The 106,476-nt window shown below is 34.9% G+C and overlaps 3 protein-coding genes across 4 annotated transcripts; 2 read left to right on the forward strand and 1 right to left on the reverse strand.

Moving 5' to 3' along the window:
- Window positions 1-4,176: 4,176 nt before the first annotated feature.
- On the reverse strand, window positions 4,177-28,843 carry LOC128987360 (malate dehydrogenase, cytoplasmic-like). Its single transcript, XM_054408166.1, has 8 exons — window positions 28,701-28,843; window positions 28,292-28,487; window positions 26,385-26,521; window positions 9,524-9,718; window positions 8,732-8,875; window positions 7,825-7,926; window positions 6,748-6,870; window positions 4,177-5,140 (listed from the first exon to the last, which is right to left on the reverse strand). Exons 1-8 carry the CDS (start codon window positions 28,701-28,703, stop codon window positions 5,042-5,044), a joined length of 999 nt encoding a protein of 332 aa, XP_054264141.1. The 5' UTR covers window positions 28,704-28,843; the 3' UTR covers window positions 4,177-5,041.
- Window positions 28,635-62,654, forward strand: LOC128987359 (uncharacterized). Of its 2 annotated transcripts, XM_054408165.1 has the most exons (7): window positions 28,635-28,875; window positions 32,215-32,768; window positions 53,165-53,317; window positions 56,748-56,931; window positions 58,086-58,252; window positions 59,383-59,553; window positions 60,836-62,654. In XM_054408165.1, the coding sequence occupies exons 2-6, from the start codon at window positions 32,301-32,303 to the stop codon at window positions 59,551-59,553; spliced, it is 1,143 nt and encodes a 380-aa protein (XP_054264140.1). In that variant the 5' UTR covers window positions 28,635-28,875; window positions 32,215-32,300; the 3' UTR covers window positions 60,836-62,654. The 2 variants fall into 2 exon arrangements, with proteins under 2 accessions (XP_054264140.1, XP_054264139.1); XM_054408164.1 differs by lacking the exons at window positions 28,635-28,875; window positions 32,215-32,768 and adding an exon at window positions 44,783-45,389.
- A 7,662-nt stretch (window positions 62,655-70,316) lies between these two features.
- Window positions 70,317-79,208, forward strand: LOC128987025 (acylphosphatase-2-like). The gene is made up of 3 exons (XM_054407682.1): window positions 70,317-70,430; window positions 72,120-72,246; window positions 79,018-79,208. The coding sequence occupies exons 1-3, from the start codon at window positions 70,373-70,375 to the stop codon at window positions 79,130-79,132; spliced, it is 300 nt and encodes a 99-aa protein (XP_054263657.1). The 5' UTR covers window positions 70,317-70,372; the 3' UTR covers window positions 79,133-79,208.
- Window positions 79,209-106,476: the final 27,268 nt, after the last annotated feature.

Below are 106,476 nucleotides of genomic sequence, written 5' to 3' on the forward strand. Positions count from 1 at the left end.
AAACTGTTCATTGTATACACAAAAGCAGTTGTTGAAGTCCAAATTACTGTCTCCAAATGAAATATTGTCGTTATGGCCCCTTTGAGTTTGCCAAGATTTTAATGTTAAAAACTATTGAATTATTATAATTAGACAGATACTTCAGGGGCGTGAATCTCTGTATTTCTTCTTAGAGTTCTTTAACACTTACGTTTTCTGGTGAACAAAACCCGGTGTTTCAAACTACACATATTAGTAACAAAGCATTTATGCATGTCCAATTATACACTGTTTGTATCCAGTAAATGCAAGCATTAAAGGACCCTACTTTAAATGATAACTAAAGTCCCGAACCAATACTGTATATTTTATGGTAGATTGTCCTATATTCCAGTGTTTTTCCATGTAGCACCGCAACATTTAAACATTCTTTACGGTATTTACAAACTAGTTTTTACCACGTGTGAGCATAGTGCATGTGTTTTTCACTGTGGGTGGATTCCTCTGTGATTTGAACGAATGAGTGTTAAGCAAAACTCAATCATAAAAGTATTATACAAAGGAGATTAGTCAATTAATAATTCAAAAAGTCAATTAACCAAAAATATTTATTTAATTTTCATAATTAATGTAGTGGTACAATAATTTATTATTGTTTCAAGTATTGACTTGAATCTTCATACCGGCAAGTTTTTGTTAAATATTCCAGAAAGAATATTTATGGTTTAAGTTGATTAGTTTTTCTTATTTTTTCCAAACGCCCGTTCTAATTGAATTCCTTCCTCCAATCAGATGGTTTAAAAATGTTACATAAAAAATACAGAAGTTATGTATTTTTTACACCAAAGAACTTGAATGTGATATAAATGTACCCTAGGGCATTTTATTGAAATACAAATAAAAAACTAAGGTAATTTAAAGAGGTAATCCGCCTATTTTTAAAACCTTAACCCAAATACTATTTTGCTTTTAAACATTTTTTGCATAAACTCATTTTAAAAGATATATTTTGTAAAAATAACAAAAAAGTAATTAATACTTGAGTTTTAGGTATGCATTAGAATCTCAAAATTTGCAAAATAATGAGAAAACGTGTCTTTAAAAAGTCTTTGGGTTTTTTTGGGTTACATACAATATTCTTAGAAATTGTTGTTATTTTTTAATACTTTTAAAATGTACTGTTAGCTATCCTTTTAGCTTCACAATACATTTCACATAGGTCTACTATTAGTGAACAGCTAAAAAGAAACTGAAGATCCATCCGATGCAAAATATTACGGTATAAAGAACTTAAATACCCCCGCCGCAGCAAACCTGCAGACTAAGCGAATTTCCATTTGACTGATTGGATTTACACTGAAATGTCTACTTAAAAATATAACATTTATTCTTGATTTAAATAGAATTAGTTTAACTAGAATTAGTTTAACAAGTACTTAGGTTTGCTGCATTAGGGAGGGTAAAACTGTTTTTTTTGTAAAATGTGAATAGTTAGTAAGAAATAAAAACATTTTCCAAATTTGATCAAAATATGTTCACAAACAAGCAAACTACAACAGTTTACTTATTCTCCATATGAATAACATGGGAATTTTAAATTTACAATTTTTTGGAATTTTCTCCGTAACCATTAGGCGCATAATAACGCTTCAATATACTAAATTATTTGTTTTTTTGAGCTCTACAAAATGGTTTGGAAAGAAATTGCTAAATTTTATGTTTTTTGGGTCAAAAATGGGAAAAACCAATTTTTACCCCATAAAACCCCCCGTAAACCCCCGTTCCCATGGTCCGATCATGCTGGATCGCGAACTCGTTCGAATAGACGTACGTTTACACTTTTGTACAAAATTTCATCAAAATCGGATCATTTTTGCTCGAGTTATCGTGCTGACGGACACATATATATATATATATATATATATATAAATATATAAATATATATATATATATATATATGAATTTGAACGGATGGTGTTTTTGGTCTCTAGGGACCTCAAAACAAAAAAAAAAATCGGTCCCGCATCCAGGTCTTACCATGAGTACTACGGTAATAGCTTATTCCCTATATGGGAAATTCGCTAAAAACAAATAATGCACCAAGTTAAGAGTTTCAAAAATTGGAGAGCACAGATAAAATTTACAACATATTCGACAACTTGATAATTTTCCTGGTTTTCTTCATAAAGACTTTAAAGAACAGTTACAAGACCCAGTTCTATATCTGGAGTAGGAATAAATATTCTTTCCTTCTTTAAAGTATTCCTCCAAAAACACAATATACAAATTATGATTTTTGGTCAATATCTGATCCAAGACTAACATGTCAAACTTCCACTATATATAATTTTGCAAAAAAATGCTGAAAGCTATATTCGGGAGTCAAGTTTCTACTGTCCGGGCTTTCGGTTGACAAGTGTTGTTAAAACAGTGGACCATTAGGAATAATCGCCGAGTCGTCTAAAGAGTTGCCAGCAAGGAGACAACTCTGAGTATTTAGGAGTTTGACTCACATACCAGTCAAGTATGGTGTACAACTCCAACTCATGAGAAGTTAACTACCTATGGTAGAGTGCCCACCTGAATAAATGCGGGACAAGTTGAAGTAGACAACAGGCAGACAGCTAGGTGGATACTTTATGATTTTCACATCAAATCAGGCATTTTGCTTTTACTTATCCATGAAAAAAACTTGTTAAAAATTATTAAGATTTTGTATTTTTAAAATAGTTATCAACAAAGTCACTGCATACAATACTAGGAGTTTAAGCGGTTCAGATATTGAATTATATACAGGGTGAGTTTTAAATGAGTTCCCCCCCTACTTTTTTCTACATTTATTAATATATTAACTCCGGACCACGTCAGATCATTGTAGTACTAACATCATCATTCATATGTGAATCTATATATCATATATATATATCTATATATCATTGTAGTAAGTACTTCATTTTGACTGGGTATACATTTTTGGCCGCCATCTTGGATCCGCCATATTGGATACAAAGTTTTTTTCAAATGTAAAGGTAGGGTTGTGACCCATTATTCTAAACTAGAATTTTACGCTGATTACAATGCCGCAATTAGTTTTTAAAAATCTTGATCCGTTCTAAAGTTATAAGGACTTTTTATAACTTTATTTTTAGCTTATTTTAACATTGTGCATTTACAAACTAAGGCCATAATCTCAAAATAGTGCTAGATAAAGATAAGTATACACCACTATTCATTGTCGACCTATTTTCACTTGGTTATGAGAGATGTAATTTTTTCAGCCGCCATCGTGGATCCGCCATTTTGAGATGTGACAAATTAATTTAAATATGAAGGTGGTGTTGTGACCCATTATTTTGAACTACTTTTTTATGCTGAACTCAATGCCGCAATCGGGTTTTCATTTGCATATTTGGTTTTTCAATTATTGAAATTTTAAATAAGATAATTTTAATATTTCATCAAGAAAGCTTGATATCCAAAAACGGATTGCGGCATTGAGTTCAGCATAAAAAAGTAGTTGAAAATTATGGGTCACAACACCGTCATAACCGGGTCACAACTTACATACTTAAATTATTTGATCACATTTCAAAATGGCGGATCCAAGATGGCGACCGAAAAAATTACACCCGTCATAACCAAGTGAAAATAGGTCGACAATGAATGGTGGTGTATACTTATCTTTATCTAGCACTATTTTGAGATTATGGTCTTAGTTTGTAAATGCACAATGTTAAAATGGGCTAAAAATAAAGTTATAAAAAGTCCTTGTAACTTTAGAACGGATCAAGATTTTTTTTAAACTAATTGCGGCATTGTAATCAGCGTAAAATTCTAGTTTGGAATAATGGATCACAACCCTACCTTTACATTTGAAAAAAACTTTGTATCCAATATGGCGAATCCAAGAAGGCGGCCAAAAATTTATACCCAGTCAAAATGAAGTACTTACTACCCTACAATGATCTGACGTGGTCCGGAGTTGATATCTTAATAAATGTAGAAAAAAGTAGGGGGGGAACTCATTTAAAACTCACCCTGTATAACGCCGGGGAGATGTCACGTCTAGATGGTGGGGAAGAGGAGATACCTTCAGGGGAGATGAGGGAAGGGGGACAGTCGCCTGACCAAGGGGAGATCCAGCTGTCCGAATTCTCCGAGGATGAGAAATACATTTGTAGACAGTAAAAGAAGACGTTTTTGAAAACAGTAACCATATATTTGCATACAGTATTACATTCTGAGGACCACATATATTTCATCTTAAATTTAACAACACATAATTGAACATAATTATAACTTATTTGTTCTAATAAACGAAAATCTGTTTTGAAAGTCACACCAATGAGTATAAAATGGTGTTAGTCTTCAAATAAAAAAACACCTCCACCATAGCATGCACTCGAACCACCACCACCACACTCAATTTACATAAATAACAATTATTAATGAAAAGTATTTCTATTGAAGATAATTGAACGGAAATTTGAAATATTACAATCAGGATGGTTAGTAAAACAGTCAAAGACTGGTAAGGCACTGAAAGGATATTTTAGTGTTTTGTAGCATTGGTTAAAAATATTTCAACACTTATTTTTGGTCGTAGTACATCCGTCACTTCACACATTATAAAAAAACAAACTGAATATTTGTAAGAAACTAAAATTCAAAAATACAGTCAAATATATTTACATTTCAAAATAGGAATACTATTTTACAAAATTGTCGAACCTCCCTCTCAACATTATTTTGTAATCCCCTCAACTATGGTGGTTTGATACACTTAGACCTGATTCGGATAGACAAGCATAACACAAAACTGAACTTCAATACCACATATATTTAAGCGTTTATAATTAAAATGATAACTGATTTGAATTGATTTTCTACCACATCGAATCTACTTTCCACTTACATTTTACACATCCCGGATGTAGAAAATGTACAAATGACGCCAGATGTGACGAACTGCAGTTTATTGTCGCTAGGTACAATGTGTGGTCTACAGTTTGCAGGGGGTGGTGGGAGTTGGGGAGGGGGTGTCGGAGGGAGGGGGGCCCCGTCAGTGGGAGCAGACCGCCAAAGCTTCCTCTCTCTCTTCCAGCAGCTCCTTCGCAGTCACGTCCATCTTGCTCCGGGCAAACTCGTTGATTGGCAGGCCCTAAACAGTGAAAATACATTTAAAGTTTTAGGAAAGAAATAGTCAAAAATGTATAATATTAGTTTCTGGCTTAGTTGTTAGCGAGAAGTTTACAAATCCAAGGCAGCATTTTGGGTTCGTTTCTTAGTGTTGCAACTAATATTTATCAGTGTAATTCATTTTTATACAGTACCGACTAGCCCCCTTGCTTTGCTTAATATGTTTTACACACAGACCAGAGACCTATGTGAACAAGGTTAAAGATGCCACCTATCTCTTTTTTTTATAAATAAATTAGGGATGGACGGGTCCCGAAATTTCGGGAATTTTTCGGGAAAAAAATATTCCCGATTATCGGGACGGGATTACGTTTGACTCGGGAATTTTTCGGGACGGGATTTGGTCCGATCGTCGGCGATTTTTCCGCTTCGCGAGTGCCGATAACGCCGTTATTGCGAGCGATAGGTCCGCGAACGCAGGAGAGGAAGTCATTTCGACGATTACGCCGTGACCGCGGAGTCATTACGACGATCGCACCGTGACCGCGAGTCAAAACGACAGTCACGCCGTGTCCGCGGAGTCACAACGACGATCGCGCCGTGACCGCGAAGTCCTACCGACGATCGCGCTGTGACCACGAGTCATACCGACGATCACGCCATGTCCGCGGAGTCCTACCGACGATCGCGCCGTTACCGCGGAGTCATACTGACGATCATGCCGTGACCGCGAGTCAAGACGACGATCGCGCCGTGACCGCGAGTCATACCGACGATCGCGCCGTGACCGCGAGTCATACCGACGATCGCGCCGTGACTGCGGAGTCCTACCGACGATCGCGCCGTGACCGCGAGTCATACCGACGATCGCGCCGTGACCGCGAGTCATACCGACGATCGCGCCGTTACCGCGGAGTCATACTGACGATCATGCCGTGACCGCGAGTCAAGACGACGATCGCACCGTGACCGCGAGTCATACCGACGATTGCGCCGTGACCGCGGAGTCCTACCGACGATCGCGCCGTGACCGCGAGTCATACCGACGATCGCGCCGAGACCGCGAAGTCATACCGACGATCGCGCCGTGATCGCGAGTAATGACGACGATCGCGCCGTGACCGTGAGTCATACAGACGATCACCCCGTGACCCGCGAGTCACAAGTTACTATAGGTACCTGTAAATTGTTACCCATTTTTTTGGTTTTTATCGATCAGTGCCACAAATGGTAAAAATTGATTTCGTATGTCTTTTTTGGTAACTGCAATACAGTACTTTCTTTTTATGCACAGAAAAAATCCCGTCCCGTCCCGTCCCGAAAGTCGGGAAGGAAATAAAAATCCCGTCCCGTCCCGTCCCGAACTAAAAATTCAATCCCGTCCATCCCTAAAATAAATAGGCTATCAACTATTATTGTTATTAAGTAGAGATGGGTTTTGTCTGGGAAGTTGTTTTTCCCTGTAAATGGAAAAACTACTGAATCAACTGGGCTATTTTATGCAAAGACAGATGATGAACTTATTCAACTCATAGACTTTAATATTCCCTCGAACTATTACCAGTGGACGTTCATTGTGTTGATTTCTGGTGAGCAATTTTAAAATGGAGCATTCACAATACCCCATACCTGAACAATGGTCCACTTCTTGTCCTTGACAGTAACTGGGAAGCTGTACATGATGTCGGCTGGGACTCCGTAACTGCCGTCACTGATGACGGCCATGCTGGCGAACTGACCGGGGGTGGTGCCCTACACACACACACACACACACTTGGTTTGCAACAACAGTCTACTACATACTGAGCTAGGCCTGCTGAGGTGTTGAACATTTTATAGGCCTACTAAAAATGCTATCAAACTGCTATCAAAATTAGAAATCTTTGGATAGTTTAACACATGTGTCGGGCAATGAAACCCTCTGATTCAACTACTAAGATTAAGAAAAAAGTAAATGAGCGCTCTACGATCGTTGAGCTAAACCGCGTTGAATGTAGTCATCACGGTCAAAATTTGAACCCTATTGTGTGGCTTTTGTAATGTACTTGCCTTTGAAAAGGTGCTTGTACACTTTTGTATGAATTGTGACTTATTCTGTTATTGAGTGGAATTCAACAGCTATTTTCTTGCTATTGCAATATTGCATGTTACAAAAGTAATATTTTTTTAAATTTACTACCTTCGTAAATTCTATAGTTGTAGTCCTATTTTGAATTAGACATTTTCCTAACAAGAAGTCCTGAGATGTCAAAAATAAAGAGAGAACCTTATCAACAATGGGCAATGCACCTACCCCGGCCCCGCCTGCCCTCCTCCAAGCTCAGCTGATCCGACAGTCATGGTTAGGCGTTCGTCCCGCGTGCGGGATAAAAATAGTATTTTTCAACCCTGAGGAAGCGGAACGTTTTTTTTTTAGTTCAGCGAAACGTCTGACTTTTGATGCCATGGTCGATTTTGTGTTGTGCGTATGTATGTGCTTCTATGTGTTTTGACGAGTCATGGACTTCACAGACAAAAATAAAGGTGAGTGAAGCCCACAATAATCTTCGAAAGAGAACCTTATATATTACAAGTACAAACCTTACAAGAAACTTAACTGGATATAAAATTAATGGCCAATTGATACATGTTCTCTGAGAAAAAAACTAATTACAACTAGGTGATTGAAACAACAGTCATCCATATGACATTGAGGGGTTTATTTACCTGCCACAAAGTCTTCATGTGGTCACCAGCAGCCTTAGCAGCTGACAGTGCAGACGACATCTTACGAGCAGAGATCACTGCGGCTCCTCTGGTTTGGACGGTCTGTAAAAATTACAATGGTCTTAGTTACATAAGTTGCAAACTTCATCTAAACACTCCTCTCCATATCCATGTACTTTATAAAGAGTTTTGATTAGGTAAATATTTTAAAGATGTTTTTTAACACTCAATGAAGAAACTCAAATGACCAAGAGCTAGGACACCATTGGTACAATTTTATGAAATTCCGTTACAGTAGGCTTTAGGTTAGTTTAGGTGAAATAGGGTTATGTTTTTTCTTCTAAGTCATGTCTCAATTTTTAGTTTCATACAATTATTATAACGGTACATGTTTTTCTTGTAATCAATAAGAAATTATGACCAAAGAAAACATAAGCCAATGTTTGTGGAATTGAACAGATTATGTGAGGTCTGTACATATGATCAATTAACTGTTCTCACTGCCCACTGTATGCCAACTATAAGTATGTTTACATTAGAGTTTTTTTGTTTGAAGACATTTTTCAGGCATACAAATAATGTAACACACACACATTATTACACTTAGTAGGAATAAAGCAATCAGAAGAGGGACAGTTGAAGACAGCTTAAGAGGAGAGAAAAAGTAGGAAAAGCAAGACTATGGTTTGGACATGTATAGAGATTGCCTGGGAAAAGGACTTGACAGTGATAGAGAGAGGGGGATTTAGATGGAGGTGGATAAAGGAGCTGAAGTAACAAACAAAAGAAATATGGTGTAGTATAGGAAGAACTTTGGAGGAATATAACATGGAGAGGTCTATTTATGAATTATGACCAAACCTGAGAACAACCGGAACGGAAGATGATACCAATTACTCGTACTTACCTTGACAAAGTCATTGGTCAGCCAGGGGTCGTTGTTGAGAGCCTGAGGTACGGGCACGTCCTTGCCATTAACGTCCACAACAGCGTGAGAAGCGTCCGGGAACTGAGTGTTGGAGTGGTTACCCCAGATGATGGCGTTCTTTACCTGTTAACGAGATTGTAAAATCAGGCGACAGTTATTTAGTTCATAAGGACAAAGAAAAAGAGGGTGAAGTATACAAAGTTGAAAAACATTAATATTTTTCCAAAAAAACCTTTGAGTTCTAACGTTTGATGTATCGGACACCGTTGATACAAGACTAACATAACCAAACTTTCATTTACAATTCTATCTATGCATCTAGTATAACTCAACAATAACGGCTTAAAGCTAGACCTCTATACAAGTGCTGCAACCTGGGAGTCAATTATGTAACTACTAAGCTTGGATTTTCCGTTGATCAGTGTTCACACACATTTTAAAACTAGTGGCCATTTTAACATGGAATGTGTGGTTCAATTAATAATCAAGATACACCATTATGAGGGGGATCTTGATGTGGGAGGCCTAAAACAAACGGTGAACAGTTTGAGTGGAAGTTGACAGGACTGGGTGAATTTCAATGAGTAGTTCATCGAATCAAGTATTTTTGGGAATTTGTATTGTCTTTACTCTGTGCCTACTCAATGTGTTTATAAAACACGTAAAATTTGCTTTGTTTATTCTTCATAAATTAGCAAAGTGTTTAATCGCAGGCATAATTAACTCACTGGATTTCAGAGGGTTAAAACATCTTGCAAGTTGATGGCCTACCTTGTCCACGGGCACTTTGAGCCTGGCGGCCAGCTGTGCCTGGGCTCTGTTCTGGTCCAGACGTGTCATGGCGGAGAAGTTCTCCCTAGGTATGGATGGAGCGTACTTGGAGCAGATCAGAGCGTTAGTGTTGGCAGGGTTACCAACCACCAGCACCAACACACTCTTCTTGGCGTACTTGTCTAGAGCCTCGCCCTACGACAGGAGAATACTTTGAGATATCACAACAATGTTAGCTGTTCCATATATAAGCTTGCAACAGGGGTGTATTTTTCTGCAGGTTACATCAAAGGCATAACTAAAAAGGCAATGTTTGAATGTATGCCCCAAAAAATTATTATTATTTAAAAATTATTTTGAGACCTATAAAATAACCTATACTTTTTTATATTTTTAATGAAATGGCGACCATACAAACTAGGTATTTTAAGCCAAGTATGAATGGAGATGAGTGTAGGATGAGTAGGATCTTTTAGTCTTGTTAGTGACTAAGGCCGACATATTCCTTAGACACAGCTGTTAATTAATAGCCCACACAGCTCAGGCCCGTTTTTGACCATGTCAGCGCCCTAGGCACAACTAATAGTAGCGCGCCCTTAGCAATATATAACAGGGTGACCACCAACCGGGAAATCCGGAAACTAAGCGTGAATTTTTTTGAACCAGGAATTATGTGTTAATTTTCTACCTGGAATTGTCAATTTACAACAGTGATGTTTCCGTGACCACGGGAGACGGGAGGCGATAATATGTCTCCACAAGGCCTCGAGGGAGGATCAGAACTTTGCCGCGATCGCATGAGATGATAATAATATCTAAACGACCGCGGGATATGATCATGATTTTACCGCGATCGCACAATACGATAATGAGATCCACAGAGCCGTGAAGGATAATCAGAATATTGCCGCGATCGCATGATACGATGATAATGTCTAAACGACCATGGGATATGATCATGATTTTACCGCGATCGCGCGAGACTATGATAATGACTAAATGACCGAGGGATATGATCATGGTCCACACAACCACGGAAAACAGTCAGAAATTTGCCACGATCGTGGAAGACGATAATGATATCCACATAACTGGGGGATATTATTAACAATTTGCCGTAATCGCGGGAGACAATTACGATGTCTTCACGACAGCGGGAGACGATTACGATGTCTTCACGACCGCGGGAGACGATTACGATGTCTTCACGATCGCGGAAGACGATTACGATGTCTTCACGAACGAGGGAGACGATTATATGATGTCTTCACGACAGCGGGGGACGATTGCGATGTCTACAGGATCGCGGGAGTTACGATAATGATGTCTACTCTACACGGCTGCGAGGGATGATCAGAATTTTACCGCAATCGCGTTAGACGATGATAATGTCCGCTCAACCACGAGAAAGATCAGAAATTTGCCTCATTCGTGAAAGACGATGATGATCTCCAAACAACCGCGGGAGATGATTACCATTTGCCGCAATGGCGGGAGAGGATGACAATGCCTCACGACCACGGGAGGCTATGATGTCTTCACGGCTGTGAGGGATTATCAGAATTTTATCGTGATCACGCAAGAAGATGATAATGTCCACTCGACCCCGGGAAAAGATTACAATTTTGCGTCATTCGCGGTAGACGGTGATAATCTCATCACGACCGCGGGATGTGTTCATATATTGCCGCGATCAAGGAAGACGATAATTATGTCCACACATCAGCTGGAAATAGTCAGAACTTTGACGCGATCGCGGGAGACGGACGATGATGACGTATATACAACCGCGGTAAATAATTAACATCTTGCCGCAATTGTGGGAGACTGTTAAGGTGTCTTCACGGCCGCAAGGGATTATCAGTTTACCGCGATCGCATGCAAAAACGGCCACAATTTTTTTTTCTATTTTCCAACTTTTGGCGCCCCCCAAAAAAGCCAATTGCCTCGCGCCCTAGGCACGTGCCTACCTTGCCTATTCGGTAAATCGGCCCTGACACAGCTAATGGCAACTAAGGGACCTACAGTTTATAGTGGAATCCGAACCTCATTTTTGTCTTGGCATTATATATAGTTATAAATATAATGCATCGTGTACATGAACAAAACACGAAACACAGTCAGAATCAATATTATACTAGTTCAATATAAACGTCATGTGTATATCGTTCCATATGAGTGTTACTGTGTCATAGTTGCGTCAGGCTCGCCATAACACATGGATCGGTCCTTCTAATTGAACTATGTTGACGCAGCCTATACAAAAGTATGATTTTTGTACATTGGTGTCCTGGAATAAAAATTGATTTGATTTGAAGTGTAGCATGCCTATAGAGTTTTTATTTTAAAACTGTTATGTGTTGGTGTGTGTATAGTGACGAAGACATTCATTGGATGTTACGAACTCTCTTCAGATGTTACGAACTCTCTTCAGTTTTATGATCATTTTATAATGGGTCTTAAGACCTAATCCGTTGACTACTCGGTAAGACAAGGAAGGTTGGAATTTATATTTTTCAATAGGCTTTAATTATTTTGCCGAAGAGGTTATACAGTAGTGGAATTAAGGTTTAACTGAATTGTTATTGTGGTCAGATATCTGGTAAACCTGTGTATGGATAGTTCTCAGGCTCAAAACTGTTATGATATCCTGAAGCAAAGTGAGTTCAAGGTTAAGATGATTAACTTTAGAGCTGTCATGTCTTAACATTCAAAATAGCTTGATAAGTTTTCGTCCACACGTTTTAATGGGACTCATGCATGAAGAGTAAAATTAAATAAAGATTCAAATAACTTTAAAAATATTAACCAACATAGTGAATTAGGGGTAAATTCCAATTCAAAAACCATTTCTTTTTTTTTTTTTTTTGCTAAATATCGTTGATAGATTATGTCTGTTATTTGCAACACATATTTGTCTGATGAAGTCTGCACAGTGGAAAAAACCGAGGAGAAATCTAAACCTTTCAAGTCCAAGGTCATCAAAACTATCAGTTTCTTGGCACAGGTAGCCGGCTTCACATTCTCAAAATAACAGTAAACATGGCTTAGCTACTGAGCTACCGACTGTTAATGGATTTGTAGACAAAAAAACATTCTAATAAAGTACAAAACGAAATTGACATATGAATAGTCACAATTCCTTAAACCTTGATGTCTTCAACTTAAAGTTAATTAAAAAAAATTATAATAATAAAATCAGTAGTGGTAAAAAAAAATTGGAACAAATAATATTTGACCAATACAATTCTTTTTCTCTGCAAGTAACATAAATCTCCATTTGAATTTTTTGAATTTTGTATCAACCTACTCTACTTTTTAATGAAATGTAAGTTTGTTATACATGTTGGGTCTGGGCGGGGGGGGGGGGGGGTCTGGGTCCCATGTAGTGGTGGACAAATTGAATAACCAATGTTTTGCAGATTTAAATGAATTTTTAAATACTGTAATATAGTCATTAAAATTCAAGTAGGAATTTTGAATTTAATAAATAATCTCTTTTTTGGGGACTTCTACCTAACAGATATTTTTTAGGAAAACAAAGTTTTTTTTTGTTTGGCTAGATGATTTCTATACAGTTATTTCACAATTAATTAATATTGAATGAACGTATGACATTGAATGGTAAATTATTGTGGTTTATTTTCATTCAATTTAAGAAGTATCAAATCATTCTAAGAACAAAAACCGTCTAATTCTATACTTATAGATAAAGTAGTTTGCTCACATAATTGATAATTATGATTTGTATCTACAGTATTTCTATACTAAGAGAATCATAAATCAACTTCATGAGAATTCATATTGTCAGTATTGAGTTGTACTTTATGGGTATGTTCATTTAATTAGCAAATAACTCACAAAAATGTAGTCAGTTAAAAATAAAACATTTGTAGTTATAGGCTCACAAATCTAAACGTGATTATATTTTATTTTAGGAAGATTGAGTTGGCAAATTTAAACATTAGTTTTACAAGTGACTACTTGCTCAAGTCATTAAGATTAGATATGGCAGACACCAGTTGATTGTGACTACTATTTATATATTTGCTGCCAATACGAGTTGTGTAACAAGCATTGAAACTGAACACAGCTGGTACAAACTATATATACATTTTAACTAGGCATAGACTGAGATTGTTTATCACATTACTTCATGCTAGGCCTAGAGGTTGCGGCATTATCGCTAGATAAAGTATATTGGTGATTGGCAGGATTTGAACCCGGGACCTCAGGGACCGAAGTCCCGCTATGTACCACTAGACCAGCCAACTTCCAAACTAAAGGCAATGAATCACATCCATCCAACTTGAGCATAAGAACACATTAAAATAATTTTCTTGACCAAAGTAAAGATTGAACACTATTTAAACCATCTTTATACTATTTTTAAACCAGATTCAGTACAGCCTACAAATTTGTATTTCCATTGTAAAACCCATACAGCTATGTAATGAGAAGACATTATTGTTTGATGATAGGTCAGTTTCAAACAAAAATTGTATGCTCCTACATTTAAAATTGCATTGCAAAATTATAAAGAAAATACTTAATTAACTGTGCAAAAATAGTTTATTTCAACATTTTAGGATTAAAATACAGCCACTAAGACAGAGATGAGCTAAAAGTGACCTTGAAAAGATTTCCCAAGGTCTAAAATGATAAACAATGCCACTTATGGACCAGCATTGCGACCCGTGAGCCCATGTTAATTTTTTTTTATAGTATATTTCATCACTAGGGCCTAAAGTGGCTAACTTTTTACCCGAGGTCAAGTTTTATGATCGAGGCAAAGCCGAGGTCGGAATATGAGCGAGGGTTAAAAAGTCACTTTTTGCCAGTGTGTTGAACTATATTTTTAGTCATATTGCATCATTTATTAAAAAAACAAAACTAGAAAATTAAACTACACACAGGGGTAGTTACCCCCCCCCACCCCTTTACCAAACACCACAAAAACCAGTGTTGAGTATTTGCACAACCTGCCGCGGGTCTTCACTGCTTGTTATTGCTATTTATTTTTCTGTGAACCAGTGCGAACCCTTTAATTATGGGCCATCGGTTTGGCCGGCTCACAGATGATTTAGAGCTCAATTCCATTGTCTAGCGGAGCTCGCGGCATTGGCCGTGCTGGAGCTCGTGTGCTTGCTGCTTGCTGCGTTACCACTTAAGCACAAGACTCCGGTTTGAACAAAATTGTCTATCATTTATTATCACATTATCACCTTGAAACTGTAGTCCTTGAGAACTGTACCGTCTTATTGTTATGAAAAACTCAATACTGGCTGCTCACAAGTTTTTTAAGAAGGGCAAATCGGCAGGAAAATACATAATTTTTAACATTCCAGTTTTCCCTCATTTGAGTACAGAAACACAATTAATTGTGGAACTTCCGACCAAATTTAATTTTAACATTGGTCGATTTTTGGAATACATTTTATAGCCCCAAAACTGAGTAACAACTGAAATGGAACTTGGTAATTGATGAGATTTATCCTGGTCAGGTTCATGTGTATTCATGTGTATGGTGATGCTGCTTTGGATTTACTGAGACGGTGGCGTCGTCCTGTAATCCAGCTACTAGGAGGTCACGAATTGTGGATATTTATAGGCATGCATTGTGAATGTGATACTCCCTGGTGTGGATTAACGTCCGCACTAGTGAGTACTATGACTATGCACAGTGCTATCCTGATAATTAGACCAATTCGTTAATACAAAAAGGCGAGGTTAGGATTCCACTATAAATTGTAGGTCCCTTAATTGCCATTAGCTGTAGTATGGGCTATTAATTAAGGAATATGGGGGTCTAAGGAATATTTATTTATTTATTTATTTATTTATTCATATCAACGGATACACCATTTACAAAATATGTGTTTTAAGCACATGAGCAGAATGAAAAGATAACAAAAAAAAAATACAAGATAAGTAACATAATGACCATGAAACAAAGCAGCTTTGCAACAAAATTATAACAAGAAAACAACAGCGTGGCAAAAATTACAGATAATAACATTAACAAAGTATTGTACAGATAATTAAAAAAAAAAATGTAATATTAATTTGGACTTCAGAAAAAGCATATGATTTTGAAAGCAACAACAACAAATATCTCCTCAAGATTTAACAAAATATAAACTATGATGACATTAAGTTCAACGTGAAAAAATAACAACAAACAACAATAAATCTATGAATGAATAACAAGAATGAAAGAGATTTAGGAAAAACAAACAAACATCAGCTACAAAACAGGCATAACAAAGATAATGTTGGAGCATTTTCTTCTGAAGGAAGACAACTGTTCATTGAAGAAGTCAACTTGTGACCCGACTTCGTTTCCAAGACGCTGCAATCTGGCCAATCCACAATTGAGAGAGTAGTTAGTTGGCAAGTACAGGTGAGCAAATGTATCCGAAGATCGTGTTCCTCTCGGTATAAGGAAATTAATTCCCTCCAGTAGATCGGTAGAATCGATCTCACTACGGACCAGTTTAAACAAAAAAAGGATGTCGTGCAGCTTTCTTCTGAGATGGAGAGGTTGGACGTTGAAGCGCTCCTGAGGCTCCAAGATTGGTGGGGCACGATACTCATAGCCCAGTCAGACACCTAGGACTCGGAGGAAGCGTAACTGTACTTTATTTATCATTTCAATATGGCCAAGCTGATATGGTGACCAGATAATAGAGCCATACTCCAAAACTGGTCGCACTAGGGTCTTATATAACACTAGAAGTGACTGTGGGGACTTGAAGTCTCTTGATGATCTAAGGATGAATCCTAAGATGGAATTAGCTCTTGCGATAATATGAATGATGTGCTCAGCAGGACTCAAGGTAGAAGTAAGTATGACACCAAGATCCCTCACACGATCCTCACGTCTCAGAATATCACCACCAATTTTTTAGTCGAAGGTGCTACATGTTACAAGTCTTGTGAATGAGACAACATGACACTTAGAAACATTGAGTTCCATTGCATTTTCATTGCACCACGTCTCAACGTTGGTGAGAGATCGTTGGAGATGTTCATGGTCTAAGGATGAGGAGATCCGGGAAAATATCTTGAGGTCATCAGCAAACATCAAGCAGTCCGACGTCAGTACACCAATTATGTCATTTATGAATGTATTAAAAAGTAGTGGACCGAGGTGAGAGCCCTGAGGAACACCGGAGAGAACATTGAAGGGCGAAGAGAAGGTGCCACTACACTTGACAATCAAGTGACGATCTTTTAGGTAGCTTTCCAACCATTTGATCAATGGACCACTAATGCCATAACCAGCAAGTTTGGCGATCAACAAACCATGATGAACCTTATCAAAAGCCTTGGAAAAATCCAAGTATATGCAGTCAACCTGCCTTGAACTAGTGAATCCTGATGAAACATATTCTTGAAATGATAGTAGGTTAGTAATGGTGGAGCGGCCTCTTAGAAAACCATGCTGATTACGAGTAATATATTTTTTCAAATAAGCATAGAGATGGTCCAAGACCAAAGACTCATAAACCTTGGCCAAAGCCGATTGGATCACAATTGGTCTATAATTTGAAATACTACTTCGGTCACCAGACTTGTAGATCGGTACGACAAAGCCTTGTTTTAAGGCTGATGGAAAGATACCAGAGAAAAGTAGGGCATTGAATAGGACGGCCAAATGAGCGGCAAGAACAGGAGAGCAGAGTTTCAGAACAGCTGGGGGTATGCCATCTGGACCAGGGCCTTTGGATGGGTCGAGTTTGTCAAGCCTCGATTGAACCTCAGTGGCTGATATTTTGATCAAAGAAAGGGAGTCACTAGTAGCGAAATTGAAGACAGGAATTGGAACATCACTGTCACCAAACACTGAAGAAAAGTGACCAGCAAAAAGGTTGCATTTTTCACTTGGGTCTTCAGCCACTCTATCATTTAGGGCCATCTTCGGTGGGAGACTGGATGCGCCTTTCAGGCTGGAGACATGCGACCAAAAGGATTTGATGTTATGAGGAATGCTGTCCTCAACCCTACCAATGTAACATGCATAGCAATTTCCAGCCAGGAGTTTGCATTGCCTCCGCAAACATCGAAACCGTTCTAGATCAATAGGGTTTCCAGAAGTCTTGAAATTCCTATGGGCAATCTTCTTCATGATGACCAGATTTCTCAGGTCCTTGGAAAACCATTTAGGGAAACTAGATGTTTGAACTCTCTTCATGGGTGTATTCAGCGTTATGATGTGAGACAGCTGACTGCAAAAAAGGCTGAATGACTGTTCGCAGTCATGCAAGTCATCTAATACGGGCAATGTAAGAGCTTGCACTTGGTTAAATATTGATTCGTTGTTACATCTTCTAAAGTCATGAACAAGCTTTACGCAATTTTGACTCACCGGAACAGGGATGGCTGCAGTAATTTCTAAAGCAGGATGATGTCTATCTTCCGGAAGAAAAGAGTCAAGGGCCGGAGCAACTACAGTGTCAGGCATTGACGAGAGAACGAGGTCAAGTGTGACACCTCGATAGTTGTGGACATTGTTGTTGTTGTGGATTGTTTAGTTGTTGAGCTGTTTAAGTTCATAGAAGTTGGCCAACTCAAAGATGCAGCGTGAGGATTCATCAGTAGCTTGAGAGGATCCAGTCCAGTCCGTATTGGGCAAGTTGAAGTCCCCAACCAGTAGAATGTTGTCATTACTACAGCCAATAACTTCTTCAGCAGATTGACAGAAATCACTATAAACTGAACTATGAAGATTCGGGGGGATATACACACAACCTATTATTGTGCTTGATTGGGCAAAGTTCGTTTTAACAAAAACACTTTCAGTATTGAGATTGCAAGGAGAAATTCTATTGCAAGGAATCGAATCACGCACCGCAATGAGAGATCCGCCCCCGCTAGACTTATCACTAGTCATGGTTGACCGATCGCACCTAAACACAGAAAAGTTTTTAAAGCCCAGTTCAGAATCTAGTATATCATGCGTAAGATTTGTCTCAACTAGAGCAATAATATCATATGAGGTGGTTGCTAAAGCATGCATTAACTCACTAAGTTTACTTTTTAGTCCATTAACATTTTGAAAGAGACAGTTTAATTTTTTTGGTGTACCGTTGAAGCTTACTAGTTTTTTTTATTCTTAACGATGGCGGGGATATTATTTTTGTACTTTATTGTCAGATCTTTTTCACCTTTGGAGATCCTTTCCTCAAGTTCAGATTTTAAAGATTTGAAGAAGGCCATTTCCTGAGGTGTACGATCACGGGATGCTTTGACATCAGAGAGACTGTTATCCAACTCGGCAGCAGATTCAGAGGAGAAGTTAGATAGGAAACCTAGCACATCAGATTCCTTGCTCAGTATGACTTTCAAAGGTCTTAGTCGGTCTTAATATGTCGGCCTTAGTCACTAACAAGACTACAAGATCGCGCCACTCATCCCACACTCATCTCCATTCATACTTTGCTTAAAATACCTACCTTTGTATGGTCGCCATTTCAAAGAAAAGTATTAAACCTATTTCTATATCAATCTGAAATGTGTCCAGCCAGAAACAATAGGCTAGTACAAGGAGAAGTAAGGTACAGAGGAAACTCGCTTATGGGATGAGCGCTTTCAGCTCTTCTATTTTGTGCCGGAAATATACTTGTGACGAGCAAGGAAGAGCCCTAACGGCAAGCACTCTATAGAAATCCTTATCGAACAGGACAGAGGGTCCACCTCCACTATGAGCATTGTAGTACATGAGGACGAGGGGTGTGTATCACTTATGTGTACCAATGAGTGATTCTTCTATACTTTACTTCTCTGTGGTTGGTAGCGATATTTTTTTAATATAAGTAAATTAATATTTCAATTTCCAACAACATTTTCTAATTAAGTAGGATTTTTACAGATACGGTGCGTTGAACGACATTGAAGATAATGGACTTTACAATTTTAATACTATTTTTTTCTATTTTTACAGTAAAACAAAGACACATTTTTACTTCTTTAACCCTCCAAGTGTCCATAGTTTAGGCCTTAATGTCCACCTATTTTTGGCGCATTTGCAAGGTTTTATTAAAACGGATCTGAGAAGCTTAAAACAATGTTAATTCTAATGTTCTATATACCATTTTGTTTGGAAAATCATGGGCTTCAATATTATATATAAAACATAAGGAACATTTTATAAAAAAAAAAATTTTTAGGTAAAAAAATTTAATTTCGAAAATTTTCAAAAAAAAAATAAGTTTGCGCTCAATGAAATTGTATAAATTATAGGCCTATAAATATTTGAAAATAGCCACTTTGTTCTAAATTTTATGAGGATTACAAATATATAATAATATAAGGAAGTAGATTTGCAAATAAATAAGTTATGGGCAAAAAACAGATTTCAGTACATAGCGTTTAGCTAAGAATGCATAGCCTAACCATAGCTAGGAATCTGGCTGATAATTTACATCAATATCACTACCTACTTCTTCAGGATCATCAAAACCACTTAAATCTTCTTATAATGCAACACGTATATCACTACTTTTGATTTTTAACACTAAAACAATGATAAACGTAATAAAACACATCAGTCATCGGTCGGAGGGTAACCTAGCTGTTTACAAATACACGCACGTCAGCTGTCTGCTACATATTACGATCGGCTCAGATAACGTACAGCGCTGAGACAGACCTCTGGAGAAAGCTTAGAATGAAACGGAAAGAACGATACCTAATTCGATCCAGTTCAATCCGATTCAGTCAGTTATAGAGCCTTCGCCGTAAACGATGTCTGCTTGTCGAAAAATCGACAAGTAACACTACACAAAGTGTGCTGCTTGTCGAATTTTCGTCAAGTAACACTGGGAGGGTTAATAAAATAAAAGTGGAAACGAAAGGAAAGACAGTGGCATGTAATAATTAAACACAGCCAAAAGCCCTTGAAATACCAAACATAGATGGTTTTAGTTTTAATATTAAATATATAGATTCCAAATACAAATTCGTTTAGAGTCGAAAATCTTTAGTTGTACCAGTATAGTCGATTCTAGTATTAGTTTTGGCTTCTGTTTTATGGTTACTATTTTGGGAAAACATGTTGTACCCTAGAAGGGGAATTTTACCCTTTTGAAATAGCACTTAACATAATGAGTTATAAAAAGAATTGGTACTGCAATTTCTCGAACTATACTCATAAGTAATAACTGATGGCTATAAAGTTCAACTCTGTCTTGTTGTAGATGCCATTTATCTATAGCTATCAACTAACAATAAAGGTCATTGGATAGTAACAAGACTAGAACTTGGACCATTGCCTTAAAAAAAAAAAAAAAAAAAAAAACAACAACTTAAAGTATTCCAATAGGTAGCGTTAAAACTAATTTTCTGAAATTTCTAATTAGATATAAGTTTGATGTACATAAAATTCATAAACTGTATTAATTTTAAGCAAACAAAAACACTCCTTCAATACTTGGAAAAAATCTCATGAGTGGAATACTTCAGGAAGATTTCTGCATCCGTTATCAATGCGACCTTTTATCATTGAACTGTAGAGGTTGTTATTTTGGACTTGAATAAGATAAGCAGTCAGTAGTTGATACTGGTAACTGGTATAAATAAGTTTGATTCAAAATCATAGACAGAACTGATTACAGAGCTAACACATTATGATTTATGCTACATGTTATTAGTGATTTTATTATCATCAAGCTCTAACATTACCCAGTTATAATGGAAACATTTTCTCTAAACTTCATAATTACAGAAAATGTTGGCATCATTTATGATGGTTAATATGAGTTGAATATGCATGCCTTTTAAACTAAAACAACCTTAATATACTTTATTGGAGAAAAAAATGGTTTATGTATTGTAAAAGCTATCAGAATGACGGGATTATTAAAGTTATAACAAAAATCTCTAACTGCTTAGAATATAAAGTATTCCAACAGTAAAATCTTGACCTTGAAAGCATCCATTGAGTAGTGTCCATTATAAAATCAGTCTGGTACAATATTTATGCAGACCTCTGGACTAACATGTTGAATTAACGATAATGAGTGATTGTTAACAAATACAGAAGGAAAACAACTGACAATAATGTTGAAAAACGTCACAGCTCACAGTTAAACAAGACTAAACTATCTAATCAGAATGGGAATTGTTGGAACTTATAAAGATGTTCAAGAAAATATTCCATACTTAAAATACTGTAATGACCTTGAAGTAAATAATGAAGCTGAAGTTTTACTTTTTGTTATTTTGATTTGTGTCAAGGCAAAATCACCATCACGTAAATTAAAAGCATAAAATGGCTTCTACGCCAATCAAAACGCCAGTCACTCACACAAACAAACACACCAATTATAAGACTTCCGCTCTCACAATGAATTCATTCATTGCAAGAAATGTTGATCTAGCTGTTCACCATTGAAAAATAAGAGATCTTTCAGAAATGTCTGTTTGAAGTAGGAGTGCAACATGTAACTTTCTTTAAACATCAAACCGTTTGAGAAATTGAAAGAGAATTGATAGAGGATAAAGCTAAATATTATATTTTATTCCACGAGATTTTAGTCTAGTCTATTACATGATGTTAAATCTATTTGCTTTCAGGTTTTTTTTATCAAACAAAACAATAAAAGAGTGTACGTACATTTCCTGGGTTCTTGTTATATTTCTCAAACCATTTTATTTATCTGATTTCACATCTTAAAAGAAAACTGAACGAGAATACAAAATAAGATAAACTATGCTTTCCTGTTTCTTGAACTAGTTAAGTTTTTTTTAAACAACCATTAAGATCTTTTTTTTTCATGTGTGGATTTGAAGCTTTAAATTCAAACTTTACCATTATTATTCAAGTACACTAACAAAAGAAATGATAGCTGTTTTAATGTTTCCCTTAACCTTCAGTTAATAATGACAGATATGCGTTAATAGTGGCAGATCTAGCCAGTACCCCCCCCCCCCCCCTTGGTTAAAGAATTGCCTTTGATCGTGGCAAAATGGTGAACATCTCCCACTATCTCGGAAACATCGTTATCATTACTCCCTAGCGTGGCGAATCATTAACAGGGTTGGTACTAAATTTGGAAAATAAAATTCTCTGACTTTTCTAGTTTTCCAGACTGATATTATACTTTTTCCAGGTATACCGTAAGTCAATATCAACTAATCAAAATCAATAAATATTAGAACAAATGTAAATATATAACTTATATTTAATCACTCCCATACAAAACTTATTTCAAACTATATACATATTGATTCCTCTTCCGTACCGATAACTATCTATATAAAAATGTGCATCAGTGCTTATGTCGTTCTTTTTGCTGTTACATTAGTCATCACCCTGACAAAAACATATTGAGCAAAATGTAGCATATCTGTAAAAAGGTATTCTTTCAGGAGAAATTCCAGATTTTTTTCATAATTCCCTGACTTTTCCAGACCAACAAAATTCCCAGACTTTTCCACGTTTTCCCTGACCGTAACAACCCTGATTAATTTTAGAAAACAACTCGTTGTTATTACAATGCAGCGGCCCCTTTTTGCTTGTAGTCCTAGGCTGCGGCCTGGTGGTAAGTCTGGCCATTGAGTATTATACATCTCTGCAATTATAATCAATGGTCTAGCCCTGGTCCTACTTCTATCTCGCGATTGCAAGAAAATCCTCAACATTACTGTGAGCACCAAGATATTAAATCATCACCTCCCCCGATTGCAGCAAAATCTTGAACATCGTCGCGAGCACCAAAACTTGTTGTCGTCATCCGTGACTGCGGCGAAATGATTGCATGACAACCAATAAAATGAAACCGTCATTTTTTACCAATCCTCAATTTCGGGGGTTTTTAAAAGACCAGTAAAACGACATCCAACCTTAAAAATAGTGTTAATTTGAACCCTGTTATAAAATGCACTAGGCCTACAATTTTTTTGATGGCAAAAAAGTAAATATATAAGTGTAATAATGTATAAGCCCCCCCCTTCTAAAAATTCCTGGATCCGCCTTTGGATAGATTCGTGGCTTGATGGGATAAAATGAAGTACGGTATAATACTTTTGATTGGACGATTCCTTGATATTTTAGTACCTGAATTATGTAAATTTAAAATAAATATGGTGTGTACTTCGTTTTTTTTGTTTTTTGTGAAATTGGCTGAATTCAATTTTCAATTGAATTTTCAGAAGCTTTGGAATGTAAGCATCGTGTAAAAGTTTTGAGTTGGTGTGCAAAAACTAGAATTTTGAGCAAAATTAACAATACAGAAATTTCTGCTGTGGTGGGTCACTGTAACTGGTGTATAATAATGACTGTGTCATTGGTCTGTACAATGTTTAAATAAGACTGTTCACAAAAAGGTAACATTTTTCCTCGATCTCCTATTAAAATTACTTTTCAAAATTGAAACATTTTTGCATTATTTAAGGTATTAGGGTTAGGTACCTAATCTATTTGTAATTTGCAAATATAGCTCCAATAATCCAAATCTAATGGAACCGTACCCCATTAGGATAATCTAGAATAGTCAAAAACTCAGGTTCAAGTTGATTTTTACAGGAATTCAAAGTATTTTATAGAATATAGGCTATACTTCATTTTCAGTAATGTATGCTTTTTTTATTAGGCCTAAATAAATAGCTTAGTGAACAAAAAGAGATTATTTTCGTAGAGTATATATTACACATAGGTAGGCCTACTATAAGTTATCTATTTAAGTTGTTGGTAGAAGTGTGTAAGCGGCTCAATTAGCGAGCCGAGCCAAGTCTGGTCAAAGAGCTCAAGTGATCGAGGATCAACTAAAGATATTGAGCTTGAGCCGAGCTTTTATCTATTGCGATAGCAGAACACGTCTGCAAAGATTTTGCTATTTCAAAATTCACACTTTCACCACAGCTATGTCTCAGACTATGCTAACAATTCCGTGACCGTGGAAGACAAAAAGGAAGCTAGTTTTACAGTTACCACAATGTATGACCTCAAAATACAAGCACAACCATAGGCGTAACTAGGATGACCCTAAGGGGGGGGGGGGGTTTCCCTCATATCAGTTCCAGTTACTGCAATTAAACTTATCGCCACCAGTGGGAGCCAGATAGAATAGGGCCATTCCATGGAAAATGAGCCTAGTAAGAAAAAACCAATTTATATAAATTTAATTGTTTTTTACTGTTTTTACTATCTAGACATGTTTAATTTTAAGAAATAAAAAAAAATTTTAGGAAAAATTTTTTTTCTTCTTATTATTTCAGTTTACAGATTAGGGAAATCAAGCGTTGGTAAGGGGGTAATTTTTTGTTGAAAGTTTGGCATCACTTTATCTGCTTATTAAAAGGGCACATGGAAGCTGGCTGTGTTTAACAGATAGAGAAGAATGTCAACTTAAGACCCATCTTGATTGTTTGTTTTCAGGTAAGTCTTATATATTAATTAGCATTTGTCCTAAATGATTAAGAGGTTTTATTGTCCCACCCGTGACAAAAAAAGAATAAAAAGTTAAATACTAATAACATACCATTTTTTGGTTATGCTTCTTTTGTGATGGTTGTAACAATTGGTATACAGCATAGCTGTTAGTAGTGTTACATTTTAAAATTTGCTGTATATTAAGTTGAAATTAATAGTCAATTTTCTGTCCCACCCGTGACACTTATTGTATGCTATTGGTTATCCACAACCTAGACTTAGGCCTAAAATGTCAGACAGTGTTTTTCTGTTCATGGCTAAATCATAATCACAGCCCATTATTTCTAGATTGTTTTAACATTTATTGTAATAATTAATCTAAAATATTTAAGATATATTTAGGCCTACTGTCCCACCTGTGACAGAAAAAGTTAGAGAAGTCAAATTCAAGTAACATAGCATTTTAGGTTATGTCTCAATTGCCATGGTTGTAACAATAAAAACTTCAACAAAGCCATTAAAATTATGTAAAATTAAAAAATTTGCTTTAAATATGGTTTTATTTACTAGTTATTATCTGTCCCACCCGTGACACTTTAGCCTACATTACGCTGGTAATTATCTACAGCCTAGATGTAGGCCTATAAGCTGAATTTTTAAGGCAGTGATTTATAGTTCATAGATTAACCTTTGTCACACCCCATTATTGCTTGACTGACTTTAACATTTATTCTAATATAAGCTATGTTTTTGATAATCTTCAGCCGAGCGGATGAGAAAGCTGCGGGAGAGAATGAAGAAGGACAAGAATAAGTATGAAGATTCATTATAGGCTATTTCTAAGTTTTGCAGTTCATCTGAAGTGTAACAAACCTTGTATAGAAAGTTTTCAAAATATAAACTATTTTTGTTGTCATTATTCATTGTTTTAGTTACTGTGTCCCACCCGTGACATTTTTTTGTCCCACCCGTGACAGCAGTTAAATTTAAATTTAAATTAATGTATTGAAGATAGAGATTTAATTTTGGAGATATTAAAATAAGGGTGTTTTAATCCATCCAAATAAAAATTACCATTCAGTTCTGTTTAGTATTTTCACAGAGTTTGGTACTTTTTTAGAATGATACATAGTGGCTCTTCCTTTTTCTGTCCCACCCGTGACAGGTTTTTAAAGTGTTACAACTCCCTTGTTAAGTAAGAAACAGCTCTAAAATAATCCACAGTATTTGTATAACTATTAGTGAATACAGCAATAAAGTTTTTGTTGAACTGTGCTTTATAACTTAGAATATATTGTCTTTAAAATGCAATTAAACACGTCTAACTGTCCCACCCGTGACGATGGAATGGCCCAATAGTAGGGGAAACTAAAAGTACAGTTTTAGATACTTTTAGACCTTGTCTGGAGCTTGCTTGGTAGGCTACCTTATTTTTTTTACTCTTGTAATATTTTTCATCCATTCATATAAAACCACATAGCCTACCTGAACCTTGAAGATTTTCACATTAGCAGAAAGCAAATCCTTCCTTTCCATTCCTTCCCTACGAGGCATGGCTCCAACAAGAAAAGCTGCTTCCACGTCCTTGAACGCAACAGCAACATCAGCAGTGGGGATAACCTCTGAAACCATAAGTTATATGTCATTTGGTGAGCTTTTGTATATAAAATGTTGGGATTGGTTGCACTAGAATTTTGTATGAAAAGGATTGAACATTGCCTTAACATAATAAGCCTATATAACTTAGCCTATATAACTAGACCATCTGTGCGACCACTCTATTTAGCAAAATGGCCCATGATTCTCTAATGCAAACTTCATATATAGGCTAACATAAACTACTCTACTTACTTGACTAATGATTATATTTTAAAGACCACTTTGAAGTGAAAGTAAATTGATTGTCACTATTATTGTAGGCCTAAAAGCTAGAAGGTAAAAACGTCAGCTGTGCAAAATTTTTCTATAAGCTTCAAAGTATCTTATGGATCTAAATTGTTTAAAAAATGCTTTAAACTGTTCCTTGACATCAACAATGCAACTTTGTTAGGCCTAAGTAACCTCGTTTGTCGGTGAGGCTTCCTTTTATTACTAAACCTACAAAACAGTTGGTGAAAGTAAACATCTGCTTTAACATTATAATTTATTTGCAAACATTTTAGATCCAAAAGTCTGAGATTGGACCCCTTAAAACCCTCTGGGGTGGAGCCCTTTGGACAGATCTGCACCAAACTTCACACAAACCATCCTTGAATAATGCTTAATAATGTCTGAAAGTTTCATTAAAATCTGTCGAGCGGTTTCTGAGCCCATAGGGTACATACATAATAGTTCCTCTTTAATAGATATAGATAGATATAATATATCAGCAATAACCACAAACGTTATAAAAAAATAGGATAGGGCCTAATTTAGGCCTATGAATATTTTTTACATTTTTTTTTAAGATTTGCGATTGTTTTATTAAATTTACAAAACAGTCAGCTGACTTCTGTTTGAATACAAATATAGCCTATGTTGTAGGGAATGGGCATACGGGAGGGACGATGGCTAAAGGTGTGGTGACGTCATATCTAGTGGCTTATGTCTTCTCTTGAGGCAACACGATTACCGTAACGGGACGATGTGATTCCAGCGGCGTTCGTGGCTTAGTTGATAGCGCATCGGACTAGTGTTCAGTAGGTCTCGGGTTCGAAACTTGTCATTGGCACTAACTTTTTGTTAAAGATTTTGCTTTATTTGATTTTTATCTTATATCTTTTATATATTATCAGCAAGTTTGGTTGGTTAGGTAGGTTATGACAGTTTAATTTTATAATTAAAAAGTTAACTTAAATTTTTCAACTTAGCGGTTCTAGCGGCGAACGCTGACACTATGTTAGCCATCATCCCTCCCGTGTGCCCCACCAATGTTGTAGGACTACATACTGTAGAACTCTTTTTATAACCCATTGTGAGGTTTCGTACTTTCTTTAGGCGAGAGGTAAAAATAATCCTGTTTGGTGTTTCAGTTCAGTTCAGTAGGCCTACACACAACCACTAAGTTAAGAATAGGAACAACTTTGCCAGTTTTAGGCATATTCATTAATCGGTGAGAGTGTAGGCCTTCTTAGCTTGTAACTTATTAGGATTATTATAAACAAAACTAGGCCTACATTTTTTCAACCTAGGTAAGTAACAAAAGCTAACTTAGGCTAAAGCCGCGTTTACACAAGGCCAGTAGAGCATGCAGGTTGCTTGTGTCTAATGTATTTCAAGTTACCAAAGGCAAGTAACTTGCCCGCCAACTGGCCTCGTGTAAACACGGCTTTAGGCTCTTAAGCTAGTCTATATATTTGCACACTAAATTTTGATCTCTAACTCAAGGTATTGAGACAAGATTTTACACGTACCTCTGACTAATGGCAAAGCACAGTCTGCTATTTCCATAACAACTCCTTCAAGCACACCCATCATGGGGGGAATATCCAGCAGGTGTAGAATGACAGGTTGGTTGGGTCCAAAGACATCTCCTTTGGCTAGTTGGTAAATTAGGGAGTAAGCAATTTGCCCTGCTGCTCCAGTTACGACCACTCTTATTGGTTGAGCCTAAAAAAATTAAGATTACTGAAGTAAAACAATGATCATCATGACATGAGACATGACACTGAAGGTCATTTTCATAATGGTAACTACTCACTTCCTTCTTAGCAATATCAATAATCTGGACCGAATTGATTGACACGGAGTCTTTGAACTGAAGCAGTGAGTTGTGTTGCGTGTTTTGTGATATTTAGAGATATAGTTAACTAAGTTACTCACCATTTTGTGTCTTTCGGTCTACACGACTATAACCTCAACCAATGGAATTTCAAGCGGTAGTGGGAAAGAAAGAATGACAGATGCAGACACTTCAAGAGACCGGGGAGTGAAGATCGTCTTTTCCAGCAACCAACCAGCTGATGGCACAAAAGCTAGAAAACAGTCTGTGACTCAGGTTGGCCAACACTGTTTGTTGAAATTGTCGAGTTTTGGCATAATGTTACCAGTAATAATTCTCATTACCGTATTTATTTTCGAACACCTCATTTTCTTGAACTGTAGCTTTTTTCATCAGGCTATATCGCTCTTTTGAATTGGAATTGGTTATTCATCAATGATAATAACCGGTAAATTTAACAGTGTTGAAAGTTGTCATAGCACTTGAATGAATCAATCTACTGTACTTTATTTATGGCACAGCTACGCTTAACGGAATTAAAAGTCATTTTAGTCTTATTTCTTTAATTTCTGTAATTTTTTGTCTAAATTGCCTTTAATTAATTAATTATAATTTTACGTAAAACTTTATAATTTACGTTGAACTTTGAATTATTATCTCTAAACTCGAGTAAGCGAGTAAACCCACAAAACACAAAATTATACACTATCAAGATCGCCATGCGCATAATATAAAATTCTCATACCATAAAATAAATTACTCACAACAAATTATATACATAGGCTAGGCAAAGGCAACGTTCCTTACTTAGAAAACAGAAAACTATTTTTTATTATAGTTCGAAGTTAATCTGTACGAGTGCAGCAGTAACCGAGATCGGCGTAAAGTTTCTAGTGTTCGCCAACAGATATCGCAACCACATACATAGACTAACTCTGTTATAGTATAGCATATACTATACAATTTTAGTATTATAGTACATTAGTATAAATAGTATAGTCAATGGTATTGTCGAAAAGAAAGCATTTATAATGTAATATAGTAATTAATCTTCGTGAGTTTACAAATTAAATTTTATTTGTATTCGTTCCTGATACTAATTTTGAGGATTTGTTAGTACCGTAACATGATTATATTACATGATGTCAGCTAATATCCATATAGGTATTTTTATAATATTCCCTTTTTAAACTTTGTCGACTTGAAAACTAATTTATCTGCAATTTTTTTTTACGAATCAAATCTAGAGGACACATAATACACGATGTAATTAGTAATTTTATAACTATTCATTAAACTTCCCGACAGTTTTATGTTAGTATAGATAGACTTAGTCAAAATGTCGACAATGTATAATTTGCCATTTTATCAATTCCAAGAGCTTTTATCATGCTAGCTTTAATTAATACACCAGAATCTACCGAGATGTTTGTTGAACTGGTAAAACCCTGGACACTTTTTTGTTTTAATTGAGATGAGAATAACTTACTTTTGATTAAGAAATCTTTAAAACTTGTTTATTGAACTTTAAACATTACTGTACTTTTTCCAATTACTCGTCCAATTGCTTTATCTTTATGTGCTACTTAAATCTGTAAGCCAACCCGTATCAGTTATATGATGGTAGCAAGTCGGGTATTTTTTATTTTAACCGTTCAGTGATCTCGAATTAAATATCTTATGAATTTATGTAATTGAAATGTGCATTTATTACTTTAGAATCTTCACAATAGATTACTCATCATACGATTCATAACTGTTCTAACTACGCACAATAGCAAAGGCTCCTGATAAACATAATATTTCCCTAGTCTGCGATATGATGTTCCCCCAAACTATAATATAGGTAATAGGTTAACACGAACTACAAACTTTAGAATAGTTGGCTGTCCAAACTACAAAAAATAATAAGATGTCTGCCCAAACCAATGAATTTTGTACAATTGTTAAATTTTCAAACTTCAAATTATGCAATAGGCGTTTGTCTAAACTCTGTTCAAATTATGAACTACAATACTTTCAGCCGAATTACAAGCCATAACAAAATTGGCGACTTTCCAAACTACAAACAATACAGTATTTACCAATCAGCTATAACGATTTAGTTGTGTCAGGCCCACACACAGTTTATTACTATCTTTGATTTGTTTGGTCTTAAGCTTCACTGTATCACCATCATTATCGTTTTGCATCAGTCACCATGTATGTTCGTATCCTAATATAGTTGAGTTCGTTGACCTCCCGAAAGAGAAGTCTGTGACTCATTAATTTCATAGTTTTCCTTACTTTTAAAACGCAAGCCAGTTTTCCAAATGAACCCAACAATGTGATGTTTTGTTCTATTTAAAATGTGTCCACAATGATAAGAGATGAAGTACAAAATAAAATATTGATTTTCTGTTTTAAAATACAAAATTATAATCATGTTTTTAAGGGAATCAACGACCCCTTATAGCGAAGAGTTATTGTAGAGAAGCAAAAATGTAGCATAAGCTAGTATTACCGCTTCTAACAATCGGGTTTTAAACATCGGGAAAACAAATTAGCGTATGCAATTTGGGGTTTCAGCTATGTATCTTTAATCATGTTTTAATAGGTCAAAGGAATACAAATTAAAATACCTATTTCTGGCTACCTTAAATAACACGTTGCGTTTGCTCTGGAATTACGGATTCGATTTTACATGTGTAAAACCTCGATAACAAGGTGCTCATAGGGATTATTAAATACTTACATAAAGATTGACTTCTTATCGAGGTTTGCAATAACATGTGACTAGGGGTAAAATAAATCCATCGGGATTTAAAAAAAGACCCTTGTTATCGAGGGTCTTGCTATCGAGGTTCCATTAGTAGCTTTAAAACATTCTATTTCAATTAAAAACCCATCCCATGTAGCACGTCGCAACTCTTCCACTTCTGTGCTGTATTTTATTACTTTACATGACGTGCGTCAATCATATTTTCCTGTACAAGTACAATGTAAACTCAATCGTGTTCCGTATCCTCTTTTTCGAATACATACGTTAGGTATCGCGAAACATGACGTATTGTCCTGTACCGTATGAGTTATGTATAGTTTCGTTTCGTGACAAAGATATTCTCCTGTACCGCATGAGGTTGTAAATGTTTCGTGATTATGACAAAATCTCCTGTACCACATGTACTGCTATTTTATGATGAATCGTGACACTAACGTATTATCCTTTACCGCTTACGAGCAGTGGCGTTTTCAGGGAGGGGACCAATGGGGCCGCCCCCCACGAAATTTATTGATACATTTATTAGGGATTTGTTGTCTAGAAACCAATACTCGACACCACCGATACTTATACGTTGGTAGGCCTATCAGTATCGAGAATCAATCGTCAAAAGTGCATTCCGATGCATCAGACCCTTTTGTGAAGATCGCGCGATCGGAAAATAAGTTACGAGGTTTCTCTGTTGAGTTTCGTGACACACGCCGTATTCTGTACCACACACTTGGTTGCTCTATGTACCATTCTGTCATGCTCCATCGCCTTCCCTATACTGTATTGTATCGTGACATGACCTATTCCCCCGTATCCCGTTTCCCCCAAGTAGCCCAACACAAGACGTGTACTCTATGTTGTAGCTGTAGCGCCGCCATGTGACGCTGATAACACTATCACAGTCTCGCTCAGTCATGCCGAGCTGACAGTGAGCGAATGATGTTTGAGAATGTGGTTCCTAGCCGTGCTGGACGTTCTGCTCTCCAGTCTGGTGGTGGGTCCGTGTGTCGTCGGCTTCTGGCGGGGGACATGGGAGTTCATGGAGGCATACCGGGAGTCCTTCCCGCTCTGGTGGACCCTGTGGGTGTCCGGGGCTCTCCACCTGGTCTTCGCTCTCCTGCGGGAAGCTTTTGTGGAGTATTTCCAACACACCGGGCTGAAGTACACTCTGGCTTCTCGCTGCTACATCTACGTGTTCGCCGTGTGCTGCGCCATGCAGTGGCGCTCCACCTGGGCCCTCCTGGAGGACTGTACCGCCTGCGAGGACGTCCCTAACCTTCTCTTGTGGACTGTACCTTCCACTGTGGTTCTGTTCGTGTTTCGCCTCTTCGGCAACACATTGGCACCTCCCTTCTGCATCGCGTTGGACTTCAAGGCCGAGGATGTCTTCGTGTTTCCGACCATGTTCAATATCTCGGTGAGTGAATTACTTGCTCTTCTTTGCTAGTTTGCATCGAATAGTTTTAATGCACGATTGTGAATAAGGGGCTCAAAGAATCAAATTACATCCTAAGATTGAAAATAGCAAATAAAGTAGTTTTTTTTATTTGTTTTAAGACTGCATGCATACTCATAGTAGTTTTATAGTCCCAAGGTTTATAGTAAGTAAAATGTTTAAATTAACCACCAATAGTTAACTGCACACTTATAAGACCAGTGACGAAGACAGGGTGGGGTCCTGGGGGGTCTGGACCCCCCCTTCCAATCTTAAATATAATATTTTTTGGTTAAATTCAATGTAAAATTATATAATCATACTGTATTGACGTTGGGGTTGATTTTTTTCAATGCCTAGAGAGCTAAAAAAAATACCGTTTTAGGGCCTATATTTTTAAAATTTTTCTCGGACCCCCCTTTTACCTAGGCCCCCCCAGTCGGTCGACACCCCCTATTTTGAAATCCTGGCTACGTCACTGATAAGACAATACGTTAGACCTATGTACCGGTATTGTAATATTCGACACAGAAATAAATACATTAACATGTTTGTAAACATGACAGTTAAGAATTTAGTCCCCAAGTGGACAAGTATGCATAAACATATTCCTATGAAGTACAATGAGCTTCAGGATAGCCTAATAATCTTAAACCAGTATGAAAATGTTCTAAAAACAGTATTTACCAGGGAAAGTATTGAACAAATTGTATTATGAACCAAAAGCTGACAACTGTAATATTCTTTGAGATAATCCTTTGTTGTGTTTCGTATTAGTTGTTCGTTTTGAATTCAGTGCTTGTTTTTGCTGATACACCTCATTAGTTAGCAATCAAAAATAATAAGAAAAACACACACTCCTCTTACTATAATAACGTTTCATATACTGTAATACTTTCCAGTAATATAACATCAGAGTTGCAATGTGATGTTACAATACACTTTTGATCGAAATCAACGAAGTATAAAATTTCCAACGTGACTGAGTAGCATTTCACGAAATTCTAAAATAAATCACACTTTTTGACACAAAACTGGTAATTTTCATAAAACAATATACTTATGTTGAGATTTAACCAGCCAAATACACATTCACAATTTGTAATTAAATTACATGTTTCGCGGATTCAACCACTCATGTTTGAAACTAGTTTATTGTTAACAGATATTAAATCTACAACATTCTGAGAAAATATCTCTCAACCACTGTGAAATCACAGTTATGCATTGCGTTTGGACTGATCTCCAACACGAGTACATCTCTTGTATATAGAGTATGTATATGTCTAGTGCGCGGAGAACGAGTGCTATCCACGAGTTATTTCCGTACCGTATTAGAAGGTTTTAATTGGCGAAGTTTAATTCTGTGATTTGCAACCACACGTGGAGGAAATAGTGTTTACCTTTCTATAAATAAACAATCTAAAGTCGTACATTTCACTCTATACTGAGTGGTTAATTTACCTCGAGTGTTCTAAGCTTAAGTTATTTCTTTGCGACAAAAATGTTTGAATAATTTGGTTCAGTTGAGTAAGCCAATGAAGAACAGATAAACAATCGAAATATCTAGTTAAAAAGGGTCTCTTCTATCGTATGATTGTTTGATTGTTTGTTTGGTGTGTATATATAAATCGGTTTTAATGTTTAAAGCTATTGCAGAAAAGGGAAACACTTTAAAAAATGCGGTTTAAAACCATTCTCCTGCATTCTTCCCTAGCTTGTTTCCTTACTTCTAATAAACACATTTGGAGCGAATGTAGAATTGAGAAGTGCTCTGAAACAAGTCTAGTTCGAAAACCTTCTCTCACATTTGTTTTATGTTTTCACCTCCTCCCTTTTGACAAACAGTCCTAAATCTTTTTCGCCAACTGCAGCAAATGCAGCTAATTTTAACACGCGTTGCGGGTCTAGGTCTATATAGTTCGGCCGCTTAGAAAACGACCTGCGCGCTAATGCTAAACCAATGCTGGAGGAGGTCGCTTTCTAAGCGGCCGAACTATAGTTATTTTACTCGCTAACTAGGTTCTAAAAGTCAGCTGCTGTAAACTTCGATTTTAAGCAACCGCAGGACGTTACTTTCCTGTTAAAGGGAACATTCATTATTATCGATGATTTATTTTCGATATATCGATATTTTTGTTTTCCATCCGATATATTGATAGTAACAAATTGAAACATATCAGCTGCCAAGTACGATATAGGATACAGTAAATAAATATTGTTCAGTATCAACAAACAATAAAAAAAATTATATTGAAATGAAACTGTTCTAAACTAACCTAACCAACCAAACTTGCTGTAACATTTCAAAATTCCGTTTGATATCCTATTCCCCATATGCCTTTTCTGTTACCAAATGGAATTTTGAAACGGTAACTTAGCCTATACAGCAGGTTTGGTTAGTTATGTTAGGTTAGTTTAGAATATTTTCATGTCCTAATCCAATATATTGGCTATTATTTTTGCCTAAGCAAGGTTAGTTAATTTGTAATTTAAATGCGTTTGAAGATATTAAAACAGAAGGAATACCAATCGTGAAGTAAAACAAAAATATCGATATATCGAAAATAAATCATCGATAATAATGAATGTTCCCTTTAACAGGAAAGTACCCAACCGCACGTATCGATTGTTTACATCGTCGTAGATTATTGTTGCATTCTTGTCAATAGTTAGTTAGACATATCGCTAGTATAATGTACTAACACAATCGTAATGGACGAAATGATTCAATCACTAACTAAACAACTGCTTATTTGTAATAACAAAATTGAAAACAAGTTGAAAGTCGTTGAGTCGTTGTTATCTTTACTTGAAGAGTATTTCAGTTTTCTAGCTTGGTTTGTTGAATAATTGTATGACAAAAATATAGTTCGTTGCAATATTCATTTTCCTACAATCACCCGATAAAGTGGGCTTCCTTGCACAGATTATAGTATAGTAAGACTTACTTTGGTGCACAGTTTTTACTTTGGCGCACACCAGTATTCAAACCAAACAACAGACAACAGAAAACAGCATGCTTTTAGCGAATTTCCCTATAGGGAAGTAGCTATTACCGTAGGTCTCATGGTAAGACCTAAGCCCGGGACCGATTTACTTTTTCATTTTGATGTCCCCAGAGGCCAAAAACACCATTCGTTCAAATTTTTATATATCTACTAGCTGACCCGGCGAACTTCGTATCGCCTAAGTTATAGGTTTCCCCTAAGACAGACCGATGGAAAGAAAGTACCGTTACGTTTAATTTTCAAGATGATCTCGTTCGCATCGCTCAATCACGTCCTGGTTGAAGTTCGTTCGCTACGCTCACTCACCTTTGGGTTGGAGCTCGTTCGCTACGCTCACTCGCCTCTCTCGTTCGCATCGCTCAATCACGTCCTGGTTGAAGTTCGTTCGCTACGCTCACTCACCTTTGGGTTGGAGCTCGTTCGCTACGCTCACTCACCTTTAGGTTGGAGCTCGTTCGCTGCGCTCACTTGCCTTCAGGTTAGCTCGTTCGCTACGCTCACTCGCCTCCAGGTTGAAGCTCGTTCGCTACGCTCACTCACCTTTTGGTTGCAAATTAGCTGTTGTCATAAATGTAAAAGAAATAATAGTGCTGCACCCTGTTGGTAATCCTTGTAACTTTAATGCTATTGAACATCATAGAACAGAACCAACTTGTTTAATTGACACAGCTGTTAAGTTTCATTAATTCCATTTCTCATAAGGTTAACATGGGAAACTCCAGAGCCACTGGGGCGGAGCCCTTTTAAGAATTTCGAAACGGGAAATAGTTTACATCCGATTCGCATACCTACAGAATTTACACACCAAATTTCATAACGATCGGTGAAGTCGTTCCGGAGGAGTTTGCAGACAAACACTGTGACACGAGAATTTTATATATTAGAAGATATATAGAGAGATATATATATGTGTCCATCCGCACGATAACTTGAGTAATTTTTGTTCGATTTTGATAAAATTTTGTTTGAAGGTGTAAGGTGAGATAAACTTGAATGAGTTCGCGAACCAGCATGATCGGACTATGGGAACGGGGGTTTATGGGGGGTTTTATGGGGTAAAAATAGGTTTTTCCCATTTTTTACCCTAAAAACACGAAATTTCACAATTTCTTTTTAAACCATTTTGTAGAGCTTAAAAAAACAAATAATTTAGTATATTGAAGTGTTATTATGCGCCTATTTGTTACGGAGAAAATTCAAAAAAATTGTAATTTTGAAATTCCCATGTTATTCTTATGGATAATAAGTCAACCGTTGTAGTTTGCTTACTATGAACATATTTTGATCGATTTTGGAAAATACTTTTATTTCTTACTAAACTATTATTAATTTAAAAAAAATCTTTTTTATCCTCCCTGTTGCAGCAAACCTAAGTACTCGTTAAACTTATTCTATTTAAATAGGAAATAAATGTGATATTTTTATGGAGGAATTTTAGTGTAAATCCAATCAGGTTAATGGAAATTCGCTTAGTCTGCAGGTTTGCTGCGGCGGGGGTATTTATTATGCACGTAATCCGTGTACGCTTGGAAATAGGTTGGCAACACAGATATTACTACTACGATCAGCTGGTGCAGCGTTTCCCATTTCGTTCAATCGGGTTCAATTTTTGAATTTAACCTAACCTAAAAACGTGTTTTACATTGTAACACGTGTGCAAACTGCCTTTGCTGCACTCGAGAAACGTTCCGTGTGCAACTTCGCCTACTCGTTACACAAATCGGTCGTGAAACACGAGCTCGGGTTGAAAAGAGGCACTTTGCGCCCTAGTGATGAAATATACATTTTTTTGTGGAATCAATCATAAAAAATACTCTGATAAAATCAGTTCAAAAAGCTCGTCTTGTATTGTTTTCTTGCTTGTATTTTCTTACTATTGAAAATAATTGTCTAAAACCAAATTGACTAAATTGGTCAAATTGTAATAAGACAAAAATACTTGGAAAGAAACATAGTTTGAAAACATATTCTTAATCATATACTTATTTTTACCCTTCTAACATTCCAAGATTTGTTTTCCAAAACACAGCAATTAATGATTAGCCTACCCAGGGCACGTTAGCGAAGTAAGTTACCGTAACAAAGATGTTGTAGTGAATTAGCAAACAAAAAAGACGAAGAAGCAAAATCTACATTCTCGATTGTTCCAACAATTCTTGATTGTATCTCATTCATTTCCTTGTAGTCTTATCGTTGGCCTCTACGAACTTAATTTTTCCAAACTCTTTATATAACGCTTATGTAAGACTGATTCTCGATGTATTTATATCTGGATCATTATAATGACATTGCATAACTCCATGCAATGACGAAGACCAGATAGAGATCTATTAGTAAACCTCAGTGATTAAACTAAATATACTGGATTGCAATTAGTTTCACATTTGGATTTTGTTGTGCTGTCACAGTTATATTTTAGGATTTTAATTTTGTCCAATGCACTACCCCTACACTTTAATATGTGTATGTAGATTATACTTTCGCTTTAACCATTGACTTTATATAGTGAAATACAATTATCCATATGAACCAATTATCTATTTCTTTTATCAAAGATAATACAGTTTCTTTAGCTCTTTTTGAGTTGTGCTACTTCTGATCTTTTTAAATTCGTTTTTCGTTCTATAAGAACTATTAGTCTACATAAGAATGGCAATAATGATCCCGATCCATAGTCAATGCAAAGACTAACAAAATGTAAAGACTACTATTTGGGCATTATGTAAAAATGTAAACTAGACTAAGATTACCAAGATGATTACCATAATGATCGGGTTTTGCCAACTTAAAAAATATTTCTATTAACTTTAGTTATAAAAACTAATAAACCTCCTCAAAGAATTTTGGCAAATATAAATTGCTACTTTTGTGTGATGGATTTAATTGTATTATTCAAAAAACTGTCCCTGGCATAGCAAAACTTCAGAATTAATCCAACTTGTTTTCAACCATATAATGTTGTTCGAAAAATCAAATCACATCAACACTTTGCTTGACAATGCCTTATTTGTTAGAATATCAAAACAAAAAACCACGTGTGCCTTGTTAAATAAATGTGTAACCACAGACAATCACTCTACCGCAATTAATTTATTCCCCATAAAGATGACTTCAGCGATAACGCACGGGGCACAGAATAAAAAGTAGGCTACTCTTTGAATTTTGTATACTCATATCATGCCACCAACAAAGTTGGATTTTTAGCCTGGGACAGTTGTTTGGTGGAGGACCATCTTTGACAATCAACCACTTTGCAGTGTGGTCGTAGGTCGTGTGTTTTCTTGACAAATTTTGAGGATAAATCAAAACAAACTGGCATACATTCATGGACACAGACAACAGTTACATTGAAAAATATACTTTCAATGTAAAAACCTCCACTTAATCAATCTTCTTTTATGAAATTACTTGACCGTTGAGAGTATTTTCTGTGATATAGAATCGTGAATCCGGATTCCAAACCAACTAATTGATAAATTAATATTAAACTAGTGTCTTCAAATTATAGGTGGTCGTTTTGAAAACAATTGATCAACCGAGTCAATATTGAAATAATTAATCTTATTGTAAAATGAATACTGTCAATCATTACATTAAAATAATAATGTGGTTTTTGTAACTTAGTACATTATGAACTGTTGGTATGTAATGATGATTTATGTTTCGTTTTAAGATCTCCTAACGTATAAATGAAGGCATACCTTTTCAAGTGGATGGCCAATATTAAAAACTATAGAGATAACTAGAGAGGTCTTTATAGACTACAGTTTTGATCAATTTGAATGACAATGAACATCTAATTGTTTTGCAAATAATTCAATAAGGCATCAGAAAGGTTCGCCAGGTACAAAACAGGCTAACATTAATTGATAGTTCTAGGAAGTAAGAATCGAGTTTGGTTTATTAAATGTAGTAAAAATACTGAATGCTTTTAAATCAATTAAAGCACTAAATGATTAATTATTTCGTTCTAAAATTGGCATTCAATGGTAAGTAATACAACGTGGTCGCCAGTAGACAAAAACTCAATTTTCGCTACTGTGAAATTACCTGTTTCCGTTTTATGTTTATCAACTGGGAAAATTCATTACTACATAGTTTAATACGCAAAAGAATGCTTACTATGCAAAAGTAATGTTTACTAACTTTTTTGGATTTTGCCGACATAAAACAACATTTGTTACTGTTTCATCAACTGTTCCGATTTGCAACAAGTGTAAAATCAAAGTAAATTAGAACTTTAATTAGAAGACCTAAACTAAAAAATTCTAATAGTTTTAAATGTTCCCAACTGTAATAAAAATATTCCAATGTCTATTGTGAATTAAAAAATAATTAGCCTTTGTAGTGCATCAAAAAGTAACTTACAAAAGTTTGACAAATCTCGCACTTTAAACATAGTCCCAAAATATGTAACGACTCACGTTCTAATGTTATGAAATATACCATATTTTATACGAAGCTATTAACATTTTGATAAAATAACCACACTTTTGACATTTCTTAGGGTAGCAAGCCTAAGTAATCACTAAACCTAAAATTGTTTATAAATAGCCTAAGGAATAAATAATCATGTGTAAAGGAATATTTCAGTGGAAATCCAATCCGGTATATGGAAATTCGCTAAGTCAGCAGGTTTGCAGCGGAGGGGTATTTTTCTTATATTCAGCTACATAGTTATAAAAACATACTCTACACAAGTTCTGTTTGCTACAAAATACTTCAGTTAGCATTAAAAACAATTAAGGCAACTTTATTTCAATAGAAGAACTAAAGAAGAAAAACAGCTTAATCAAGTTCTGTCCTTGATAACTCGCTGTAAAAACCCGTATTCGTTATACAGCCGAACAGAACATTGCATCATAATAACGAATGTTTATAATTTTGGGGTTCTACCACCTTTGCCCTTAGCGGGAATCTTCCACAGCTGATACTGAGGTTATGGCGCCAAACAAGCCAGCTGATCTATAATATCAGCTGACATCCACTGACCAGCTGATCTATTGTTGTGTGCGTCGTGAACGTTTGAATTGGGAACAACTAGAATTTTCTGGATACGAGTCTGTAAAATTGAGCCAAGAGGGCGTAATAATATAATCGCATTGAACGAAACATTCGTTCACCATTTTAGCGAATTTCCCTATAGGGAAGTAGCTATTACCGTAGGTGGCACGGTAAGACCTAGACCCGGGACCGATTTACTTTTTCATTTTGATGTCCCCAGAGGCCAAAAACACCATTCGTTCAAATTTTTATATATGTATATATATATATATATAGACTTATATATATATACGTCCGTGAACGCGATAACTTGAGTAATTTTTGTCCGATTTTGATGAAACTTGGTTTAAAGGTGTAAAGCGGGATAAACTTGAATGAGTTCGCGAACCAGCATGATCGGACCATGGGAACGGGGCTTTACGGGGGGTTTTATGGGGTAAAAATTGGTTTTTCTCACTTTTGACCCTCAAAACACAAAATTTCCCGATTTCTCTTTAGACCTTTTTAAATAGCTTAAAAAAACAAATAACTTAGTATATAAAAGTATTTTTGTTCGATTATTAGTAACGGAGAAAATAAAAAAAATTGTAAATTTAAAATTCCCATGTTATTCTTATGGAGAATATTGTCAAATGTTGTAGTTTGCTTGTTTATGGATATATTTTGATCAAACTTGGCAAATTTATTTATTTTGTACTAAGCTATCAATATTTTACTCAAAAACACACTTTATTAGTTTCCTTGTAGCAGCAAACCTAGGTACTTGTTAAACCTAATGTTATTAAAATATATTTAACTGAAAATCAATTCAGACAAATGGAAATTCGCTTAGTCGGCAGGTTTACTGCGGCGGGGGTATTGTTAATAGTGAAGTTGTATTTTTTGAAGAACTATGAAGCGATATTTTAATTTAACACATCCTGTTAGAAATGAATCATAGAGGACAATTCAGAGAGGACTATTAGAAACTAATTTTGGAATTTGTATTTATTTTTTATTTTTATTTTTAAGTGTTATTATTATTTATTGAATACATTTATATTGATCACAAGTAGCTTTAATCAAACTGTTACAATGGAATATGACTTCAGAAATTAATCTGTCAGTCCTTTGAATCTTATTAGTTATTTTGTCGCAGTTAATATAGATCATAATGTAATTGCATTAATCAATGATGTTAGCAGAGGGAAATACGTACTTAAATTACTCAATATGTTATTGTTTTGAGTTAAGTATATAACACTAGTATTAGTATTAGTAGATAAACATTTAAACAAGTTAAACTAAAAATTTTAATTTTTATGGATTGAAAAACCCCTATTATTGAAAAACAACTTAACTGTAAAATCTATGGAACATTACTTCTCTTGAGCTCTCATCTAAATATTTTACTACAAGAATATCTTAGATTACTACAAAAGAAACTTTGTTGTTTAAACGTCCCTAACTCACGATTTCTTATTCGCGTGTTTGATTAGATAAATAATTAATTAAGGATTAACGATTCCTCTTATCTTCGATTGTAGTTGAATTACAAGGTATTCACGCGTTGCGAGTTATTCATAGACTTCTGAGATTAATCGTCGATTGTGATTGGTGTAAAATAATCATTTGAGTACACAATTCCGCGAGTAAAAAAATAATATAAATATATTATGCTCCACCACTAAATAACCACTTTTGATAATTAAAATCCAACCAATGCAGTTTACAGCACAACACCAAATAATTCACTATATTAAAACAGTAACAGAACTTGTCTACGTATTTTAATCTGAATAGAGAGTTGTATAGTCAATGGATGTAGCTAGTTATAGAATTAAAATAAAACGTACCGTAGTTAAATTTAGGCAGAGTGTGCTTCTATCAATGTTGGATATGACATTTAATCCAAGTAAATATTAAGTTCAAGCTGTCAACTATGATCTTTTATGTCATGTACAAATATCAGTATAAACTAAGTGTTCAGTAGGGATGAAGACTAAAATTTGAAAACGAGTAAGATCCACGAGTGGCTTATTCAAAATATGTTCTAGGCCTTCTTGCATTCAATATTAAACACAGCTGGTTCATAAAGATTCCGTCCACCTATGCCCGTCTAAAAGTCAAAGGTAGAATGGAGTGTGATGGTCTGTGTAAATTTGTCCCTGGCCAACAGCTTTTGCTTTAGCGAATACATCCAAACTACCTTCGAGGTTAGGACAATGTGTAGGTCTTTTGTAATTACAACATTGATAACTATTAGGTAAGTGGTAAAACTCTAAGCAAGGCTAAGCGGCATTTATCTTACAGATATTTCAAGTGGAAGCCTTATTGCTGCTGTGCGTTCTTGATAACTAATTATACTCAACTCTTGAGAGAAGCTATTATATACGTAAATTGTATCAAAGAACAAGTAAATGCTGCAAGGTTGTATCAACTTGATAAAAGACAACAGAGTTGTGTTTTATCATATAAAACATGCTTCTATTACTCTGATATGCGTGGACATGTAACGCTCATGTGGAAAATACACAGTTACACGAAGTACAAAAAGTGCAAGCACAAAAAGTAGCTCAAGCCATATATAGAAATCTGGAATAGAAACCAACTTAGATGATCCACAGGCTTGGCTTGATAAACCTGTAAGAGAGTATGCTTGATTGTACTCTGACAAAGGCCCACAAAGACAGTAACGCCCGCAAAATAAACAACAAAGTTTCTGAAACACCCAAGAGCTGAAAATGATATAAAACATAATCAGTGGTCTTTTAACTTGCTGAAATTTTACGAAAATAGTCAAGCTCAAAGTTTGACCTCCTCAGTCCTTTCCAATAGCACCAACCTAATATGTATAATGGATCAACCTTATACGATGGTTATCATAATAAAGTGTTACTTACACTGATTATCCTGATGTCTTGGTGTAGGTGATGTTTGCAAGATTGAAGACGTAAATAAACCTCGGTGTTGAAAATTCCAGAAGTTTCTTGAGACATTTTCCGACTTTGGGGTTTGTGACATTGTGAACCAAACGGTTGACAATTTCTCGAAGAAAGTAACAGTGGTAAAGTAGAAGTGCTTTGAATATTCTTTCGGCTAAGCGATTGTAGAATCATTAGTTTTAATCGTTGACTATTTTTAAGTACGTTTGAGAGTTTTGACATATTAACTCGTATTGTTTTTGTTAACAAATCAAATAGTTTGTCAATCGAATTGTTTACAATTTTAACCACATGTTCAACAGCACAATCAGTTTTGCCAACGTGTTTTTTATGAGCTTTGATTTTTATCGTGGTTAACTGATTACTCGGATGTACAATAGAACGTTTACAGCACAGACAAGCGTTATAGCATTGCCAATTAGTTGTTAAATAATTGGGCAGATTTAGCTCAAATGAGATTGAATAAGATTATTGCAGTTAAGCTGCATTGAATAGCTTTGTTACCCTCTAAGACAAGTTGATTCTTAAGAACGATTACATACACACCCATCTTGGTTTACTTTCAACCCGTCAAAAAAAGCACACGTTTTATTCAACACAAGTTCTATTACACGTTTTGTAATAGAACTGCTGTTGCATCCAGTGCATATTGTTCTCCGCAGATTGATTATGAAAATTTACAAGAACCTCAATCTATGTCACCTGAAATTATTTTTGGAGCATTCAAAGACTCTTTCTTCCGATCAAACTGGTGGCGACGGATTACAAGAACATTCAAGTGCTCACCCAACAATCGCAATGTCGCTGGTTCGATCCTAAGCTAAGTCAGTATTAGTTTGAAATTGGACCCATCTGTTCTTGACCGAATTCTCATAAGCCAAATGATTGGTACGTTACTGCCTTTGCTCTCTCCAGATTGGTTATGGTTATTTATTAGAAGCCCAATATTATCCGTGTCTCATGATCAAGAAGTATTCCAATCACTCTTCGACAGTCATACATTTATTCTACCAACATTACAATTGCTGAGTGTTTCCCCGACTGAGTGGCCCGAGGACAGATGTCCTGTGTGTGTGCGTGCGAGAACCACTCCTGATGTCCTGTGCTGGTAGTGGGGATCCGCCAGAACGATGCGTGGCTCCACGGCGGGCATCACCGACGGCCTCCGGGGGCACAACGCCGTCCACTACGCCTTCCTCACCCTCCTGGACACCCTCTTGTCCACCCTCGTCATCACCACCCTGGTCGTCGGCTACTGGAGGGGGACATGGGGTCTCATGGACGTCTATGTGTACCCCGATGACCCTGGTAGAAGTGGATTTGTCTCCTTAGGTGCCGGACTGGGCGGAATCCTTATCTTGACTCTAGGTCAAACCTCTCTTGCCGCTGTCCTCCACCCGGATCGTCACCGCCTCCTGTATTACCTGTGTTCTCGCTTGTACACCGCGGTGTTCGGGTTTTGTTGCGTCAACTCGTGGCGAGGCGCCTTTAAGTTGTTGGACCTCTACACCGGTCTGGGCGTAGACCTGGTGCTCGCCGTGACGCTCTCCGCCATCGTCATCCTCGCGGGGACTCGCACCCTGAGGAACATCAGTGCTCCGCCCTTCGCCGTCGTCACGGATCGCAGAGAAGGTTACTTCGAGGTTCCGACCATGTTCAAATATGTGAGTATAAGTGCAAACTCGAGAAGGGCTTGGCAGCAACGTACCTATGTGATATCTGAAGTGCGCCGTATTGACTAAGGTGGAATAAAATGTGTGGTTCCTTATCATCCGTAGAAGAGATTCGTATAATGTTCAAACTGTCTGGTTATGGTCAGTAATGTTACAGGTTCAGCGTAACACATATTACAGAAGAAACGAAATATCCATTCTCTTAGCTGTATATATTAATTTTGATGGGTTATGTATGTAGCGAATAAGTTGACAACGTAAGCAAGATCGTCCTGACTAATGAATAGGAAAGCTTTTAATGTTATCGTTAAAGTAACTGTTTCTATAAGACGTGAAATCAAACGCGCGGAAATCAAATCAAAAAAATTTGTCAAAGGAAGTTTTTGCTGAATATACTAAAAAGAATGGACACATACTTTCCAAAACCACTCCAAAACACCAAAAGACCGAAAGACCCATCCAAAACCACTACAATGCAGTTAAGTTAAACATGCAAAAAAAAATCAAAAACGGCAGTAAAATGAAATGTCTCACTGAACAACAATAATTTGCCAAATTCGGGGTTTAAATTTATTTTCGAGGCCCTGATTCGAGTATTTTCCTTCGTAGCATCCATTCTTTTAAACAAGAAATAAATGAATTTTAATCAGAATTGATTAAACGATTGCTAAGATTATTGAAGAGTTAAAATGAAATCACAAATATAGTGCAAACCTATATTTTTTATCGATTTCATTAAACTGTAGTATGAATTTTAGTTCGTAAAACAAAACAAAAAATAGTAAGGCAATCCTAGAGACTTTCGTGGAAAGCAATTAAATTAACCATCATTCATTACTCTCTGAAAAGGGTTATTAACTTGACTATTTATTATAACATAGAGCCTACGAGGATTTATAATATTTTTGTACTAGTAGGATCATTCACTTGATTTGATATTTTGGGTTTCTCGACATTTTACGTTACGTGTTAGTTGCAAAATCCTTATTCTGTATTTCTGTAAGACAACATTTTGACCAGAAAATTGTGGACGTCTGATAAGTCGCAGAAAAGTGGGAGGAGTCTTAAATTAAAGGTCTTGACCCCAGGGACTCGGGAAAAATAGCAGAATTCCCATAAAGTTGTCAGAAAACGAGATATTACGTCAAATGTTCTCCAAAAGAATAGCATTAGAAGCCATTTACTGCTGATATTTGTTTACTTCAATACAGCTGATCGTGATTTATCATCAAGCCAGTACGCAATGTTAACATTTGGATTACTTATTTGCCAGTCAATTATTCTGCAATGACTATATAAAACCAGAAATGACGTTACCTATAATAATTAAGACTTTTTAGTTACCTACGTTATAGAATGTAGAAATCAAATTTTTTACTCTGAAACTTTTCAAATTATGAAATAACTACATTGTATAAATAATTAACTATTCAAGATTAAATGGAAAACTTCTGCTTTGTTTTTAGCGAATTTCCCATATAGGGAATAAGCTATTACCGTAGTACTCATGGTAAGACCTGGACGCGGGACCGATTTTTTTTCGTTTCGAGGTCCCTAGAGACCAAAAACACCATCCGTTCAAATTCATATATATATATATATATATTTATATATATATATATTTATATATATATATATATATATATATACAGGGTGATTGATATAAGTGTGCCAGCAGTTTTATTCGAAAACCATAAGAGATATCAAAAAAAGTTAAATGGTAAGTGCCTTGGACTTTTTATTTAAAAAATTGTAGTCAAGTCGAAAAAATTATTTTAGCCGCCATTTTTCCAATATGGCCGCCAACTTTGATTTTTCTTATGGAACACCCTGTATTTTATGATGTATTCTGGTCGAAAATGTAATTTTAAGACGATTTTATTCTTGTAATTTTTTTCATAAACCTAACCGTTTTAAAGATAATAATGGTTTAAGTTGTGAAATTTTGAATGGTTTTCGAATAAAACAGCTGGCATGCTTGCTTAGGCCTGTATAGAAACTCTTTCTCATGCAAAAAATTCAAAACTTTAACCATTATTATCTTTGAAACGGTTAGGTTTATGAAAAAAATCACAAGAATAAAATCGTCTTAAAATCACATTTTCTACCAGAATACATCATAAAATACAGGATGTTCCATAAGAAAAATCCAAGTTGGCGGCCATATTGGAAAAATGGCGGCTAAAATAATTTTTTTGACTTGACTACAATTTTTTAAATAAAAAATCCAAGGCACTTACCATTTAACTTTTTTTGATATCTCTTATAGTTTGCGAATAAAACGGCTGGCACACTTATATCAATCACCCTGTATACAGTATACAGGGTTATCAACTCAAGGAGGCCACCATTGGGATATCGGAAACGGTAAGAATTAGAGGAAACTTTAAATGGGGGACATTCCTTTATTTTTTGTGGCAGTTAAAAATATGATTTTATTTTTTTGAAATTCAGCCGCCATTTTCCAAAATGGCCGCCAACTTTGAAATTTCTTATGTAACACCCTATATTTTATCATGTTTTCGGATAGAACAGGCAATTTAAAAACTTTTTTATTCTTGACATTTTTTCGATAAACTCACTCGTTTGGGAGTTACAGCCTATGGAAAAATGACTTCCGGTGTACATTTTACATCATGTAGCTCCTAAACAAGTAGGTTTATAGCGAAAATGCGAAGAGTAAATAAGTCAAAGAAGTCTTAATATTGCATCCACATTCCATAAGGACCATAAAATACACAGTTTTCCACTTTTTAAGTTTGCCGCCATTTTGGAAAATGGCCGCAATTTTTGAAATAATAGAATTAATAGTTTTAACGAATTTTATAGTCTTTTTGGAATGTGGATGCAATTTTAAGACTTATTTGACTTATTTACTTTTCACATTTTCGCTATAAACCTACTTGTTTAGGAGCTACATGATGTAAAAGGTACACCGGAAGTCATTTTTCCATAGGCTGTAACTCCCAAACGAGTGGGTTTATCGAAAAAATGTCAAGAATAAAAAAGTTTTTAAATTGCCTGTTCTATCCGAAAACATGATAAAATATAGGGTGTTTCATAAGAAATTTCAAAGTTGGCGGCCATTTTGGAAAATGGCGGCTGAATTTCGAAAAAATAAAATCATATTTTTAACTGCCACAAAAAATAAAGGAATGTCCCCCGTTTAAAGTTTCCTCTAATTCTTACCGTTTCCGATATCCCAATGGTGGCCTCCTTGAGTTGATCACCCTGTATATATATATATGTCCGTTAGCACGATAACTCGAGCAAAAATGATCCGATTTTGATGAAATTCGGTACAAACGTGTAAACCTACGTTTATTCGAACTAGTTCGCGATCCAGCATGATCGGACCATGGGAACGGGGGTTTACGGGGGGTTTTATGGGGTAAAAATAGGTTTTTCGCATTTTGACCCAAAAAACATAAAATTTAGCAATTTCTTTCCAAACCATTTTGTAGAGCTTAAAAAAACAAATAATTTAGTATATTGAAGCGTTATTATGCGCCTAATGGTTACGGAGAAAATTCCAAAAAATTGTGAATTTAAAATTCCCATGTTATTCTTATGGAGAATAAGTAAACTGTTGTAGTTTGCTTGTTTATGAACATATTTTGATCAAATTTGAAAAATGTTTTTATTTCTTACTAACTATTAACATAAAAAAAACAGTTTTACCTCCCTGATGCAGCAAACCTAAGTACTTGTTAAACTAATTCTATTTAAATCGGGAATAAATGTTATATTTTTAAGTAGACTGTAAAGCAAATGGAAATTCGCTTAGTCTGCAGGTTCGCTGCGGCGGGGGTATTATTTTAAGACATATGTTCTAGATTTATTCTACACTTTCTTTATTTTACATTTGAGATTTATTGTAATGTTTAATCAATATGTTTTATGAAGTGGAATAACCTCAATGGCTACTCTTAGGAAATAACCTGGGAATAAAGATAGAATAGGTTCGTACAGGAAATATATATATTTGTTAATTAAGTAGGTACTATGACAAGTTCCAATGGGAGGAAAAACAATATTGTTTGGAGATTTTAAACAGGTACTGTCAGTTGCTCGCAAAAGAGTTAAGAATCAGCCGATGTTTATAGGCTAGGCTTTGATAGAATATGTAACGCCAATCGCACCTTGAGGAATACCACCACATTAACTTAAACTAATTGTAGGTTTTTAATGTTGATCAGAAAATGGCTAAGGTTAAGTTTGGTCAATGGGATGCCTTTATTTTACACTAATGTTGTTAAAACTTAACAAAAGGAGTATAAACTTAGAAATGCTAACTGGGTAGGGATGCTAATTTAGCGGGTTTGGCCAAGAACTAAGCTTACCTCAACGCACCTTTATTTGCCTTTTCATATTTGACGAAGACAATTTCCAAAATTGCAATCAGGGAACTCTTTTTTTATCACCATCAACCACAAGACCAAAGCTACCTTAATAAACCAGTATTTATTCACAAACAATTATATGTTTGCTACCTTTAGTAGAGTTAAACCTATGTAGTAATTCAAATGATTGATTGAGAATAACGCCAACAAAAGCAAACAAAGACAAACAACAAACTGTTTTTTTTTTTACCCAAAAGATATGGCGTACAGGGATATCTATTCTGACACATAGATAATATATTTCTTAGTTTGTTCAAATATTAGAATAATTTGTTTGATATTATTGAGCTTTTTAGGATTTTATGTCCCTACAGGCCACTAGTCTAGATTATATTTGAATCCAAGCATGAGTGAACGAAATTTAATTTTATTTCTTGTAACTTTACTAAGCATGTATCAAATAAACATACATCATCTTGCTATATAAATCCAAATACGCGTTTTAAACTCAAATATAATTAAAACCTTTAATTAAAATACACATATTTACTATTGTTTCAATCACATCTAAGTTGATTCATTTCCACAACTGAGTTCTGTTCTGTAAATTATATACATAATTCGTACACTTTAGATGATAGCTTGAACAGAGGTGTAAAATAAAAATACAATACAAGTAAAAGCAAACATATATCAAAATAACCCAAACATGAAAATAGTATACAACAACAATAATGATAATAATAACAGGATAATAAATGTTTGTTTGGGGTAAATTGGATGGTGTACGTAAATAACCTAAAAAATTGCTTTTGCAGAACCCATTTAAATTTATAAAAGTAAGATAAATGTCTTACGATTTCAATTAATTATTTTGTTTGACGATTGAAGATATTTTTGATGGGTAATTTGTGCAAAATACATTTTCAATTTTCATTCGTATATTGACCAAATTTTGAAATTTCTTTACAAGTTGTTGCCCAATAAAAAATTAAGATTAGTTTGAATTTTGTCAAATATGTTTTTAACATTGCAAGGTGTAATTGAGTAAGTTGAGTTAAAAACTATCAACTATAACGTTAGTTTAATATGTTACTTGTAGGTATTGTAGGTATTGTAGATATTGCTTGTATGTAATTACATCAACTATCTTTTGTTGCCGATTATAATAATACAAACTAGAGGTCGTCCAGTGGGCAAAAACTCTACCAAAAATATGTAAATGTACTGAATTCTCTATTTCCATTCCACACTGTAAATAAAACATGTGATTGTAATTTCTTCCATTTGTTTTTATTTTCTGTTCATATTTCGTTGTTATTTCGTCACTAACATGGCAAAACATAAGGCCCATGTGAAATGTTTTAAATTTTAAATTCATTTTTTGTGCTTATTTTTGAGCTTATTTATAAATGAATTCTGCACATCTACATTAAAATATCTTTCCAACGGTATGCGTAGATTTTCCCTGCGATGCATACGAGCTGAGACAAAAAAGTTTTAAGGAAACATGCTTGCCTATTATTATATAGATTATAGTAATAACCTAAATGTAATTTCATGGGAGCTTGAATGTAACAGTTATTTTTTCGTGTTTGTACTATTGGCTTAAATTAAGGTTTATAAAGTTTTTAAAACGTCAACAACTAGAAATATTATAAGAATAAACTAGATTTTCTAATATATGAGAGCGCTTTGAATTTAGTTGTGCACTAAAATAAAACACTAAGGTATGAAATACAAAATTGTAAACTTGAATCTTTGCTGATGTTTTTCTATATTGCTAAAAGGTGAACTAAAATGTTATCAGCTGAATAATCTCCCTGAACATCAAACTACATAATTTTTTTCATCAAATTACTTTCCGAAAACAGACTAAAATATCCTATTGTAGAGAAAATTGTCTATATTTTCTAACATATTTATAACATGTAGCCTATTGCGAACACGACATTTTAAAATAAATTAAAATTCTCATTCTCCTTTCCACATTTCTTAAACCCTAGGGTTTATGTGGTTTTTTCGTGAACATTTTAACGTCAGAAAACCTCGTCAATAGAGCTTTGCTGCCAAGAAACATACAGCATCGTTTCAATGAACTGTACGCCCACAGGCACATCATGGTTTGTCCATGACCAATTCTCAAATCGTTGACCGTAAAGGCTATCTCATGACCTGCACTACTTGGCTAAAAAAGTTTGCTCTAAATATAACATAAATTGAACTCTTTTCTTAATATTGATAACAGGTTTAACATTTTGGTAAGTCAAATTATTGCAACAATAACAACTTTTGAGAAACTTTGTGGATTTATCAATTGAAAAGTTAATAATATTGTAGAACCAGATTATGTATGGCCTTGCAAATTCAATCCAGGAAAGGGAGTTTCAAGCACTCGTTTTGGCATTCTTATATGCCTATTACTGTCTACATTTTCTGATTTTCAAAGTTAGAACGATATCACCGATATCCAACAGAACAAGTTAAATAATGAAGTAAAATCATTGACTATTTGATACTGAAGTATTCAAAGGTAAAAGATTAACTCGATGAATTTTAGTTATTGTTATATTAAATTCCTGTTAAAACAGTTACTAAGTTGTTGGTTATTTTTGTGGTGGTTTTTCCGTGCATCTAATACTGCTATTTGCTAATTATGTCATTGGATTAGATTTTAAAGGTAGGCAATAATTCAGTAGTTCAATTGCTACCTAACACTGAAACAATTAGATCTCTAGAAATTGTAAGAACACCGTAGCGTACAAAATACCCCGCGGCAGAAAGCCTGGATATTTTATTTAACATATTATCACATTTATCCGCTATTTAATTAGTGTTTGAAATAACTAGTTAGGCCTATTCTGCCCGTGCTTCGCAACGGGAAAGAATAAGAGAAAGGTATACGTAGGTTTATAAATGCACTGTACAATGATGAATGTGATTTAGGCTAACCCTTTGATTGAGGTTCGTTCAATCCCAAATCACCAATGGATTTTATCTTAGTTGTAATTCCTCAGTCCCTTAGCTTAGCCTAAAATAATGTTAAAAACAACCCAGGGCTAGAACCCAGCGTCCTAGGACAAAAATGCGTATTTTAACCCAAATGTGAATATTAAATTGAATGTGCTGGTGCTACTAGGGAAATTTGTTTGGCATTGCTACAAACTACGATCAGCTGTATTTTTGAGCCAGGGCCATATATCCTTTTCCCAAGGTTTAATACAGTGGGTCCACTGGGTCCAGCTTCTAACTATGGAAAAGCTGCTTTCTCGTGATCTAAACAGCTGATTGTAGAACTATAACCACTGATCTCAGCTATTTGCAGGTTGTAGGTCATCCCATTTAGAAATTATAATAATTTCTTAATAATAGTAATAATCCTAAAACAAGATTATTTGTTTTTCACACGTGGTTATTTCCCAGGGCACGAGAGAGACTTGGCTTTACGTGCTGGATTGCTTCTTCAGCGTATTCATAATCGGAACTCTGGTAGTGTTCGTGTGGCGAGGCTTCTGGTGTCTTCTGGACAACTACCTCTTCCCCGACCGACCCGACCTCTCCGCCTGGGGCTCACTGGTGAGTACAGAGGGTGGTTTCCTAAAGACTAGATGTCTTCAAAAATTAATATACACATATTTCATAAGATATTCCTCATTGCCTCTTTTCCTAGCAAACAAAGCACAGGAACTGTCTTTTCTTTTCAAAGAATTATTTTTGCTTTGTTTACAATTCTTTCATAAAATCGGCCATTTTTTTACTTTAATTTAAAAACGTAAATGGCAGCCATTTTTGTGCAAAACATAATACCGAATTGATTATTTTTCCGCAAATAGTTTACTACAATACCAATATATGTACCGATTCCATTAAGACATCTTGAAGAGTTTTATAAATATTAGTAATTAAAAAAAGTGGATTTCATGCTAATGAGGGTTTTTTTAAAGTGTTTAACCTTGATTTTCTGTTTATTTTGACCCGTTTAGCCTATTACTAATTTTCGGTACTTACTTAAAGAAAACGCTGTATTTCTTTAGAGAAGATTTGCAAGTTATTTAACAGGAGTGCTATGCTTGATTAACGGAAGGTAGTAAATGGTTTTAGGAATTTCCTAGTACCGAATTTTCTGAGTAATTAATAAAATTAGCTACAGTGACTTAAATTAAAATAATTCAGGTGAAACATCTTAAAGTTGAATTATCATTATCAAGTCATAGACTTTATTGCTACACTGCCATATGTTCTTAGATTCATTTGAATCTATTGACTTCAAATAAAAAAGTAATTGGGTCTAAACAATTTAGTTTAACCACATAGTTGCAGTATTACTTGACAATACTTAACAAGTAAGTTCCAAGCAAGTACCACCTCAAAAGTAAGTAAACATCACTTAAATGTTTTAAAAACAAGTACATTGACACTTTTAAGTTTATCTTGACAAATGCAATCATACAGTTACAGTATTTTTAAACAAGCATCATCACCACTTATGGCTACACCGACTACTAATAATTCCGTTGTTAAATTTCCAGGCTGTCTAGGAAATGTAATCCCCTTTCCTGAATTGAAAGGAAATAATTCTATGTGTTCTTATTCTATTAAACTTAAGTTTTGCGTATAAAATGTTACATGGAAGTATAATCATGTCATATAGCAAATCTAGAGAATCTTATCATTCACTTTTGCGTCCCCTTCCCTTTTCGAATCATGGGTATAGCAGCTAGTACCTTAAAATAGAACATTCACTTATCCAAATACCGGTCTTTAAGTTGATTCTCGTATGAATCTACTGAACTGCAAGTGCATTTCTTCACCTAGAAAGTATCAATCAATTACATAAATAGCTAATGGACCAGTCGAGACATGCGCCAGGAAGACTAGAGTGGTTGATTGGTTGAAACGAAGATGATTAATAGAACAAACGGTCTGCAGGTTTGCCATGTTTCGCAATGACCCATTAACGTCATAAACGTACCGCGTCGTTTGAAACACGCGTCGTTTTCTGTGCATCCGAAAACACTGTGACACTTGCAAACAATGATCACAATGTAATGCGGTAGAACGATGATTATGAAATATTATGAGTGCATTGGTTCATCGTATTAAAAAAAACACGAATTTCACAAATTTTCTCTACCTGCTGTAGGGTTATCTCTGAAAACAAACTGGACAACATTTTGAAGAAGGTTTTTTAAAGGCTCGATTACGTATCGGACTTCAGGTTTGATAACGTAGTTTCTCATTAAACCTTGATGTTATTTTGTCTATTAAACCCTAAAATATTCATGTTATGTTCTAAAATTAACTTGCTTGGCTACCCTATTTTTTTTTTTTTTTTTTTTTTTTTTTTTTTTTACTTTCTGCACAGGTGGTCTACAGATGTTTGTAGTAAGTTATTTTTTGGCTTTTCGTCCAGAATCTGTGACTATGAGTTTTACAAAATCAATACCAGATTTTTTCGTGATGGAAGGCTTACATAACAATACACCTGGTAGGTGAGTGGTTATAGTGATAAAAAAATGCAAATGTAAAATGCAATAGCTTTTTTAACTGGTTTGATTGTTTGAAACTGGTCCCAGTTGGCCATTGATCATTAGGCTTTTAATAAATAGTTCTGACTAAAGAAACCACTAATCTTAGTCAATAATGAGTTAATCAAGGTATCTCGTTATATTCTATATTCATCCTTCATTCGTATTTAGGGTTTACATGGCCCCGTTTCATCCCCATCGGCATTGTTATATTTGCATATGCTATCCTGTAGAGTAAGTCACTAATGTCATGTGTCTACTGTACATTTCATGGACTCCCGCAACGAAGCTCAGGACAGATTCTCTCGTCGTGATGTTCCAGTCCAGTAGGGTGTCAGCTGGTTCAGGGTTTCAGGACTATATCCTCAACAGACCACGGGTTGAGGTACACAGTGGGCAGCGGCCCTGTGAGTCGGGAGGATGTCGCCAATTCCACAACAAAGCGCCACTCAACGCTCGTTGTCCTGTTTTACAGAATCTCCCCGACCTTTGCACTGACATTGATCCTCCCACATACATCCTAGACGAGCCTTGACATCGAAGACGATCCACTTCAAAATGAGATCATTGCCGAAGGGGTTTCCGAACTTTTCAAGAGTTGTGACGTAGTGTAGATAATCTTGATTGTTTCTCTATGGTCTATATGAGTTAGATAGTTGGTGCGTTTAATTTACACTATGGTAGGACAGTGTGGATGACTGTATTGTCATATTGTTTGAAGACATAAGCTTTGAGACGATTTGACACCTATGGTTGGACCTAGTTCTTGGTCATTGGTCTGGGTAAGGTAGAAGAAAGAAGTGGATAATCTCTGTGTGTAGCATTGACTTTGAAGGCTCAATTACACGTGGCAAGTTTACAAGATGCTAGCCGACGAGTAAAGTAGTAGCATTGTCTGCAGTAAGAAATGAAAATCCCGCTTTCGGCTAATACCGTCAAAATCGTAAAACTAATCTTACATGTCACTTGTGCACGGGAAACTGTGAGAACACTTATTTTGCTTCATGAACCAGTTCGCTCAAATCCTTTTGAGTGGTGTGTACAGTTAGCAGAGTAAATATTTTAAAGAGCGTCTCCATAGCTTGAGAGAGTGTGGTGGGTAAGATTAACAAATTAAATTTATGGTAGATGATTTATGTATGATGATCATGTCGAAAACTTTGTCTTAAAAATCACCTAAATTATTTCGCCATTGGTTTTTGATTTAGGTCTACTCTGAATCGATGCAACGTAAGTGATAGCTTAAAAGTATTTAGACCAACACCGATCGGCAAACAAACTACGACATAATATGGTACTTGAGAATTTCAAGAAGAATCTTTACAATATGCTAAGTGTTGTACTCTTCATTATAATTCATTTAATACTTCCCCGTGCACTTGTTATTTCTTACGGATCCTCAATACTTTTGAAGAATTGTGTATAATCTAACTTTTTAAACACCAATAGTGTCTTATGGTTGATGTTGTTTATGATAGGTTCTCGGCTACATGTTGGTGTTCGTGACGTTCGCTACCCAACCTCTCATGAAGGCCTTGGTGTCCAGGATTGACGGATTCTGGAGACTCGTGGCTGTCGACATCTACCTCATCTTCTCTTTCTGCGGCACCGTCAATGTCTGGAGAGGAGTGTGGAACATGCTCAACATATATTTTTTGCCTGGTAAGTTGTTTCCTTAATGCCTGATTACGAGTTCCATAATGATGTGACGCTGAAATCAACCATCCACTGTTTCAAAATGTGAAAAGTGGGAGTATTTTTTTCTATCGTATTATTAATTGCAGAGATTTGAGCTATTTCAATTCTTCCTTGGCTGATAAGACAAAGCTATAGTGTAGTTTGTTTTGTTGACATTTAACTGCTGTTAAACTAACTTTAACAAGTTTAGTAATTATTATTGGGAACCTTAATCTCTTACCCGCCTGCCCTAGTTGAACAGAGAATAAAATAGTTATTTCAAACTATCTACGGAACGGCAAGCACGGAACATTATCGTTTTGAACAGATTGCTTCTTTCAGCGTTCTCCCAAGTTATGGACGAATGAAATGAGGATCAGTGATTTCCATTTCACCACAACCATTAAGGGACTCATTTCTTAGTAATATACATTTTTTTTAACATTGCTCTGAGAGTTTTCTGTAGATTGCAATCTTATAATCATCACTGAAGATTATTAAAGAAAAAAAATTGTATGAGACGCTCAGGAAACTGTTCTATTTGTGTTAAATAATTGTAGTAAACTTGTTTTGCCATACCACTTCGTAAGCTGTCTCTTCGGTGTACCCTTACATGCATTTTTAAAAACTTAAGTTACTAGATTCCGAAATATACTCAAATATTGTCTCGAAATCGTCTATTCAAAGGCACTTCCCAACAAGGTTTTGCTCAAGCTGAACGAAAGAACTTATGTTTAATTTTAGGTTCTTTGCTCATGTCCATGTATTAGGTGTTTTTTTTTTGTGTTTTATGTAATAGTCTTGTGTCCTCGTTATAAAAGAATTTGCTGGACATTATCAAACAAAGTAACTGTTTTTGACTCCTAGTTGGCCTCAAAGTGTTTGAATCCTAGAAACTGAAACTAGCACTAACATAGCAAGTTGCCACCAAAACAACCTATCTCAAAGTGCATTGTGATTCACAAGAGAACAAATTTTCCTGGAAAAGTAAGACGAGTAGCAGCTTTCCCACTAACGAAGTCTACCTGGATTTCTTTGTCTGGATAATTCTGTCAGACGAAATTTACTTTTTCCCTTAAATCTTAATCATATTGAAGCCTCTTGTCCACCACTGATCTAATGCCAATGTGGTGTCACAGATACGCCAGTGAAGAGCTACTGGGTCTCTCACGTCGTGTCGTTTGTGTTGCTCATCTTCATCAACTCCTCCAACTCCATCCTCGTCCGCGGAGTTTACATCGACGCCGAGGAGCAAGGTGCGCAGTGCGTCGACTTCCCCTGCTACTACCTCAGGCTGTTCTTCCAGGTGGGTTAGAACTCAGAAGCGAGGGCTTCAACACAGTACCATAGACTAACCAACACGAGTAGACTCCTCATCCATTGTAAATATTGAAGCTCGTTTTTCGTGTCTAGTTCATGCCCTGTGACACTGATTGCTAGCATCACCGGAGAGCCGACGAATTTTGTTTAAATTTAAGGTTAATTTCATGGTGCTTTACTGTTTGGTTATATAGCCAGGGGAGAATGTATTGAATATGATTAAATCGTTTTATTTGTTCAAACGAGGCTTTAAATGACTGAAATAACAAGAAACAAATTTTTCACAAAACACGACCTCTACAGTTCACATGAAGGAACTGACAATAAAATTGTCTTTAGCTAATCCATATAAGGGAGTTTGTTTTATAGTACATGCAGGTGTTGGTTAGTCTATGATGCAGTCAATGAGTGCTATCTGAACGTGTATCCTGAGAATTGGCTAGTCTTTGACCATTGGCTTTAGGATGCCGAAGTTGACATCGCATCCATAGGCCAGCTGTAGAAGATTTTTATTTAAGTAGAAGACAGGTCAAAGAGAATCCCATAGAGCAAGCTACTATGAAATTCTATACTCTCCCTAAGATGATTGCACTGAGATAGTTGTCAGTAATATTATAGTAATATTTGTACAATCTGTTAATTTCAGCTTGGACCATGAAGTAAATAATATTTAGGGGTAGTTAATTAACCTCCAAATATTTCAATTTAATTGACAAGAAAAGGTTCTAAAAATGTTAATTAAACTAAACTATTTTGAAGGGAGATTGAATAAGTACCATACAATGGTATAGCAAATTTGGGGGAGTTTCAAATTTGATTTAATATATTTTTCACTGTTTTCTGAAATTTATTTTCGATTAAACGTATTTTATAACTTTATAACTTGATGCCTTTTATATATATAGATTAGTAACATCATGAAACCTTAAGATTTATTACCGATATTTTCATAAAAATCTTGGTAATAAAGTAAATAATTATAGTGCAATCTCTAGTAAATCCATTAACTGAAAACATCAGGGACGTAAACTATGCTTTGATTAGTTCTGTTCCACTACACTCAATTTTAAGATTTTACACGTATACGAACTACTAATCAGTATGATTTGTACACAGACGAAGCGCAAGAAGAAGCTGCTTGCCCAGCTGCAGAAGAGGCAAGTCGCCGCTCTAGTGAGGCGCAAGAGTGAAGCTCAAGATGCCCAAGATGTGGAGATCAACCATCTGCACAACCTGCACAAACCGCGGGCTTCCATCATACTTCCCTCCGACCCTCATGTAGTATAGGTATCTGATTGTTCTTCTACTTCCAAAATCTGGTGGTTTGGATTTTTTAGGTTTGTTGCAAGTGATGGCTAATTCAACCAAATTTAAGGTGTTCACTGCACAAGAAATGTCCGAATTTTAGTTAATCGAGAGGTTGTAGTGATCACCTTCAAACCTGAAGGTTGCTGGTTCAGTCCCTATTTAGGGTGTTTTTTTGGGCTATCGAGCTAGAAGTTTAAGTACCTTTGATATTAAAAGTAATATCATTTTATAGTGGAGATTTTTGTAGAAAAATTAGAGAATTGTCAATGACGCTGAATAAGACAATAAAAGACTTTCAAAAATATTAACTAAACGTAACCTTTTTAATACAAAGCATGTGAGAAGCAATGATACCACTTTCTTGGGACAGGACTTTAAGTTCCTTTTAAACCTCCCGAGTGTGATATGGACTTTATTTGTTAGGAAAGAGTCTTGCAGATTTTGATATCTGAATTAATGTTGTCAAATTCTGTATATACTTCGATGGGAGTTATCCCGTAGTAAAAGTGAATGGTTTTGGTGTAAAATTATAAAGATTTTCCCAAGCCTGGTAAAAGGGCGTGGTATTTGAATACAAATTAAAGAAACGTTAGAACTTTCTACGGCTGACAGATGTTTTGACACTATTTTCTCTTAGATTATTCTGTCCGCTAGAATAATCAACGGACGGTCCTAAATTATGTTGCATTGGGTCCAAAATCGACCCTTGATCGGGATCAAACTAGTAACCTCCAGTTTTGAAGGTTCAATCACTCGGCTTTCCAGTTGGTTTTACAAGTCCGGCCAAGGCAATCAGATGAAATGGACAAAAGAACTGAGAACTTACCTTTAACGTTATCAAGCTAACGTTATCACATTATTTAACGTTGTCAAGCTCCGCATCTGCCTTTGCCAATCAAAATGCAATTGTTGTCAAAGTAGGTACGTTGTCTACGGTTATTGATCAATAAATGCACGCAAACGTCATCATACTTAATAGGTTAAACAATTTAAAATATCTCAGATGTTACCAAATTAATTGTGATTGAGTTTTTCTGTTTATCAATGAGTAGCAGCAATTTAGTGTCCGAGTTCCTTCAGAAAAAATGGGAAAGGGGCTTTAAAACCACACATTCAAATTTTAAATATCAAGTCCCATAAAATAGTTTGATTGATCCGCATGAATGCGACGTCATGAATGTCCAACGTAAAGGCTACACCAATACAGATTTACTAAAAAATTATATTTAGGTACTGTTTTCATCACTCACCGTTGTTACAGGGATGCTAACGCTGACTTGGGAAAACTCTGAGCATGGAGATGTGCTGAATCATCTACACGGAAAAAGCTCATTTACTCTGATGAGTGCACGAACATTACGAACGTTTATGTACAAAGGCAACATACGGTAGTTAAATGTAAAAAACCACATCATAGTCATTGTGCATTTTGCATCATATAATAGTTTCTAAGTATAAGAAGTGTGTTAGAAATGTAATTTTACTCAGTGTGTAAACGACATAAATCATAAAGTGGGGTTTATCATAGGCTAATTAGCTCAACTTGGTCAACCAAAATAAACTCTAAAATGTGAATGATATCAATGTGCTTTTAAGCTTTAAAAAATGCTTAAGCTGAGATCAAAATTCAGTATTTTGTTAACTAAATTTGAGTTGTCTAACGAAGGGGTTCCCGTTTTTTAATTCCTTGATAATCAAACTTAACATTTGTTAACTCCCCCTTTTATTAATTTCTCAATGTATTTTTATTTGCACAATCTAATGGCTCTATAATTATGGGTAGGTACCAAATATGTAAACATTTACAATTTTATTTTAGAAAAAATTAACTTTCTCTAATTCTCTAACGATTTAGGTTCCTTGGAGTCAGTTTTAATTACCACGATATAATTAGTATAAAGATGGAAAATTTACAAACAATAGATCAAAATATTGCAAAGTAACATACAATCAAAAGTAAAAACTAGAATATCTATCATTTTTAAAATTTGATTTTTAGACTAGAACATCATTTGAATACTTTAACAATATGTATTAGCCAATGCTTAAAACCTCTTGTCATAATGATTTCGTGTCATGATTGCAGTGTTAGTTTTTAGAGACTAAGTGCCAATTTCAAAGCCAAATGAAAACATACTGTGATTCTACATATGTTCTATGATGTCAAAGTAAGAAATGAAAAACTGTCTAGAGTATAAAATTTTTGTTATCTTGTGTAGTATGGATGCATTTATGTGATAGTGAGCGTAGAATAGTGTAGATGTACAAAAATGTTGCTGTAAGTTAAGTTATATTTAATCTTAAGCTGTACATACCGTTATTTATTTGTAACCATTATACTGTTATAGTGATATTATGATTATATGTGTACATAATAAGTTTGACATTATATGAATGACCAAGATTAGTGTGTATCTAGCCACGGCCACCTATAACTCTAGGCCACGGCCTTCGAAGTGGCAACGTCGCAAGTAGTGTTGTAACAGCTGTTTTGTTTGGAGGCAGCTAATGGTATTTGTGTATTTTTAAGAATACGAAAGCTTGGTTACTGGACTATGGAATTATTGATTCCACTCTTTAAATGTATAGAAGAAATCGATTTTCAATTTACATTGTTTTGGTTTTAAATTATGTATGATTTATTTTTGATATTTTAATAAATTTATGTCCATAAATTTAAATTTTAATGAATTATAAGCGAATCAAGAAGATGGTGTCACCTGACTGCCATGTTATCTAATGGGACGTCAGGCACTAGACGACACTACTTGCGACATTGCCAATTCTACCAGGCCGTTAAAGAAGTTAAAGGTGGCCGATCTAGCACAGTAGTTACAACAGTTTTAATTGAAAAATAAATTCAAAGTAATTTTATAAGAAATTTGTGTTGTTGGTGTAAGCAGTATTATTAAAATAGACAACGCATTCCATTTCAAACCCTGCATTGATTTTTGCAATATATTCTTTATGGACTCTTAAATTTTGTTTTGAAATCTTTCTACAAATAAAGGTGTTTAGTGGTTATTGTAAATAAGCATTTTTTAAAGAATAATCCATAACTATTATAATTGTATGTTCTATTGTCGTAATAAACTTTTTTAAATCCAAATGTATTTTCTTCATATCCCTATTGTTAACAGGGCTGGAAGCCTCTTTTAACGTTGCATTAGTTCTCATTCGATTATTTTAAGGCCTAGTGGCTTTTATCAAGACCTAACAGCTTTCGACATACCTGCAAAACATTATCAAACCAAATCTATTTACTTAATTTCAATACAATTTTTCCCTGTAACATCCCTTTGTCCGACTTACCCGATTTTCACGGTTGAGGTGTTATTTTAAAGCTCATGATCTAGTGCATCTGCAAATGGCAATTAAAAAAAATTTTTATTTTGGGCTTCACCCCTTCACGTTTTACTTTATTTATAGAGTCCATTTTGAATGATCCAGTTATGCTGGCAGCATTCTTTATAACGGTTTAAATGTGAATTGCAACTTAACAGCTGTCCCTTCAGTTGAATGTTTAACCACAGTCAGATTGTTAACAACATAACAATTATGGTGTACATTTAAAATTAAAAAAATATTTAAAATAAGTTGTTCTATTTATCTAATAATTTGACCAAACCAATAATACCTTGAAAAGGTAAATGATCATTTTCTGCATTGAATTCTCTTTTTATGGAGATATTCTCTTTTATTTTGTGATTAAACATACTCTGTGATCACTGCCTTCCTAAAGACTCCAAACATCACCAAAAGACAATTTTAAGGTACAGTATTTTTCTAGCACACGTCACAGTGAATTTCAATGACTGCAGACTATTTGTTATTAATTCACCACTTTTAAAAATAATCTTAAAATAGAATAATTTGATTATAAACTATGGCTAGACGTATAATATTACAACCGAAGAGTAACACGGTGAATTTAGAGTAAATATAGGAGAAAAACGTTTATCCAAATGACACAATTATAACTTTAACCGGACGTAAAACTCACCCAAAACATACTTTGTGTGTAAGATAAGAAGTCTAACAGTCCATATCAATAAACATGTGTGAATCACGTAGGGTTTGCAAAAATAAAATTTTTTACCAAGGATTTATCCACGTTCAACTTTATCCAACAACACCATAATTATAGGCCTACAATCAGTTTCATAATGTGAGAAAGGTCTAATTTTAAAATCCCTAATGTGTGTGGAATCAAATACGGATCTAGAAACGTTAAGCATTTATGACAAATGATGATTTATGATTTATGAGCATTTTTAATGTATTACCTTTTTGTGAAAATTGGCATGCAGTCGGTCAAAAAAATATCTACAAGGTACAAGGCGAATTTATTATTTTCTATCCAACTTATTGAAATCGTTAACACGGTGATAGTTTTACATTAGAATATAAATATAAATAATCCTTACATTTTTTCTTATCAAAGATTTTTCTCGATCAACAGGTTTTAGTAATCGTTGATTTTACTGTTTAGAGATTAGCATCGTTTTACCAAAAGAATATTTGTATTTTATACTTTTTCGTCGTAAATCCACTATTAATTTGCACATAATTTGCAACTAGTTAGTTTCGAAGCATCAATCTTCAAATCTATTTATCTAATAATTTGACCAAACCAATAATACCTTGAAAAGGTAAAGGTAAGGTTGCAGAGTCGAAAAATTCAAGACCTGTTTTCGTCACGTTTTTTACTATCACTTTTAATAAGGGAGTTACGATGGTAGTAAACCTTACTTACTACTTGTAGTAAGTTACTAGTTATAATCGTGATACAGTAAATACCAATAGTGGGTTGATGACAAAAGAAGTACGTAGTACGTGTTTACGTTGATGAACTCAAATAAATAATTTAGTTTTCCCAATTAAGAGTCTTCATCAGTGGTAGCCATATTGGATTTTAGTCCCATAAGAGCAATGTTAACTTTGTAACAGAATTTCTAAAAAACCTGTTGTGATAAAATATGATGGAGGTGTTAAAATTAAGGTTTAGTGGTCCTCTAGAGATTGAAGATTTTAGTTTTGTAAATTTTCCTCTACTTAATAACAATTAATGATAATTAATTAAGCCTTTAATTAAATTATTTATTAAGAAAAGACAAAAAACTAATAAACTATTTGAAATATCATTTCCTCATTCCCTAGTACTCTAAGTTATAGACCTAATAATAAATTTTCAAACTATATCTTAATAAATAACACCGGCATGCTGCTTCAAATGATGGTTTGTTCTGTCAAATTTAACATTGCTCTTATGGGACTAAAATCCAATATGGCTACCACTGATGAAGACTCTTAAACTACACAACAACTTAAAAAGATTGTCAAATTTGATATCAACTTAGTTAATCTAGAGTGGTGAAACGGGTATGCTATTTTGGAACAATGAGATCCCTGCTGGCATCGGCTCAGAAGATGGCTTGTCGTTCGTTAATTTATTTCAATTCACTTTTAAAGAGTATTCTCGTTTGTAAAGCTGGCCAATAGTATAATGGTTTATTTGGGTAGCAAACTATTAAAATGTCTTATAATATAGGTTGTGAAAAGACAGCCATGATATAGTAGTAGGGTTGAAATTCAAAATTATTCCAGGTCATATTACGACAATGGTAACTACAACGATAACTAAATATCAGAATGCTACAGTATGTCTTTAACTTACCTGGTCAATAATCGAAACCCCTAACATAAAACAAATATTAAGTTGTTCTGATTACAATAATACTGACATCTCGAAAGTAATTATGATGATTATAACTACATTGGACATCTTCAATATTGAAGTTGAGGTAATTATCTATTTGTGTTTTTCTAAGTAGGTATATAATTATGTTTGTTACGAGTAAACTGAAACACTACTGAATTGAATTGACTACACCGAAACTGTACACTAAGATAGTCATGATCCTGTCCAAGACCTTAGCCTAACCACTGAGAAGAAAGATGCGTCTTACTTCTCTGTGGCCTGACGAATGTTCTCGGGCTACGCCTCGCGGGCTTCCATAGTTCCAAGGTAGTATTCATCTATCAACACACTAACATTCGCACTATTTACAATTTACTTGGTTTACAATTTATATTGTATCCTGTTACACTAAATGATTGATTTTAAGTAATGACTAGCTGTTTGCCCGTTCTACGTACGGGAATCTAGTAGTAAGTTAAAACCTTATATTCAAAACAGGAGTTTGTTTGCATATTTAGTGTGCATTTTTCCAGATATGATCGCAAAACTATAAATGTTTAGGAATTCATAAAAACCTTCTCAAATACAATATCTGACCGTTTCAAAGCCAAAACGAATGCTTCGCAATTAAATGTCACCCGATCGTGTTAGTCCATATTTTATATCAAACGATGAAAGGAATTGCTTTACAGTATAGACCTATGAGGCATAGCCCTAAGGTAGGCCTGTAATTTAAAGTTACTTTTCACACTGGTTAAAAGTAGTTAAAACACTACCTCAACCTCACTACTGCACACTTTATTCGGGTTGAAATTTTTATTAACAATGGTGCTCTTGTCTTTTCCACGAAAAATAAGGACATTAATGCGTTACCAATAGACATACACACACAAATAGGTACAGAATTGAGTCCACACAACATTTTGGAGTCCAGACAGAAAACGCTAAAAATTATACAGTAAGACATCAATTAAATTTAATAAGCAATAAGGTGCAGTGTTTATAAATAAATAGTGAAAATAGTGATGTGTTTGTATGTAAAAATGATTCTTACTGCTACCACCGGTTCTAAGGAAAAGTAGCAGTACCAACAACCAACGTTTACATTTGAGAAAAGAACTGTAGTACTTACGACTAATTCAAACTGTCAAATGTAAGTAAGTAGAAACCAAAAGTGACATATTGGAAAAGCGAGTTTAGCTACATCTGTTTAGTTAAACCTCCGTTACGGTACGATCACAGCGAAATCAGAAAGACCTTCCAAGATCGCAGCAACATCCACGATCACCTACTGCAGTTGTGATTTTTTACTTTGCACTTTACACAACTGTCGTTGAAGCGCCGTCAATGAGTGGAAACCTTTGTAAGCTACGGTATTGGTGGCGATGATAAAAAAAATGTAAGTTTCCTTGCACTAATACAACACTGATTCACGGTATTTTCCCCGGTTATCAAAACTCAAGAACAATCGTTGCACTTGCGATTAGTTAAACCGGTTAAGTAAGGCACGTTTTTAATCTCACTTGGTTTGGATGTGCTGACTAAACTTGATCGGAAATGGTTGCGGTATTTGTAAAAAACTTTTAATGTAAACATATCAGTGACAGCTAGAAGTGAGAACTAATCCAAACAGCTGATCGTTATTTCATAAAATGTAATAGTAAACATTGGGAGAAAATTTGACAAATATCAAACGAAATTGGGTTTTTGGTGGTTCGTTATTTTGTTTTCAAAGAAGCGAGGCCATGTTTGTATAGCCAAAGACACTCTTACCAATCCAGTAAATACAAACAAATGATTAGAACCTTGATCGGTACTCTAGTTTTCTAGGAGTAGGCCGCGTAAAATGACATTTTGTCGTTACAGACGAAGTCACAGAATGGACAAACAGACAGACATACAGACAGAAATTGAGATAAGACTCGTTTCGGCTTTCTTAGGCTACGAAACGTAAAAATAACCAAAAGCTGCATGATTCTAAGCAATGTACAGACAAAACTGTAATTTTATTTATATAGATGAATTTATAACTTCTTTATTAGCATCAAAAATTCATTTAATTTATCAGTGTTATTAAGTTACCTGAAAGCACAAAAATATGTCAACACTTGTAATAATATATTTACACTTATACTGTTTACTCACAAGACGGTAAATACATATACAAGATGGTAAGTGGTGATCGATTTTCATTGTACTCTCCAATCATAATCAGACCCAATAGGCGAAATGGTAAATCTTATATGTATTTACCGTCTTGTGAGTAAACAGTATAAGTGTAAATATATTGTTACAGGTGTTATTTTACGTATTTCTGCGCTTTCAGATAAATTTATATACACTTTGACAAATACTCGTAATTTGATAAGACTTCTGTGTCTTCACTTCGTTGTGAAGTACGAAAGTACGGATATAGAAACCCATTTATTTAAGGTATGTGCCCATAAGAGTGGGTTTATCGAACAACTTATATTTTACAGGGGAGATGACTTTTCAGTCAAGTATGCGGTTGATAGGTGTGCGGCTACGGTTTTTGTCAGAAGTTCGTGATCCTTACATTTAACCAATAGTAATCTACCATTGGTTAAGAGTATTGATACTAATACTTTTCTATGATAATTGTCTGAAATAATGTTTCTATACAGCATTTTATTGGCTCGTTCTACTTCACCATTCTTCTTTCACTACTACATACTTCTAAATTGCTATGATTTTGTGAAAAACCTTCTTTGTTTTCCATGAGACTTAAAAAATCTGAAAGGGCCAGAATTCAGCCCCGGTATACGCCCCGGACCAGCCCCGGTTTCCCTTCCGGACTACTTGACCTAAAATATAAACAGTTTATATCATGATTATATTTGTGTGAATCTTTTAAAAATCAATCTCGGTGTCATGTTTCTCAGTTTTTTCATGTCTATATAAGATCAAGCTATCAATGAACGCTTGTTTATAGCAATTCTCCTTCTTGCAAATTATCACGAAACGGTTTGATTGATTGTCATAAGACGATTTTAATTAAGTTTATATATATACTATATTTGTATGTAAAATTGCTAGATAATTTATTTTCTCCTCTATTGTATTGATGTTTATATTTATGTAAAAATTTCTAACAGCTTAAAATTCTTAATTCTTTGTGAGGCTTCAAGCAATTTTTCTACCCATCTAAAATTAAAAGCGACGTGTCATACACAGAAGGATAGGCAGAAGGCTTATTCTGCGATTATTCTTCAAATGTAGCTACCTTCTTCTTTTCTTTTAACACCCTGAAAGTCAGATACTGCAATTCAAAACAAAAGAAAGAATTTTAACATTTTACAAAACATTATCAGAACGATTTGTGAACCTTTCAGACACATGATGGTACATAGCTAACAACCTTCACTGGCAGAACATTCTATTTTTCTCTCGCAACATTTTTATCAAATAACGGTGGAGTATTTTGTACGGCGAGGCTGGCGAAAACACGCTATGTCGCTATGCAATTGTCGGTAACAAGAGAACAAAGCAACGATTGGCGACCGGACAGGTCAATCATGGGTCCAGGGGAGGGGGGGCGTGAGACCAGGAAACCGGATATCAGGAAACCGAGGAAACACCTCGCCAAGAACAAGTGGGGACAGGAAAACCGGGAAAATTGTGAACACGGGGAAAATGTGTAGAGGAAAAATAGCTCAAAGATTAATTTGATGAGCTCACGAATAATTATGCAATTTGGCTGAGATGAATCCGGTTCGAAGGACCAAAAATTGCAAAGGATAAACGCTGTGTAAAATAAATACGATAAAATTTACCTGTAATGAAATGTCCATGAACAAATTTATTTATCAGGAACATTTAGTATGTCAAAGTAGCGTTGAGTGGCACATAATTAATTGAACAATTATATACTACAACAACGTATGCTCTAGTATTTGTTAATGGTACGTAGGTTGTTGACGGAAGCAATAATATAAATGTTGTGAAAAAATAAATATTAGTAGTGAATACGGTATTACATAGCCAGGCAGACTTTCAAAGATAGAATGAGCTATTTACTAATTAACTATGAATAAGGTGCCGTACTAGTATTAGTATTTTAGGAGTGTTAAATGGAAAACCTCACTCAGTTGGTTAAGGTTAGAATTGTAGTACTGTAGTAATTATTTAGTCCAACCTCAAAAGTTTGCTGATGTTTTTTTTTCTTTGCATGAAGCCGTAAATTCAACTAAAATACTGCACCACATTCAAAACATAGCGTTGCATTCAGCTACTCAAGTAATTTACCGTAAACATTTCAGGTGTGGAGCTAAAAGTAACAGGATAGTTGGCAGAATACCAGCTAGTAGAGTTGTTCATTGTAGATTTACTTTTATTCAGCCAAAGCTGTATGTACAGTATAATAGATTATACTTGTGTTGCAATAAGTTAATCTCCGTCGGTTTTCATTTCCTTGGGAATATGATCTAAATACAGAATATAAAAGTTAAAGCCCTCACTCCGGATAATTAGGCTGAAATGTTGTATCTAATTTTGTTTCCATCTTTTATTAATTCTCTAAGCGATATTTTTAAATCAAAATTGTAAATTTTAGATTTTAAAAAATTAACATGGGCTTTAGGGTTGCCATGTTGGTCCACATGTTTTATTTACAGCGTGGGTTGAATGAAAATAGAGAGGTTTACACAATACATACTTTTGGTCGAGTTTTCGACCACGGGGCGAGCTCTCTACTGTTATTTATGTTGATAGAGTGCTACAATAGTTTGTTTACGAATAAACTTAAATGTAGTTGTAAGTTGTATTTATGTTGAATAAGGTATTTGGTTGAGTAATACAGTAGATAAATGAGTGATTATGCTTACTGGCAAATCTGTGGGTGCATACATTTAATTTAAGACCAAAAATGTGAAAATCGGTCGGGAAGAAGAGGCGGCCGACTCGGCATAGAGGGCCCAATATTTTTTAATGCATTTATTACTACTTTGAAACGACCAGTATATGCCATACACATGTTGATTCTGAAGGGGGAGGGGACGCCAGGTGACGTCACAGTGTTGTCGTCCTGGGCGCCGCGACGCTGTCCCCAGTATCAGTGTATCAGTGATCGGCGACGCTATGGGGCCGGACGGCCAAATCGTCTCTTTGGAGTTCGAGGTCTTCGGTGAAGTTCAAGGTAAGGATGACTTGTGTGCCAAATTCCTTAATTGCACCTGCGACGTCTTACGGATCTAAATACGATAGTTTTTAAAAGTGATCAAGATTGTATTGCCAAAAAATATACGCTGTTATTTTATTTAAACCAGTAGGATTGATAATGTCTAAATTTTCGAACTTTTTGGTATGAAACTTTTGGAAAGAGACATAACTCATATAAATGGTTCGGAAGTGAACTTTAATCATAGTTAGGTGGTATAGTTGGAATCTAGCAATGGCTAACCGGAGTTTATACGAGAAATTTGGTAATTGTTATATTCTAATTAAGTACAGTATTTAAAAAAATGGTTATAAAATAAATAATTGCTTGTAGTCTACGGTAGGTGAATATTTAAACAACTTAATGCAACCTAATGAAACCTAATTCAGGTAAGGTAGTTTGAAAATTCATTAAGATTCCCAGTGAAATTAATATTACTTATATTTTAGACCTCTAATCTGGCCGTAATATTTGTATAACCTATTTTCCAATAAATATAATAAAACAATTTAACAAGTTAGTTTTGCAAGCTTTGCAAACGTTGTAACACTTTTTATCTGAAATTCACTTTTGGTTCAGGTAGGTTTATGATAATTAGTTTTAGAAATACTTTTGGGGTTATTGACTTGTCTCTTTGATTGTTGGATGGCAAAATCACTGAGTTGGGTGAAGCTAGATGTATAAATAACTGACATGCTTAGCTGAAAATATGCTATGCTATATTCGTATATAAAATAACAGCAATTTTTAAACTTCATATATGTCATTTGCGTATGTATCCATAGTATATTTGAACATTTCAAACTATGTATAGCAATTTCACATTTAAGCTTACGCTTTGAAAAATCAATGGCTTCAGCTTTAATTTAAATTCTGAATACTGTAGTAAATTAATCGGGTTACAGTTTAAATAGAGGGAGAAGTGGTCCTATGCATTTTCCGTAAAATCATAAACCTAAATAATCGTGTATCTATTCTTTAAATTGTATTTATTAATTTTACTAGAAATTTTTAATTGAAAAAAATAATTACTTTCTGGAGTAGATGTATTAAATACATGTTTTTTAAAACCTTTTTTTCAGCTCGTGTGCATCGCAGGGAAAATATCCGCATAATATTATAAAGATAATTTCCTGTAGACGTGCAAAATCTCTTTATAATTTAAAATAGGATGAAAATTAAACACAAAAAAATGAATATAAACTTTTAAAAAATAAAAAAAGGTTTTAAAGTAAAAGTTTTAAATAACAAGAGCCTTATTTATGGGCGTTGCCTTGCTGGTGACGAAATAACAAAGAAATATAAACAGAAAATCAAAACAAATGGAAGAAATTCATTATGTTTCATTTACAGCGTGGGGTGAAAATAGAGAAGTCTGTACATGTCATATGTTTTGGTCGAGTTTTCAACCACTGGATGACCTCTAGTGTATAGTAAAACAGCTCAACACAGAATATGTACTTCATTGTTTTGTCTGATGTTGGATCAGTAAACATCAGCTGATAGTCTTCGTCAATAAATTTTCCATGGTCTTGGCGAGGGAAGGGAGTATAGGAACTACTTTTTATCTGACCGTTGTTTAGATTATGTGAGTAATTTGTTGACAAAGATCATTCAAAAACATGTATACATATACTAGTTATTTTCAATCTTCTTCATTTGTTTTAGGCCGATACTTCACTAAGTACTGCAAAGAAAAATGTACCGACTTGGGCATCGGCGGATGGGTGAAAAACAGCAAAAGAGGAACTATTGTTGGCAAACTGCAGGGCACCAAACCGAACATTGAGGAGATGTAAGTATAAGAAATCGGTAGCTACACGAATTTTCTGGTTTTGTCTTTTACATTTGAAGTGTCATCATTCAACACAAGTTTTGCCATTACAACTTTCGCCTAGCTGACACAAGCTGATTAAAATTATTGACAAGTGTAGTTTCATTAGGTAATACTTGCTGATTTTTCACGTATACGCTTCGCCGCTGTCAAAAAAAAAAAAAAAAAAACTGAAATTATAACAAATTGCTCTGGATTAACATAAACCCCATTTAAGTTCAAACTTTTCCAAATTCTTCTCTCTGTTTCTTTTTTCCAATCCAAACATCAGGTAATATTAACAATGGAAAACGTTGCTCATAATAGACAGTGTCAAAACAAATTGCAGTTAAATTTTTTTCGGTATGATGGATAAAAATCAATAAAACAATTCTTATTAGCTCAATGAATAGTTTAAAACATCATCACCATTTTACTAATTATAGAAACCATAACTCAGCACACTTGTTGCTATTTCAAGAGACCCATGAGTTCTTTAACTAATCATAAAAAGGATGCATAGGTTGTAGATAAAAAAAAATAAATTCCTATTTAATATTTCAACTGACACATATTCTTTCTGGATAACTACTATAATTATATGGTATTTGTCTTTTATAAGTATAGACAATCATAGATTAAACATAATATAATTGTTAATTATACTCAACTATCTCTTCTCCAATGGATAATAAAACTAAAATAAGAAAAACTTTACGTTTTTATTCACACTTATTAAAAAACACAAAGATAACAACAACAAGAACAACAACAAAAACCATGAGAGAAATAATTAGCTAAATCAAATATTCCTGAACCTAGAACAGACCAAGGCACATTAACACTATTATTTAGATTGGACCGAATTACACTGTAGGGAAAGTGTAATATTAAGACGTAGGCCTTATTTTGACATACTATTTCAAGAGTATGAAACAGTTATGTGCCCAAATAAGTGATTAATTACAACCTAAATGTGCTTACTACGCTTATTATTATAGGTACGCCTACTCCATTTATACACTCTACAATGTAACTATAATACTGTAATACATTTTAAACGCGACGTTTAATTGATTATGCAAACTGTTCCCAGCCTTTGAATTAAAATATATATATAAATTCAATACACTTTATAATCTACAAACTCAAACACGTGTTTTGGCTAAAGGTGTAGTAACCCCTTCGATCAATGGTGTATGAAGCAACGTACAATGTTGGCGACCCTGACTGAAAAAGGCGCCAATTTTTTTGTAACAATTGGCACCCCTGCTTGGACATCTGGCATAATAACTGTTATTAGTAAATATCACACGACAACAAAAGGTGGGCCAGTAACTTTGAAGAACAAAGAGCAAGTGTAAACAAGTATAATGCCAAATTATTACACAGATTGCTCAAAGGCTTTCACTTCCGTCCAATATTGTTTCTGGTTTGAAACAAATCCAATTGAGTGGACAATTATTCTTATTGTTGGTTAATCCAGGATGTTTTTGTAGCGTTTGTATTCATTTTCATGACACTTGTTGCATTTTTATTTTATTCGTTTTTTTATTTCACTTAGGTATGTAATATTTCATTTCATTCATTCATTATTTAGTATTAAGTTTCTTAAAATATGTTAACTTTTGTTCATCCACCTTTGCTATTAATCACTCCTCAGAAAGGCTGGCCTAGTATTCATTAAAGTTATTTATACAATTCCATTAATCTATGTTCAATTAATCATTAATAATATTCATTCCATAGCCTATATTTTTTTTGCAAAGCCCACAACTTAGTTATTTGTTAAAAATGTAAGAGAATTGCGATACATAAAAATTTCTTATAATATAATTTCAAAATTAGTCCTTAAGGAATCAAAATTCAAGTAAGCAGTGATCCATGTGTTCAGCAATAGACGTCCCATGTAAACATCCAAATTGGAGAAGACTGAGAGAGAAGGGAAGCCATAGTTGAAAGTTGAAACTGTTAAAAGAAGGATTCTAGATTTTATCTGAGTTAAATTAATTAATTTCATCAAGAAAACCCAGTTTATATTCAAGTTATATTACAGTCAACCTCAAGAGGACTAACTCCAACATTATTTTTCAAAATTAAGTATACACTTTTCTTTTAAACTCACTTAAATTCAGTGCACATTGGACTTACCTTTTGGACAACCTCAAAATTTAATTTTCATTGTTGGGATTTTGTAAGTTTAACACATTAATTATTTGGACACTATTTAATTTATTAATTCTTAGCATTCAAGCCAGCACGACACCCTACCCTGAGATATAGCACATCTAAATTATACTAACTTATTTCAAATTTGAACCTTGATTTAAAACTTATCTTCTACTAGCTGTGACCCGCGGGCTTTGCCCCGTTTAACTTCTTAATTTTCAAGATTATCTCGTTCGCATGGCTCAATCATGTCCTGGTTGAAGTTTGTTCGCTACGCTCAGTCACCTTTAGGCTGGAGCTCGTTCGCTGCGCTCACTTGCCTTCAGGTTAGCTCGTTCGCTACGCTAACTCGCCTCCAGGTTGAAGTTCGTTCGCTACGCTCACTCACCTTTTGGTTGCAAATTAGCTGTTGTCATAAATGTAAAAGAAATAATAGTGCTGCACCCTGTTGGTAATCCTTGTAACTTTAATGCTATTGAACATCATAGAACAGAACCAACTTGTTTAATTGAAACAGCTGTTAAGATTCAATAATTCCATTTCTCATAAGGTTAACATGGGAAACTCCAGAGCCACTGGGGCGGAGCCCGAAAGGATTTTTGAAATAAGAATATGCCTATATGTTAATCGGGAATGTGAGCTATCATCATGCCAAATTTCAGCCCAATCCGACCAGTATTTTTCGCGTTCACTTGTCACAAACATACATCCATACATCCATCCATGCATCCAAACTTTCTCATTTATAATATTAGTAGGATTTTATTTTAATTTCAGCCCACACTCGAATGTCAGTCCTTTCATTATAACGTAACTTATCCTTTTAAATTGCATTGCATGTTTGTTCATTTGTTTCAATAAAATACCTTTTGTTATTTTATATATCGCTCTGTTATTCCACATAGAATAGGCCTAGCCTAAAATGAATATTGTGAGGTGAGTTTCCAGGTATATATTCAATGCTAGTATATATATACAGATATATATTTAAATACACATAAGAGTCGATATGTACACAAGGAGTTGTTTGGAATGTTGTCTACACTACCACTTTGTGCACTGTACTTCGCTGTAATGTGCATACATACAGATGACTGCTATTGCATTTTTCGTCCTCAATCAGCTCATAGAGCGTTTGATGCTGTACACATAGATCTAGGAAGAATAAGTATGTGATGAATGAAGCACGGCCAAACTCGAATTTTGAGAAATGCACCGTGATCCGCATTGGGTCAACACACAACACACTCTTAGTTCAAACAGGATGGTGATGTAGATATTCAACTTGGAAGTTGAAAAGCTTAGTAGACCCTGTCTGGACTCTGGGTTAGGTTCTTGACAGTAGCCTCCCCTACTCAAGCCACATCATTCTCTCTGTTCCTCAAATTACAATGGGAATGCTGCGAGAACTGTACACTTGTACAGACTCCGTACTACTATGGTCTGTATGTTGGAACCTGTCTACCTGGGACTGGCTCGGGCCTAAAACCATTGGCCAGTCCTCAGATAGACGGAGGGACAGGAGACAGGTTCCATCTCACAGACTATAGTGATTATACTAGCATATTGCGTAATTGTGTCCATAATTTTTTACATTTCTTACATTGTATGGTGATAGACAGCATGTGACAATGTGATAATATGAACAATTGGAGCATTCTCTTACAAATAGGGTGAAGTGAAATATTTTTAACCTTATCTCTTTTCTATTGCATTATTATGTTCTGTGATTTTTAATAAACATTTTAATCATTCAAAAATGTTTTTAACACCAATTTTTTACCAAAAGGCTTACATAGTACGTTTTGGGATATTCTTGTGAAAAGTCAGTCAACATAATGTTAAATTACAACCGTGTCAACGTAAAACTCTAGTAATCAGCATAGTGATAGTGCTTTAACTATGTCTGCGATACCTAAATGAGGTGTTAATTTGCATTTAAGGAGAGTAATGAGTTAAACACTAGTTTAGATCAGTGAAATAGATTAGAACTGTATAGATTAGATTAATTTAGCTTAACTGTATATAATCTCAATATATGAAAGCTCAGTTATTGTTTTCAATATCCCACTAAAAGAAGCTAACAAAATTTTTATTCTTGAAAATTCTGGTGACATAAATACATGACAGCGATTAGATTGATTTAATTTACAATGGTATAGGGGTACTAATCATTACCCCGTTTAAGATTTTGGTTGTTGGGGTTACAGGATAAGGGAAATTTGGTAAAAATGTGTAACGTGTAAATAGCTTGATGAACCGTCAATTATCAATCATCCGTCCCTGAAGTTCAAGAGGTTAAAGGCAGAGTACTAAATATATTAACCATGGTTTTCTAAAAGATAGTCATAGGTTAACAACCGAAGATTCAAAGGTTCGATGGGGGATTTAAATATTAAATCCACTGAAGATTGCTTAATCACCTTCCCACAGGGAAATCATATTTTACCACCCAATAGTCTAACTTACAGTTTATGACTTTGCATTCAATGCAATGCAAACGAAGCCGGACTTAAGTTCGGCAGTCGGTGATTTCATATAATCAATCGTCAGTTATCTACAGACTAAAACCTTTTAAGAATAGCTTCTAGCCACTACCGCTTTGCCCATTTTATTTACTGGACTCTTTTAAAATACCGTTATCATCTGAGCTCATCATTCCCTGTAGGCCTACGGCAATGGCACAATGGACTTGCAAGCAGCAGTCAGTGGCAGGTCTATTCTAGTAGGCCGACCCGGCATTGTTGTCGTCCTGCCAGACTCGGCTTGGGCTTGGCAACTTCTCTGTTGTCATGCAATATTGTTCTGGGCGATCAAAAATTGAATTAATAGTTAAATTTCGAGCTCCCCAATGTGAACAGTCTTCCCAATGTGAAAGTGTTTGAAAACCTCCCACAGCAATCACAAGAACAACGCTAAATACTTAGGGAAGTCAAACCATGTACATCCATTCCATCTATAGGCAAGCATGTTTCTTTAAAACTTTTTTTCTCAGCTCGTGTGCATCGCAGGAAAAATCTACGCATACTGTTGAAAAGATATTTTCCTCTAGATGTGCAGAGTCCCTTCATAAATTAAAATAGGCTTAAAATAAGGATAAAAAATGGATTTAAAGTTTTAAAAAATTAGCATGGACCGTAAGGGTTGCCATGCTGGTGACGAAATAACAACGCAATATAAACAGAAATCAAAACAAATTAAATAAATTCCAACCACATGTTTTATTTACAGCGTAGGTTGAAAATAGAGAAGTCTCTACATTACATATTTTTGGTCGAGTTTTTGACCACTGGACGACCTCTAGTATTTATAAAACAACCAATCGTCGCTCACCCAATCACTTGAACGATTTACGTCTGATTTTTTTCGACTAACTATACTTCTTATAAAAGTGCCTTATTAAAATATGAATCTCCGATATGCTCCAAACAGATTGATCAGAACAGATTTGATCTCTGTTTCACAAACCATAATGCACCTTTAACCATTGACAGCCACGAATATTATAACAGAAACGGGATGGATCATTAACGTTAACAAAGTTACGTCACTGAGCCGAATGTCTATACTAATAGCCGTAGTCTTTCATATGGTTTGCACGTTCTTTTATAGTTCCATTGAAATAATAACAAGTATACTTTCTAGCCTGTGACGTCATGTGTTTATGTTTATGATCCATAATGTTTGTTTCTGTTAAATATTCGTTGGTCCACCCACAATGGAGTGTTATTCGTAGCTAAATCTGAACCCTCGGATCCTGCTTCGTAATATTCCTCTGATCAGCACATGACAAAGCTATTACACTGAACATAGCATATGTTCTAACAGCATCCTCGGTGGGCTCTATATCCACGGAATCTGTACGATACTCACCTACGGTTAGTAAGCATAGGGGTCCCCGGCTGCACTTTACGTCCTACACTCATTCGAATGAAAATATCGATCGATATATCGATTATTCGATATATCATTTGAATAGTTAGGTAAGGTTAACCTAACCTAACTAACCAAACGATATATCGAATGAAACAATCGATAAATCAATATTTTCATTCGGTTGTTTCATTCGAATGAGTGTAGGACTTATAGTTAAGTGCAGACTTGCCCCCTTCTTACATACATACAATATAGGAACAAATTCATCCCAAAGACGGCCAAAAGTTCCAATGGACAAGGAATAGTTATTTGTGTAACTAGTGGGCGAAGTAATCATATATTATATAATTAGTCTTTCAAAGACTGTACAGCACGTTTTTAGGTTAGGTTAAATCCAAACATTGAACGAAATGGCAAAAGCTGCACCAGCTGATCGTAGTCTTAATATCTTGTGTTGCCAACTTATTTTCAAGCGTACACGGATTACGTGCATAATAAAAGCACGCTGTTTTGTGTAGTTTGGTTGGAATACTGGTGTGCGCCAAAGTAAAAACGGTGCGCCAAAGTAAAATGTGTGTGCCAAAGTACTACTGTACTATAATCTATGCAAGGAAGCCCACTTTGTCGGGTACTGTAGGAAAATAAAGCTGAAAGTTGTAGTGTTTAAAGTCATAGTTTCATTTTCTTACCCAAGATGTTATGTTTCAGGGTGGCATGGTTGTCCAAGACAGGCAGTCCTGGTAGTGTAATTGATCGTTGTGACCTAAGCAACTTTGAGTACTTAGCACGACAGGATTTCCGGGGATTCAGTATTCGTTTTTAAAAATATTGTCTTAAGTCTGTTTTATTGTAATTTACTAAGTAAATTTTGTAAATAAAATGTAAATTTTTACACTTTCTATGCTTTTTGTTTGTTCTACTGATCCCCGCTTACTTAGGCCATCCACGACAGACCAGCGACTGGTTCATGAAGAAAACAAGTAAAACGAATACTGTACTTGTCAAAACATTATGTTGGCTTTTTGCTAATAGAGTGGACTGTATGAAGGGATAATGAATTTAATTGTTGGTTACAACAAAATAATGTTATGGACTTTTGGTTTTAATAAAGTTGGTTGTTAAGTTTAATCTATTACCACACATGAGGTTCTGATTTGAAGGTCTGGTAGAGTAGGCTATGTGAGTATGGCCAGACGATTCATCTGATGAAAAGATAGCTTCTTCAAATAATAGTTTGTGTGAGCATACACCATTTAAATTCAAATTAAAGGGGTTAAGGTTAGATATGCACAAAAAAGTAGTTAATTGAATGAAACAAAATAAGATAAGGAAAGAATTAAATTGCTACACAAAAACTATATGAATAAGGTAAAAGCACAGTTTAAAGAAGGGAATATTTACATTTATTAATTTGTATTGTTGTATTGTTGTGGCCAAGTGGGGATTTTGCAATATGCTCTCTCTCTCTCTCACACACACAATGAGATATCTGGTTCGTCTATGCTATAACGATGCTTTATCCACGCTACAACCTACAACATACTGTAGACTAACCCCCATTGTAAATTTTAAAGCTCGTTTTTCGTGTCTAGTTAATGTTAACTAATGACGACGACATTTTGTTTATATTATTTTAGGGATAATTTCATGATTTGTGCTTTACTGTTTGGTTATATATAACTAGAGGACGAGTTATTGTTTATGATTTAGATTGTTTTATATGGTTAAACGTGGTTTTAAATTACTGAAATAACAAGAAAAAAATTTAAACAAATCACAGTGCACCGGACAGAACTAACAACAAAATTGGCTTCAGCTGTTCCATAAGGATGAGAAATCTACTTAGGGAGTATACTTTTATCTATGCCTATAATAAGTAAATATTGTAAAAGTGAATATTGTTAAATTCTATCGAATAAGGGAGATACATTTAGGTTAATATGCATTTTAGGGTTTGCACGCGATTTTTGAATTTTTTTTTCATTCTACTCGAAATTTAACGCTGATTCCGAAAATGACGTTCTTTTTCCGCGGAAAACGACCATAACGCGGAAAAACGACCAAAACGACCAAAAACTTTTTTTTATCAAAACACGTCATGTGGGTACTCAAATTAACCGGAATATTAAGCAGATCACGAATATGCAAGAGAAAATAGAAATATGATTGAGACAATGGTTATTTAAAGTAGTTTTGAGCTGCCATTTTGTTATTAATGGTCCAATTTCTATTTTCTTTATGTTAATTGTTATGTTTCGTCAAGACCTACAAAATGATACATAACTCGACTATACAGTACTTGCTTTTTGAAAATTTTGAGCTACCCCCAACCCCCACTACCCCTAAGGGCAAAATTTTCAAAACTTACCATAATTATTGTAGCTCTTTATATCCCAACAAGTTGCCGCAAACCGTTTTCAAATATCTCAAATAGTTAAAAAGTTAAAGAGGGTGCAAGTTAATTTTTTGCCACCCTCATGGTTATTGGGATTTGAAACGTTTTAGGGCGCCATTTTGTTATTAGTGAGCCGATTTTGGTTTTCTTTGTGTCAATGTTTATGTTTCGTCAAGACCTGTAAAATGATACTAAACTCGACTATACTTGTCATTTGAAAATGTTGAGCTACCCCCTACCCCCGCTACCCCTAAGGGCAAAATTTTCAAAATTGACCATAGTTATTGTAGCCCTTCATATCTAAGAAGGTTGCCGCAAACCGATTTCAAATATCTCAAATTTTTGTAAAGTTAAGTGGGGGTGCAAGTTACTTTTCAGCCACCCTGTATAACCAAACAGTAAAGCACAAATCATGAAATTAAACCTTAATTAATAGAAACAAAATGTTGTCAACACTATAGGGATCAGTGTCACCGTACATGAACTAGAAACGAAAAACGAGCTTCAAAATTATTTACAGTTAATATATGAATGGGATGAGAAGTCTACTTGTGTTGGTAAGTCTATAATCTAGGCTAGCGTTATGCAGCGTCACAGGGGGAGAGAGGGAGCCGTATTAAAATAACTAAAAACTCGTTACGTAACATGTGGATGGCCCTAATGCTATTTATGAACCAGAACCACGGATAAAACATACTCCCGAAGGAGTATGTTTTATCTATGGTTTTATCTATGGCAGTGCCAAAACCACGGCCACCTTTAACTCCAGGCCATGGCCTGGTAGAATTGGCAACGTTGCAAGTAGGGTTGTTTAGTGTTAGACGTCCCATAAGATAATATGACAGACAGGTGACATCAGCTCATTAATTTGCACTTTATTGATTTAAATTTAAATTTATGAACATAAATGTATTAAAATTAATATTGAAAATTAAACATACAGAATTGAAAACCAAAACAATATGAATTGAAAATTTAAATCTGTACAATTAAAGCGGAGTCAATATTTTCATAGTCCAGTAACCAATCTTTCGTAAATATACAAATGATCCCATTATTAGCTGCTTCCAAACAAAACAGCTGTTACAACCACGGCCGCCGCGGCCTGTAGAATTGGCAACATCGCAAGTGCTGTTGTTCAGTGACAGACGTCCCATAAGATAACATGGCAGCCAGGTGACATCAGCTCATTAATCATTTAACTCATAGCTCATTTAACTTTATTGGTTTAAATTTAAATTTATGAACATAAATTTATTAAAATACCTATTGAAAATAAAACATACAGAATTGAAAACCGAAACAATACGAATTAAAATCTATATCTGTACATTTTTAAGCGGAGTCAATATTGTCATAGTCCAGTAACCAATATTTCGTAAATACACAAATACCATTAGCTGCTACCAAACAAAACAGCTGTTACAACACCACTTGCGACGTTGCCAGTTCGAAGGCCGTGGCCTGGAGTTAAAGGCGGCCGTGACCAGAACAGACCACAACCTGTTTTAATATTTTAGATTTAGTTTGTAATAAAATATAGTAAGAAATATAGTACTTACTTGACATCGGGGCATACAAGTTTATTGACCGGAGCGAAGCGAAGCGAGTGAAGCTCTTATACTACAATCCTGCTTTTGTTTTACAAATACTCCTCCTGAACGGTTTGAAGCGATCTGCATGAAATTTAGCACAGTCATAGTAACCAACCATGGGAAGGTATAAATCTGAAATGGTACAAATCGGACCACAGGGCTTTTCCCTATTAGTGGGGTCGTATAGCTGCATATAATGGCAGAATATTTCAGTTCTGGCAGAGAGGCTGCAATTTTAGGTGGTTATAGTATACAAGTTTCTAAACCTAAAACCGCCCAGACCCCAATTTTTAAGGACCTCGGACGTCCGTAATGACGTCATCAAAATGGCGGCCGTAAGAGGATGCTGGGTCCCCATGAATTGGCTATAATGACCGAATGCCTGAACCGATTTTCATGAAATTTGGCACACAAGTGCTTGAATACATTATCTCGGCCTGGGTTGAACATGGTCAAGTTTCATCAAGTCATTTTAAAATGGTGGCTGTTCAAACCTAAAAAAAATATGAGGAAAACATTTTTTAAGATATCAACTCCGAACCACGTCAGATAATTGTAGAGTAGCGAGTACTTCATTTTGACTGGGTTTTATTTTATCCGTTTTTTGTTATCAAGCTTTCTTGATAAAATATAACAATTATTTTGATTTAAAATGTCCATATTTCAAAAACCAAATATGACAATGAAAAACGGATTGCGGCATTGAATTCAACTTAAAAAAGTAGTTCAAAATAATGGGTCACAACACCACCTTCATATTTAAAATAATTTATCACATTTCAAAATGGCGGATCCAAGATGGCGGCTGAAAAAAATACATCCGTCATAACCGAGTGAAAATAGGTCAACAATGAATGGTGGTGTCCACTTATCTTTATCTAGCATTATTTTGAGATTATGGCCTTAGTTTTTTAAATGCAAAATGTTATAATGGACTAAAAATAAAGTTATAAAAAGTTCTCATAACTTTAGAATGGATCAACATTTTTTTAAACGGATTGCAGCATTGTGTTCAGCGTAAAAGTCTTGTTTGAAATGGTGGGTCACAACCCTACCTTTACATTTGAAAAAAAATACTTTGTATCCAAAATGGCGGCCAAAAATTTAAACCCAGTCAAAATAAAGTACTTGCTACTCTACAATGATCTGACATGGTTCAAAGTTGATATCTTAAGAAATGTATAAAAATGTAGGGGGGGAACTCATTTAAAACTCACCCTGTATAAAACAATTCACAATTATTTTCCTCGTATTTTTTTTTAGTTTTGAACAGCCGCCATTTTGAAATTACTTGATGAAACTTGACCATTTTCAACCCAGGCCGAGATAATGTATTCAAGCACTTGTGTGCCAAATTTCATGAAAATCGGTTCAGTCATTCGGTCGTTATAGCCAATTCATGGGGACCCAGCATCCTCTAACGGCCGCCATTTTGATGACGTCATTACGGACGACCAAGGTCCTTAAAAATTGGGGTTTGGGTGGTTTTAGGTTCAGAAACTTGTATACTATAACCACCTAAAATTGCAGCCTCTCCGCCAGAACTGAAATATTTTCCTGCTACCCAACCTGACTATATGTGAATTTAAACTTTTAGAAATTTAACATGGGCCTTATGGGTTAATTGGTTGCCATGACAGTATTTGCAAGATAACAATAAAAAGGTAAACAAAAGTTATAACATGTGTTTACCAATAAATCATCTAAACTAGCACATTGCAAAATAGAGAACAAAAGGGAAGAACAATCGGATTGATACCGTTGAGCATTATTTGCTAAAAAATGTATAACCAATAAGGATTATGAACCATTGGCTTTTGATGTTACAAGTAAACATTTTTCATTTATGTCAACCAGACGTACAATTTACTTTGAATACTGCACATAGGGATTCCAAATTATGTGAACCAAATATATCTTTGGATGACATTACATTAACGTGAACCAGATGCATTATTGACTTTAGATAATGGAAGTATAGATATCTCATTTACAAGAAACAGAGACATTGACTTTGGATACTTCAAGTAGACATTTAATATATTATGTAAACCAGATGCACTGTTGACTTTGATACTGCAAGTAGACATCCGATTTACGTGAACCAAATGTATCATTAACTTTGGATAGGTACTGTAAGTAGACATTCCATTAATTTGAACCAGAAGTGCCATTGACTTTAGATACTGCAAGTAGACATGTAATTTACGAGAACCAGATGAACCATTGACTTTAGATACCGTACTGCAAGTAGATATTTCATTTACGTGAACCAAATGTGCCATTGACATTAGATACTTTAAGTAGACATTTAATTAATGAGAACCGGATGAACCATTGACTTCGGATACTGTAAGAAGACATCCCCTTTACATATTTAACACTTTGGGTTCTGCAAGTAGACATTCCATTTACTTATTGAACCAAATGTGCCATTTGCATTGGATACATCAACAGACATTTAATTTATAAAAACAGAAAGACCATTGACTTTAGATACTGCAAGTAGACATCTAATTAACGTGAACCAATTGTACCATTGACTTTGGATACTGCAAGTAGACTAGACATCCCGTTTACGTGATATAAATGCACCATTGACATTGGATACTGCAAAGTGACATCTCATTTACGTTATCCAAAAGTAGCATTGACTTTGGATACTGTAAGTATACTTCCCTTTACGTATAACAAATGTAGCATTACCTTTGGGTTCTGCAATTAGACATTCCATTAATTATGTGAACCAAACGTACCATTGAATAAGGATTCGACCAGGAGACGTCTCATTTACGTGAACTAGATTTAGCATTGACTTTGGATACAGTAATTAGACATTCCATTTACATAAAACAGACGTAGCATAGCATTGACTTAAAAAAAAATTATTAATATACTTGCTCCGCTCAATATTGCAAGCATACAATTGCATTGCACACCTAGTAATGATGGCGGTTAGGGTTCACTTACTCTACGAATCATTGACACAATGAGCCTCCAAATATGTAATTCTTAAAACACATGGCTCACTTACTCTACAAATCATAGTCTATACGAGCTTCGTAAATAATATTGAAGGTTCACTTGCACTACAGGCTCGTATACTATACGAGCCGATCAAAAATATCAAATAAATGAAGAGGGTTCACTTACTCTACAGATCATAGTGCCTATGAGCCAAGCGTATGAATTCTTGAATAATTCAGGAATAAGCTCGTATAGTATACGAGCCAAAATACTGAATTTAAATAAATTACAGGAGTAGGCTCGTATACTATACGAGCCTATTTCATGATAACTATTACACAAATAGAAGACGGCTCACTTACTCTACAGTTCATTGGCACAATGATCTGTAGAGTAAGTGAACCCTCTACAAATATTAGAAGGCTCACTTACTCTACGGTTCATTTAGCTACTCGTCGCGCGGTTTGCAGCGCATCGTTGCAGGCGTGTATGGTAAACCAATACCGCAGTTCTGCCGGCGTGAAAGAGAGCTTGTTATGTTAATGCATTGTTGAATTTTTAACTTGTGTACTCGTTGCTAGAAATCAAGCAATTATCAAGTACCGGTATTACAGGAGCTATTTTAGGAGTTATTACAGACTTAATTTTCAATTAATTAAAAAGACTCACGTAAAAGCTTATGCAACTAATGGAATTACTTACTGTGTTATGAACATTTCTATATAATTAAAGTTGTAAATATTTTAAAATTGTTTAGAAGATTGCCTTTTTAGTGTTTTCTACAAACGTGTCTCAACTTTGTAACGTTATTTCCAAGATCAATTATCTTCTATTTAGTGGAATTGGCCTTAAGAGGAGACCCAAAATAAAAATTCATCATTGTTACAAAAGTCATGGTTTATTTAAAATAAAACAGTTTCTTCTAAACACTTTCAAAACCAAACCCAAAATCAAACTGAAATTTATTTACTTCCATTAGTTTTCTTTAAATATAAAAAATCAACAAATTTAAAACATTCGGCTAATATTTTTTATGGGACATTTTAAAACCATTAATCACTGGTACACACTTGAGCCCTGTGAACAAACAAACCCGTTCCTAGCTTATCTGTCTACAATACAAATACATATTTCTTTAATGTTTCAAACTTCTTTAAATTGAAAAGCTAAACAATTGAATTAAAATCCTTCGAAATTAAATTAGGTTACATTAATTTCTTCCTGAATGAAATAAAATTTACAATTGCTAAACTTTTCTAGAAACTTTAAAAACTTTACTTTAATTAGCATTTGTTATTTTTAGATCCAAATTTAACTCTATTAAATAAGTTCTAAAAGAATAAAAAAGGTGCATTTTATATTTACATCTTTTACTAATTGAAAGAAAAGTTAAATATCTAATAAGAAAACATCTATGGTCTTTCTTGTTATTACAATAATTAGCAGAGAGGGAGGGATAAAAGTGAATGAATTAAAATAACATACAAAATAAAATAAACTTACTACTCATTGAGTAGGCTGCAGAAAATTCACCCCAGGTCTGGACACTGTACATCTACACTCTTGAACTAACAACCCCACATGGAAGCAGCTCCCTTATACAAGATATCTCAGTTCTGGAACCTTCTACCCCTACTCTGTCCAGCACATGCACTGGACCAGGTGATAAGGAAGCTTCCAGAGCTTTCTTATCAAGAAGTCTTGCTACTGCAGGCTACTCTTGACTATTGTAAATGTAAAACTTTAATTTCAAATCATCACAACAAAAAATAAAATAAAATTATTTTCTCAAATTTCTATATGAAACTAAACCATGTTACAACTTAAACACATAGCCGCAATAATGTTAATGTGCATGAGCATTTTCGCCAATGATAATGTACCAATGTCGACCGTACCAATGTCTAAACTTTACTTTCAAATGGATTTGTTGTTAAATTTGTTTATATTTATACATCATACATAATTTAAATGTTTTTACGTGACAAAATAACGAAATATAACAAGCTAGATTACATACAATATAATTTAGGCTTGAGCTAATCGAAAACTGTAGTTTCGCATACTTGTCTTAACTTACAGATTCAATTACATCCTTTGTTTACCAAACAAGATATTTACATTTATTGAAAAAATAACACTTAGACAGATCAATAATTGTAAATTACGATGACAACTGCATTTACATAACAATCATTATACAAAGAAGTATGTTTTTGTGACAAAGAGGTCAAATAGAAATTTCTTTTAGAACTATATAATTTATAAAGACCGGCCTTTTACAGTAATATGGTTTACAGTACTTATTAATTGCGCAGTTGTTAAATGCCCTTATAAACATATGAAAATTAAAAATTTAAATTATTAAATCATTTTCTTTACAAACTCATGAACAATACAAAACGTTCGCTGACCCCTCATAGAAATGAAAAGTAAAGATGATCGCAAGATCTCAAGTTCAAGTCACGTTCTCATGGGCAAAGACCTGGCTGAGAACAAGCCAGGCATAGATTGAATTTCGATTTTAATGAATAAAGTGTAAAAAAAATGGCCTGATCTGTAGTTTTGCAAAGTGTTTTTAAATTTTTGAAATCTTTATTAGTTTGGGCAGGATTACTCATCAAAGTTAGGTTTTCTCCCATAAGATTAACATGGAGGAATCTAAATATTTAATTGGAAACTTTGTGTCCACTAATTCGAGAGAACGGCTGGGCGTAGAAACTTGGTAGAGGTGTCCAAATAAAGGTTTTGGTCTGTAGATGAGTTATCAAAAGAAAAACTAAGTAAATTCCCTTAGGGCTCTGCCCCAGAAGCCGTTAAAGATCCCTCCACAGATTTGTTTACATTTTGGTCATGTGGATAATACTTTTTAATGAAACAGCTGTTAATTTTTAAACTGTATTTTAAACAACACACATTTATCAGGAGTTACTGAACTGTCCAAAAGAAGTATTTGCAATGTTATTTTCTGTTTGTAATCTATATATATAATACGCTAAGCCGATTTTTGTAAACAGAACTCCTCCCTAATTTTTTGACCGATTTTTATGATTAAAATGTCAAAACAATGGCCCTGATCTGTAGTTTTGCAAAGTGTTTTTCGTTTTTTGATATCTTTATTAGTTCGGGCAGGATCTTCCATCAAAGTTGGGTTTTCTCCCATAAGATTAACATGGGGGAATCTAAATATTTAATAGGAAACTTTGTCTCCACTAATTTGAGAGAACGGCTGGGCGTAAAAACTTGATAGAGGTGTCCAAAGAAAGGTATTGGTCTGTAGATGAGTTATCAAAATAAAAACGAAGTAAATTCGCATAGGGCTCTGCCCCAGAAGCCTTTAAAGATCCCTCCACATATTTGTTTACATCTTGGCCATGTGGATAATACTTTTTAATGAAACAGCTGTTAATTTTAAAATTGTTATTGAATTGTCCAAAAGAGGTATTTGCAATGTTATTTTCTGATTTTAAAATTGATTTTCTTCTGTATTACGTCATGTTTTGCAATATAACATTCTATTACGAAATCAGTGGTAAATCCACAGTTACTCTTACAATTATTGCTTTTTTTCAAATAAAATCATATATTAATCTGCATTACACTGGTGAAATCACGGACGTCTTTAACTACAAAAGATCCACCAATACGATTTTAATATTATTTAAAGGTTCTTCAAAATGAAGAAATACCAGATAACATACTAATAATAACTCCCATGACGTACGGTATGGGAAATATTTTATTCATTGAATTATCAACCATTTTTGGAAACTATCGCAATTAATATCATTATTGTTTTTACACTTATTACTCTTTAAACAATGTTAAATGCTCAAAATATGTATAATTTCAATTAATGTATCGCCGTTAGTTGAATTAGCGTAAGCCATGAAAGTAACCGTCGATTTCGACGGGTTTCACCTAGTCTATTATATTATTAAAGTGATACAATCAAATTTTATGTAAACGGTTAAGGTCATTTACCAAATGAAAATATAGGCATATGGCACATCAAAATGAAGCTTAGAGTGTGTAGATTTGCTGAAAAGTATTGAAATGAACGAATTCCCTGAGGGCGCTGCCCCACAGGCTGATTTCCAAAGGGCTACGCCTGGCATGCTTTCAATGTTTAAATGATTTAATTTAATTTAGTTAATGAAACAGCTGGTCTGTACAATGAACTGGTGTTTGTTTATTTACTCGAAAAAGACGTTGGTGTTGTGAATGTAGATTGAGGATGGTTAGTGAGGTTGTAGGCTATACGTTTTGTAAAGTATTGCTCAAAGTTTCATTTTTTAATTTAAGAGTAAGCTACATGTCAAGAGGCTTGACTAAAATTGAAGGATTATGGTTAAACATGTTATTCATGAAGGGTATTGCTAAAGTATGCTAAGGTATGTTGCCATATTCTTAGGGATCTATTAACATCAAAAGTAGGGGTTTGAAAGTAAGTAGGTTTACGCTGTTTGCGCTTTTAAATCAGTTTATTTTTTCAAACTAAATCATAGAGTTGCTGTATTTTAAAACACACATCAGCACCACTTTAATAGCTCTCTAGGTCACATTTTCTTCCCGTTGCAAAGCACGGGTATAGCAGCTTGTAGCTATTTACTTTACAAGAGTAGTAAGAGCGTTTTTACATCACGCAGGTGAAGGTTGTGCAACGAGCGGAAGCGAGTTGCATAATTTACCTAAGTGATGTATAAACACGCTAACGTACAAGATTTTACCTGACCCGACAATATACAGGAGGTTACGAACAATATTAATCATTATCCATTTCACTCATCTTCTAACAGTAACGTTCATTTACAAACAAAAGCTAGGTTAGGAAAATTCTTCAAAACATAACAATAAAATTCAAGAGCACAGCTGATTTCTAGCGTTGAACGTCGTTGGCTCCATAGATGTATATTTTTTAAGTTAATCACTAAATGTTATTTAAATGGGTTTCATTACATCACCGAGTGAGTTTTTGATACTTTACATCACTCGAGAAGTAAGGAAGTTGTATAGGCCTACATCACGCTTGGGATAGGGAAGTTTAACATGGCGGGTTAGGTAAAATTAATTTTCTTCTGTATCATGTCATGTTTTTCAATATAACGTTTCATTACGAAATCAGTTAAAAATCCTTTTATCACAGTAACTCTTTCAATCATTTCTTATTGAACTATCTTATATCTATTGTACGGGTTGCTGTCTGCCTTTTTCACCACTTTTGTCTATATTTTATCATATTATCTTTGACTATCAATGATATTATTCTAGACAGATCATCATAGGTTCATGAAATTATTGTCATACATGTTTTCAAACGTTGGACAAATCTTCGATTGTGTTATACAATACACAATAATACAAGTGCAAAAGGACACGTTGCCCATATGAGCCGTGTCCATATTTTGTTAAATTAATAATAGTTTAGAGCAACTGGATAAAACATTTTACAATATTTATGTAGAAATATGTGTATGATTTAGAAAGTCATTAAGCTGGAAAACTTCAATTTACTGCAGACTTTTCAGAGAGGTTACTTTGATTTATTCATTCAACACAGAAACCTTGCCTAAAATGGTATACCTATCTTGAATTATTTGCAGTGGCCTATATTACGGACCGTGGCCCACTGGGTTGGTAACAAAATTGAAAATAACACGACATTTTGGCTGTAAACAATAGCATAAAGAGTAAGTACTATTTAAGCAGCTACTGTCGTGACGTAAAGGTCATATTCCTTTTAATTTAGATCACATCATCCTTTATAAGATACGTTGATTAACAATGCATGTAAACGTCGATATTAACGTAACAGCCAATTTACAGTACTTATTTTTATTTTTGGAAATGTTAAATTGCTATGTTATTTGCATTATTTCTTGCCAATGAAGCTGCGCAACCATTTAAACAAGGAGGTCCCTAAAAGTTCAAGAATAAATGCCATCTCCACTTCAAGTACATTCCACTACACCTAACATTCTGTAGAGAGATTATATTGACAACTTTATGAAAATGATAAGGCTGAGACAGCTAACTGCCATCCCCCATGTCACGCAATTCCAGCTTTAACAGTAACCCCACAACCAATTTTTCAAAACTATGCTGGAGGGTTATTTGTTGAACAGAAGTACGATAAGAACTGACGCGTTGTGACGAAGGAAAACCCCCTTTGAAGTTTCAGGCATTTGACATGTCTCACATATCTAAGTTTTCGACCAATCGTAAACTAACTTTTTTTACTTCATTAATACTATCAATCCTTATTGCCTTTATTATTCACTTTATTCCAAAAACATAAATCGCAATAGCGGACACCAACTTACACGGCCAAACTCAAGTGGTAGACTGACTGACTAGTTTACCAAAGCGTCAAATTCGACTAAACAAATTTTATATTTTGGATAGGAAATAAGAATAATACTGTGACAGAAGTTAGTGCTCAAAAGTCTATAAATTTCCTGGGAAACGGAAGCTATATGCGTTCCCACGCATGATGCCTTTTAATGCTAGTGGGACGATTTTTGCAGATGACTCTTATATAATAATTATATTGAAACTGAATTTACACTACACATATGTTGTAAACTTAAAGGAATTTTTCAAAATATGCTATTTTACTAACTTCAATGCATTTTTCAAAGCGGTTTTTTACAATTGTAACTATATATTTGCATAGATTTTAATTGTTGTTTCAAACTTCAAATTCTCTTGCAAATTGATTGGCCCTCAAGGTCCTGCGATCTTACACCGTTATATTTTTCTGTTTGGGGGATCATTAAAAATAAAGTTTTTGCCGAACAACCCCTAGATAATGTCGACATTAATTTTGCAAGAAGACTCAATATTTTAAACTAGTGTCCCTGTTGCTCGAATTCGAGCAAATGCTAAGTATTAACGGCGTTATTTTAAAACGAATAACAGTCATAATTTCTGACGAATGTAAAAAAGATTCGACTCAAAGATTTTGGAAATACTCATGATGTAGCTACATAACATATCGATATAATCTCTGTAAATATCTTATCATTTGTCAAAAGCTAATCTTTTTTTAGTGTTTTCTACAAATAGCCTTACTCATAGCCTCATTAGATTGCCATAATAACAATTATAAATTCTAAAAAAAATTCTATTTTTTCTCCTTGGTGGTGTTATAAATGACTTTCCTATATTTCCATAGTTTAAATCAGCTCTTTCAATGCTTACTAAGAAATGCAGCACAGTGTTAATTCAGTTTTCTTTTGAAGACATCAATTTATCCAGGCTCTCTCGCTTTTTTCTATTGTAATATTGACGCCAACCCAAATTCAAATAGTAAACATTTCATTTCAACCAAGTCAGTAAATGTTTGTAGCAAACTGTTAAATTAGCAAACTTATTGACTGTTTACAATTAACATTATGTTCTTCTTCTCACTTTTAATTTCTGACAACAGCACAGCTGGAGGCTCATAACAATTTTTGTTTCCCATGTTAATCTATGGAGAAATACGAAACTTTAAAGGGCCCCAGGGCCTCACTCTCTAATTAATTCCCTAAAATGAAAGTCTCCTGCACAACTTCACGTTACGCTCTTTCCAATGAGACCAAAAACATGTCAATCGGTTCAGTAGTTTCGGAGGAGTAATCGTCACAAAAGTCCTGCTTGCGTATTAAATAAGTACTAGTGTACATGTTGCTCGAATTCGAGCAATTGTAAAGTATTACAGGATTGGCAGACCAATAACAATCATACTTAGCTATCAACATTTCAACAAAAACACACCTATCTTCCCTGTAGCAGCAAACCTAAGTACTCATATTAAAATTAACTTAATGTTATTTTAATAGGAAAAATTACCATTTTAAGGGAATATTTAATCTTTGTATTAATTAAGCCAGGTAAATGGAAATTCGCTTAGTCTGAAGGTTTGCTGTAGATAGATATGGATTTGCTTATGTTAAATTTATTATTTTAAAAGCAACCATCACTTAATTTGAAGACGATAATTAGATAATAAATAATAATTAGTTGATTTGGAATTAGGAATCACATCCCTATTTCACAGTAGATATTCTATAATGACCGAGTGGTTTTATTAAAGTAAGTATATTTAACTACTAGCTGGTGCCCGTTCTACGTACGGGAATCTTGTGAGTAAGTAGAAATTTCTTAAATTCAGAACAGGAGTTGGTTTCCATATTTAGTGTGCACTTTTCCAGATATACTGGAAAAACTATTACTGTATAGGAATACATAATAACCTTCGCAAATACAATATCTGACAGTTTCAAGCCAAAACGAATGCTTCGCAATTCGAATTCGGGCAAAACGAATGTTGCCCAATCTTGTTAGTCCATATTTTATATCTAATGAAGGAAGCAAAGGAATTGCTTTATAGATCTACTAGCAACAGTCTGTTCTCAATCCAATGTTGTGTGTTGTGTTTGTGATGTAGAAGTGATTATTAAGTTGTTTAAATATAGACCCTGTAGTTTTGTACAAGTTAATGACAGAACCCCAGTTATTTAAACAACACATACAATTTACAGTTGGAATTGGGTCAACCCTCTTAAAAATGTCATTACATAATATAATGATGTAATTTATATTACAAATAAAGAGTAAAGAACTCATTTATATACTAACTAGCAACAGTACCCGTTGTGGTTAAACACAACGGTCTCTAGTAAAATAATGGTTATGAAATCCATACACCACTTTACTCACTAATATTAATGGTACAGTTTAAGCACATAACATTAGAATCACATACTAAACCTAATGAACACACTTTAATTACAAATGCAAATTGTTAACAACAACATTTATAAAGAAAAATTAATTAGATAACAATAAGCTGTTGAATTATTAACACACTAGCAGAGTACCCGTCCTTCGTACGGGGTTGGAATATAAGTATAAAATGCTTATTGCAGTTATACTCAAGCTTTGCGTTTGCAATAAGGGAGGACACAGTTTGATAAAATTTGCTTTTTTAAATTTACAGTATTCTATAGTATTACACATCTACCATAGCCATAATGTTCTACCACTTCACCTAAACAATAGAGAAAAATAAATTATCAACAATTCGCAAAATATCACAAATTATTCATGAAATGAAAAACATAAACATAACTGTAAACGATCCTACTTTGACAGTTATCATTGCGAATCACAGTTTTTTTGCTGCTTAGTTAAAATTAGCTGTTTTCATAAATGCAAAGAAAAATATAGTGCTGCACCCTGTTGGTAAATCTTATAACTTTTTAATGCTTTTCGGTATCATAGAACCAACTTTTTTAATTGAAACAGCTGACTAAATTCTTTAATTCCCTTTAAATATGAACGAGGTGTTAGTCCGTCCTACGTACGGGAATTCAGTAGTCAGCTAAAACCGTGTACAATTCAGATCAGCTAGTTTACACATATAAAGACATGGTTTCTTGCAGTTTTAATGTGAAAAATCATATTGTAAACAAATGTTGTGTGACCAAATATGTTTTTATTCCATCATAGGCCTATACGATATGCATTTTAAATTCGATAATTTTACAATAAAACAGCAATTCTGTAATTTTTACGATGTGAAAAGCGTTGAAGTGAGATTTGCAGCTGATTCGCACAGACGCACACTGATTATAAGTAGCCTACAGTAGAGAGAGTAATAGTCAATTGAGAAGTGTATAGACCTAGTCAACGATACCACCTTCCATAGCATACCTGCCTCTTCCATAATTATTATCACCACAATACAACTACTATACACAATGTCCAGTAGGTCTGAATAGAAACGACCTAAAATAAAACGATAATATCCAATAAAATTCACAGTACACATAATTTAACTTTGGTGTCCTAACATCAAAACTAATCGTCACACCTATCCTTTATATCAATTTCACTGCATTAATTGCTAAATAAATAAGCGTAAACAAAGAAAAGTAAAAACAATAAAAGTTTGTTTTGAAACAGTTGTTTGGTTCAAATAACATTCATTTGAAAAAAAGAACTGGTCACATGAAGCAGGAATATAAAAAGTAAACACGCTAGTAAAGCTAATAACGTAATTGTCAATGTTTGTTATCCGTACTGTAATTGTACTGTTATCAGTTCTATCCTTGATAATTACCCACCCTCATTGAATAAATATACATTGTAATTTCCCATATTAGTTAATTTAAACTACAATATATTCATAATTGAAATAAAAGTGATATTTTCACGTTTGTACGTAACCACAACTGAACACGATTTCATAAAAGGATGGTTTGTCTAATTGCAGTATCCTAGGTCAATGTTGACGTTGTGTTCAATCTATGTCATCCATCTGTTTATCTTTGTATAAACCCGGCTGAGGTTGTGGTGGTAATTTAAAATCGTGATTCCTGATTCATCTTTTTATGACATCAATATTTCCGGGCATAATCCAAGCAAAGTTAAAGCAGACAAACATTAATTGTAAACAAAAAGCTACCACGAAGAATTAAAACATGTAAACATTGTTATTTTTCTAATCTTTCCTTGAAAAATGTTGCAGTAAAATAATTTGCATTTATCCTTTTTTATTAAGACTCGTGTACAGAGTCTCGATTTGTACTGTGGTTTAATTAATTTAGGTTAAAACTGTGGTTTAAACTGTGGTCTAATTATCTCTACTAATCTTACTTCTTTCCTATAATCAATGACAAAATAAGAGTAAATAAAATAACCTCATAGTTCCATAGTTTATATATAACCAGCCGTTAGTTAAAACAAACTATATTGCTCTAAAACAAATCGAAGATTACAAAGATTGCTTTAAAAAATAATTTGAACATCCTAGTATTTTACTATGTATATTTAATTTATCTGTCATCCTCTTACAGAAGAATTGAACGTATCAATGATTAGCATTACACATAGTATAAATAAGTCAACCCTAAGTATGTCTTTACATTTTTATCCAAATGCTGAATTTGTGACACAAAAGCTGAATGTTTACAGCTGTTATGTTAAGCAAATTATTTTATGCCAAAAGCTAGTTTAGAATCTTAGCGTCGGCTGCTAGACTTTTTAAAAATTAAAAATTAATTTCTAAAAAACTGAGACCCTAAACTAAAATTATGGCTTCGACATTCCCTAGTTCTCGAAATTATCTTTCTTTCAACACAAAAATCATGAAAATCCGTCGAGTGGTTGATTCAGAATCGTGAAATAAAAAAACACTGTTTCGTTTTAATATTATAGATACTCATAAGGTAAACATGGCAAATCACAGAGCCACTGGGGCGGAGCCCGAAAGAATTTTGAGATAAGAATATGCCTATATGTTAATCGGGAATGTAAGCTATCATCATGCCAAATTTCAGCCCAATCCGTCCAGTGGTTTAAGCGTGATCGAACTTCAAACAAACAAACAAACACACAAACTTTCACATTTATAATATTAGTAAGATGTTTCGTATGATTAGATTATACATACTGGTAAACCAATTATTACCATCTATAAAAATAGTTGGTTTTTCTTTTCCGAGTCGGGTTAGCTCTTCTACCCGACCGATTTTCATAATTTTGGCCAACTAAGGACGTACCGCAGATTTATTTGAGCTATTGTTTATTGAGATCGGACTACCTAAAGCACACTGCTGAATCACGAATCAACGATAATTACCTATCTGCAATCAATGATACGTAACTCTATATTTATTTAAGTTATTTTATATGTCTTGGTCTTAAAATACTTCAAAAGCTTTAACTTGAGATATTGATAGTTTTCATCAGTTAAGTTCAAGATACTGTATCGCTCAGTCATAAAGTATAAACTTGTATTATATCTTGGATATGGAATTTAGTTTTAAATATATTTACTTAATTCTAACTACGTTATTCTATTTGTTTTGACCTAAGAACCTTCATTGAAATACCACTCCCATTTCATTAAAGCACACAGCTAAATCACGACCAACACAAATTGTTCAAAAAATTGAGTTCTTTATCATCGATTTATATCCAAACGATCTTGCTTGCAACCTCAACAGTACTTTCATAATTATTTGCAAATACAGTATTCACAAATTATGCTATCCAATGACCTATTAATTAATAAAATCGGTTCAGTAGAACTGTAGATTTAATTGTACAAAGCTTTTAAACAACATCTTTAATTCAGTATTTTCTCACTACTATACATTTGGAGGTTGCTTAACGTTTTTGCAAATAACTTTGAAATGGCGAGGAACTCGACCAAAGTGGAGCGTGATATTCTGAAAGAGAATAAAATTTCCTACAAATTACCATTATGTATTGCTTGAAATTACAAGAAATACATACTGTGTCATTAAAAATTAGTGTAAAATTATACATATTGTAATATTTGATAGATATATTGGCATTAATTTGGCTAGTTACTGTTATAACGTAAGTTATATTTACCAGAAAATATGCAGAATTGTAAGGCCCTAATGTTGTTCAGATGGGTTTTGTTTCCCTTGAATGTGAGTAATGCGAATCTTTAAATGCAAGTTTTGTTAAGGTTTCTTGGATGTAGTCATGTTATTTTAATATCACTTGACTTTTATGAAAACATATATAATGTCCTTGCCGTACCGGTTTAATTCGGCATTAGAGGGGTTTCCTTTGCAAATCATCCTAAAGTTAAGTCCGTTTTTCCTACAAAATAGTAGCACTTTCGATAACATCCTTGTTCATTGTTTGTGGGAATCTTCATATTGTAGGTGTTCTTCTTTTATATAGGATGATAACGATAATATTTTTAAAAAATCTCGATTTCTGCTACTTGGTGGCGTTCTATGACTTTCCTATGTTTCCTTGGAAAGCAATTACGACCTTTAAGGGCAGTTTATGAAATAATGGATAGTTTTGCGCTAGTTTTCTCGTCATGACGAACATTTTAAGTATATGGTTTATGGGGTTATGACTTGTAGTTTTCACAAAAGTTCATGTGTACTTTGGGCTTTATATTGATCAACTAGTGGCTTGTAGGGACATAAGTCCCTAAAAAGCTCAAATGTAAAACAAACTATTGTAATATTTAAACAAACTAAGAATAAAATTATCTATGTGTCAGAATCGATACAGTGCTACAATAATACATGTACTCATATTAGTACCCTGGCCAAGTTATTATTTCTAATATTATAGCTCTACTCCTTTTGTAAAGACACAACTGAATTAGTGTAAAGGCTGCCCTAGTTTCGTTTCTGATCAACATAAAATATAAACTACTCTCTGTGTCAGCTTATGTGGTGGGATTCCTCCTAAAGCTGTGGTTGACTTTATACTCTCTTTAAAATTGGCCAATTTAAACGTTCAGTGGGTTCATAGTTTGTTAAGACCATAGTAAAGTATTTATTTGCTAATCCGTTATAATTTTTAAGTTAATAACATAGCGCTGTCTGCTGTTATGACGCAATGTACAGATAGCCGACAGCTAAGCCATATCAGCTATAGTCATGTTGTAGTATATTATTTTTCATTCAATGGATGTAAATTTTGTTTGAAAACATTTTACCGTTTATATTATTTATTTAGCCTACAGTTAAAAAAGCTAATCATCGACTGATTACTAACTCTTTTGCCATTGGTTAGGGTTCCATTATCATGTTAATGAAACCAATCAAGAAAACAAATTCATCAGCAATTAATATAGGTACATATTTTTGGTTAGTGAAACATGAAGAATCGAAAACTACCTCCAGGGTTTACTGTTATAGATTCTCTCTTCACTATCTATATAGATTGTATATATATATGTACAATGCATGTTGGGCTATATTATTTTAACCTTTTTTCCTTGGAGCAACAGACAGTAGATACCTGGTTAAAATCTACTCCAAACAATTTTATTTTTCCGCCCATTGGAATTTGTTATAGTAATTAATGAAAGGAATATATGTATTGCCTGTACAAACCTATTTCAAATTTTATTCCCAGGTTATTCTCTAGAGTAACTGTTAAGGTTATTCCACTCGATACAAAGTATAGATTAAACACTACAATTACGTGTCAAATTAAATGTTATGAAATTTAAAACAAAAGTTTTGAATAAATTTTCAATATATGTTTTGAAATAAAAACAAAACAGAAGTTTTCTAACTAATCTTGCATAGTTGATTATTTAGTCAATGGGGCTATTTCTCTTGAATTATTCTCCCAAGTGGAGGTGTTTAGGGATAATCTAAGCAAAACTACGACGAAAAACGAATTTAAACTATAAAATAATCAAATGTATTTCTCATTAATGTTTTCATGACAAGGAACAATATTGGACAAGAAAACAGACAGCTGATAGTAAAAACAACATTCATATTATCTGTATGACTATTACAAATAAATAGAAAAGGCAGGCATTTTCAACACTTTCCCTTATTTGCATAGTCCAAGATTTTCTCGCAGAACTTGAAGTCTTGGTCGAGGTATAGGCTTCGTCAGTATATCTGCTAGTTGATATTCTGAACCGATGTGCTTTACAGTCAGCATACCTATATTTATCCTGTCTCGAATGAACAGGTACTTCCGCTGAATATGTTTTGTACGGAAGTGAAACTCTGGGTTTTCACAGAGTTTTCTTGCTGATTCGTTGTCAACTTTCAGGATAGGAACAGCAGACAATCCTATAAGTTCTTTGAACAAACGAGCAATCCAGATTGTTTCTTTTGAACCAAGATTAGCTGCAATGATTTCAGCTTCACAAGTTGAGTCCGCAACTAACTCCTGACGACGACTAAGCCAAGTTATAGCTGCACCCGCGTATTTAATAATAACTCCACTTGTTGAACGCATTGTATTTGGACAACCAGCAAAGTCCGCGTCACTATAGCACTCCAGTAGACGTGTTTTAGGTTTGGATTGGTACACTAGCTTCTGGTCCACAGTGCCGGTCAAATAGCGTATAACACGCTTTGCTCTTGTGACATCATCTTGTGTAGGATTTTCTAAGTGACGTGATAGAACACTTACACTAAATGCAATGTCAAAGCGAGTACCACGAGCAACATAAAGTAGGGCCCCAACTGCCGATCGGTATGGAAAATCGGAGGCTTTCCCTGGTGTTTGAGCAGTGAGCTTCTCTATGGGAGTAAGTACTGGCTTGCATCCTTCCATGTTAAATCGAGAAATGATCTTCTTGATATACGCTGATTGGCAGACCAATATATCACCATCACTTTGAGAAATTTCGAGTCCGAGAAAGTATGACACTTCTTTAGCAACAATTTCAAATTGTGAACGAAGTTGCCCGATAAATAAGTCCATTTCAGTCTGACTAGTCGCTGCGACTAATCCGTCATCAACATAGAGTGCAACAATGATTTTTCCAGCAGGGGTAGGACAAATGTAGACGCAGGGATCTTCACGGCTCTGTCGAAATCCTAAGCCTTTCATGAAGTCGTCAAACCGTTTATTCCAGCATCGAGGTGCCTGTTTCAGGCCGTATAAGCTGCGTTTGAGACAACAAACACGATTTGTCCCATCTGAATATCCTTCAGGCTGCTTCATAAAAATCTCTTCTTCAACGTCTCCGTACAAGAACGCAGTTGAGACGTCAAACTGACGTAGAACCATCTTCTCAACAGCTGTGATGGACAATATTGATCGAACGACCTCCAGACGAGCAACCGGGCTGAAGGTTTCGGCATAATCAATACCAGGTCTTTGCGCACATCCTTTGATGACCAATCTCGCTCGATATTTGTCAACACTTCCATCAGGATTGCGCTTTATTCGGTAGACCCACTTGTTGTTGATAGTCTTCTTTCCCGGAGGGAGTTCGGTCAATTCCCATGCACCGTGTTTATGCATGGACCCCATTTCTTTGTCCATTGCTGTTTTCCATTCAGCACTATCTTCTGAATTGATGGCTTCAGTGTACGACTTAGGTTCATCGTCAACAAGAAGAACTTCGGCAAAGTTAGACGAGACGTAATCGTTTAGCCACTGGGGTTGCCTTCTTTCCCGAGTCGAGTGCCGAGTTGCAGGATCGTTGGATAACTCTCCTTCTTCACTATCACTGCTACTTGACGGGTCTTCAGTCGGTATAGGCGCATTATTACCCTTCACTCGAGAACTAGGCTCGTCAATAGTCTCTTCAACTTCTTGCCAGTCTTCTTCGATGTCATTGATTTTATCAATCTTGATAGGCCACTCAACTTTCTTGTCACAGTCTCCGACGATTTCGTGAAAAACGACGTCACGAGAAACTACGATATCTCTTCTCTCTGGGACGTAGATTCGATATCGTTCATCACCATCGTATCCAACCAGGTAACCAACCACAGCTTTCTTGTCCATTTTTCGCCTCCTCTGAACAGGAACATGGACGTAGCACTTTGAGCTGACCACTCGCAGATGTTTGATCCTCGGCTTTTGACCAAACCAGAGCTCAAAGGGTGATTTGTTGGCAACTGCTGACTTTCCCACTCGGTTCAAAACGTAGCCAGCAGTGATGACAAGTTCCGCCCAGATTGCTGCAGGAAATGTTACATTTGGATTGGCGTACTTGAAGGTCCGGGCCATTTCGACGATTGTTCTGTTCTCTCTCTCTACAGCACCATTTTGCTCGGGTGTATACGGCGCTGTCAGACGTTGGTTAACACCATATTCTCTGAGGATTTGACGAACTTCAGCGTTGTCAAACTCACCACCGTTGTCGCTGAGAAACTCTTTGACGTGATGACCAATTGTGCGTGCTTTAGCCAACACTTCACGCAACGCTTCCTTCACAGCAGATTTTTCCCTTGCGACAAAACAGTATCGGTACCTTGAAAAGTGGTCTTTTATGACGATCAAGTATCGGCGACCTCCGAAGGATGGGTCAAACGGGCCGCAAACATCACCGGATAACAACTCACCGGGGGCTGAGGAGCGTTCTCGTGTTCCAAATGGTAGACGGTGTGCCTTTCCGAACTGACACGGTTCGCAGATCTCGTAGTTGGCTGGCACTTTGATACCCATTTCGGATTCGAGCTTCGATCGGACGTATCGTTTATCCATGTGACCCCAGCGCTCATGATATAACTGCAGAATTCGATTGTCTTCTGCTGCATTAGCGCAAACCTCAGATGGTTGAACTGTGTGAAATGAGGCACGATACAAAGTTCCACCACAGTTTCGAGTACCTTTGAATACAGTTTGTTTGTTAATAGTAAACCGACACTCGGTATTAGTCGATTCAAACCTGCTATTAGGGTTTCGATCATGAGCTGCGAGAATGGACACTAAGTTCCGAGAAACGTCAGGAACATACCAGACATCGTTGAGTGTGAACGTTTCCAGTTTTCCATTTTCATAGTTCGCTACTTCAACGACTCCACTGCCAAGAGCTTTTATAACTTCCTTTCCCGCCGCCTTTACTGTTGCGTTCGAGTTTGCAGGAAAAGGTTTGTACTCCGTGAACCAACTCAGATTTGACGTAATGTGCCGCGTAGCGCCATTGTCGATCCACCACTGGTCGTTCGTGGTCACGATATTCATGTCACTGCTGATGGAAATCAGCGCACTTCGGTTGTCGGTCACGTTAACTTGCGAGCCCTTCGTTCTCTTCTGATCATTGTCACTCGTTTTCGAACTAGTGCTAATGCCGTTAGCTCGAGCTGGATACGCAGGCTTGCCGTCAGCTTTAAATTTAGAACACTGGCGAATCCAATGACCTTTACCCGAACAGTATTTGCACGAAGTGTCACCTTTTGGTTTCCTATTCTTCTGACCACCGCTGTTTGTGGCACTAAGAATGTCACCAGCTTTTGAAGTAGGAGCAACATTACGCTCATGAAGGATCAATGCAGATGAAACATCTTCAAGTTTCTTGCTCTCGTTTGCCTTCATAAGTAAGTAGCTAGACTTGAACGATTCAAAACGCTTCGGCAAAATGTGTAACACTTTTGACACAAACAGGAGCTCAAGAAAATCTTCGACTGTTTGGATGTTACGCGTTTTGAGGCCAGCTGCAAATTCGCGGTTTTGATTCTTCAATCTTGAAAGCACGGTTGGGGCATCCTCGGTATCATCCCATTCCATACTGAAGAAATCCAAACACTGACGAAACAACTGATCTTCTGCCTTGTTATCGAACTGCTCGATCAAAATGTCCCACGCTTCCTTAGCTGATAATCTTCCGGAAATACGTTGATGTAGATCATCACTAACGCACTGAGAAATAACTATTTTTGCCTGAGTTGTGGATTTGTTGAATTTCTGAAGTTCTTCCTTTTCGGCTTTAGTCGGAGGCTCAGAGAGGGTAGGCTTTTCTCTCTTTCCCTCGACGATATCAACCGCGTCGAACAACTCTAGAACGTCCAACACTCGATCTTTCCACGTCGGCCAATCTTCTGCTCCTTTCAATGGTTTTATACCTTTCACGTATTCCATTTGTAGAGCTGGACGAACTCGATCGAAAGATATACCAAAGAAATAATACTCTTGAGACAGAAAATTACGTCAGAATAAATTGTTCTTACCGTGTACGTAGTAGACTAGATTTCCTAACACTGTTATGTACATAAAACGATGCTGGCGACCATAACCTCTTGAATTATTCTCCCAAGTGGAGGTGTTTAGGGATAATCTAAGCAAAACTACGACGAAAAACGAATTTAAACTATAAAATAATCAAATGTATTTCTCATTAATGTTTTCATGACAAGGAACAATATTGGACAAGAAAACAGACAGCTGATAGTAAAAACAACATTCATATTATCTGTATGACTATTACAAATAAATAGAAAAGGCAGGCATTTTCAACAATTTCATGTTAAACATTCCTTCAGCACAACAATAACCTACTAATGTGAAGAAATGTAATTAAAGTAAAATAATTTTGTAAACTTCGTGAACATATGTTTAAAAAAAACCAAAGCTTAAATATTTCAGCCATTCTACTTCCATTTACTTTGATTTTAACCATCTCCCACGATTCTACTAAATTTCATGCGCTTGGCTAATTTACATACAAATACACAAATTTGCAAATTGCACAGTAAAATTAATTTCAACATTCTAAGACATAACGACAAAAGTCTCAATTGTATGTAACGTCATCCCTGGTTTTATATAGTATACAGTACATTGCAGAATTTACTGGCAAACTAGTTAAATCCAAATGTAATATTGCTTACTGGCTTAATGATAAATCACGATCAGCTGTATTGAGGTAAACAAAAATCAACAGACAAATGGCTTCTAATGCTATTCTTATGGAGAACATTTTACGTTATATCATTGACTAAGTCAAAGGTTATGTCTAATTTTGTGTTAAAATTTGGGGAATTTCACTATTTTTCCGGGATCGAGACCTTTAATTTGAACCCTCTCCCGTCGTTCTACGACTACCCAGTCGCCCACAATTTTGACGCAAAGAATCGGCTTTCGTAATTAATATATAGATAGATATTTAATTTCCACAAAATCAGTTAATGTAACCAATGCGTTTCGTTGAATTGAAAAACAAAGAACACAATGAAATTAAACAGCTGATGTAAACAATATTATGTTCTTCGTAAGGATAACATGGGAACTTAATAAAAAGCCACTGTGGCAGAGGCCAAGGGACTGTTTCAAAAATTTTAGGCCAGTTTGCAAATCTACGCAACACGCTCTTTCCAATGAGATGTCAGTGGATAAAATCGGTTTAGAAATGGTGGAGGATTCAACCGACAAACTTCGTGTTCGCGTATTAATTATATAGATTTCATATGTGCATGAAATGTTGGTGTGAAACCAACTTGTATAACTTTAAGCTAAATGGTTTAAGTTACCTGGCTTAGTCAAGTGATCCTTCTTCAGTATTACACTACTATAGTTTCGGACTTGAAAATAAGTCCATCTTCAGAAAACGTCAATAGGTCATCTAACCAAATTGGTTAGATGACCTATTGACATTTTTGTTAACCTGAAGATGGACTTCCAGAGGCTACCTCACCATGTATACCTTTGAAGTAGAGGCTATATTTATTCCCAAAAGGTATCAAACGCCAGCTCCTGATCAAATCTTTTCTATCCCTTTAAAGTTTGTTTCGTGTTTTTAGTCTTCACGTACAGAGACTTAAATCTTTGTATTAAATTGTTAGCAATCATAAATCGTGGACAGAATCTTCCACAAAAGATAAATACAATATAGTTTAACACCCTAGAACTCCTTAAAAAAATATATTTTGTTAAGGCTTCGTCATAATGTTAAAAATACTCAATACCACAACAAATTCATTAATTTTACATATGTAAACGTTGATAGTTGTATGCGTATTGTATTTTAATATATCTTCTGTATACATCTAGTCCTCTATATTTTCTGTGAACACAAATGCTTCTGTATACACTTTTTTGCAACTCACAGTAACTGAGAAATATTCTAAACTGGTGAACTGTTTTTATAAATTTTTGCCATTATTTCTCAACCCGTGCTTAAAAAATTAGTGACTCGTGGATGAATCCAGATACAAAATTTAATCTAAATTGGACCACAGGTTTTGTCTGTAGCTCTGTATCTGGATCATACAAGTGTGTATTATATAACATGATCAAATCACATAGTCAAAATATGTTTTATTCTATAACTTTTAATTTAATTAAACATAAAAGTCATGCTCCCTCCATTTTTAAAGTATTCAGTCCAAAAATGTAATAAATTTACTTGTGCATACATATTTATTTCGTTTTAATAAATAATTGAGGTGATGCAATACACTTATGTAGGCAGTCGCAGCAGTCGAAGCCGGGCATAGCGCCTAGAGTTTCACGAACGCAAACCGCGCAACGAGTAGCTAAATGAGCCGTAGAGTAAGTGAGCCATCTAATATTTTGAAGAGGGTTCACTTACTCTACGGATCATTGTGCCAATGATCTGTAGTGTAAGTGAGCCATCTAATATTTTTCTGCAGGCTCGTATAGTATACGAGCCTATTCCTATAATTTATATTATTCATTATTTTGGCTCGTATACTATACGAGCCGATTCCTGAATTATCAAATAATTCGTAAGCTTGGCTCATAGTCACTATGATCTGTAGAGTAAGCGAACCTTCCTACTGTATTTTTAAATATAATACACGAGGCTCATAGGCACGATGATTTGTAGAGTAAGTGAACCCTCTTCATTTACTTTTTATTTTCGATAGGCTCGTATAGTATACGAGCCTGTAGTGCAAGTGAACCTTCAATATTATTTAAAAAGCTCGTATAGTCTATGATCTGTAGAGTAAGTGAGCTGTCCCCGATCTGTAGTGTAAGTGAGCC

This window comes from Macrosteles quadrilineatus, unplaced genomic scaffold, assembly GCF_028750875.1.
Source record: "Macrosteles quadrilineatus isolate MER2022 unplaced genomic scaffold, UCM_ALF_1.0 Scaffold_2__2_contigs__length_208266976, whole genome shotgun sequence".
Lineage (NCBI taxonomy): Eukaryota > Metazoa > Arthropoda > Insecta > Hemiptera > Cicadellidae > Macrosteles > Macrosteles quadrilineatus.

Bases quoted from the DNA above. Each gene is read 5' to 3' on its own strand.
- LOC128987359 (XM_054408164.1), top strand. From the start codon at position 44,856: ATGCGTGGCTCCACGGCGGGCATCACCGACGGCCTCCGGGGGCACAAC. The intron at 45,390-53,164 runs GTGAGTATAAGT...GTTATTTCCCAG, and splicing joins TTCCGACCATGTTCAAATAT to GGCACGAGAGAGACTTGGCT. The intron at 53,318-56,747 runs GTGAGTACAGAG...TGTTTATGATAG, and splicing joins TCTCCGCCTGGGGCTCACTG to GTTCTCGGCTACATGTTGGT.
- LOC128987360 (XM_054408166.1), bottom strand. The intron at 9,719-26,384 runs GTAGGCTATGTG...CTCCTGTCGTAG, and splicing joins TGAAAATCTTCAAGGTTCAG to GGCGAGGCTCTAGACAAGTA. The intron at 6,871-7,824 runs GTAAATAAACCC...GTGTGTGTGTAG, and splicing joins ACATGAAGACTTTGTGGCAG to GGCACCACCCCCGGTCAGTT.
- LOC128987025 (XM_054407682.1), top strand. From the start codon at position 70,373: ATGGGGCCGGACGGCCAAATCGTCTCTTTGGAGTTCGAGGTCTTCGGT. The intron at 70,431-72,119 runs GTAAGGATGACT...CATTTGTTTTAG, and splicing joins GGTCTTCGGTGAAGTTCAAG to GCCGATACTTCACTAAGTAC. The intron at 72,247-79,017 runs GTAAGTATAAGA...GTTATGTTTCAG, and splicing joins AAACCGAACATTGAGGAGAT to GGTGGCATGGTTGTCCAAGA.